Source organism: Balaenoptera ricei, chromosome 4, assembly GCF_028023285.1.
Source record: "Balaenoptera ricei isolate mBalRic1 chromosome 4, mBalRic1.hap2, whole genome shotgun sequence".
In the NCBI taxonomy this organism is placed as follows: domain Eukaryota; kingdom Metazoa; phylum Chordata; class Mammalia; order Artiodactyla; family Balaenopteridae; genus Balaenoptera; species Balaenoptera ricei.
The window spans coordinates 24,049,683-24,157,779 of NC_082642.1; the positions used below are offsets into that span (position 1 = coordinate 24,049,683).

A 108,097-nucleotide genomic window follows, 5' to 3' on the forward strand; every position below is an offset into this window, starting at 1 on the left:
GCCAAGGAAATATTGTTGTTTGTTTCAGCTCCTACCAAAATTATGAAAAGTTCTTCCCTCTGTCAGAGATTAACCCTGCCTTCCACTGAGGCCAGAGATAGTCCTGAGGGAATAGGAAGAGGTTGTAAATCACAGAATTCACAAGGTCAAAGGCATGAGACTATTATACACAAACCTGGGCTCTCCTCCCCTTCTCTTACACACACACACACACACTCACACACATACCTCAAAGTAAACAATGTATCCTCTTCCTTCCACATCTTACAGACATCACCATCATTGGACAACCAATGGGAGATTGTCCCCATTCTCTCCCCCTTCACACCACCTCTAGCCAGCTAAGTTGAGTTTTCAATTCAAGAAATGTATTGTCTCTATGTGCCAGATAACTAGGGACGGGATAGAGTGAGGAGGGGACCTCTCACATCTGGTCAGCTTTCGAGGTGACCGTCTGGGCTTTGGAGTACGACCAGCTGGAGGGCACTGAGAAAGGCTTAGGAGCCTCGGTCACACAAGGTCCGTGCTGTGCAGAGAGGCTGTCGGGGTCCCTGAGACCACATCCCATATGCTCATGAGCTGGAAATAGCCAGCATATTTCTGGTCAGAGATTAAAGCAACCTCTAGACCAGCAATCTGCTGAACACCATCTCAAAGGAAAGGATGAACATGTCCCCTCCTTGGTGAGACACTCATCAGGGGGTTCTTGGCATGGGGTTTGTCCCAGAGACTGCTATGGGGTAAACCCTTACTCTGGGCCTGCTGTGATGGTGACACAAAGTCCTGAAGGCCACCTGCTGCCCCCCCATGCCAAAGACACTAGAAGCCAGAGATTCCAAGTTGGGACTCTCAGCTACTTCTGTGTCTCCTTCCACTCAAGGAATTCTTTGACCTTTAGAATTTTTGAAAATGAGAATAGCAGTCCCTTCCTCTTTTTAATCTAGAGAAAAAGGGATTTATATCTTTTTAATGTGAACCTTTTATTGAACTTACACTTACATATAGAAAGTGTACACATCATGTGTACAGCCTATGGATTAACACAGCATGAACACACCCATGTAACCAGCACTCAGATAAAGAGAATATTACCAGCTCCCTAGAAGCCCCCTCATCCACCTTAGAGTCACCAGTGATCAAAAGTAACCATTATTCTGATTTCAGACACCACAGATGTTTCACCTGTTTTTGTATTTCACACAAATGGAATCATAAAGTAAGCACTGTTTTCTGTCTTGCTTCTTTGTCCAAATGTAATATTCACGACAGTCAACCATGCTGTTTCATATACTGTAATTTGTTCATTCTCATTGCTGTGTGGTATTCCAATAGTGAATATATCAATGACTATTGATGGACATTTGGGGGTTTTGTTTTTCAATTTGAGGCTATTATGAAGTAATACTGCTGTGAAAATTTTTGTAGATGTCTGTGGCTGAGCATGTGTCTGCATTTCTGTTGATTATACACACAAGGGCACAATTGCTGAATCACAGCCTATGCCTATGTTCAGCTTTAGTAAGTGCTGCCACACTGTTTTTAAAGTAGTTGTACACTTCCCACTCTCCTCCCACTCCAACCAGTGTATGAAAGTTCCAGTTGCCTCACATCCTTGTCAACCCTTGGTTTGGGCTGACTTTTTAATTTTAGCTCTCCTGGAGCATATGATGAAGTTCACTGTAGTTTTAATATTAATTTCCCTGATGACTAATAAAGTTGAACACTTTTTCACATGTTTATTGGTGATTCAGATATCTTCTTTTGTGATATGCCTATTTTTTATTGGATTATTTGCAAATTTTTGGTGTTGTAGGAGTTCTTTATTTATTCTAGATATGAGAACTGTGTTGGACATATGTATTTCAAATATCTTCTTCCATTTTATGGGTTTTCTTTCATTCTCTTGATGGCATCTTTTAATAAACAGAAGTTTTATATATTTCTGAGTCCTATTTCAACATTTTCCTTTATGTTTAGCACTTTTTGTAAACTGTTTAAGAAATCTTTGCCTGTCCCAAGTTCATGAAAATATTCTCTTATGTTTCCTTCTAGAAGCTTTATAGTTTTACCCCTCACATTTAGATCTAGAATCCACCTGGAATTGATTTTTTTTAAAAAACACAGACATTTATTTTCCATTCATGTGAAAGAGAAATTAGGTTAAAAGAAGTGGATGACTTTTCTTAACATGACATTTTATTGCCCCAAATATTCACTCAGTAGGTCTCCTGGAATTTAACAAATGATGTATAGACCCTCTAATTTGTGCTATATAACTACAGTTATAAACTGAATAACTTAGTGAGCTAGCATGATGTCATAGAAGACAAAGCTAAGGCACATGGCCTAGATCTTTTTGGAACTGATATTTGTGAATGGTATGGGATAGAAGCCTGTATTCATTTCTCCTTCCATATGTGTGCCCAGTTGACCCAGCACCATTTGCTTGAAAGATAATTCTTTTTTTACTGCACTTTAGTATAAACTTTGTCAAAAATCAGGTAACTGTCTATGTGTTTCTAGACTCTCCACTCTGTTCCACTAAGCTATATATCAATCCTTCCACTTATATCTGTCTCAGTCTCTGTAGCTTTATAATAAGTCTTGATATCTCAGTGAAGGCACCCATGTCTAGAGTTTTATTAGTGGAAAGGTTTTCAATTCCAGATTAAATTTCTTTAATAGCTAAAGAAATGTTCAGATTTTCTGATTCTTCAAGTCTCGGTATTGCTAAGTTTTTCAAGAAATTTACCCATTTCATCTAAATTTCAAATTTATTGATGTAAAGTTGTGCACAATATTATCTTTATTCATTTTTTATGTTTACCAGTTTATTATAAAGGATTTAGATGAATAACCAGATGTAGAGGTTCATTGGTGAGGTCTGGAAGGGTCCTGTTACAGGAGCTTCTGTCCCTGAGAAACTGGGATGCACCATCCTCTCAGCACGTGAAAGTGTTCACCAACCTGGAAGCTCTTATACATTTTTAATGTGTGGAGGATCCTTGCTATAATTTTCTTTTTCATTTCTGATATTGGTAATTTATGTTTTCTCCTTTTTCTTGATTAGTATTGCCAAGGTTTTATCTGTTTTATTAATTTTCATAAGGAGCCAACTTTCAGCTTTGTTGATTTTCTCTGTTGTAAATTCACTTATTGATTTCTGCTTTCTTGACTTTCTTTGGGCTTTGTTCTTTTTCTGGTTTTTATAAAAGGAAGTTAAGATCATTGATTTTCATCCTCTCTTCTACTCTAATATATGCATTGAAGGCTATAAATTTCCTTTTTCTTGATATATTATTATATCTGTATGATTATCTAAAATATATTCAAATATATATTCTAATTCAAAATATATTCCAATTTTCATTGTGATTTCTTGTTTGACTCATAGTTTATTTAGAAATGTATTGCTTGATTTCCAGTGTTTTCAATTTCCTGGTTATCTTTTGTTATTTATGTCTAACTGAGTTCCACTATGGTACGATAACATACTCAGAATGATTTCAGTCTTTTGAAATGTGCTGAAGATTGTTTGGTGGCCCAGCATACAGTCACTTTTTGTTGTTTAATATGCATTTTAAAATAATGAGTATTCTATGGTTGTTGGGTAAAGTGTTTTATTTATAATGCTATATATAAATCAAATACATACGTGTGTGTGTGTATATATATATATATATATATATACACAAACACATTGAAAATTGTGTTGTTCAGCTCTACAATTTTTTTAATCCGATTTTTCTATTAGCACTGGAGAAAAGTGTATTCCCCACTATGATTGTGGATTTGTCTATTTCTTCTTTTAACGCTGCTGACCTTTGCTTTATATATTTTAAAACTATGTTTTTGAGTACATACATATTTGAGATTGTGATACCTTACTGTTAGGTTATTCCCTTTATAATTCTAATTGTTATGAAGTGCCTCTTTTTAACTCTAGTAATGTTTCTTGCTTTAGAGTCTTGTCTAATATTGGGGTAGTTACACCAGCTTTCTTTTGGCTATTGTATGCATTGTATATTTTTTAATCCTTTTGTGTTCAGTGTTTCTGTGTCCTTATATTTAAAGTGTGTCTTTTACAAGCAGCATATATTTTAAAAACTCCATCTGACAATCTTAGACTTTAATTGGCATATATAGTTTGTTGACATTTAATGTAATTACTGATATGTTAGAGTGTTATCTGCCACCTTATATTTGTTTTCTATTTGGCTAACCTGTTTTTAATGTGCAAATCTTCTGGCAGAGCATTTTCTCAGGATTTTTAATGTTTTTAACTAACAGTTTGTAGAGTTCTTTTCTTCCATAACTTTAATAATGTCACTGTACTGTGTTCTTTTGTCCATAATTTCTGTTGAGAAGTCAACTGAGGTCAACTGTTGTTCCTTTGAAGGTAATTTGTCTTTTTCCTCTGGCTGCTTTTAAAATATTCCCTTTATCTTCCTCATGTTCTTTGGTTTGACCATCATATGCCTAAGTGTGATTTTACCTAGCTGTGAAGGTTTGGGCTATTTTTTTATCACTTTTGGAAAATTCTCAGCCATTGTTTGTTTAAATATTCCTCCTGCCTATTCTGTTGATTCTACTTCTACAACTATAATTGTATGTGTAGTAATCGTTTTTTTTTTTTAATATTTATTTATTTATTTTGGCTGGTCTTAGTAGCGGAACATGGGATCTTTGTTGCCGCGTGCAGGATCTTTGTTGTGGCATGCAGACTCTTAGTTGCAGCGTGTGGGATCTAGTATCCCGACCAGGGGTTGAACTGGGGCCCCCTGCATTGGGAGCGTGGAGTCTTATCCACTGGACCACCAAGGAAGTCCCTGTAGTAATCTTTTTCAAATGCACACATGTATCATGCTTTTTCTGTATTTCCATTTTTTTTTTCTTGTGTTTCAGTTTGGATATTTTATATTAATCTAACTTTCAGTTTACTAATCCTCTCTTCTTTGCATCTATTGTATTGTTAAATCTACTTAATGAGAAATAAACATAAATTATTGCCTTTTTCATGTAAACTCACATTTCAGACTTTTTGGGGGGAGTAAAACAGGCTCTTTGCTGTTTAGAAGGTTATTTCTGAGTTGCAAAAATTCTCTTTCCATGGTTTTGTAATTCCTGTATTCCTCCATTCAGTCTTGGCTGCCACAAGTGCAAAGACACTTTTTCTTGCATCTTTAGTGGAACGATTGCCTTTTTCACTGCTAGAATTCCCATTTTTATTTCTTCGTCATAGATTCCAATTCTCAAATGAAATTCTCCACCTTTTTCACCCTTTTATTCTACTAAGAAGATAAATTGGGGACTGATCACTTTCATCCAATCGAGGTTTGGCTGAATCAAGACTAGCCTGCAGTTTTGATAGGCTCCTATGTCTTCCCACTGAAAGGCTGGTGTGGTGGGCAGAAAAATGGCCCCCCAAAGACATCCATGTCCTAATCCCACAAACTGTGAATATGTTATGCTACATGGCAAGGGAGGATTAACGTTGCAGATGGAACTAAAGTTGCTAGCCAGGCAATTTGGGAATAAAGAGATTATCCTAAATTATCTGTGAGGGTCAATGTAATCACAAGGGTCCTTTAAATGTGGAAGAGGGAAGCAGAAGAGTTAGTGTCTGAATAAGGCAAAGAAAGCCTGCAGTTGCTGGCTTTGAAGATGGAATGGGCTGTGGCCATGAGCCAAGAAACGTGAGCAGCTCTAAAGCAGGAAAAGCCAGAAAATGGATTCTCCTATGGAGCCTTCAGAAAGGAGAGCAGCCCTGCTGACAACTTGAGTTTAGCCCAGTGAGACCCATTTCAGACTTTAGTCCTACAAAACTGTAATATAATAAATCTGTGTTGTTTTAAGCCACTTAATTTGTGGTGATTGTTATAGCAGCAATAGGAAACTAATACACCTGGTATATTGTTTGGGACCTCTCTAAGGTGTGGAATTATATTTTTTGCCTCCCTTTCCATGGAACTTCAAATTGTGCCAAATATCTTAAGGGGAGAACTGGTCATTTATCAGGCTTAGTTCTCTGCACTTCCCTTCTCATTTGGATCTTGTCTCCACTTGTGTTTTTCTTCCAGCCGTGAGACTGCCGAAGCTCTGCTAGCAGGAGCCCTCTGCTCAGGCAAAGCCAGATACCTCTTACCTTGTACCAGGAAGTGGCAAATTTCCCCAAGGAAACGTGGTTGCAGAATGTCATCTCACCTCCCTGGGTTACCCCTTCCCTTTTCCAGAAATTTGTCACCTCTAACGTCTAATGCTCTTAAATAGATGTTTTCTGGTGCTTTATCCACATCTAGATGTGCTCAACAAGAGCACAGCTCTTGAACAAGCTACTTCACCATTACAGAAGCACAAATGAGGACATTAACTACTAATTTTTAATCTTTATTTTTGCAGATTCTAGTATATTGTTACTGAATGAATGAATTTTACAAGTTATTGTGCTCACAACTGCTTTAAATCCTCATTTATTCATACCTTTGAAAGGAAATAGGGTCTATGAGGGCAGAGACCACATTCTTCTTGTTCAGCATGCTAACCCTAGGTTGGAAAACAGTGCCTGGTATAAGACTCAAAAAAAATGATCAAATATATGATAATTATTATGAATAAATGCATGTAAAGGATTGACTCAAAAGTAGGTTGAACAATCTTCTCTGTAGGCCTGTGGACAAAAACCAAATAGGGTCAAGAGGTGAGCATTGCTCCTAAGGTTAATGATCTACCTAAAGCTAACACAGCCTAAATCCAATAGACCAAGATGCCCTCTGACCTCTGAGTGGAGCAAACTCTGGAAAGTTCCTATGTACCGGAACAAAGTCATATTGCAAAGGAAGGACATCCATAGTCCTAAAGCCATCTCTGTTGTTTTGGCACAATCTCTCATAACAGCAGAGCAGGAGGTTAGGAGACTGTATTGTAGGAAACAATTTAAAGACTTCATGATGGCCTTTGGAAAATTAGGAATTTGTGAATTTATCATTAACTGTGTGCGAGGCACTGAGCTAAGTGCTTTTCAGATATTAATTTATAGCAACTCCATAAGGTAGGTGCTATTGTCATCCCCATTTCATACAGGAAGAAAGCGAAGCACAGAGAGGTTAAGTTACTTGCCGAAGGTCAGCCAGCCAGTACATGTCAGAGCCGGCATTCAAACTAGGCAGCCTGCTTCCAGGTCCAGGCTCTCCCCATGTGGCCTCTGGCACTTGTCTCTGAAGCAGTTTCACTTTCCTCTTTCCAAGGGCCTTTGTGGTAATAAAAACAGTTTTTGAAGTGGCAGCACATTTGTTTAAACCCTGGCAACTTCAGAATTGATTAGGTTGGCACTAGTTGACATAACAGATGAAACTCCCAATCTCAATGGTTTAACATAATGGAAGTTGGCTTCTTGCTAATATAAAGCCCAGATGGCAGCAGTGGTCTTGTTTTGTTGGAGAGGCAGGGATGGGGAGTTCACCTTCATAGCTCTGGTCAGAGCTCCAGGCTAAGATTCAGAGATCCAGGCTAAGAGATGCTCTGCCATTTTCAACATGTGGTTTCCAAGACTGCCTTATGTATTGACATCTAGAATAAGGAATTGTGTAAGGCGGTACAAGAAGTTTCCATGAGCCAGGCCTGGAAGTGCTAAACATCACTTCTACCTATATTCTGTTGGCTATAACTAAGTCACACGATCCCACCGAGATGCAAATAGGATGGGAACTGGAATCCCTGGCTGGGCAACTTTGTCCCAGCAACAACACACACTATCAAAGAGGACCGCATGCCTTGGGTCTTTTGTCTCAGTTTGAGTTTCCCCAGAAAGCACACTTTTAGACAAGCCTTTCTAAATGTTTTATTTGGTAAGTGAAGAAACAAAGGTTAGAGAATGGGGAAGGGAGACAGGGATAAGAAGGCATCCAAAGGATGTACTGACAGGTCAGTTACCACTGTGGAGACTGGGGCTTAATTCCACTGGGGAAACTCTGGGAGCCAGGGTAGAATATCCCATTAAGAGGCTTGCAAACATGAGTCTTTATACACGAACTCCTGTCAGTCATTGTTTGAGGGTTTTTTCCCATGGGTCATAAATCCCCTTGCCTTCTGGGATACTGTACAGGTGGCTAAGCAGACTCCTGGTGTCAAAGAATGCCTTCATGCAAAGGAATGCAGGTGCTGGCAGTTGGAAGTTTCCCAATATGTCTGTGAGTGGTAAGGCTGAGGGGTATGTATGGGATACTAAGGATCTGCTACACAGTCTCAGCCAGAGTCCACAGGATGGTCCAGTGACACGTGGACTAACAAGACCAGTTGTTGCCCACCCCTCACCCCGACCCAATCGCATACCTGATGTACAATGGTGGAGCAGGGACAGAATAATTACAATAAAATTCCTTTTCAGAAAGGGAAGGAGGGGAGACTCCTAGCTGTTGCTGATCAGCATTAACTTTGAAGTCCTGCTGGGCAGGCATTGGGTGGTTCCTCTGCCTGATTAGATCCAGGTTCTGCTCTCTGAAAGCAGTTCCTTTGCTCATTGCTCTCCAAGGTCCCTGGCCCCTCTCTCTGGATGGTCTTCCTTTTCTATCAATATTATCCTCTCTAGCCAGGTCTGGATGGGGTACTGAGGAGCTTGTGCTCCCTGGGGGCTGTATGACTTTTCACCCACTTCTGACTATGCAAGCTTGAAGGTTGTACAAAGTTTGAATACTCCGGATTTCTGGTTTTCTTCACAAAACAATGAACCTTCAGAACCTTAGTAACCTTCAGATCTATTTGCTCCCAGTCAGTTTCACACATACAAGACAAGGTCAAGGGCAAGGCCTGACTGATCAGGCTGGAGAAGATACATGAGACACGTTTATTATTCCATAGATAGCAAAAAGGAAGAAGCCAAAGGTGCCAGCTCCCTGGGTCCTTACCCACACCCCAAAAAGGATGACACTGAAGGGGCTGGTGACTGCAACTTGAGTTGTGGGAAACCCCATCACTGGGGAGCCAAATCTAGATGGTAGCTAAGTCGTTTTATATTCTGTAGCTCTATTCTGAGGGGAGTGGTGCAGAAAGCCCCACACTTCATCAGAATCTGGGAGGTGATGAGAAACTATCTGATGACAGCCTTCCGGGGGAGGCAGGAAGACAAGTGGGAGGTGGCCTCCATCCTCTCATGTTCCTGCAGGATCACAGAGTGTTTTGGCTTACATATGCTGCAATCCCAACCTTAGCCTGCATGGATGTGTGCATGTCTGCCAGGAAGCCATGGCAGAGCTGCTCCCCTACAGCAGCTGCCACACCCACAGTTCTCTCCTGGACTACTTTTCACGCCTGATTGCTATCCTTGGCCCCAAACCTTTCTCTCTCAAGTAATGGTGGCTACCTAGCTTGGGTGGGAGGACCACACTCTTAACTAGGTCTTTTCCACGTGGATGGGTTGTAATGTACGTTTGTTCTGGAAAACCTCTCTTGGGTTTCTCTCTCACTTTTAGAGTCTAGATGCAGTCAGCTTTTCCAACTTGCAAATCGTCAGTTTTGAACTTTTTAATTCCTTTTATTTTTTGCTTGCAAACAAGCCAGTTCTTCCCTGAGTTTATCACTTTCTTATAATGCCTAATTAAATGCAGCCAATAGCAACCAACACGTGCCGCTAACATTCTATTTTACCTCCTCTTCCCAACACTTCAGCAGACTCAGTAGGCCTATGTTCTACCTTCCAGGTACTGAAGACAACAGTTTAAATAAATATTTTGCCACTGCAAAGACTATTTCTGCAGCAAGAAAGATCATTTACTAATCTCATTTTTTAATTATACATCCCCTTATTTGTACATATTTATTCATTTACAGCACTGGAAACAAATCTAAAACCCTATCACTGAAAAAAAATCTACTTTTAGTTTATGTTTTAGTTTTCAGAAATCTTACGTAGCAAAATATAACAAGAAATACTCATATTCCCACCACCCATATTTTAAAAGTAACTATTTTGTCATATTTGTTTCCTGTATTTTTTCATTTTACAAACAGATAAAGTTCCCTTTAATTCTACTCCAAGCAGGGTCTGCAGTGACAGGCTCTAGGTGACAGAAGTGCCAAGGAAACAGGGAAGTAAGGGGGAAGTTAATGCCCAGACCCCAACTTCAGAGGCAGCTGCCTGAGGACACATCACAACTATTCCCCGCTGTCACCAACATCTTCATGGACCACAACCCATATAACCATTTTCACCTTTTCCTAAGGGATTGCTATTCAAGCAAACGTTAATATGCATCAGAATCATCCCGAGGGCTTGTTAAAACACAGAGCAGCGGCCCCATCCTGGACCTCAGCAGACCTGCGGTCAGACTCAAGAACGCTCGCATCTCACAAGTTCTCAGGCAACGCTGATGCTGCTGGTCCAGACACCGCACTACCTAGAGGACCACTGCTCCAGCCAGTGCCCAAGACTAGGTACCTCAGGGACAGACACAGAACCTCTCTGCCCATGGGGAGACACAGATGGGAAAACTTGTCACCTGGTCTCCTATTCTGAAGAGGAGGGCGACTCCCCAGCTATTCAAAGCCAGCCACTAAAAGCTAAAGGGCTGATTTCATTTTCATCCCCCTCCTCTTCAGTAGCAGCATCTATGACTCCCCTCCTCCTCCTCCAAGGCATCCACTGGGCCCCAGAGTGTCAGCAACAGGCTCCTGCCCCGGTGCAGAGATGGGTGGCGGTATGTGACAGGGAGCACTGCGGTGGGTCAGGAAGGGCAGGAGGGTTCCAGTCACGGCGCCTCTGCTCAAACCCAGGTGCAGCCACTTCCCGGCTGTGGGGCCCCGGGCAAGTCACACCGTCCCTGAGCCTCACTTTCCCATCGACGTGATGCGGCCAGCGATGTCCGTGTTCTAGAGGACTGCTGAGCGGAGTGCGCAGAGGCGGTATAAGCAGGAGCCCTCTGTCCACTGTGACACGCCCCACCATAGACCTGCTCCTTCACGAGGGACTGCGGCAGGGTCATCTCTCTCTCTCTCTCTCTTTTTTTTTGTTTAACAAGTCTAATAACTTTGGTTTATTCGTAAGGCTTTCCTCACTCCCTCCCTGACAACAGGCCTTTACCTTTGAGCCCCAGTGGTACTGATTCTGACTCACGTTCCACAGGTGTGTTCACACACTGCCGCTCTTTGCCATCTTGAGACACTAAAAACAATCGAAGGACAGGTCATGAAACTGTCACATTACTCAAGTCCTGATTTTCTCAATCTCAGTAGTCAAGAATAAAATGAGGAAAAACGCTAACTAAGTAGTTTGTCATTGGCCATCAATAAGCGGAGACCCTACAGTCCTATTTCACCTCCTCTCCCCTGACCTGTGCTATTTGAACATTAGGTTCCATCCCAGAACATGCCCAACACTCGGGGAATTACAGAGAAAGAAAATGAGATGCTCACTGAAGGGGGTGAGGTGGCACTCCTGAAGAAGTTGGCAAAGACCCCTTTGCACCAGGTGTGTAATTCACGTCATCCTGACATCTTTCTTCCCTTTAGACCTCTTGGCTGTGGTAGCGGGTGAGTACATTCGGGCTATACTGGAGGAAAAAGAATCCAGTCCGCCAATCCATGGAGTCAAAAAGACTTGGATGCAGTCTTAATTCTACCACTTACTGTGACCTTGAACACTTCATTTACCTTCCCTAAGCCTCAGTTTTTACATCTGTAAAATGGAGATACCACTATTTGCCTCACAGAGTTGTTCTGGATGATAATATATGGTTTCTCAGTATAAAATATTTATTAAGGAAACCTTTTCCCTGCCTATATTTTTTGATACGTTAGGGCCTCCTCTAAGGCACTTCTGGCCTGCGGCCCCACCCGTTAGCCGTGGGCGCTTGGCCAGCTCCCAGCGGAGCACAGGCCCGCGCTTGCAAGCCCTGATCGCGAGGCTCCGACCTCGAGTCTCCGACCTCAACGCTCCTGGTACCCCTCGCCCCCGGCCCATCGCGACATACGCTCCACCCACCTCCGCAGCTTACGCCTCCGCCCTCCTCCCGCAACTGCGGTGGCGTCACTTCCGCCGGAAGGGACGGGCGCGTCCGCGCGGCTGGCGCGAAAGTCGGGTCGCGGTTCGGCAATTTCCGGGTCTGCGCTTGCTAGGGCTGGGGGCGCCGCTGGGGGCGGCGGTTGTGTGCCGGGCTGGCTCCCGACCCCAGCCGCCGTCCCGCGGACCGTGCGGCCCCCCCACTCGCCGCCCGGAGACCCCCAGGCTCCACGGAGGTGAGTGAGGCTCGGAGTAAGGACCCAGCTCCCTCCCCCCGCCCCGCTGGGGGGATCGCGATGCTGCCTCTGGCCTTCCGGGCCCTGGTTTCCGGACCTTGTAACCGGCCTCTGGACCGGCGGATAGGACTTAGACGCCGGAGAGGGAGTAACTGCGGCTGGACCGAGAGCCGGGCCTTTCCCTGGGACCTGGGGAGCTAGAGCGTCCGGCCTTTTAGGCACCTGACTTTGCTGGCTGGCTCTCATGTTTATATTTGAAGTCCGTTTACTGAGGGCTGAACCTACCTCGAGGGCCGCGGATACCCGCAGGGACCGATTCGTTCTGAGCATCCTTACGCTTAATGCAATTGAATGACTATTGGCTTCGGGGACTTAGCCCCAGAGCAAAGGTCCTCGATGTGTTCAGTTTAGCGACATTAATTTCGTTCTCTGATTTGCAAGGATTGGTGTTGTCATCTTTTTCCTTGATTGTGCCCACATTCCAGTGTTTCTTACAAACCGTAATGGGTGAATTCATGGGCAAGGCCGGAATGTTTGTCCTTTGGCATTCTTGTCTTCGCAGAAAAATAGGTGCTTTAAACATTTAACTTAATATGTAATGTGTTTTTGTTCTTGTTAATGGTTCCTTTATTTTGACAGTTCAAAAATGTCCCAAAATGACAAAGAACCGTTATTTGTGAAGTTTTTAAAGTCTTCAGACAATTCTGAATGTTTTTTTAAAGCTCTTGAGGTAAGACTACTTGAAAATGTCTTGTTTGATGCTGTGAATTCATTTTGTTTTTAGTGTTTTTGATTTATTAGGCTTTTTTGTCTTAGTCATAGTTATTTTATTTTCGTAATAGTTTTACTGTAGTCTACATGCGTAGGTATCTCATTGTTACACATTTTTGAATTGATATTAGTATATCATTATGTATTTTGGGGGGCTTGAAATTTTTAATGACATTTCTATTGAAAGTGATGGACCTACTATTCTTGGAAATTAAATTGTTTTTTTTTGTCTACTAACCATAGACCTTTGTGTGTTGAAAAAATTTGAGTCAGTCCTATATTGTTTACACTTCACTTTTGTTGTTGTTAATTGTTAACTATGTCTCATTATGTACAGTATTATATCATCTAGGTAGTGTAGAGCCTTGGTACTCACAGACCACAGTAGCATCACCATGGCCTGAGAGTTGGACCCCAACTCAGACCTACCAGTTGGAATCTGCTTTTTAACAAGATCCTGTGTACGTTAAAGTTTAAGGAATGCTGTTGTAGCAGGTTTTTCTTTAAAGTTCATTCATTGAGCAAACAGTTATTGAGTGTCCATCATCTAAGAAGCACTGTTCTAGTACTTGGGATACATCAGTGATGAGAGCAGGCAAAGATCCATACTTTCTCAGAGCTTACATTCTATTCTAGCTGGAGGAAATAGACATTAATCAGACATATAAATGAGTAAACTATATAATATGTTAAAGGTGCCAAGTGCTTTGGGAAGAGAAAAACAAAACAGGTTAAGGTGTTCTGGAGGTTGTTTGTTGGGGGAGAAGGGAAGGTTACAATTTATTTTAAATGGAGTGTGATCAGGGTAGACTTTATGGAGAAGATGATATTTGAGTATACTTGAAGGAGGTGAGAAAATGAGCCATGTGGATATCTGCAGAGGAAGGTTTCAGGCAGAGGAAATAATCATACACAAGCCCTGGGAAAGTGCTTGTGGTGTCTGTCCTGCTTTAGTGTGGCTGTAGTGTAGTGAACAAGGGATGTGGAAAGAATGCTAAGGTATGCTTTAGAGAGTAAGAGTAAGGAGGTCATGAAGGGCCTTGTGGGCCATGGTAAAGACTTTGGATTTTTCTTCCAGTGAGATGGAGAGCCACTGGGGGGTTTTAATCGGAAGAGTAACATGATCTGACTTAATCGTTTTAAAAGGATCACCCTAAGTATTTAATGTAAGGACTTCAAAATTTGTTCAGAAAATATTCGAGTGTTTACTGGGAGCCAGGATATTTTGGCAAACAAGATAGATCATGAAATTTTCATTCTTAGAAGGGAGAGAGACAAAAACAGTATGTGTATACGTGTGTGTGTATATATATATACACACACACGTGTGTGTGTGTATATATATATAATATCTATGCTATTTTTCTTCATAAAATACACTAGAGGGATAGGGAAAGAATATTTTAGAAAAGGGTGATAAGGAAAGGCATCTCTGAGGAAGTGACATGTGAGCAGATGTGGTTGAAGTGAGGTAAGTCAGGTGAAGTCCTGGGGGGAAGAGTATTCCAGGCAGCGGGAAAAAGAGTAAAACCTCTAAATGAGGTCATGCTTAGTTTGTTCTAGGTTGCAAAAGAAAGCAGGAGTGGCTAGGGAAGAGTGAGCAAAAGGGATTAGAGGAAGAAGGTAAGTGTGGGGAGACAGGCAGGGGCCAGACTCTATGGTCTTATAGGCAATTGTAAGAAATGTGGATTTTATTCTGAGTGTGGTGGGAAGCTGCTGGAGGTTTTGAGCAGGGTGACATGACCTTTTTTGTATTGTTAAAAAGATTACCAGCTGCTGGGTAGAGAATAGGTCAAGGGAGGGAGAAGGAACCACTTTGGAGACTTCTGCCCAGGTCTAGTGAGAGATGACGGTTCCTTTCAATAGGAGAAGGGCTGGGTTTGAGATGGATTTTAAAGATAGAGTTCATAGGACATAAATACAGGTGAATTATTGCATATGCATTCTTTTTCTTTCAGTCAATAAAAGAGTTCCAATCAGAAGAATATCTTCAGATTATTACAGAAGAAGAGGCATTGAAAATGAAGGAGAATGACAGATCACTTTATATCTGTGACCCTTTTAGTGGCAAAGTCTTTGATCATCTCAAAAAGGTTTGCTAACTTTTAGTGTGTCCTTTCAGGTAGTCTGTTTTTTGGTTTGTTTTTGCTTCAGTAGACGTAAGTTCTTTACTGATCATGAAGTATTTTGCAAATTATGAATTGAGAAGAATCCTTTGGTTTTGGAAGACCAGAATAGTATTTTTCAAGGTTAATCATATTACAGTAGGCTTTGGTTAGTATGTAATTTTTATATTTCAGGAAATTTAACTTCACTTAGAATAATTTAACCCTGTAGTAATGAAGCATTTTATTGATGAAGTTCTACTGTACTTAAACTCAGTTTGATTGCAAGATATATTAGGGAAAAATAGTAGAGTAGGAAAAGACTTCAACATAATCCTTGGTTATTTACTGTCTTTCCTATGTGCTCTTGAATTTTAGTACCTGTACTTTGTATAGGGTCTGAAAAATTATATGCTAAAGGAAGCATTTGGGGGCCGAGCATTGCTAATATACCATTGAGCCATCTTATTTCTTTTTGTTGATTCTAGAGTCTACTGACTCATTACTTTTTTGGTGTCTGGACAAGAGAGAAGCATTGAAATAAAAGTAAACTGGCTGTAATTCCATCCAGATTTCAAAGAAGTGATTCTTGTTTGAAGGAGAAGAAAACATAGAAGAGTAGGTAGATGCAGTACTGTCTGTACAGTATATGGAAGGTCTGTGCCCACCTTTGCCAAAAGCATTGTTGGTCTTACCCTCCTTTTGAAAATAACACCGCTTGTAAGATAGAATCAATAGCATCGAAAACTCAGTTTTCTTATGACTGACTAAAAAGATAGCAATAATCATTTACCTTGTAGATGTTTACATCGGTCATGCTTTGGTGACTTTGGCAGCTGTAGGCTTTTTAGTCTGGGTTGGATGTGCTGATGTTGAGCAAGATTGTCACGTTTCTCAGTTATCAATGAAAGTGATACCTTAGGAGAAGACTTTGTGTGTCTTCCTTGGAAAGACATTGAGTTGCAAACAAAGTATTTAAACAAATGTAGGAACTGCCTAGGATTATACTTTTTTTGTAGCAGAATAGGTTTTTTAGAGGGGGGTTAGTTGGGCTCTCAACACTTTTTAACTGCTTCATTGGCTGGGTGCTTCATTTGAAAAGTAAATGTAGATATTTCCTAATTATTATGGCATAAGACTGTTACTCATATCCCCTATTGCTAAGATTGTGTTTGTTTCAGAGATTAAAATTTTAATGGCAATTTTGAGTGAGTGTGGCTTTTGGAGCTTATTTCTTTTGATAGCGTGCATTGTTTGATTTGCTTGTGTGTGTATGTTAACGTGTGGTGTGTCTGAGAAATTATATAATGGTTATTTTTTTTTCTTGTAACAATTTGGTGGTTTTTCTGCAGTGGTCATCAACTTCTGTAAAGAATTGGTAAATACAGTATTACAAAATGTAATTTTATAAGACCGGAGGTCTTTTTCTACTTAGTAAACGTTCTCTGTTTTTGTAGCTTGGCTGCAGAATTGTTGGTCCTCAAGTAGTCATATTTTGTATGCACCACCAACGATGTGTCCCAAGAGCTGAACATCCAGTTTATAACATGGTTATGTCTGATGTAAACATATCTTGTACAAGCCTGGAAAATGATAAAAGGGTAGGTGTTGCGGTATTGAGTGGAATATGGTCAATATGTATGTATTATATTTCCACACTTAACTTTTCACTGTGTAGGGGATATTTTGAAAGACCTTGCACTTGGTGTTTATGACCAATAACCAAGTCAAGATGACAGTGTATATCTTATTTTATTTTTTAATAAATTGAATACAGTGGAATCTTTTATTGCAGACTGGCTAGTTGAAGTTTTTTGTTTTGATTTAAAAAGGAAACTCACTTTTTTCCCTGTGTAATTTTCTGTTTGTTTTTGAGTCACATTTTTCCACCATAGTTACTTAATCTTTTAAAAAAGGATTGAGATTTACATGTATGTTTTTATATATTCTATATATAATTTGTATATTTTTAAGTATCAATATGTATGTAGTATATTAAAATATATAGTGTTTACTGTAGAACCAACATAGTTAAATTCATGGAGTTGCAAAAGATAAATGTAGGAAAATAACGTATATAAAGGTAATTATTCTAAAATTTATACTTTATCTTCCAAAAAGTAATTTCATTAATTATTTAACTTTATAGTGGTGAGAAACATTTGTGCATTCAAGCTAACAACAACAAAAGGTGCTTATGGGATATTGTATAAAAAAATGGAAGACATAGTGTTTGTTTCAGCATTAATAATATATTTTCTTTTGGGGCTACAGGAAGAAGTTCATAAATACGTACAAATGATGGGTGGACGCGTATACAGAGACCTTAACATATCAGTAACTCACCTTATTGCAGGAGAAGTTGGTAGCAAAAAGTATTTAGTTGCTGCAAACCTGAAGAAACCTATTTTACTTCCTTCTTGGATAAAAACACTTTGGGAGAAGTCACAAGAGAAGTAAGAAAGATATTCAGATATTTTCTAGATTTGAATAAATGATACATTCAATCATTTTGGCACATTGTGGGTTTTCATAGGGGAGGTTTTATGGTATCCTCTTTGGATTTGTTATTTGGGGACAAAAATAGGATCATTACTCTTCTCTCCAATGAAAACAAAAGATAATCTACAAGCTCTTATTATCAAGGTATAAGTTGATAGGTGGAATGGGCTATCGGCTTTAGTATTAGCTACAAGGTAAGAAATGCTTTGATAATAAAATGGTTTTCAGAAGTAAACATTTATAAAATAGTTGAGAAAATCAGTGTGGCAACTGTAGCTTTTATGCTGCATTTATCCTTCAGTACTGTGTCAACTTGTTAAGATGGAGAGTAAATTTTAGCCACTTTGGCATTTGTATTCCCTCCCAAAAGGGACATATTTAAGGTTGAATATAAACACATATAAGCCATTAACTGAGATGTGATCATTCAGTAAACATTAACTGAGCCAATTTTATGTACCTGGCCTGAGTTAGGCATCAGATGTAAGTGGAGAGCAAAACAGGACAGCATCCCTGCCCTCATGGAACTTAGAGCCTATTTCAAAGGATAGAATTGAGTTTCCATTAGAATTAGATTAACAACCAATAAGTCAAGGTACCACTGTTTGAATTAAACAGGCATTTTCCAGTCTTCCTTTCAACACCATCTAGGACATCCTAAACACGTCTCCACGTTGGCATCCTTATTCCTAGCCTGTTTCGTCAGCACATCGGCCTAGCATGGCAACAGAATGATAATGATATTTTTGTTGGCATTCTGCCAAAAATCATTCCTTATTATTTGTATAGTATAATGGAAGAATTAAAAGTCTGTTTTTCTAGTAAGCAACCAAAGAACCTTTGGGTTTTTAGGTAGAAATTTAGACTTATAATTTTGGAAAATGAACCACTTTGACCAGCATGGATTTACAGTTAATGAAATACATATTTTCCCGTAAAACAGTTTTATTTGAGAGACTCTGAAACATTAGTTTTTATTAGAGACATAGTTTGAGTTAGATGAACAGTTAATATCATTTGAAGTGTGTTTGTCAGTTTCCCTTTTGTTAATAATGATTAAAATCCTAAAAAATGAGGAAAGCATTAGTGATATTTCTGTTGTTTGTCATTATTCTTCTGGTAAAATTTAAACTATCTGGTATATTTAATATGTTAATGTTTTTTCTTTTTTATTGTTTGTTTTCCCCAGAAAAATAGCTAGATATACCGATGTAAACATGGAAGACTTCAAGTGTCCTATTTTTCTTGGTTGTATAATCTGTGTCACTGGCTTACGTAGCTTAGACAGGAAAGCAGTTCAGCAACTCACAGTTAAGCATGGAGGTCAATACATGGGACAGTTGAAAATGAATGAGTGTACACACCTCATTGTGCAAGAACCAAAAGGTAAAACTGTTTCCCAAATGAACAAATGCAACATTTTCTACTATTTAACATTTTAAGATCATTATAGAATACCTTTTACTTCTGACATGTCATAAATCTGCTATGATTTTTTTTCTTGCAAACATAGTTTGGTTTATAATCTTCAGAAAAATTACATGACTTCCCAAGTCTTTATCAGGTCATTGAATAAATATTAAAAAACAAAAATTTCCAGTGGTGTTTTATCTAAATTTATTTTCAGATCTTTTGTTTTTGGTTTTTTTTTTTAAAGTCCCCACACGGTTACCCAGTACTTAAGAGATGAGAGATTTGGATGAATAACAAGAAAGCTAATAGATGTCGCTAAATTACATTTCTTTCTAATTATAAATTTTAAAGGCTTGGCTTAGTTTTTAATTGAATGAATCAGCCTTACTCAATGAACTACAAGTTTTAACTTGAAGATGCACCTTGCAGAACATGAGACAACTAAAAGAAGAAAAATATATTACCAAGAAGAAGAATTCTTTAAAATTGCAGTTAATTTTGGTGTTCTATAACCTTTATTCTGGAGAATATTTTTTTTTACCAGTACTCTTAAAATATATAAAAATTGATAAGAGCAGAGTTTTATTAATATTTTTATTATATCTTTTTATATCCATACTGTGTTTTATTAAGCTCCCTAAATAAGTAAAATTAGGGAAAAAAATTAAAATCAATTAATAATTGTCTTTAAGTGAGAACTTTGGGTATGGCCAATTATGATATTGAGTAAAGTTGATAACTGCTATTGGTTTTCTGAATCTGAAGACAGTACATCTCTCAGCTCTCAAGAATGTCAAAGAAACCTTTCTTGTTGTTTACTATATGTTGTCCTCAGTTTCTCTATACCATTTCAAAATACATTGTGTTAAAAAGTTGTTGTAAGGTAAAAAAAGATACGTAGTTTTAATATGACTTATTTAACTATTTGCCTCTCTATCCTGGACTTCAAGTAGAATCCTGTTGACATAGGAGTAGTTTCTTGAAAGTTGGTGTTTTTTATATTGCAGACATTTATAATTTTCACGGTTATTTTATACAGTTTATTAAACCACATAGTTCTGTGAGTTATCCCCATGTTACAGATTAAGAAAATGGTTTAAAGAATTTAAATGATGGAGGCTGTACTCAAAAATATTGAGTTACCCCACAGTTGCCTCTGTCTCTGTGCAGTTTTGTAAAAGATAAACCCCCTCACATAGCATGTGTATTTAACAACACATAGAAAATATAATTGAGCAATAACCTAATATATTACCTTTTAATACACTGTATAGCATACTGTTAAAAGTAAGAGTAATTGCTGGTAACTTTAATTTTGTCCCAGGTAGATTTTTTTTATAACCTGTCATTTAAATATTTCTGCAAAGATTTTAATGGTTTGCATTTCTCTCTCTCTCTCTCTGTTTCTCTTTCTTAATGAACATAATAGGTCAAAAATATGAATGTGCCAGGAGATGGAATGTACACTGTGTGACTGTGCAGTGGTTTTTTGACAGTGTTGAGAAAGGTTTTTGTCAGGATGAATCCATATATAAGACAGAGCCTAGACCAGAAACAAAGACTATGCCTGATACTTCAACTCCTACTGGCCAGATCAACACAACTGATAGTAAGTCTCTTTCGGATTAAAGTAAACAGTCAGTTTTAAGACAGTCAGTTTTCTGTGTAAGCATTGATTTGTTAATAGGATCAGGGAGATACAGTAGGGAATTCCATCTTTTCTTGCTATGCTTCCAGGTATAATTGTATAATAAAATAACCAAATTGTATTAAAAATTAGTCCAGAACTCCTGATATTTCTTTTTATAATGAATGCGAACTTTCATACTCTCATGTAATGTGCAAGATTATTAAAGAAATTAAGAATATTAATAAAGACTTAAGAGAATTAATTTTTTAAAACTTGACTGGCATGCAGGTATTAGTACATTTTCTTTATTAGTTTGCTGCAATTGTTGTAGATCATCTATTCATAAAAATTTAAAACCATTTCTGTTTTGGAGGTATTATGTTGGCAATTTAACAAATGTTATAAATTTTTTTTCAAATGTAACTTTCCTGGACCTTAAAGCCAGCAACTTCAGATTTTTATTGGAAGCAAGTCACTATTAAGAGAATGTATTAAATATATTTTCATTTAAATAAGATATGAGCCTTAATTAGTTTCATTTTCCCTTTTCATACTTTGCCACCAAGATTTCAGTAAAAGCATTTGAATCTTACTTTAGAAATTGTTCATGGCTCTTTTTGTATAAGAAAAGTTCATGTGTAGGAAAATACGTAATCACAATTATTTTATCTCCATAAATTACATCTTTGTTTTTAATATGTAGGTCGTACTCTTTCAGAGGTCAGTGATATTTCCAACATCAGTGCAAGTTGCATAAATGAATCGATATGTAGTTCAGCTCTTAATAGCAAAGTGGAGACTACACTTGAAAATCTGGATGTCAGTGCATTTGAGGCACCTGAAGATTTATTAGATGGTTGTCGGGTATGTCTTTATCATGTAATAAATGCAGTAAGTGATAATATACTTTAGTACTTGTAGCTTCACTTTGAAGACCCTTCAGAGTTGGGCTTGTTCCTAATTTACATAAGCCCTCCACTCTAGCTAAGCAGATGCACTCATTAGACCATGTCTATCTTTTAGCTGTTAGGGGCTCTCTGCCTGGGATGTACCTTCATCTCTCATCCATTAAAAGTTCATATCATTTTTTTCAACTCTTCTCTGAACCTTCCTAATAACTACCTTAATCTTTCCATCTACTGTGTTTTGAGAGCATTTAGTTTCTGAACCACTTAATGGATTTTTATTTATAGCTATCATTTATTAAGTGTTTATAATATGATAGACACTGTGCTAATTATTTCATATACATTGTTGATACGTTTTATATATAATCCCATTTAATTCCCACAAATAACTCTAAAACAGATAATATTGAGACTGATACTTAGAGGACTGAAGTTCCTGTTCAGAATTTCACAGACATTAAGTAGCCAGACATCTACTCCAAAGCCTATATTCCTAACCATTAGGTGCACTGCTTTGTTTAATATCTCTTGGGCTATTTTATTTTTTAGTGTCTGAGTAACTATCTTATAAGTGCCTTTGATGGGATCATCATATATATCTTCTAGAACTGAATACTTAATATATTCTTGCTTGTAGAATCAATAGGCTAAGCATTAATTCTAGAGTAGCAAAGATTTAACTTTATTGTTAAGGAAATTGGGCAAATTACCTTCCTTTCTATACTTTTAAAACTTACCAGTTTACTAGCAGAACAGGAAGTGTGTTGTATAATCTTTTATCTAGACTATACTAATTCTGGATATGACTTAATTATTCTTACAGAAAAACATATGATTCCTCATTTTTGTTAAAGTGTATTCTAGTGATGGAGGTTATTTAGTTTGGGATATAAATGCAGTTAGGAATAGATTGGTCATTAAGAAGTTTTTTAAAGACACGTTATGTAAAATAGAGTTGAAGAAGATTGTTATATTGATTAAATTGGTTTAAATATATACATAACCCCATCCGTGCCTCAAAAAGTATATATATACATATTGATAGTTAAAAATAAGTTACTGCTCACGTATCATCCTAAGCATTCTGCTTAGCTCTTTGACTTAAATTTTCTTGTTTAATCAACTCTGTGAAAAAGATATCTCAGTATATAAGTAAGAAAATTGGTTTAAAGAGTCTGAGTATCTTGAGGTGGTCATGTGGTTAATCATTGGCAGCTGAACCAAAATTTAAACCTAGCTTTTCTGAATTCAAGTGTTCAACGCCAGTTTATTTCTGTAATTACTTTAAAATTTAAAAGTGGTAAGACCAATTTAAGAAGCTACCTGATTTTAGAAATTGCTATGCACTAATGTTCAGAAGATAATTGAATTATTCTGGCTTCTATTTTATTTAAAGCCTCAGAATACTTATCAAGTAGTGTCTACTGTAAAGGGTAATAATGCTATGGGATTGTGAAGAAATGATAAAATTTAAGAATACTTTAAAATTCAAACCTTCAGAATATACTTCACTTCTTAATGTATCTTAAAATGTAAACAAGAGTTGTCTTATTTACACACAATGGATTTAGATATATGCTTTTAATAAATAGGTTTCTATTGAGAGAAATAAGCCATTTTAAATATATTAATCTAAAGTAAATGTTTTCTTTCTTTGCAGATCTATCTTTGCGGTTTTAGTGGCAGAAAGCTAGATAAACTGAGAAGACTTATTAACAGTGGAGGTGGAGTTCGTTTTAATCAGCTCAATGAAGATGTAACTCATGTTATTGTGGGAGATTATGATGATGAATTGAAGCAGTTTTGGGATAAATCAGCCCACAGGTTTTGTCAGTTTTTAATTCAAAGCAATTTCTACGCTGTAATAATTTTTTTTAAATTGCATGTCCCGGCAGTTATGTAAACTGCATGGCAAGTGGGATTGTGGTCTTTATAGTTTAAACTAATATATAACTATGTACTATTTTTGTAGGCCTCATGTAGTGGGAGCAAAATGGTTGCTAGAGTGTTTTAGTAAAGGTAATATGCTTCCTGAAGAGCCATATATCCATGCTAACTACCAGCCAGTGGAAATTCCAGTTTCAGATCAACCTGAAAGTAAAACAACCCTTTTAAAAAGGAAGAACAGCAGCTTCTCTAAGAAAGACTTTGCTCCTAATGAAAAGCATGAGGAAGCTGATGAAGATCTGCTCTCTCAATATGCGACTAATAACCCAACCATAGGTAAGAAAGAGTGATTAGTGTTTACAGTCATTAAAATATTTTGGTAGCAGAATACATACATATGTGATTTCTGCCAGGTTCTCTAGAATTTACTTAAACTTACGTTTTTCTTCCCTTGAAGTTTTATGTGTGTTACTTCTTTTTTTTAAACAGGCAAGGCTAAGGGATTCTGGACCTTCTGACTCCCTCTTCTCTCTTCAACTCACTTGTTCCTCTTAGATCTGTTTTATACACAGGAATCACTTGGTTTGTGTGAGTTTGTAACACCCTGAGCTTTTATTTTAATCTTGTAACAAATGCCTCTTACTTGGTAATTGTGCTCTTTGATGGGTATAATGCTGCACTGTAGACTACCATCTCAGGATGTAGTCTTCTCAGTGTGGTAAGCAAAATTGCCAGTAAAGAGTTGTGGGCAGCATTTCTTATTTTTTTATTCTTTATACTTTGTTATTCTTCTCTCCTTTTGGCTTGTTCCCGCCCCCAACCCTTTTTTTTTTTTTTTTCTGTTGTGGTTTTATTTTACCTTGTTGCAGTTGTTTCAATTATAGTTTTATTTTTCCTAATATATTTTTTATCTTTCTAATTGTATTTTGTTTTTTATTCTCTGATATTGTACTGCTCCGTCCCTTCCCTTCCCTCCCCTCCCCTCCCCTTTCCTCCCTTTCCCTCCCCTTCCCCATGAGGCTTACGGAATCTTGGTTCCCAGGCCAGAGGTTGAGCCCAAACTCCTGTGGTGGGAGCTCTGAGTTCAAACCACTGGACTAACAGAGAACATAAGACCCCAGGGAATATTAATTGGAGTGACACCTCCCGGAGGTCCTCATCTCAGCATCAAGACCCGGCTCTATCCAACTGCCTGCAGACTCCAGTGCTGGACGTCTCAGGCCAAACAACCAGTAAGACAGCACCACCCATCAAAAAAAAAAAAAAAAAAAATGACACAACAAAAAAACATGTTGCAGATGATGGAGCAAGGTAAAAACCTACAAGACAAATAAATGAAGATGAAATAGGCAACCTACCTGAAAAAGAATGCAGAGTAATGATAGTAAAGATGATTCAAAATCTCAAAAACAGAATGGAGAAAATACAAAAAACATTTATCAAGGATCTAGAAGAACTAAGGAGCAAACAAACAGTGATGAACAACACAATTACTGAAATTAAAAATACTCAAGGAATCAATAGCAGAATAATTGAGGCAGAAGAACGGATAAGTGAGCTGGAAGATAAAATGGTGGAAATAACTGCCAGGGAGCAGAATAAACAAAAAAGAATAAAAAGAATTGAGGACAGTCTCAGAGACCTCTGGGACAACATTAAACGCACCAACATTCGAATTATAGGGGTCCCAGAAGAAGAAGAGAAAAAAAAAGGGACTGAGAAAATATTTGAAGAGATTGTAGTTGAAAACGTCCCTAACATGGGAAAGGACGTAGTCAATCAAGTCCAGGAAGCGCAGAGAGTCCCATACAGGATAAATCCAAGGAGAAACACGCTAAGACACATGTTAATCAAAGTATCAAAAATTAAATGCAAAGAGCAAATATTAAAAGCAGCAAGGGAAAAGCAACAGATAACATACAAGGGAATCCCCATAATGTTAACAGCTGATCTTTCAGTAGAAACTCAGCAAGACAGAAGGGAGTGGCAGGACATGTTTAAAGTGATGAAAGGGAAAGACCTACAACCAAGATTACTGAACCCAGCAAGGATGTCATTCAGATTCAACAGAGAAATTAAAACCTTTACAGGCAAGCAAAAACTAAGAATTCATCACCACAAAACCAACTTGACAACAAATGCTAAAGGAACTTCTCTAGGCAGGAAACACAAGAGAAGGAAAAGACCTACAATAACAAACCCAAAACAATTAAGAAAATGGTAATAGGAACATACATATCGATAATTACCTTAAATGTAAATGGGCTAAATGCTCCAACCAAAGGACATAGACTGGCTGAATGGATACAAAAACAAGACCCATATATATGCTGTCTTCAAGAGACCCACTTCAGACCTAGGGACACATACAGACTGAAAGTGAGGGGATGGAAAAAGGTATTCCATGCAAATGGAAATCAAAAGAAAGCTGGAGTAGCAATACTCATATCAGACAAAATAGACTTTAAAATAAAGACTATTACAAGAGACCAAGAAGACACTACATAATGATGAAGGGATCAATCCAAGAAGAAGATATAACAATTGTAAGTATTTATGCACCCAACATAGGAGCACCTCAATACATAGGGCAAATGCTAACAGCCATAAAAGGGGAAATCGACGGTAACACAGTCATAGTAGGGGACTTTAACACCCCACTTTCACCAATGAACAGATCATCCAAAATGAAAATAAATAAGGAAACACAAGCTTTAAATGACATTAAACAAGATGGACTTAATTGATATTTATAGGACAGTCCATCCAAAAGCAGCAGAATACACTTTCTTCTCAAATGCTCATGGAACATTCTCCAGGATAGACCATATCATAGGTCACAAATCAAGCCTTGGTAAATTTAAGAAAATTGAAATCGTATCAGGTATCTTTTCCAATCACAACGCTATGAAACTAGGTATCAATTACAGGAAAAAATCTGTAAAACATATAAACACATGCAGGTTAAACAACACACTACTAAATCACCAAGAGATCACTGAAGAAATCAAAGAGGGAATCAAAAAATACCTAGAAACAAATGACAATGGAAACACGATGACACAACACCTCTGGGATGCAGCAAAAGCAGTTCTAAGGAGGAAGTTTATAGCAATACAATCCTACCTGAAGAAACAAGAAAAATTTCAAACAAACAGCCTAACCTTACACCTAAAGCAATTAGAGAAAGAAGAACAAAAAAACCCCAAAGTTAGTAGAAGGAAAGAAATCATAAAGATCAGATCAGAAATCAGTGAAATAGAAATGAAGGAAACGATAGCAAAGATCAGTAAAACTAAAAGCTAGTTCTTTGAGAAGATAAACAAAATTGATAAACCATTAGCCAGACTCATCAAGAGAAAAAGGGAGAAGACTCAAATCAATAGAATTAGAAATGAAAAAGGAGAAGTAACCACTGACACTGCAGAAATACAAAAGATCATGAGAGATTACTACAAGCAACTCTATGCCAATAAAATGGACAACCTGGAAGAAATGGAAAGATTCTTAGAAATGCACAACCTGCCAAGACTGAACCAGGAAGAAACAGAAAATATGAACAGACCAATCACAAGCACTGAAATTGAAACTGTGATTAAAAACCTTCCAACAAACAAAAGTGCAGGACCAGATGGCTTCACAGGCGAATTCTATCAAACATTTAGAGAAGAGTTAACACCTATCCTTCTCAAATGCTTCCAAAATACAGCAGAGGGAAGAACACTCCCAAACTCATTCTACAAGGCCACCATCACCTTGATACCAAAGCCAAACAATGATGTCACAAAAATAACTACAGGCCAATATCTCTGATGAACATAGATGCAAAAATCCTCAACAAAATAATAGCAAACAGAATCCAACAGCACACTAAAAGTATCATACACCATGATCAAGTGGGGTTTATCCCAGGAATGCAAGGATTCTTCAGTATACACAAATCAATCAATGTGATACACAGTATTAACAAATTGAAGGATAAAAACCATATGGTAATCTCAGTAGATGCAGAAAACTTTTGACAAAATTCAACACCCATTTATGATAAAAACTCACCAGAAAGTGGGCACAGAGGGAACCTACCTCAACTTAATAAAGGACATATATGACAAACCGACAGTCAATATCCTTCTCAAAGGTGAAAAACTTAAACCATTTTCTCTAAGATCAGGAACAAGACAAGGGTGCTCAGTCTCACCAGTATTCAACATAGTTTTGGAAGTTTTACCCACAGCAGTCAGAGAAGAAAAAGAAATAAGAGGAATCCAAATCAGAAAAGAAGAAGTAAAACTGGCACTGTTTGCAGATGACATGATACTATACATAGAAAATCCTAAAGATGCTACCAGAAAACTACTGGAGCTAATCAATGAATTTGGTAGAGTAGCAGGATACAAAATTAATGCACAGAAATCTCTTGCATTCTTATATACTAACGACGAAAAATCTGAAAGAAATTAAGGAAACACTCCCATTTACCATTGCAACAAAAAGAATAAAATACCTAGGAATAAACCTACCTAAGCAGATAAAAGACCTGTATGCAGAAAACTATGAGACACTGATGAAAGAAATTAAAGATGATACAAACAGATACACCATGTTCTGCTTTGGAAGAATCAACATTGTGAAAATGACTATACTACCCAAAGCAATGTATGGATTCAGTGCAATCCCTCTCAAACTACCAATGGCATTTTTCACAGAACTAGAACAAAAAATTTCACAATTTGTATGGAAACACAAAAGAACCCAAATACCCAACGCAATCTTTAGAAAGAAAACCAGAGCTGGAGGAATCAGGCTCCTGGACTTCAGGCTATACTACAAAGCTACAGTAAGCAAGACAGTATGGTGCTAGCACAAACACAGAAATATTGATCAATGGAACAGGATAGAAAGCCCAGAGATAAACCCCTGCCTATAATGGTCACCTTATCTTTCATAAAGGAGACAAGAATATACAATGGAGAAAAGACAACCTCTTCAATAAGTGGTGCTGGGAAAACTGGACAGCTACATGTAAATGAATGAAATTAGAACACTCTGTAATACCATATACAAAAATAAACTCAAAATGGGTTAAAGATCTAAATATAAGGCCAGACACTATAAAACTCTTAGAGGAAAACATAGGCAGAACACTCTATGACATAAATCACAGCAGGATCCTTTTTGACCCCCCTCCTAGAGAAATGGAAATAAAAACAGAAGTAAACAAATGGGACCTAATGAAACGTAAAGCCTTTTGCACAGCAATAGAAACCATAAACAAGACGAAAAGACAACCCTCAGAGTGGGAGAAAATATTTGCAAATGAAGCAGCTGACAAAGGATTAATCTCCAAAATATACAAGCAGCTTATGCAGCTCAATATCAAAAAAAACCCAATCCAAAAATGGGCAGAAGACCTAAATAGACATTTCTCCACAGAAGATATATAGATTGCCAACAAGCACATGAAAGGATGCTCAACCTCACTAATCATTAAAGAAATGCAAATCAAAGCTACAATGAGGTATCACCTCACACTGGTCAGAATGGCCATCATCAAAAAATCTACAAACAATAAATGCTGGAGAGGGTGTGGAGAAAAGGGAACCCACTTGCACTGTTGGTGGGAAAGTAAATTGGTGCAGCCACTATGGAGAACAGTATAGAGGTTCCTTAAAACACTAAAAATAGAACTACCCTATGACCCAGCAATCCCACTACTGGGCATATACCCTGAGAATACCATAATTCAAAGAGTCATGTACCACAATGTTTATTGCAGCACTATTTACAATAGCCAGGACATGGAAGCAACCTAAGTATCCATGGACAGATGACTGGATAAAGAAGATGTGGCAATGTATACAATGGAATATTACTCAACCATAAAAAGAAGCAAAATTGAGTTATTTGTAGTGAGGTGGGTGGACCTAGAGTCTGTCTTACAGAGTGAAGTAAGTCAGAAAGTGAAAAATACCGTATGGTAACACATATATGGAATCTTAAAAAAAAGAAAGGTTCTAATGAACCTAGAGGCAGGACAGGAATAAAGACACAGATGAAGAGAATGGACTTGAGGACACAGGGAGGGGGAAGGGTAAGCTGGGATGAAGTGAAAGAGTAACATTGACATATTTACACTACCAAATGTAAAATAGATAGCTAGTGGGAAACATCTGCCTAGCACAGGGAGATCAGCTCTGTGCTTTGGGTCCACCTAGAGGGTTGGGATAGGGAGGGTGGGAGGGAGACGCAAGAAGGTGGGGGGTATGGGTATATTCGTATGCATATAGCCTATTCGCTTTGTTATACAGCAGAAACAAACAATATTGTAAAGCAATTATACTCCGATAAAGGTGTTAAAAAATTTATTATGAAGTATTTAATACATCCAAAAACATATAAAGAATAATTTAATGAGTAACCTTATACCACTAATCTAGCTATTAGAAAAAATAAAATATTCTACTTGGTCAAAATTCTCCTGTGAACCCCTTCCCATTTTCTTTGTGGTTTACAACGTGTATATATCTGTAAGTAATATATACACTACTTTGTTTTGTGTGTATTTTAACTTACATAAGTGATACATGGTATGTACTCTTTTGCTATCCTAACCTCAGCATGAGAGATATTCATCTCATCCAAGTAACTGGTTATGAATGTACCACACTGGTATATGAACATACCACAGTTTATCTATTTTCCCACCTAAGGATATTTTTATTGTGTTTTTTTTGGTTTTGCTTTGTTGTTTTGCTGATACAGTACAAACCGTACTGCTGAGATTGTTCTTATGTACGTCTCTGTGCACATGAGTAAGAATTTTTCTAAGGTGGGCATGGCTGATTCCTGGGATATGTACGTCTTCCACTTTCTTACATAATGCATGTTGCTTTCTGAAGTGTTTGTTCTAGTTTACCACTTTATACTAGAACAATAATAAGGATTCCTGTTGCACATCCTTTCAACATTTCGAATTTCCCATAAGACTTGAAATTCTTATTAATTTGATGGCTGTAAAGTGGGATCTCATTGTGGTTTTAATTGTATAACTGATTGCTAATAAGGTAGAGCATCTTTTTGAGTGTTATTTGACAAATATTTTAAAGTAGTTGGATTTTTCAATCTGTTATTTTGTGGTTTGTGGTTTTCTATTTTATACAAGTTTTCCTATCTGAAGGTCATAAAGTTATTTTTATGTATATTTTTTAGAAGTCTTAAAGTTTTGCCTTTCTTTCCACATTATGTCTTCAGTCCACATGGAGTTGATTTTTCTATTTGATAAGAAGCGTTCAGATTATCCATGTGGATAATCACTTGTTTTCAAACTTTTTATTGAATAGGCCATCCTTTCTCTACTGATTTGCACTGCCGCCCCTGTCATTTATTAAGGGTCTGTTAAGTGGGGATCTGTGTTTAAGCTTTTTATTCTGTTCCATTGAGATACCGCACTGATAAACCATCTTATTATAATAGCTTTGTGTAATATGTTTTGATATCTGAAATAAAAGGACTCTCCAGTTTTCTTTACAAAAGTGTCATACCCTTTCTTGGACCTTCTAATATTTAAAATTAGTTTGTCAGTTTGCATAAATCAGTATGGGAATTTGGTTGGGATTGTATTGAATTTATAATTTGGAGCAGAATTGACATCTTTACAATGAAAAGATCTTCCTTTCCATGAATATAGAATATCAGCATACAGTTTTATCTTTTTTAATGTTTTTCAATAAAGTATAACTACATTCATAAGATCTTACACATGCTATGTTAACAACTATTCCTAATTTTTTGTTTTCTATTTATGTTCATTTGTTCTTTTTGATATTTTAATTCTTATGTCTTAAAATTACATTTTTGAACTGTTTGCTGGTATATAAGAATGAAATATTTTTAATATTAGATCTCATATTTAAACTTTTCTATAGAACATTTTGGATATTGAGTTTTTAAAAATTGTGGTAAAATATGCCTAACATAAAATTTACCATTTTAACTGTTCTTAGGTGTACAATTTAGTGGTACTACATTCACACTTATTGTGCCACCATCATTACCATTCATGCCAGAACTTTTTTATCTTCCCAAACTGAAACTTTATAGCCATTAAACAGTAACTCTGTATTCCTCCCTCCGCCCAGTCCCTGGCAACCACCACTCTATTTTCTGTCTCTATGAATTTGACCATTCTAGGTAGCTCATATAAATGGACCCATACAATATCTGTCCTTTTGTGTCTGGCTTATTTCACTTAGCATAATGTCCTCAAGTTTCATCCGTGTTTTAGCATGTGTCAGAATTTCATTCCTTATTAAAGTTGAATAATACTTCATTGTATGTTGGAATTGTCTGTTCCTTTCTGTTGATGGACACTTGAGTTTTCTCTGTGGTTGGCTATTGTAAATAATGGTGCTGTGAACGTTGCTGTACAGATATCTGTTCAAGTCCCTGCTTTCATTTCTTTTAGATATAGTCCCAGAAGTGGAATTGATAAGTCATATGGTAATTCTATGTTTAATTTTTTGGGAAACCACCTTGCTGTTTTCCACAGTGGTGTACCACTTTACATTCTCACCAGCAATGCACAAGGGTTCCAGTTTCTCTGCATCCTCACCAACATATTGTTTTTCTGGGGTTTTTTAATAAATATCATCCTAATGGGTATGAAGTGGTATCTCACTGGTGGTTTTGATTTGCATTTCCCTGATGATTAGTGACGTTGAGCATCATTTCATGTTTTTATTGGCCATCTATAAATCTTCTTTGGAGAAATGTTTATTCAATTGGGTTGCTTTTTTTTGTTCCTGAGTAGTAGGAGTTCTTTATGTATTTTGAATACTGATCCCTTATCAGATATATGATTTGCATATATTTTCACCCATTCTTTGCCTAGCCTTTTCACCCTGTATTCTTTGATGGACAAAAGTTTTAATTGTGATGAAGTCCAATTTATCTATTGTTTTCTCATTGCCTGTGTTTTTGGTGTCATAATTAAGAAATCATTGCCAAATCTAACATAATGATGCTTTTCTTGTATGTTTTCTTCTAAAAGTTTTGTAGTTTTTATTCTTTAGGGCTTTGATCTGGGTACTATGTACTTTTCCTGTGCTCATTAGAATTATCATATGGTTTTTTCTCCTTGATGTGGTAAATTGCATTAGTAGATTTTACATTGCTAAATCAAGTTTAAATTCTTCTGGATATGATACATTCATCTTTTTTTTACTGTGTTCAGTTTACTAATATTTTATTTAGGATTTTATCTATTCAGTGTGATATTGGCCTATAATTTTCCTTTTCCTGTTGTCTTTGTTGGGTTTTGTTATTATTGATAAAATGGATTGGTGAGTTACTTTTTTTTTTTTTCTTTAATCTCAGTTTGTGTAAGATTGGAGTTCCCTTATACTTGAATGTGTGATGAAACTCATCTGTCTAACGGCCTGGTGTTTTTTTGTAGGAAGATTTTATAGTACAGATTTATTTAATGGATATGAAACTATTTCATTGTTCTGTTTCTTCCTGAATAAATTTTGGTAAGCTATATTTTCTAGGAGACTTAAACACCAGTTTTATTAGTCTTTTTAACAAACCAACTTTGATTTTTGTTTTTGTTTCATTAATTTATTGTCTTATTCTTTTTTTTCTTCTCTTTTTTCTTCTGATTTCTTAAGTTGCACAATTTGTTTTTTTGTAGTCTTTTTATCTAAGTGTTTATGTCAATAGATTTCTCTGAAAGTACTAACTCAGTTATATTTCAAAAGATCTTTTATGTAGCATTTTTGTACTTGTTCAAGTCTAAATATATTCTAATTTTACCATATCTTTGGTCTATGAGCTGTTTAGGAAGTGGTTTTCATAAATGTTCTTCTGTGCCTCAGAAAAATAAAGTGTACTTGTCATCTCCTTTTGCAGGGTGGACTTGGTGGTAGTGGTGGTTGATTGGGTTTTGCTCGACATTTTCACTGAAGGCATTTCCCTTTAGGGTTTCTGAGTGGTAAGCTATACTCTGCCCCACCTCTAATTTGTGTGAGACCAAAGGCTTGACTCTTATCCCTCTATGTGATATCCTTAAATTCTAAGGGTATAGGGTCACTGCCAAAATAGATGGTAATCGTTAGCTTTAGTAATCACTTAGTGATCTGAATTCATGCTACTACTTCATTTTTAGCCCTTGAGAATTTCCCTTGCTTTCTTGCAAACTCAGCTATGTATTTATAAGGATACCTTTAATATTTCATCCTGTATTTCAGGTGTTTTTAGTGAGTGGGTTTTGAATGTCTAGCCTACCATATTTCTAGAAGGGAACTTTCAGTATTCTTATTTTTTTATCCACACTATTTCTCTTCACGGTGTACTGCAGAATTGACTTTTGTCAGACCACTTGCTCATGCTTTAGTAGTGTATCATATCAGATCATCCTAATTTTTTAGGATGTTCTAGTATAAAGAAGCCACAGATTGACTGGAAGTAGTTTTATGCATTATCCTTCAACAAGGGTACTTGCTGGAGGCAGGCAGTTCGTTTCTCAAACCTTCCTTTCTAAAGCAGCTAGTAGTCTACTGACTTTTAAAGGATTTAGTGACAGTAAATCTCAGTGAATCCCCAAGCACCTAATTTAGAAGAATGTAATCAAGTATTTTACAATTACTTCTTAAAACAAAATTACTTTTGATTTGAGAGAGCTTTTTCAATAATAGGCTTGTCAAAAAGCCTATTATTATTCAGTAGTCTGTTGGGCTACCGAATGACATCTATTTGAGAAAGGGTTTTATTTCTAAAATAAATGGGAAGAACTACTGTAGAACATGTTAATTTATTCTGAGTCTTTAATAACTTCAGGGTTTTACTTATCATTTATAAGAACTTAGTATTTCTAGTTTGTTCTTCTAGTAGTCTAAAATTCCCCTGGGCTTCTTCCTTCTTCCCATCTCACCACCTATATATAGACATCAAACAAAGTTGTTTTTTTCCTCCTAGATGTGATTGTGAACAATTTTAATGGCAAAATATTTTGTTTTTACATTTTATATTAGAAATATCTATTTTAAAAACTACTTTCCAAAATGTTTTATAGTATCATGTCACCTTTATTTCCATCTAAGCTTATTCATCCTCATACATCTCTATAAATTATAAATATACTGTTATCCCTTATTCCTTATAATATGAAACTGAGGGTCATAGAGTCTCCTGACCTACTGATCAGTAATGCTCTAGACAAAACTGCTTCTTCAGAGTTGTCAGTAAGAGCAATTTAAATACTTGTATTAAGTAGGAATTAAAGTATATATAAACAGTAATTAGTTTAAAAGTGAAAACGGTCATGTCTATTGGAGATGAAATAGAAATAAGAAGATGGCATTATAACATAATGTTATGGACCCTGGAGTCAGACAGACTTCGGTTTATATCTCATTTCTGCCACCTAATAACTGTATGACTTTAGGTAAGTTACATAACCTCTTTAAGCCTGGTATTCTTCTTGAAGAAAGGGTATAGATACAGCAATAGAACGAACCTAATAGTATCATGACCATTAATTACATGCATGTAAAGCACTTAGGCACAGTGCCTATGTAAATAAATGTTAAGAATCCTTGAATAGCTTCCAGGCTTGTTGGAATCCCATGAAGCAGGGCTTGGCAAACTGTTTTTGTAAAAGGCCAGACAGTAAATATTTTGGGCTTTGCCAGCCACATTCTCTCTCTGTCACACATTCTATTTTGTTTTGTTCTGTTTTTGCAACCATTTAAAAATGTAAAAACCATTAATACACAGGCCATGGGCCCACTTTGGCCCCTAGGCTGTAGTTTGCCTATCTCTGCTGTAAGGCATTACTCTTCAACACAGCACCACTAGAGTTTTCAAAAACATACTAAGTTTTTACCCCTTAAACTTTTAGCATTGATTTCATAATATTTATTACATATTAGGAACTGCATTTTCTTTTTTTTTTTAAACAGCAAGTCAGTAGAGCAACTGCTCCTAATCTCTTTATTTTTTTTAATTTAATTTTATTTATTTTATTATACAGCAGGTTCTTATTAGTTATCCATTTTATACATATTAGTGTATACATGTCAATCCCAATCTCCCAATTCATCACACCACCACCCCCCGCCACTTTCCCCCCTTGGTGTCCATACGTTTGTTCACTGCATCTGTGTCTCATTTTCTGCCCTGCAAACCAGTTCATCTGTACCATTTTTCTAGATTCCACATATATGCGTTAATATACGATATTTGTTTTTCTCTTTCTGACTTACTTCACTCTGTATGACAGTCTATAGATCCATCCACATCTCTACAAACGACCCAATTTCGTTCCTTCTTATGGCTGAGTAATATTTCATTGTATATATGTACCACATCTTCTTTATCCATTCATCTGTCAATGGGCATTTAGGTTGCTTCCATGTCCTGGCTATTGTAAATAGTGCTGCAGTGAACATTGGGGTGCATGTGTCTTTTTGAATTATGGTTTTCTCTGGGTGTATGCCCAGTAGTGGGATTGCTGGGTCATATGGTAATTCTATTTTTAGTTTTTTAAGGAACCTCCATACTGATCTCCATAGTGGCTGTACCAATTTACATTCCCACCAACAGTGCAAGAGGGTTCCCTTTTCTCCACACCCTCTCCAGCATTTGTTGTTTGAAGATTTTTTGATGATGCCCATTCTAACTGGTGTGAGGTGTGATACCTCATTGTTTTGATTTGCATTTCTCTAATAATTAGTGATGTTGAGCAGCTTTTCATGTGCTTCTTGGCCGTCTGTATGTCTTCTTTGGAGAAATGTCTATTTAGGTCTTCTGCCCATTTTTGGATTGGGTTTTTTTTTTTAAATATTGAGCTATATGAGCTGTTTATATATTTTGGAGATTAATCCTTTGTCCATTGATTCATTTGCAAATATTTTCTCCCATTCTGAGGGTTGTCTTTTCGTCTTGTTTGTAGTTTCCTTTGCTGTGCAAAAACTTAAGTTTCATTAGGTCCCATTTGTTTATTTTTGTTTTTATTTCCATTACTCTAGGAGATGGATCAAAAAAGATCTTGCTGTGATTTATGTCAAAGAATGTTCTTCCTATGTTTTCCTCTAAGAGTTTTATAGTGTCTGGTCTTACATTTAGGTCTCGAATCCATTTTGAGTTTATTTTTGTGTATGGTGTTAGAGAGTGTTCTAATTTCATTCTTTTACATGTAGCTGTCCAGTTTTCCCAGCACCACTTTTTTTTTTTTTTAATCAGTCATCAATTTTATACACATCACTGTATACATGTCAATCCCAATCGCCCAATTCAGCACACCACCATCCCCACCCCACGGCAGTTTTCCCCCTTTGGTGTCCATACGTTTGTTCTCTACATCTGTGTCTCAACTTCTGCCTTGCAACCCGGTTCATCTGTACCATTTTTCTAGGTTCCACATACATGCGTTAATATACGATATTTGTTTTTCTCTTTCTGACTTACTTTACTCTGTATGACAGTCTCTAGATCCATCCACATCTCAACAAATGACTCAATTTCGTTCCTTTTTATGGCTGAGTAATATTCCATTATATATATGTACCACAACTTCTTTATCCATTCGTCTGTCGATGGGCATTTAGGTTGCTTCCATGACCTGGCTATTGTAAATAGTGCTGCAGTGAACATTGGGGTGCATGTGTCTTTTTGAATTATGGTTTTCTCTGGGTGTATGCCCAGTAGTGGGATTGCTGGGTCATATGGTAATTCTATTTTTAGTTTTTTAAGGAACCTCCATACTGTTCTCCGCAGTGGCTGTACCAATTTACATTCCCACCAACAGTGCAAGAGGGTTCCCTTTTCTCCACACCCTCTCCAGCATTTGTTGTTTGTAGATGTTCTGATGATGCCCATTCTAACTGGTGTGAGGTGATACCTCATTGTAGTTTTGATTTGCATTTCTCTAATAATTAGTGATGTTGAGCATCTTTTCATGTGCTTCTTGGCCATCTGTATGTCTTCTTTGGAGAAATGTCTATTTAGATCTTCTGCCCATTTTTGGATTGCGTTGTTTGTTTATTTAATATTGAGCTGAATGAGCTGTTTATATATTTTGGAGATTAATCCTTTGTCCGTTGATTTGTTTGCAAATATTTTCTCCCATTCTGAGGTTTGTCTTTTTGTCTTGTTTGTGGTTTCCTTTGCTGTGCAAAAGCTTTGAAGTTTCATTAGGTCCCATTTGTTTATTTTTGTTTTTATTTCCATTACTCTAGGAGGTGGATCAAAAAAGATCTTGCTGTGATTTATGTCAAAGAATGTTCTTCCTATGTTTTCCTCTAAGAGTTTTATAGTGTCCAGACGTACATTTAGGTCTTGAATCCATTTTGAGTTTATTTTTGTGTATGGTGTTAGGGAGTGTTCTAATTTCATTCTTTTACATGTAGCTGTCCAGTTTTCCCAGCACCACTTACTGAAGAGACTGTCTTTTCTCCATTGTATATCTTTGCCTCCTTTGTCATAGATTAGTTGACCATAGGTGCGTGGGTTTATCTCTGGGCTTTCTATCTTGTTCCATTGATCTATGTTTCTGTTTTTGTGCCAGTACCATATTGTCTTAATTACCATAGCTTTGTAGTGTAGTCTGAAGTCAGGGAGCCTGATTCATCCAGCTCCGTTTTTTTCCCTCAAGAGCACTTTGGCTATTCGGGGTCTTTTGTGTCTCCATACAAATTTTAAGATTTTTTGTTCTAGTTCTGTAAAAAATGCCATTGGTAATTTGATAGGGATTGCATTGAATCTGTAGATTGCTTTGGGTAGTATAGTCATTTTCACAATGTTGATTCTTCCAATCCAAAAATGTGGTATATCTCTCCATCTGTTTGTTTCATCTTTAATTTCTTTCATCAGTGTCTTATAGTTTTCTGCATACAGGTCTTTTGTCTCCCTAGGTAGGTTTATTCCTAGGTATTTTATTCTTTTTGTTGCAGTGGTAAATAGGAGTGTTTCCTTATTTTCTCTTTCAGATTTTTCATCATTAGTGTATAGGAATGCAAGAGATTTCTGTACATTAATTTTGTATCCTGCAACTTTACCAAATTCATTGATTAGCTCTAGTAGTTTTCTGGTGGCATCTTTAGGATTCTCTATGTATAGTATCATGTCATCTGCAAACAGTGACAGTTTTACTTCTTCTTTTCCAATTTGTATTTTATTTCTTTTTCTTCTCTGATTGCCGTGGCTAGGACTTCCAAAACTATGTTGAATAATAGTGGTGAGAGTGGACATCCTTGTCTTGTTCCTGTTCTTAGAGGAAATGGTTTCAGTTTTTCACCATTGAGAATAATGTTTGCTGTGGGTTTGTTGTATATGGCCTGTGTTATGTTGAGGTAGGTTCCCTCTATGCCCACTTTCTGTAGAGTTTTTACCATAAATGGGTGTTGAATTTTGTCAAAAGCTTTTTCTGCATCTATTGAGATGATCACATGGTTTTTCTTCTTCAATTTGTTAATGTGGTGTATCACATTGATTGATTTGCATATATTGAAGAATCCTTGCATCCCTGGGATAAATCCCACTTGATCATGGTGTATGATCCTTTTAATGTGTTGTTGGATTGTTTGCTAGTATTTTGTTGAGGATTTTTGCATCTATATTCATCAGTGATATTGGTCTGTAATTTTCTTTTTTTGTAGTATCTTTGTCTGGTTTTGGTATCAGGGTGATGGTGGCTTCATACAATGAGTTTGGAAGTGTTCCTTCCTCTGCAATTTTTTGGAAGAGTTTGAGAAGGATGGGTGTTAGCTCTTCTCTAAATGTTTGATAGAATTCACCTGTGAAGCCATCTGGTCCTGGACTTTTGTTTGTTGGAATATTTTAAGCCAAAGTTTCAATTTCATTACTTGTGATTGCTCTGTTTATATTTTCTATTTCTTCCTGGTTCAGTCTTGGAAGGTTATACCTTTCTAAGAATTTGTCCATTTCTTCCAGGTTGTGCATTTTATTGGCATAGAGTTGCTTGTAGTAGTCTCTTAGGATGTTTTGTATTTCTGCAGTGTCTGTTGTAGCTTCTTTTTCATTTCTAATTTTATTGATTTGAGTCCTCTCCCTCTTTTTCTTGGTGAGTCTGGCTAATGGTTTATCAATTTTGTTTATCTTCTCAAAGAACCAGCTTTTAGTTTTTTTGATCTTTGCTATTGTTTTCTTTGTTTCTATTTCATTTACTTCTGCTCTGATCTTTATGATTTCTTTCCTTCTGCTAACTTTGAGTTTTGTTTGTTCTTCTTTCTCTAGTTCTTTTAGGTGTAAGGTTAGATTGTTTATTTGAGATGTTTGTTTTTTCTTGAGGTACGATTGTATTGCTATAGACTTCCCTCTTAGAACTGCTTTTGCTGCATCCCATAGGTTTTGGATCGTCATGTTTTCATTGTCATTTGTCTCTAGGTATTTTTTGATGTCCTCTTTGATTTCTTCAGTGATCTCTTGGTGATTTAGTAGCGTATTGTTTAGCCTCCATGTGTTTGTGGTTTTTACGATTTTTTTCCCTGTAATTGATTTCTAATCTCATAGTGTTGTGGTTGGAAAAGATGTTTGATACGATTTCAGTTTTCTTAAATTTACTGAGGCTTGATTTGTGACCCAAGGTGTGATCCAATATGGAGAATCTTCTGTGCGCTCTTGAGAAGAAAGTGTAATCTGCTGTTTTTGGATGGAATGTCCTATAAATATCAGTTAAATCTATCTGGTATACTGTGTCATTTAAAGCTTGTGTTTCCTTATTAATTTTCTGTTTGGATGATCTGTCCATTGGTGTAAGTGAGGTGTTAAAGTCCCCCACTGTTACTATTTTTATTAATTTATTTATTTATTGTTGGCTGCATTGGGTCTTCGTTGCTGTGCGCAGGCTTTCTCTAGTTGCGGGGAGTGGGCTACTCTTCGTTGCGGTGCGTGGGCTTTTCATTGCGGTGGCTTCTTTTGTTGTAGAGCATGGGCTCTAGGCGTGCGGGCTTCAGTACTTGTGGCACGTGGGCTCAGTAGTTGTGGCTCACGGGCTCTAGAGAGCTGGCTCAGTAGTTGTGGCGCGCGGGCTTAGTTGCTCTGCTGCATGTGGGATCTTCCTGGACCAGGGCTGAAACCCGTGTTCCCTGCAGTGGCAGGCAGATTCTTAACCACTGCACCACCAGGGAAGTCCCCCCACTATTATTGTGTTACTGTCGGTTTCCTCTTTTATAGCTGTTAGCAGTTGCCTTACGTATTGAGGTGCTCCTATGTTGGGTGCATATATATTTATAATTGTTATATCTTCTTCTTGGATTGATTCCTTGATCATTATGTAGTGTGCTTCCTTGTCTCTTGTAACAGTTTTTGTTTTAAAGTCTATTTTATCGGATATGAGTATTGCTACTCCAGCTTTCTTTTGATTTCCATTTGCATGGAATATCATTTTCCATCCCTTCACTTCCAGTCTGTATGTGTCCCTAGGTCTGAAGTGGGTCTCTTGTAGACAGCATATATATGGGTCTTGTTTTTGTATCCATTCAGCAAGCCTGTGTCTTTTGGTTGGAGCATTTAATCCATTCACGTTGAAGGTAATTATCGATATGTATGTTCCTATGACCATTTTCTTAATTGTTTTGGGTTTGTTTTTGTAGGTCCTTTTCTTCTCTTGTGTTTCCCACTTAGAGAAGTTCCTTTAGCATTTGTTGTAGAGCTGGTTTGGTGGTGCTGAATTCTCTTTGCTTTTGCTTGTCTGTAAAGCTTTTGATTTCTCCATCGAATCTGAATGAGATCCTTGCCGGGTAGAGTAATCTTGGTTTTAAGTTCTTCCCTTTCATCACTTTAAATATGTCATGCCACTCCCTTCTGGCTTTTAGAGTTTCTGCTGAGAAATCAGCTTTTAACCTTATGGGAGTTCCCTTGTATGTTATTTGTCGTTTTTCCCTTGTTGCTTTCAATAATTTTTCTTTGTCTTTAATTTTTGCCAATTTGATTACTATGTGTCTCAGCGTGTTTCTCCTTGGGTTTATCCTGTATGGGACTCTCTGTGCTTCCTGGACTTGGGTGGCTATTTCCTTTCCCATGTTAGGGACGTTTTTGACTATAATCTCTTCAAATATTTTCTCTGGTCCTTTCTCTCTCTCTTCTCCTTCTGGGACCCCTATAATGTGAATGTTGTTGCATTTAATGTTGTCCCAGAGGTTTCTGAGTCTGTCTTCATTTCTTTTCATTCTTTTTTCTATATTCTGTTCCACAGCAGTGAATTTCACCATTCTGTCTTCCAGGTCACTTATCTGTTCTTCTGCCTCAGTTATTCTGCTATTGATTCCTTCTAGTGTATTTTTCATTTCAGTTATTGTATTGTTCATCTCTGTTTGTTTGTTCTTTAATTCTCCTAGGTCTTTTTTAAACATTTCTTGCATCTTCTCGATCTTTGCCTCCATTCTTTTTCCGAGGTCCTGGGTCATCTTCACTATCATTATTCTGAATTCTTTTTCTGGAAGGTTGCCTATCTCCACTTCATATAGTTGTTTTTCTGGGGTTTTATCTTGTTCCTTCATCTGGTACATAGCCCTCTCCCTTTTCATCTTGTCTGTCTTTCTGTGAAAGTGGTTTTAGTTCCACAGGCTGCAGAACTGTAGTTCTTCTTGCTTCTGCTGTCTGCCCTCTCCTAATCCCTTTATTTTTAAACCAGGACTTTTCCAGTGTATAACACCCTGCTAGTGTTGGAAGGTCTCCTGCAGAGGCAGGGAGTAGCTATGTCTCACCGTGAGGACTAGGACACTGGCAGCAGCTGCATTTTCATTATTGACATTTATATTTTAAAATAGCTATGCTTTGTTCTTCTACTACCCATTTATTAGCCAACTTTATCCTGAAATGAAATAGTTGAGACTGTTGGGTCCTTGATCAGTTGTTGTCTTAAGAACCTATATAGAAGCTAAATAGCTCCAATTTCATTATGAAACTTTTTAGAAATTTTTGGAAGAGAAGTAACCATAATTCTCTTATTATTGCATTTATTCAGTTATTTCCATGTGATGGCCTTGACCACTTAGGCCTGTTGCTTCCATTTTTTCCTTAATGATATTTTCTTAATTCTGTTATGAATTATCTGAACTAGTTTCGGAACTCAAACAGGCCCATGGAGTTACTGGAGCTTCATAATTTTCAACTAATTAGAGTTTTCTAGTACACTAGCAATACTTAGAATAGTAACATGATTGCTGTTCTTCTAGGATAGTAATACTTATAACACTCCTGGGAACCCAAAGAATGGGATGGTTCATATTCTTTCTTCATTGTATACTTATAAAGCCTTAGTTTTATATGTGTAGTCACAGTTCTCAGGTTCCATGTTACCTTAATATCCTTACTAGGAAATAAACTTTATAAAATAAACTACCTGTTAGAAAACATTTCTTTTTCTGTTCCAGTTGAAGTTGCGAAGTCTGAAGTTGGGCCCTTTAATGATTCTGCTCATGTGGAGCCCCCTGATGATTCTACTCATATTTCTCTGCAAGAAGAAAACCAGTCTTCCGTCAGTCATTGCCTCCCTGATGCTTCTACAATTACTGAAGAAGGTTTATTTAGCCAAAAGAGTTTTCTTGTTTTAGGTTTTAGTAATGAAAATGAATTTAATATTGCAACTATCATAAGAGAAAATGCTGGAAAAATTGTGTCACTTCAGAGCAGAGTTGTTGCTGATTATGCTGTGGTTCCTCTGCTGGGGTGTGAAGTACAGGCAACTGTGGGAGAAGTTGTTACAAATACGTGGCTGGTAAGAAAACACTGTAGCAGTTGAAATGTAGTATTGAAGGATGTCTGAAACTAAGAGTACACGTTTATTTCTTAGGCAGTTCAGTTTCAGTAAATTGGTATTTGGGTTTGAGCACTGTCTGGATTTTGCTTTTAGCAAAGGAAATTGTAAATAATAAACTATGCAAGCTTCTTGGTCCTAATCCTGGTAGAATAGAGGGGCCACACTAGCAGTGTTCCTTCTTAGGAAGTTACTCCAGGTCATCTCATACTATTTCAATTTTCCTAGTTTTCTTACTACCAAAACATGACATACACTTTTGTATTATTCCATCTTGTTGGCTTATCACTAATAATTTCATCATTGATTTTTTTTTCAACTTTCAAAGAGAAAAAATGATAATACTTCGGAAGAAATTAAATTTTAAGCAAAATTCAATAAATTCGATGATAAATCTGACTGATTTTAACATCCTATATAATGGATTGATGTGTATGTATTTCTTTAATGTTATAATTTTAAATGTGTTGAGAATGAGCATATATACACATTTATCTGAAAGTAAAATTGCTTTTCATCTAAACTAAAATTACGTTTACTGTAACTGAACCAGTGTTAACCACTAGTCGCTTATTTCAGGTTGATGTTATTGTTTCTCTTGTTTTTAAAAGGTAACTTGTATAGACTATCAGACTTTAATTGATCCAAAGTCAAATCCTCTCTTCACACCAGTCCCAGTAATGGCAGGAATGACTCCTTTAGAGGATTGTGTTCTTTCATTCAGCCAGTGTGCAGGAGCTGAAAAAGATTCATTGACATTCTTAGCAAATCGCCTTGGAGCAAGGTATGTAGTATTTTTAGTGTACCTGCTGTCTTGGTGTACTTTTTATTTGTTTTGACTTATAGAAGAGCATTCAAATTAGGATTTCACTGGGTGTCTTTATAATATTTATGAGGAATGTGTTGCATATCTATGTGATGGCTCAAAGTGGGAGAGGGAGAATGCTGTTAGATGGATGCCTGGCAAATGTTAAGACTCCAAGTATTAATGCTTACCTACCAGGAAAGGGAATATTTAAAGCTGATACATGGGTCGTTATTGAGTGTTGCTTGTCTAAGCATTATTTATTCCCTTCCATGTGCCATATGGATGATTTATTCTTTTTCAGTGTACATTCGTTGTTTTTCTGCAGTGCAAATGTTAAGCAGGAATAATGAATACTTTGGGAGAAAGAAAATGAATTTTAAAGTTCCAAAATCCAAATTAGCCCAACCTGTAAGTGAACTTTAATGGTGGCTGTTTAAAAAGGAAGTAGAAAACTCATTATATAAATAAATATAAATGAACTAAACTTTACATTAAAGGAAAAGTTCTTTTAGATTATATCATGAAGCAGCACTTAAAATGCTTTTAAACAAGAGACACATCTAAACCGAAATGATTCGGAACATTCGGGAAGAAACAAAAGATGGGCAAAGATACATCAAAAGAAAGGAGAGTGTTGCAGTTTTAACGTCAGACAAGTTTGGATTCAAATCAAAAGGCATTAAACAGGAAAAAGAAGAGCACTGTAAATAAAGAGTGCTATTCACACTGAAGGTAAAAAATATGTATATACCAAATAGAGCATGACTACCATTCATAGAACAAAAACAGCAGGAAATTCAATGAGGAATCAGCAGAAACGTTAATTGTAGGAGACTTTAATTCCCACCTTTTACCTCATGACAGGTTAAATGGAAAACTATAAGGATACAGAGTTAAACAGCATAGTTAGCTATCCACCCTAAAACAGTGACCATACCATTTCAGACACCTGTGGAACACTGATAAACATTGCCTGTATAGAAATTGGCCACAAAGAAAACCTCAGTAAGTTCCCTGAAGTAGAAAGAGTGGAGACCATATTCTGTAATCACAGTGCAAAAAAAAAAAACCGAAAAACTAGAAATGAGTAGTAGAAATAGAAAATGAAAAGACTTTATCAACTGGACATTTTAGAACTTTTTAGTAACTCTTGGTTCAAAGAGGAATTCAAAACCACTTTTAAGCCTAGAAATCATTATCAACCTGATAGTAACAAGCAACACCAGAGAAAGGATCAAGTATTTATCCTGCTTTTCCTATACAGTCTGTATCAGAGTACCATAGTAATGGATAAGACAGTTTCCCTTTATAGAAGTATTCCAACAAATAAGTGAAAAAAGAATGGTAAGATTGTGATTCTTAAATGTGACTAATAAATGAAAGAATCTAGGCATTGAAAATCAACAGTTAATCACATACTAAAGAGAAAACCAGACATTATATGCTTCCTTGTGAAGAATACATCACCACCTTGAAGTAGTCTTAGCAAAATAATGAAACCTCAATCTAATAAAACCTAGATTCAACTACTGAATTATAGGAAATACAGGAGAATAACATGTTCTACTACAGCACAGCAATACAGTCAGCAAAATCCAGACTCTGAGATAACTCTACATTATAGTGTCTTCAGCAAGGGAGCAAGGAAAGAAGAGGGAACCTGCAAGCTAAAAGACATAACAAATTAAATGTAGTGTTTAAGGATGCACTATGTGATAAAACTAAAGAAAAGTAAGGAAGTGATAATCAAAAATATCCAAATAGTGGCTACTGTTAGCAAGGGAGGGAAGGGGGTTAGTAACTGAGAAGAGGCACGTTGGAGAGGTTCTGGAGTGACTGGTAAGATTCTGTCTTCTGACGTGGGTGGTGGATATAAGGGTTTTCATCTTATGATAATTCATTAAATTGTATATTTCCTTTTTTGCTGTGTTCTGTACTTGGATTATACTAAACAGTAAGATTTTGGAAAAAACTGAAATTGTAGCAAATAACAATAACAAAATATGGCAACAGACTAAAGCGGTGCTCACAGAAAAATTCAGCAAAGTGGTTATGTAGAATATTAATATACAGAAGTCACTGACCTTCATATGTACAACCAGTTAGAAGAGCTAATGAAAACAAAGGTCTCTTACTAAATCTGTAGTAAGAGATAAAACACCTAGCAACATGATGTGGGATCTAAAAAAACAAAACAAATGAACAAACAAAATAAAACCAAAATAGACTCATAGATATAAAGAACAAATTAGTAGTCACCAGAGGGGAAGGGAATGGAAGGTTGGGCAAAATAGGTGACGGGGATTAAGAGGTACAAAATTCCAGTTATAAAATTAAAAAGTCACGGGGATGTAATATTCAGCATAAGGAAAAAAGTAATACTGTACTAGCTTTGTATGTTGACAGATGGCTACTAGACTTTTGGTGTTGATCATTTGTAATGCATTTAAATGTTGAGTCACTACGTAGTACACCTGAAACTAATATAATATTGTATGTCAACTATATTTCAATTTTTTAAAAAAATTTAAAGTGAAACTTGGAAGAGCTACAGAAACTTGTAAAATGCTATTGAGGGAAATAAATATGACTTGAACAGTATGAAAGATGTATCTGTTCTTGGACAGGAAGACTAAACATTGTAAAGAAATTTTTTAGAGAGGGCAATAGCAAACTAATTCTTAAATTCAAAAAAAATATTAGCAAGCAGGAAAGTCATAAAAATTCTGAAATAGAATAGTTATTTAAATATATTTTGTAAACCTCACTAGATAAAATAGTGTGTCTGTAAGTAGCAGAAAGTTCAGTGAACAGGCAGAAAGTCTAGAAATAGACCTAAACACAAACAGGAATTTGGTATATGATAAAAGTGATATTTCAACTTATTGAGGAAGAGATGGTTTATTTAATAAATATGATTCAGTAAAGTTGGAGCAACATCTCATCCCAAAATAAGTACCAAATTAATTGATCAGTGGGTTAAATGTGAAAAATGAATCCATGAAAGTACTAGGAAAAATGTGGAATATTAAAAAAATCTTAAAAGTGGGAATCTAGACCTAAAACCCAGAAGTCCTAAAAGAAAAGACAATTCTGTTTATATCTCATATTCTGTTTTTGCCCCCATATTCTCTTTAATATTCTGTGATCATGAGGAAGGCGTTTAATTTCTCTGCATCTTTTCCCAGGTCGTATTATTACAATAATTTGTAAAATATTGGTATTTCACAAATATTGAGAGGATCGAATGAGATATGTGAAAATACTTGGAGAAGTTGTAGTGGGCTAAAAGATATAATGTGTTATTCATACTCTTCCTTTGCTCCCCTAGTTGTTCCATGCTGCCTCCTTTTGGGAGGAAAGACAAGGTGGATGGGTGATGACTAATTAAATAGATGGTTTTTCTGGTTATTTCTTGTAAGTCTAGTTTAATTTGCTTATGTTTTTATAAAAAGTTTAATTGTAGCAATATATTTTCATTCTAGAGTAAGCACTTGTAAGGGGATTAGCTTAATTTAAGAAATAGAACCAACTTTTAATCTGTGAGTATTTTCTTATATTCAGAACTCTAACAAAACCATTGTATTAGAAACTTCATTCTTACTTTGCTGGCTGATTGTGTAAATGACATTTGCTTTTCTTTAAATGTAACTTTCAGTGTTCAAGAATTCTTTGTTCGGAAATCCAATGCAAAGAAAGGCATGTTTGCCAGTACACATCTTGTATTGAAAGAACCAGGTGGTTCTAAATATGAAGCTGCCAAGAAGTGGAATTTACCAGCGGTCACTATAGCTTGGCTGTTGGAGACTGCTAGATTGGGAAAGAGAGCAAATGAAAGCCATTTTCTGATCAAAAATTCACCTAAAGAAGGTTAATACTTTTATTTTGTCCTTTTATATATATTTTTTTACAATTTGATGGTTTCTGGGATATGAATGTGCTAAAACTTATTTTTAGGACAGGTCATTAAAATTTCTCCCTTTCACGTGAGCAACTCTTGGGCACTCATTATTGGGGGTGTGGGCAAAATAAATATGCGTTCATAGCACAAATGTTTAATTTGTATCTGTACTATCAAGTGTAGGCACTATCTGAAAGCTAGAGGGTACAGAACAATATAGGAGCATTCTAGGGTCTCAGTGTTTGAAGTCTAATGAGCTTAGATCCCATTTACTGTTCCTTCAGTGGCTCACACTGACACATCTTATGAGTAAAGTGCTCTCTATTCCTCATCTTTGGGCTTTTGCATGTTATCTCTTGCATGTCATCTCTTGCCTGCTTCATGCTTGCCTGTTCCTCCTTATCTTTCATTTCTCAACTTGGATGTCACTTTCCCTGGAAAGCCTTCCTTGACTCACCAAGTATGGCCTTTGTCTTGCCATAACACCCTGGCCTTTTGTAGCTCTCATCCCAGTGTTACCGTTCTAGTTTACTTTCATGTTACCCCGCTAAACCATAAGCTCTGAAAAGGCAAGGAGTACGTGTGTCTTGTGCATTATATGTTTTCATTGTCTAGATTAGGCCTGGCATGGAGCAGCCGTCTAATAAGTGTATTTGTTAAATGTTGAAAAAAGGTAGGAGGCAGGGTGGGAGGACACAGTAGCCTCTCTTGTAAGATGATGATGGCATCCCTGTGCAAACTTCAGGGAAGCTTCTCAAAGCTATTACTTACTACTTTTATCTAGACAACCTGGAAATTTTACAATGCAGGCAAAGTAATATCAAAACTTCATTAAGCACTTTCCGAAAACTTGACCGTAGTTGTTAACTCTGAGTACATGTAATTGGGATTTTCTTTTTTACTCTGCCATTGACTAAGATGACATTATTTATATAATTTTGGGCAAATTATGAGGTTTATTGAGAATATTTCAAGTTACAACAAGATGAAACAGGAAATCTAATTTCATTAATTATTTGTTTCAGTTGATGTACTTGTCTAACTCAACACATATTTTAATATATTGTCTGCTTTGTTTCTTTGAAAGTAGGTATATAACTTTGTGGTTTGAAGTATACTTGAGAATTCACATGAAAACTCACAATAAGATGTAAAAACATCACTTCTTGTGTGCCTCTTTAGACACAAAAAGACATTAGTGGCTCACATTTGTTTCTTTTCATTTTAAATCTCTAGAACAAAGTTTGGAAACTGAAACAACAAACGGGGTGAATCTAAATCCAGATACTCCAGAGCATCCTGTCACAGACCTGGAAACTCACAGAAAAACAGCCGTTACACCTTTAGATATGAACCGCTTTCAGAGTAAAGCTTTCCGTGCAGTGATCTCACAGCACTCCGGACAGGCTTCAGTCTCCCCTGCAGCAGGACAACCACTTCAGAAGGAGCCCTCATTACGCCTGGATACACCATCAAAGTTTCTGTCCAAGGACAAACTCTTCAAGCCTTCCTTTGATGTGAAGGTAAGGCTTATAGAAAATGGTCCTGGAGATAACAGTTCTATAGCTTATAAAGTAAAGCACCAAGTTCTCCATCACCTCTGAAGTTTGTAGTAGTAACTTCCAGAAATGTTGGCAAATAGATGCCTAGTATTGAGTCCCTACATATATCCAGGGTTGAGGTAACAGCTAGAGATATATAGTGTGAAATCAGGACATCTGGATTCAAGTCCTATATCTGTCATGAACGGTATGACTCACAGATCATTTAACATATCTGAGCATTAGTTCCTTTTGTACAAAGAGCATAGTATCACTTACTCTGAAAACTTACAGGTTTATCATAAGGATTAAGTGAAATTATGTGATGAAATAATTTCATAAACTGTAAAATAACATAAACACATTGCTACTTATGTTTTGATTCTAGGAGTACACCTGGTGCTCTTTCTGAAAATGTTTGTTATCACTTTACTTTTCAATCATTTCCCTTAAAAAGATGAGTTAAGTGTGCATCTTTCTTTGATCTTCTGAGCACTGGAGTATGGCTCCCTTTCTGAAAAATTCATTCACAAATCAAGGGCTAATTCAAGCTTCTCAAATGGTTTCCTTTCATTCCCCAAAGATAATTTCTTCACTATTCCTTTAGTAGTTTTTGGCCTTTCAAATGGCTGTTCAAACCATGTTTTTTTTATCCATGAGTTTGCAAAATTATTGTATGGTTTATCTATTGAGGTTTTACTCATAGAGTTTAATAATTTTTACTAGTATGTTTTGGAGCAGACTTAAAGTTTACAGATTGTTCATCTTCAGAAAATAAATGTAAATTGATACCCGGGACAGTTTTCTCCAAGCTAAATCTTTGATCAAATTTCTTCTGAAGTAACATTTTGTGCTGTGATTAACACTGTTCCTTGTGCCTTAAGAAGTAGAGGAAAACCACTGGTTTGGGAACTGCAAGATCTAGAGTCAGGCCTCTGCTTTTCCTCTTGCAGCCTTTTAAGGCGAGTCAACCTCTTTGGGTTTCATTATCCCCGTCTGTAAAATCATGGAGCATATCTAGATGATTTCCAAGGTCTCAAAGCTTATAGACTCTTTGAATAGTAAGTGAAATAATATTAGGAGACAAGAAGATAGTAGAAGTATTTCTAGTCATTGAGACCATTCTTCTACCTTGCAATGAAAAGCTGATGGTTCTGAAATAGTCTCAGTGAAGGTACAAAACACATTTAAAGGTTTCATTGTTTAGTCATAGTGTATTTAGCAGTGTCTCTCTCTCTTCTGTCTTTTGTGATATATAAAATAGTTCTTCATCTTATAATAAGTGGTTCTTCAAATTGATGTAATATAGTATTTTGAATTTTTTCTCTGAAAACAGAAGGGCGCATGATTCCATATGGATCACAAAATTGAACATACATTAGGCCTTACAATAAAAAGCACCCCTTATTTAACTTAATTTTTAATTGACACACATCCAGAAAAGTACAACAGATGTGCTGGTAAATGAAACATTAGTGTTAACAGTTGGGAAGACACAATACATATTCAGAAAGAGATCATTGCCAATGCTATAGAATCTTCCTCAAGTCCCCCCTTCCCATCACTTCTTCCTCCTTCCTCCCCAAAGGTAATACTCCTGACATCTAACACTAGCTTTGTTATGATTGTTTTTCACTTTTAAATAGGTGGAATCATAACATGTATTATGAGTCTGTCTATTTTTGTTCAACCTTTGTTTAGAAGATTTGTCAATGTTGCTACCTCTAACTATAATTCCTTGATTTTATTACTGTATAATAATCCAGTGTATGGATATATCACAACTTACATATTCAGTCTACTGTTGATGGGCATTTAGGTGGTTACTAGTTTTTTGCTCTTACAAATAGCACTACTGTGAACATTCTTGTGCATGTCTCTTGGAATATGTATACATGCTTTGCTTTTTGGTATATACCTAGAAGTGAAATTGCTGGGTCATCTTTCACCTTCAGTAGAGACTGACAGGCTGTCCAAATGGTTGTATCAGTTTATACTCCCACCAATAGTGTATTGAGCACCCAGTTTCCCCATCCTTGCCAAAGAAGTATTATAAGTTTTTTTTTTTAACATTATACTTGGAAATAATTCCTAACTTACAAGAAGTTGCAAAATAAAAATAGTATAAGGAATACTCACATAACCTTTTACTCAGATATGTAGAGTTTCCATTAATTTCCAGATGGAAGGATTTTGTTTGTTTCATTTTAAATTTCTAGTTTTATTGCATTGTGATCAGACTTTTGTTTGTAATATTTCTACTTCACAGAACTCACTGATCTTTTCTTTGTACCCTGATATATGAGCAGTTTTTGAGAACATTCTTTGATTTTTGAGAACATTCTTTGATAAGAAGATATATTCTTTATCAGGGTTTTCTCTCTATAGATAAAAGTCTGACATATTGATTATATTGTTTAGATCTTTTATATCCTTTCCTATTTTTTGTTCATTTAACTCCTCTTATACTAAGCGGTATTTTCAGGTTTCCTAATATTGGTGTGTTTTTTATTTCTCCCTGCATCTGATGTGGTTTTTGTTTTGAATAGATCATTGCTGTATTACTTAGTGCATAGATATTCATAACTGTTATGTAAGTAGGAATGTGTCCTTTGTCTCATTTAATGCTTTTGGCTTGAAGTGTACTTTGGTATCAGGATTTCAATCGCTTCTCTCTTACTCTTTTCATTTCCCTTATAAATCTGTGCATTCCTTCATTTTTAGCCTTTTTGGATTGCTGTGTTTTAAGTGGGTCTCCTGTATACAGCATAGAGTTGGGTTTGCTTTTTGAGCCATTTTGAAAATCTTTCAGTTAGGCAGGTTAAGCCCATTCACATTTAATATGACTTATATTGTATTTGGTCTCATTTCTGTCATATATTGTAATTGCTTTGTGATTATGTTTTACATATGTTTATTATATGTTTCTTCAGTTATTGTGTCCTCTTTGCATTTTTTTTTTCCTTTTGGTATTTAGGAAAGAGTTTGTTTGTTTTATTCTCATGGTTTCTTATAGTGTTCTTAATCCCCCTTCTTCTTAACCTTTTATATGTCAGTTTTAAATTATGTCTAGATCCCCTGCTTACTGCTTCTATTGCAGTCAGTGATCTTATTCTGTTTCCACCTTTTCTCTCTTCCACTATTTTTAGTTACATTTGTCTACTTTGTCAGAAAATAAAATGTTTATATATTCTTCAACCCATGGACCTCACCCTTGTTTTAATCTTAACTCTGCATTTAAATATATGAAATGCTCACTGTCTGTCCTTTGTGAAGCTTCCCTGTCCTCTTTTGGTAGGAATGAAGTTCTGCACCTTTAAAACTTTTACTAAGGCCTTGATTCTTCAACAAATTGTTCAGATGTACTATTCTTGGTTTGGTTTTTTTTTTTTTTCCCCTTGAGTTTCCTGAAAATGCTGGTCCACTGCTACCTTGCTTTTATGTATGTTGTTTTTGAAAATTGTAATGCCAATCTAATTATGTTGTCTTTGTAAATTATTTCTTTTTTGCCTGAAAGCCATGTGGATTTTTCTTTTATTTTTAAAGTCTAATAGTTTTACAAGTATATGTCTAGATATTGATCATTCTCAATCAATTTTCCCTAATACATGGTGAGTTTTTAAATGTTTAGAATTTGGCTTCTCTGAATTTTGGTCTGAGATTAGAAAAATGGAGCTGCCAATCAACTGAGTTGAATAGAACGCTTTGGGATTGGAGCCTAAAGATCAAGAGCTCGTGTTTTGGACACATAAAGTTTGAGATGCCTGTTAGACATCCAAGTACTTTTGTCAAATAGGCAGTTACACATAAAGCCTGAAGTTTGAGGAATGGTGAGTGGTCTGGGCTAGAGAAAGAAATTTGGAGATCCGAGTTTGTAGGTAATATTTAAAGCCATATGAGAAGAGATGCCAAGAGAGCAGAAGAAGAAAAGAGCAAAGGTCTAAGGAACACCCATAGGGGCTCACATTTAGGGAAGGAAACAGCAAAGGAGACTGAGAGGAACCACCAGTTAGGGAAGAGAAAGCCTAGAGATTGTCTTAGAGGCCAAGTAAGAAAGTATTGAGGAAGGAGTGGTTCACTATATCAGATGCTGCTGAAAGATCAACAAAGGTGAGAATAGAAAGTTGACCACGGGATTTGGCATTGTGGACACTGGTGATCTTAACAATAACGGTTATTATGACATTGTGGAGGTGGAAGCAAGTGGGTTCCTGCAGGAATGTGGGAAGAGTTTGGGACATTGACTATAAACTATGCGTTTGAGGAGTCTTACTGTAAAGGGGAATCAAGAAATGGGGTGCTAGCTGTAGGGCAAAGTATGATCAAAAGAAGGTTGTTTTGTTTTTAAAATGGAAGAAATAACTGTATGCCAACGTGATGGATCAGTAGACATCCAGTTGATGGTGCAGATGAGAGGGGAGAATTAGTGAGAGGGGTTGGGATCTAATGTTTAAGTGGGGGAAAGTACCAGAAGGAAAGCAGTGCTCATGGCATAGGTGCAGAAGGCAGGTAGACATGGTGTGGGAGCTCTGATTTCTTTTGTATATGAAGAATTCTTTTAAATGCTGCAGAGAAATTTAAAAAAAACAAAAACTTGCAAATAGAAAGCCTTACCATGTTCTCAGAAAAAAGATTAAACATCCTAAAGATCTAAAAAGATAATATAGATCCTATTTAAAATGTAAGCAGAAATAGTATAAAAATTCTGAAAAGAATAATTAAGGGAAGGCTCTAGCCCTACTAAATTATTAAAACATAAAGCTTCAGTAATTGAAGCAGTGTGTTATTGTTACATGAATAATCAAATCAATGCAGAAGATTACACCCCATAGATAGAAGAATGCATTATATGATTAAGGGGACATTCAAATCAGACAACTGGGTAGCCATCTGAGAGAACAGTTAGGATAAAACCTCAAACCTTACATCAGAATGAATTTCAGAGGATCCGATACTTAAGTACAAGAAAGGAAGGCATAAAAATACTAGAACAGGCCATGAGAGAGTGAGTTTGTTTTTAAATAATTCCGTTGTGAGGAAGGTCTTTCTAACTATAACATAATATCAAAAGAAATAAAAGATTCATATGAATTTGACAGCATTAAAAAATTCTCTACATTCAACTATGCAGATCTTATAAATATGCAATAAAAGTATTTGTTTTAAGAAAAATTCTCCATGGCAAAAATTTGACAAATGACAAATTGGGAACAAATATGTGCATATCATAGTGGGTATATATGTGCATAAAAATATATACAGATATATTTAGGCAAGTGGATATTTTAAAAAGACTAATAACCTAATGGGAAAATAAGCAAAGGATAGGAAGAGATATCTGTCACAAAAAATTGAATAGAAATATTATACATGCATGAAGATGTTTAATCTCATTCAGTATAAGAGGATGGAAAATTAAAGCATGCAGATATATTTTTTAACCTATCAGATTGGCAAAAAAGAAAAATCTGATTACCCACTGTGCTGTCAAGCATGTTGGGAAACACTAACGCTTTGCTCATGAGAATGTCAGTGTTGGTGCGCACATTTTGCTTAAATGGTTACCTTTATTCTTGTGTGTGCAAAATGTGTGTGTACAAGGTTATTCACTACATCGTTATACTGGCAAAAGATTGTTAATCTAAATATTCATCAGTTGAGCACTGGTTAAATACCTTCTGCTGTATGCATGGAATACTATGCAGATGGGAAAGAGAATGAGCACAAGCCCTGCACAGCAGTGGCCTCTGCTCACGAGGGAATTGTGGGTGGCTTGGGAACAGGAATACATTTTGTACCTTTGAAGATTTTTCACAATTCTCAGCTCAATCTAACTTTTTAACCTTTATAGTTCATGTCTTGTTTATATCCATCCTTGCTTACTTGTTTCCGTCTGTGTGTTTTGTTTGTTTACTTGTTCGTTTATTTTGTTTTTTGGTATCATTAATTTTAACCAACTTCAACTCTAAGATCAGACAAATGTGGTAAGTGCTGCTGAAAATGTAAGCTTGTCAGTCTCTTTGAACTAATTTGCTGGACAGTATGAAATTTTTTTTCTTCATAATAGATACTAGTTCAGTCTTTTTATTGTTGTTTAGAGGAAAACTGGAGGAGGTTAAAGCTATAATCCAATTAATATTGAGAATTATTCCCTTTCTCTCTTTACCTCTTTTTCTCTCCCTCCTTCCTTATTCTGTTTACTTCTCTCTCTTCCCTTCTCTCCCCTCTTCTTCCTTTCTCTCTCCTTTTCCTCTCTTCCTTTCTCCCTCTCCCCCTCCATACATACAGGATGCACTTGCAGCCTTGGAAACTCCAGGAGGTCCCAGCCAGCAGAAAAGGAAACTGAGTACACCACTCTCAGAAGTCATTGTCAGAAACTTGAAAGTTGCTTTGGCAAATAGCTCTCGAAATACTGTCGCTCTTTCTGCCAGCCCTCAACTGAAAGGTGCCCAGTCAGAAAAGGTAGAATTAAATCTCTCATTATAAGGAAGTTTTAGATAAAAAACACTTAAAACAATAATGATTGATCTGTTTCTTTTATTTTCCATGGGCAGGAAGAAGCTCCAAAGCCACTTCACAAGGTAGTGGTATGTGTTAGTAAAAAACTCAGTAAGAGGCAGAGTGAACTAAATGGGATTGCAGCCTCTCTAGGTGCAGACTACAGGTAGTTGGCTCATCTTTCTCTTTGGTGGTGATACGGCCTAAATTTATAGGGAAACCTAAAACTGTTGTGAGCATCTACAAAAAACATTATTTTGCCTTTTAGTTTGTCATATTATCTATAAAATCTCTCCAATTGATTTTTAATTTAGCACATCCTTTTAAAATATTCTCTCCCATATCAATTCACTCTTACAAGTTTGTTTTTAGGGCATGTTTAACAAATATATGAGAACTTATTTTGTGCCACTCACTATTCTAAAAACTTGGGATCCATGAATCAGTATAATCTAGAAAAAAATCCTTGTCTTCAAGGAGTTTATAGTCTAGTAATACATTTAGGTCTGACATTAAGCATGTTTCTTAGTGATTTTCAAATTAGAGCCTTTCTGTAAGTAGTACTAAGTACTGCAGCACTCCTGAATTAAAAGTGTCTTTTTGAGGATGTTTGAATTTCTATCATTTTTACTACTTTGGAGGCATAGTTTATCAGATCCACTCTCAACCTTACAGCCAAACTAGAGACAGGTCTCTAGCATAAATGGCATCAGTATCAGGGAATGAGAGACCCTTGCCTATTCTGGCCAATCCTGAATTGATTGTATTCCTCCACTGTCTGTGGTGCTTGCTTTCTTGATCACTTATTTTCAGCCATTCATAGATAGCATAATGATTGGTTTTACAAGTAACAAACAGTTTGAGGAATATGATTAGCTTTATCTTTCCCTTTGGTAAGTCATTTCAGTTATCTTTCTTTTTAATAAAGAAATTAGATCAGGAGAATGTAAAAATAAAATGGGTCTGTGATAGTTATAAGCACCTTAGTGTTTAATTCATCTATTGTCGAAGAGTAAAGCTTTCTTACTTATTATAACTATTATTTGTATTGTCTATAGATATATTATTCTATAATAATTATTATGTAATTATCTAATATTATACAATTACTATTATATTTATATTACCTATTACTAGTTGCTGAGCGCTTAGTATGAGGCAAGTATTATCTCATTTCATTCTCACAGTAGCCCTATGAGAGTTTTCATATTTGTCAAAATTGAATGCTTCCTTCGGTATTCTGTTTGGATGTGGACTTGATGTAAGATTTAAAAGGAACATATAGGACTTGTGTTTCTATAAGATTTAAAATGCCAGTCCTGGGAATTCCCTGGTGGCCTAGTGGTTAAGACTCCGAGCCTCCACTACTGGGGGCACAGGTTCCATCCCTGGTCGGGGAGCTGGGATCCTGCATGCTGTGCAGTGCAGCCAAGAAAAAAGGAAGGAAGGAAAGAAAGAAAAAATTTGCCAACTCCTGATCTACCTACATCTACTGTCTACAACCATTGATGGTCTGTTCTTGAAGGACTAAAAGGCACAGTTTTTGTATTATCACAGTGGAGTCGGGTAGTAGTAAACCAAGATGATTCAGGCAAAAAATATTCCTTTTTTTTTAAATTATCTTGATAATTTATTTACATTTTACTGTTTTACCTCACAGCAGAAATAGAAACAATTATTAGAAAGACTGGCAATTCAATTAGCAAGGGGTTTTTCACTATTATTTTTAAGGACACATGGGCAGTGAGAAATAGAATGTTTATAATATAATTTAGGAGGGAATATTCCTTCTTAATTTGTTTAACTTGGCTATTTTAAAAGTTCAGAAATAGGAGTTCCCTGGTGGTCTAGTGGTTAGGATTCTGGGCTTTCACTGCCGTGGCCAGGATTCAGTCCCTGGTCGGGGAACTGAGATCCCGCAAGCCGAGCGACGTGGCCAAAAAAAAAAAAGTTCAGAGATATTTCTTATTTAGGAAATGGGAAGTATGTTAGGTATCCATAAAGAGAAACCTCCCTTTATTTTGGTGATTACATTTAGAATTACAATTTTTATTTCCTCCTTGGTTTTTACTTGATCTTTTGAAGGATGACATATTTTACTTTTTTTAGATTATTTTCCTAAAATAATCAAGAAAATATTAAATGGAAAGAAATCAGGAGCATAATGTAATAGCTAAGAGTGTGAGTTTTGAAGTCGAAACTGGCTCTACCTCTTATTCACTGAATATCCTTGAACAGGTTACTTTAACCATGCCTTTCAGTTTTCTTATCTGTTAAATGAGTAAAATAATACATTGTTTTAGGATTGTTGTGAGGAATGGATGAAATAATGCTCTGTAAAGTACACAGTGTGTTATGGGGCACAGAGCAAATGTACAGTGAATAGTGACTGCCAGCAACTGGAGGACAGATTGGATGCTTTGCCATTTCATTAACTTGAAAATACTTTTATTGTTATATCACCTTTATAAAATGATATTATAAAAGAAAATTGAAAATTTAGAAAAGTATACAAAGGAAAGTAATATTTTCAAGAATATCCTTCTAAACATATCTCTGCATTTATATACCTAGAGATATATGTATAAAATTTGACAATGAAAGTGGAGCCTGTCATTTAATGTTTTTTGCTTACTCTGGTTCTTGAAAGTTTTGTGAAGGTCAGAGTATTCTGTTTATAGACAGTAATGATCATCTTAAACGAATGTAGTTATTTCTCTCAGGTATTCATTTTTTTGTGTGTTTGCTTGTTTCAGGTGGAGTTTTGATGAGACAGTGACTCATTTCATTTATCAAGGGAGACCAAATGACACTAATCGGGAGTATAAATCTGTAAAAGAAAGAGGAATACACATTGTTTCAGAGCACTGGCTTTTAGAAGTAAGCCATACTTTTTTCCCTCCCCTCCCTGTTAAATGAAAATGCATGTAAACAGTATTTCAAGGCACAAACCCATTTCTTTGTATGTAAACAAGTTCGATAACCTTAGTTAATTACACATTTCACATCTTTGGCATCAAAAAATTAAGATCTTTAATCCTTAAATGCTTAACGAGTCTTTAATGGGTACTCTTTCAGATTCTCTGATTCTTTTTGCTAATTAAAAATGGTATGAAAGAAAATTTTATAATAATTTGAGGAGAATTAATTTAGCATGCCAATACAGCTTCTTTTCTTTCCTCTTCTTCCCTTTCCTTTTCTTTCTGGGTATTGCCTGGAATGTGATAGATACCTTGGCAAAAGCATAGAAATAGAATTAGATTTTATACTTTAGTGGACATGACATTTAAAAAGTGAGGACAATTTGTCATTTGATGGAATTTTTAAGTGTCAACTACTTTTCAAAACTTTAATTTTGTGGACTCTTGCCATCTTAGAACATAATGTATTGGCTGTCTTTATTCTACTTAACATCATTTATTTGCTAAGATTTTTTTTTCAGTCCTGTTTTAAAGCACACCATTGTATTGCAGTGTGCCCAAGAGTATAAACATCTTCCTGAATCTCTTTATCCACATACTTATAATCCCAAAATGAGCTTGGATATCAGTGCAGTGCAAGATGGCAGACTTTGTAATAACCGACTACTCTCAGCTGATTTGACAACGAAGGATGATGAGGTAGATGATATGGATGATACATTTACCCCCTCTTTAAGCTGAATGTACAATCATATATTGCTATGAAACCTTATACTGGGTTTGGTTTGAGAAATGGTAATTTTTCTCCTTCAATAGCCAGATCATTTGCCTGTAGAAGAAAATGATATAGACAGTATGACCATCAGTAATAAAGAATCAGCAACATCAAATGGAAATGGAAGGAATGACTCTAAAGGAGGTAAAATATTTTAAATTACAAACATAAAAAATTTATAAATATGTATCTTTAATATGGAATGCTTCCTTTGCATCAGATGGACAAATAAAAGTTTTTTTCTATGTTGCTGAATACAAGTAAAGCATATATTTGAGGATTGAATTGAGGTTCCGTGACAGTCATTAAGTAATAGTTAACAAAGCTTTAAGTGATTTAAGTGTGAAACCTGTGAAATGTGTGGAACTAGGTATTTTACAGAGTTAGTGTGACACAGCCCTATTCTATTAAAGGTAGGTGGAGTTGGTAATTTTTTAAACATTTGTCCTTTGGTTCAGTTCCTTTCAGTGACTTTCAAAAAGTTTTATTATGTGCACAATATATTTTAACATAAATTCACATGGTTTTAAAGGTACAGAAGGAGGTGTGAAAAGTTTCTCCCACCCTTCTGATGTTATTTTCTTATGGAACCTTCTAGAGCTGTTTTATGCGTACAATCAAACGTGTTTTCTGGGACTTCCCTGGTGGTGCAGTGGTTAAGAATCCACCTGCTAATGCAGGAGACATGGGTTCGAGCCCTGGTCCAGGAAGATCCCACATGCCACAGAGCAGCTAAGCCTGTGTGCCACAACTACTGAAGCCCGCGCGCCTAGAGCCCGTGCTCCGCAACAAGAGAAGCCACTGCGATGAGAAGCCCGTGCACCGCAATGAAGAGTAGCCCCCGCTCGCCACAACTAGAGAAAGCCCGTGCGCGGCAACGAAGGCCCAACACAGCCAAAAATAAATAAATAAGCTTTCTCCTTCCCCACTTTTAAAAAAATATGTAAATACTGAACTATTTTATATTCTGTTTTATACTTTGATCCTGATCTTTTTATTTAACAGTTCTACCTGTGGAGTGTCTATTAGTACATAAGATCTTTTTCAGTCATTTTCCCTTTTTTTGGCAACTGTATAGTATTCACAGTATGAATGGCCCACTTTATTTAGCCAGTTCCTTTTGATGTGAATGTAGTTTATTTCTAATTTCTTGCTGTTATAAAGAGTGCAGCATTGAATAACCTTATATCTATAGGTGTCCTCTTTTTAATGGATTAATATTTTCTATTTTTCTCACCCTACCATAGCTTTCCCTGTCTATGATTTACCTGTTTAGTTAGTCCTACTCTGTTCATTCCAAAAATGTTTATTTAGTACCTACTTCAATGTTTAGTCTACAAGGAAACCAAAGATAAGTATGTTGTGGTCTGTGTTTTTGAGGACCATAGGGGAAAATCATAAATGACTGTAATGTACCTCGGTGTAGTACAGAACATGAGAGGGTCAGAAGCAGGCAGGGAGCTCTACAAAAGGGTGACGACTGTGGGTCTTAGCACAGTATCTGCAAAGGGCTTCCTGATTATTTCCTCTACAGTCCTTGTAGTAAGGGTTGCCTTTATGTTCTGCAGGATTCATAGTCTTAGAACATTACTATAGCCTATAGTAAGTATCTGATAAATGTCAAGTTAATAAATTTATGTTCAACCAAATCTAGACAAAATAGTTAATGTGAATAGGGTGTGATAGAAAGGAGAAACTTACCTTGATTGGTGTATTTGTGTTTGTTTCAAGCTCTGACACAGACCTTGGAGATGAGAGAGAACTTTCAAAAGCAGCTGCAGGAGATAATGTCTGCAACTTCACTAGTGAAACCCCAAGGGCAGAGGGCTTCCCTTTCAAGAAGTGGTTGTAACAGTGCTTCTTCAACCCCTGACAGCGCTCGCTCTGCCCGCAGCGGACGAAGTAGAGTCCTAGAGGCACTGAGGTCCGTACCTGTCGCTGATGGCAGAATAGCTTTTCCTTCCTTCCTTCCTTCCTAACTTTTCCTTCTTCCTTCTCTTGTTCCAGGCAGTTCTAGAATTCTTACTTGGGGACAGGAAGCAGAGGTTTATTCCATATGAAGCAACTGCTTCCAGCGAGGCATGATTAATACATTTTATTATCTCCCCTGAGAAAGAAATGATTTTAAGATCCAGTTTGCCTTGTTTGAAATGGATTCAATGGATAGTCCCCTCAGTTCTTAGTATTAGAATTAAATAATATTGTTATTAAACAGTAAGTGCATATATATATGTGTATATATATATTTAAGCAGTTATTTCTTATTGGAACTACATGCGTTTTGTATTCTCTTTATAAATCTATCTTCTAGGGAAGGTGATTACAGATCTTAGTGTGATGTGACGTAAATTCAGTAGAATAACTTCGTCTTTTCCTTGATAGAAAAATCTCTAACTGTTTAATGAATTATGGTACTTATATCTTGAATTAACTGAACTGTGCATTTATCTACATTAACTGTATATTTCATGAGGCTATTTCTTTTATCTGAGTGCTGAGCAAAAATGTTTTTTTGTTTAATAGACCAGATCATGTTTTATCATTTTAGAGAGCCTAAATCTTGTGTCTAAGTCAGAGTAAATAAATACGCTCTGAGAATAAAAGGCCATCTTCCTTGTATTTGAGGCAAATGAACACTTTGGGAGTACCATCAGCTTTGGCAAATTATTTTTACTAAGATTCCATATATATATGGAATTGAAATATTCAGTATACACTGAATATATATGGAATTGAAATATTCAGTATACACAGTATTGAAGGAAGATATTGGAATTCTATTTACTTTCCAGTGGAATTGTTACTGTTATACCATAAAACATGTTTCACCCTAGTTCACTGTAAGGCTGTTCTACCTTAGACTCTGGGAGGTTTGGTTACCAGTAGCCAAAAGGACCTGCTTTTAAGGCAGCCTGTAGATAGTACACTTCCTGTGTAATTATAGTTCTTCCTATTTCCAGTGATAAAAATACAACTATTGACTGGTCAGCAAAGTAACCAGGTTTCTAAACATTACCACGTTACCCTAAGCCTATATAATTAAGAGAAATCCCTTTTTAAAAGCAGTAATCATTTAGAATTTTTTTAAATTTCTTGACAGTAAACTCCCCTTTTGAAGTTTTAAATATATGGACATTCAGTCAAAATATGTGTTTCATTTTCTAGGTAAAACAGATAAGTTTCTGGAAGAAACATTTTAAAAGTAAAAAATTTCCCGAAGTTCACTTATTCAATAAGTATTTTCAAGTGCTTACTATGTGCTAGATGGTGGACATATAAAGGTGAACCACCAATTTACAAGACTTACAGAATTTATGAGTGTGGATTTTGTTATGGCTATCCGTTACTAAAATTGTGACTTTTATTCCTTAGGCAGTCTCGTCAAACAGTACCTGATGTCAACACAGAGCCCTCCCAAAATGAACAGATCATTTGGGATGACCCTACAGCCAGGGAAGAGAGAGCAAGACTTGCCAGCAATTTGCAGTGGCCTAGTTGTCCCACACAGTACTCTGAGCTTCAGGCTGACGTTAAAAAATTGGAGGATTCTCCTTTCCAGGAGCCTTTACATGATTCAGAAATTGCTGAACAGGGTAACGAGAAAGAAATCTATTTAGTTGTTTGTATTAGGTACATGTTGACCTCTTGACAATAAACAGATAAGCACCTGTGGTTACTGTGGTTCTCTGAATTGTACATGCAAATGAAAAACTCACTAGATGTTTTAAGTGTAAACCCAAACCTTAGATTTGGGTTTAAACTTTAAGAAGTCAGAAAAATAATTATAAATTGAGGTAATTTATCAGTAAATTGAAAAATGTATTCTGATTCTTAAATTTGGAAATTTAGGGTTAGGCATTTTTTTCCCCGTACATTTTTCCAGTCCTTTTTGCATTGTGTAGTTAATGCTTGGTTTTTCTTCCAGTCATCTTATTTTCATTTAAGTCTTCTTCTGAATTCCACCCAGCACATACCTACATTTGGAGTTGTATGTGTTTCTTTCTGAATTCCCTATTTTTTTCTTCCTTGGACTTTACCTTGAAAAAAAATACTTCCCATCTCTCATCATTGGTCATTTTCCCCCCCTTTCTCTTTCACATGATTATTTCTCTATACTAGATATTTAGATTTATCTCTGCTTCTGATTTTCTTCAGGTGTAGAATTGCTCTCATTTTAAAAATTTTGTTTACATTTTACTGGTGAGAGCGTGGTACTTAAAGAAAGGGGTAGGGAAACCCACAGATAAGCCATTTGCCCTTTTAAAGCTAACTAATTGCATTTAATTATAAGCTCTAGAAATAGGTTACTTCTTTTGGATGTACTTTTTACATTCCAGAATTTGTGTTTAATTTCATCTTGGCTAAGACAGATGAGAATATTTCCCAGACTTTGTTCTTAGTCGTATTTGGATAATATCACACTGCAGCATTTTATTGCCCTCAGCTGTCTGTGATCCTGAGAACATATGTGTGACTGAAGCCCCAAAACACCCGATCTCTGAAGAACTGGAGACTCCAATAAAAGACAGCCACCTGATCCCTACGCCTCAAGCCCCCAGTATTGCCTTCCCCCTAGCCAACCCACCTGTGGCTCCACACCCTAGAGAAAAGGTTCGTTTATCCTTAGTTTGGTGGTAAGGCTTTTGGATATTGCTCTTATGCTGCATTCAGAATTTATTGATATCAATATCAAGGGTTCGTCGAATGTTGAAAACTGCATTTCTTTGCACTCTATTATTATTTCTATATTTGATAACTCAGAAGACTAAGTAAAATGTCACTATAAAAGAACCATAGGCCTGATAACTTTTTTAATGTTAATTTTTTCTAAAATAAACTCTTCCATTCCAGATTATAACGATAGAGGAGACTCATGAAGACTTAAAAAAACAGTACATATTTCAGTTGTCATCTCTGAATCCTCAAGAACGTATTGATTATTGTCATCTGATTGAAAAACTAGGTACAAGTATTTTACTTAGGTCAAAAATATCCCATATGGTAACCTTATTTGGAAGTCAAATGTAGCTAATTATTGATATCATTTGTAAGCTGTAGAAATTGAGATTAAAAAGATGGGTAACTTGCCTCAGGCCATACACTGAGTCACCAGTAGAACTTTGATTTTATAAAGCTCTAATCTAAATCTAAAGTCACTGGGTCATAGCATTTCAATATTTAAAGATTTAAATTGAAACCAACCATTAAGGTTTAAGAATCTTGTGCTGCTTTGAGCGTTTGTTCATTGTTGAAACCTTGGACAAAATCAATGGAATTATAGACTTAAAATATGATTAAAACTACATTTTTATGAAGTTGAAGGTACAGTGACATCCAGACAGGAGCTCCTCCTCATGTGACATTCTTATTCCACTAGTTGTCAGGCTCTCCATCTGACACCATTCTGAAAGCAACATACTAGAAAGGTAAACTTTCTAGGAGCTACATTTTAAAGAGAAGAAAGAAAGAGGTGAAATTAATTTTAAATATATATTTTATTTAACCTAGTATATGCAAAATATTATATTCAATGTGTAATTAGTATAAAATATCAGTGAGATAATTTACCTTTTATTCTTACTAAGTCTTTGAAATCTGGGATATATTTTACACGCACAGCACATCTCAACTTGGGCTGGCTGTGCTTCAGGTGTTCAGTAGCCACATGTGGCTAGTGGCTACTGTATTGAACAAAGCAGCCCTATAGAGTTAAGAACATTACTGGAAAGAACTTAATATGACAGCTTGACCTAGAGAAAACATTAAGAAATAATGGTTGTTTTTAATAGTGGCCCTGAATCATCAAGAAAAGATTAAATGTCATTAGTGCTATCCTTTTAAGGATGTGGAGAACTATTTATTCTGTCGGTCACAGACTAAATTTGTTATGTAGAGTTAGATATTGATATTAATAACGGAATCTTTACCTATTGTTCTTTTGTCACTGTGATTCTGGGTGAGTTACTCTGTACCTGTGTCCTCATGTGTAAATTGCACATAATAATAGTACGTTCATAGAGTTGTGAGGATTAAAAGAGTTAAGACTTTCAACTTTCAACAGTCCCTGACATGTATATAGTAAGTGCTCAAAAAGTCTTGTTGCTATTATTATTAGAGTCATCTGTAAAGCATGAGTGGAGCTCCATTGTTTTGTTGAAATCTTAGAAAGTTCTTGATACCACTCTGCCTAACCTCTAAAGTGTAATCAAAAGCCATGCTTTACATAAGCTTACATTTACTTATGCCTTCTTCTGTCCTCAAAGTCAGACTTCATAATACATATCTGAAAAAAGGGTTCAGCTCCCACCTTCTTCATCTCTATTTACCTAGTGTTTTCCTCCCAAACTTCTGTGTTGGTCTACTGACCTTATTTCCACTAAAAGCAGAAGAAAAATTTTTTCTTCTGCTTTTAGTCTGTAGATTCCCCCTTTGAACAAGGATTTAGTATTGAGATAGCAAAGAATTTTTCTTAATTATATTAGATCTGATAATGGCATTATAGCTGTATGAGAAAATTTCCATGTATTTTAGAGATGCATACTGAATACATAGGGATAGATTAAAATGATATCTGGTATTTGCTTTAAAATTGTTAAGCAAAAAAAGGGGGTAGTTTGAAGTAAGGATAGTGAAATTTTGATAATTTTAGACCCTAGGTAGCCAGTGTATGGCAGTTCATTTTACTGTTTCATCTACTGTTGGATTTTAAATTTTCATAATAAACATTATTTTATAAAAAAATATATGTAAAGTACGTTAGGGGTTTTGTTTATTGGTGCATTTTGTTTATAAATAATTCCTCTGCATAGTTGAGGTACATTTTCCCTCAGGAAAAGTTAAGAATCAATAAAGGACCTATTTTTTTCTAATCAAGGTGGATTAGTGATTGAGAAGCAGTGCTTTGATCCCAACTGTACACACATTGTTGTGGGACATCCACTTCGAAACGAGAAGTATTTAGCTTCAGTGGCAGCTGGGAAGTGGGTGCTCCATCGCTCCTACCTTGAAGCTTGCAGGACTGCTGGGCGCTTCATGCTGGTGTGTATGCAAATTCATGTGAAGGGTTGTTTTTCTTTAAGAGTAAAGGTCGTAATAACTGATTCCAGCACATAAAATATTAAGCTAATTATTTGAAATATTTTGATTCCTAACTGACCATCGCAGTAATATCTATCATGTACTTTTTGAAGTTTTCCATCAAGATCATTCAGGGATCTCGCCTGTGTAGACAGGTAATCAAGCTGTTAATACATACCTCCTCTGAGACCATGTCCTTCTGTGAAGTTCATCTTACAGTAGGTGAAGCCCAATAATCTATTACCAATTGCTAAGGTATAGTTATCTGTTTCTTAGAAATGTATGCAATATTCTTCTGATTTCTAATCAAAAGCCAGATGTACTTGACTTTCATATGAAGCCAAATTAATCTACATTTCCTCCATGCTCATAAACTGATGCTTACTTAGTATCCTCTGTATTTAGAGGAATGGAATGTATAGCTTGTAACTCTTATTAGATTGTGGATTCTTTGAGGACATATTCTAGGAACTCAAAAGTTTGTTGGACTAATTCTCTAGGAAGAAGACTATGAATGGGGAAGTAGTTCCATACTTGATGTTTTGACTGGAATCAGTGTACAGCAACGAAAACTAGCACTTGCAGCAATGAGATGGAGGAAGAAAATCCAGCAAAGACAACAATCAGGCATTATTGAGGTATTAACGTATATAATTATGTAGGTAGTATAAATGGCATTCGATGTCATGACTAGTCCAGATTTTTTTTTTTCAGAGAATGTGCTTGACAAAATAAGAATAATTCTGTTTGTCTTTTATCCCTTGATTGATATACTTAATTTGGACATTCTAAATTGAGCTTAGTGTTAATTCCTAATTCTTCTAATTGTGATCAACAGTAAGATATATATAATGTTGATAGCTCTCTTAAAAATCATTTATATGTGTAAAATGTGACCCATACTGTATTTCTTACAAAGAGTCTTTCTAGCATCCAGCTTCAGGGCTTCTCAACTTGGGGTCCACACACTCTCCCAAAGGAGTTTTATAGATCAAATTCAGGAAGGCTATATACACTTTGTTTTTGTTTTGTTTTGTCTTTTATTGGAGTATAGTTACTTTACAATGTTGTGTTAGTTTCTGCTGTACAGCAAAGTGAATCAGCCACGTGTATACATATATCCCCTCTTCCTTGGATTTCCTTCCCATTTAGGTCACCAGAGAGCCCTAAGAGTTCCCTGTGCTCTATATACATTCTGTTCTCATTAGTTATCTATTTTATACATAGTAGTGTATATATGTCAATCCCAATCTCCCAATCCATCCCACCCCCTCCCTTCCCCCCTTGGTATCCATACGTTTATTCTCCACATCTGTGTCTCTCTTTCTGCTTTGCAAATAAGTTCATCTATACCATTTTTCTACGTTCCACATATATGCGTTAATATATGGTATTTGTTTTTCTCTTTCTGACTTACTTCACTCTGTGACAGCCTCTTGGTCCATCCACGTCTCTACAAATGACCCAATTTTGTTCCTTTATATGGCTGAGTAATATTCCATTGTATATATGTACCACATCTTCTTTATCCATTCCTCTGTTGGTGGACATTTAGGTTGCTTCCATGTCCTGGCTATTGTAAATAGTGCTACAATGAACATTGGGATCCAGGAAGGCTATACACTTTGGATGGGGGAAGAAATACATCCTTATTTTTACTAACCTCTAATTGAAAGTTAACATTTCCTTCATTGTAAGTCTAGGCAACAAATTGCAACACTATTAACAGTACTATGATTTTGCCCCACAGGAATCAAATATTTTTGCTTGCATTATGATTGCAACTTGAAATACTGTTTATGTTTGTCACAACTTTAAAATAGTACATACAGACCTCCCCAACTTGTCATGGTTCGACTTTATGATGGTGCAAAAGTGATACACATTCAGTAAAAACCATAGTTCAAATTTTGAATGTTGGTCTTTTCTCAGGCTAGCATTATGCAGTACGGTATTCTCTGGTGATACTGGGCAGCGGCAGCAGCCACAGCTCCCAGTGAGCCACGTGATCATGGGGGTAAACAACCGATACACTTAAAACCATTCTGTTTTTCACTTTCAGTATAGTATTCAATAAATTACATGAGCTATTCAACCACTTTATTATAAAATTGGCTTTGTGTTAGATGATTTTGCCCAACCACAGACTAATGTAAGTGTTATGAGCATATTTAAGGTAGGCTGGGCTGGTAAGCTATGATGTTCGGTAGGTTAGGTGTATTTAAATGCTTTTTTTTTTTTTTTTTTTTTTTTGGCTGTGTTGGATCTTAGTTGTGGCACATGAGATCTTCGTTGAGGCACGCGGGATCTTTCATTGCAGTGCATGGGCTCTTCGTTGGCGTGCAGGCTTCTCTCTAGTTGTGGCACGCAGGCTCCAGGGCGCATGGGCTCTCTAGTCGTGGTGCGTGAGTTCCAGAGCATGTGGGCTCTGTAGTTTGCAGCATGCAGGCTCTCTCGTTGAGGCATGCGAGCTCAGTAGTTGTGGCACACAGGCTTAGTTGCCCCGTGGCATGTGGGATCCCTGGGACCTGACCAGGGATCGAACCTGCAGCCCCTTCATTGGAAGACAGATTCTTTACCACTGGACCACCAGGGAAGTCCCTAAATGCATTTTTGACTAAACCGTATTTTCAACCCTATGATGGGTTTAATATAGAAGCACATCTATTATTATGTCACAAATTTTGAAATATTTTGATACTTTTCAATAAAATTGTTTCTTTTGTAATACTTTGTATTTTATTTTGGACATTTAAAAAACATTCATATGGTATGGAAATTACATCTCAATAAAGCTGTTATTTTTTTTAAAGTTATTTAGAGAACAGATCCATAGGTTTTACTAGACTTCCAAATGGGTCCGTGGCTCACAAAAAGGTTAAGAACCCGAGTTATATCATCTTTTGTGTTATATTCTGAGTTCTCTGCTGTCTCCAAGTCCCTGTTAGCCTTGATTCCCTTTCTTTTAAAGTAATTCCACTGGCTTCTGTTAATTGTTAATTCTGTACTTAAATATTTTATGTTTCAAATTTGTAAACATTTTCAAGAGAAATATTAACTGGAGGCTACATCTAATCTAAGAAGCTGTGCTTTAGGCTCTACCTTTGATTAGTTGTAAGAAAAAAATAGTAGAAAAGACTAAACAAATGTCAAGTTGCTTTGTTTTAATGTTACCTAATCATTAAATCATTTTCCTTCATTCTTCAAGTATTTATTGATGGCCTACTGTGTGCCAGACACCGTGGCTATGTGTTTCAGAGTATTCTGACCAAGATAGTTATCAGTGTGTTCATCAGAAATAAAGGTTATAAGATTATTCATTGGCATAAAACTAAGTCTACAGAGAAAATAATGTATTTTTTGTATTATTTTGTCATTTATTTTTCCAAATAATTTCAACACTGATTATTTTTTTATTTGTAGGGGGCATTTAGTGGATGGAAGGTTATTTTACATGTCGATCAATCCCGAGAAGCAGGATTCAAACGTCTTCTTCAGTCAGGAGGAGCAAAGGTTTGTATTGACAAGGTTGCTGTGATCAATTCTTGATTTTCTGTGCTTTGTGAGATGGTAATCCTTTACGTGTAGATTATACAGTTGAACTACTTTGAAACACTGATAGATTGTGATGCTTTTTGTTTTTTCCTTAGGTGCTACCTGGTCATTCTGTATCTTTATTTAAAGAAGCTACACATCTCTTTTCTGACTTTAATAAACTAAAACCAGATGACTTGGGAGTTAATATAGCAGAAGCTGCTGCCCAGAATGTATACTGCTTGAAAACGGAATACATTGCTGATTTTCTTATGCAGGTCTGTAAGATCCTGTCCTTGACCTCCTTGCCACCAGAAATGTGCTTATATGCATAGAGACATAACTGCACAACAAAACCCTCGGCTTGTTATTCATAGAATGTTAATCTCTTGTTAGTCTCCCCCATTCAACCCCTTTCAGTTTCAGTCTATTTTTTAAAATAATGAAAACCTATGTAAACATTTAGCCTAGAAGTTAAATATGAAACGGGTATAAAAATCTGGGTACCTCTAAAAGTGCCCTCTAAAATGTTGGAATATAAAGAAAGCAGAAATTGATTCCAGGAGTCCAAGGAGAAACATTTATCCAAGGGTCCTTTTTAAATTTTCTTGACCTTTTGTTTTGATACACTGTAAATACCTGTGTTAGACAGTAAGGGAAATGAAGCACTTACTACATGGAGGGCTCACTATACTCCTGTTCAGAATTGGCCTATGTTGGGTGATTTGAATGGGCAAAGAAAAATCTTCTTGACACCAGAGTGCCTAAAATGCCATCAGGAATCAGCAAGATATGACACATGATTGTAAATGTCTTACAACAAAGGATTTCAAACAGATTAGTGTAGAAATAGGGAGAAACCAAAACTAACCTGCTTTGTGGTTGTTGCTGCTTGTGCTTGGAAGTTGGTCAGCTTTTAATAGGAGTGCCTGAAACATGCATACAAAGCCTCTGTCATAAAGCAGTGGGGTGTATTGATTAGGACTTAGTAAACCAGTACTAGCTCTCCTTGAACATCTAAATAACTTTTTAAAAATCTCTATTTGTTGAGACATGAGGTTTTAAAATATTACCCACTGGGAAAAGGGCAGGGATTGGGGGAATGTAGAGAACCTCCCATACCTCATCCCTCCAGAAATTCCTGGTTGTTTCAGGGATACAGCTGCCATCTAAGATGGGACCCAACATAGGTTAATTGCTTAAACTTGTGCTGTGTTAAATGTTTGTACATGTGCTATAATTTTGGGGTATTTTTTCTTTTTACATAAAAAAGAGTGTATAGAAAATATGTCCTGGTTAAAGAATAGCAAAATGTCATCAGGTGCCCAGGATAAGAAATAGAAGATTGCTAGTCCCATAGGAGTTCCCTGTTGCTCCTTCCCGGTTGTTCATGTCCCTGCCTTTCTCAGGGTTGTAATGTGTGTCAAATACTAGATGTCTGGAGAAACACATTGGGGAGTGAGCTGCTCTGTATTTCTGCATCTGAGCTCATCATTGCCTATCTCTAGCTCTCAGGAGTAGGTCAAAACAGAACACTTCTATAACGTGAAGCAGCAGGCTAAGGAGGGGAGAGCAGCAGCATCATGTCAAGTTCATGGCCAAGATAAGCCAAGCACAGATAGGACTCTGAGATAGGCTCACCCCAGTGTTCTGACTTCAGCTTAGAAACCAGGTGTGGTGGCTGCAGGGATCTTGGTGATGACAGCCTTCAGCATGTCTTCAGTCACATTGCTGCAGTCTGGTTGTCACCCTCTGTCTAATTCTGTACACTGCCATCATCCCAGGAGCTCCATTCACCACCATTTGTCTCTTTTCTGTTGAATCTCCTGTTTCTGAATCGCATGTCATCCTGATCTGCTGTCTCATTGTGATGGAGGTCTCTTCTCGTAACTTCTTGAGAGGGAACACATGGAAGGTAAATTGAGACTTTCTATGTGTGGAAATTCTTTTTTCTATGCTCATTCCCATTAGACTGATAGTTTGGCTGGACATCAAATTCTAGGTTGGAAACTGCTTTCTCTTAGACTTTTGATTGATTGTCTCCTTGCTTCTAGTATTGCCGTTGAGCAGCCTAAAGCCATCTGATTCTTAATCCTTTATATGTAACTGTAATCTAGTTAGGAAGTTCTTTTTGCCCCAGTTCTATGAAATTTCAAAATGATACACTCTCATGAGGATCTGTTTATATTATGCTGGGCACTTGGGCCCTTTCTGGTCTGGTAACTTCTATCTTTGAGTTCTGGGAAATCTTGAATGATTTCAGTGATGAGGGTATTTTTTTCCACTTTCTCTTCTCTCCTTCTGTACTTCTGCTATTTGTATATTAGATTTTATTATTTTTCACTTATTTTTATCTTTTTGAGAGATTCTTGCAGTTCAATATTCTATCAACTTCATTTTGCTATCATGTTTTAGACGCGTTTTCATTTTTTGAATTTACATTTTATTGTTTTAATGTTTTCTTGTTTCATCGATTAATACCTTCTGTGAGCTCTCAGAGGATTTATTGATGTATTTTTTTAAGTTTTCTTATCTCTGCATAGTTTCTACTTCCACCAAGGTGTATTTTTCCCTTTATCTGGGTTTTTATCTTCCATGTTAGAAGAATTTATCAGATATCTAGTAATTCTTGGTTTTCTGTCCATGATTAAGAGTAGGGGGTAGGGACTTCCCTGGTGGCGCAGTGGTCAAGAACCCGCCTGACAGTGCAGGGGACACAGGTTCGAGCCCTGGTCCGGGAAGATCCCACATGCTGCAGAACAACTAAGCCCGTGTGCCACAACTACTGAAGCCTGCGCGCCTAGAGCCCGTGCTCCACAACAAGAGAAGCCACTGCAATGAGAAGCCCGCGCACCGCAACGAAGAGTAGCCCCCACTTGCCGCAACTAGAGAAAGCCTGCACACAGCAATGAAGACCCAACACAGCCAAACATAAAAATAAATAATTTTTTTAAAAATCACTTTAAAAAAAAAATAGGGGGTAAAAAACTGATTAGAAGTACTGAGCACAGTTGGGTCTTGTCCATTTTGAGCTGGGTGAGATGGTGTGGGTGAACTAGTTATTGGACACCTCTCTTAGATTCATAACTTTATGTGCTTCTTGAATTGTTTCATTTTTATCCAAAGAGGAGTCTTCTGATCTGCCTAAATAATGAGTCTGGCCACCTTTTTTTTTTTTTTTTGAATTGAGATACAATTGGCATATAACATTAGTTTCAGGTGTACAAAATAATGAATGATTCAGTATATGTATATTTTATGAAATGATCTACACAGTAAGTCTAGTTAGCATCCATCACAACACATAATTACAATTTTCTTTAATCTTGTGATAAGAACTTCCAAAATGGAGTCTCAACAACTTTCAAATATACCATACAGTAATATTAACTATAACCATTATGCTGTGTATTATATTCCCACAGCTTACTTATTTTATAACAAATTTGTACCTCTTGACCACCTTTATCCATTTTGCCCACCCCTCACCCCCCTGCCTCTGTCAAGCAACCACCAGTCTGTTCTCTGTATCTATTGAGTTTTGAGGGTTTTGTTTTTTTTAGATTCCACTTATAAGAGATCATACAGTATTTGTATTTCTCTGTCTGACTTTTTTTGCTTAGCATAATGCCCTCAAGGTCTATCCATGTTGGCACAATTGGCAGGATTTCCTCTTTAATGGCTGAAAAATATTCCATTTTGTGTGTGTGTGTGTATACATACCAGTTTTTCTTATCCATTCATTCATTGCTGGACACTCATGCCTGGGCTATTAGATATCTTCGAGTTAGTGTTTTTGTTTCCTTTGGATAAATACCCAGAAGTGGAATTGTTGGACCATATAGTATTTCTGTATTTAATTTTTTGTGGAACCTCCATACTGTTTTCCAGAGTGGCTGCACCATTTACATTCCCGCCAATGGCACACAAAGGTTCCATTTTCTCTGCATCCTTGCCAACATGTGTTATCTCTTCTCTTTTTTATGTTAGTTATCCTAACGGATGTGAGGTGGTATCTCATTGTGGTTTTGATTTGCATTTCTCTGTTGATTAGTGGTGTTGAGTACCATTTCATGTACCTGTTGGCCATCTGTATGTCTTCTTGGGAAAAATGTCTATTCAGATCCTCTGCCCATTTTTTAATCAGATTTTTTTTTGCTGTTGAGTTGTATGAGTTCTCTATATATTTTGGATATTAACCCCTTATGAGATATATAATTTGCAAATATTTTCTCCCATTTGATAAGTTTCCTTTTCATTTCGTTGATGGTTTCCTTCACTGTGCAGAAGTTTTTTGGTTTGATATAGTTTCACTTGTTAATTTTTGCTTTTGTTACCTCTGCTTTTGGTGTCAAATCCAAAAAACTATCACCAAAACCAGTGTCAAGGAGATTGCTGCCTATGTTTTTTTCTAGGAGTTTTATGGTTTCAGGTCTTATGTTCAAGTCTTTAATCCATTTTGGGTTTATTTTTGTGTATGATGTAAGATAGTGGTCGAGTTTCATTCTCTTGCATGTGGGGGTTCCGTTTTCCCAACACTATTTATCAAAAAGACCATCTTTTCCCTATTGTATATTCTTGGCACCTTTGTCGTAAATTAATTGATCATGTATGCATATATTTACTTCTGGGCTCTCTATTCTGTTCCATTGATCTATTTTTGTGCCAATACCATATTATTTTGATTACTGTAGCTTTGTAATATAGTTTGAAATCAGGGCACATGTTGCTTCCATCTTTGTTGTTCTTTCTCAACATTGCTTTGGCTATTTGAGATATTTTGTGGTTCCATACAAATTTTAGGTCTGTTTGTTCTGTTTCTCTGAAAAATGCCATTGGAATTTTGATAGGGATTGCATTGAATCTGTAGATTGCTTTGGGTAGTAAGGATATTTTAACAATATTCTTCCAGTCCATGAGCACAGATTATCTTTCATTTATTTGTATCTTTTTCAATTTCTTTCATCAGTGTCTTACAGTTTTCAGTTTACAGATGCTTTACCTCCTTGGTTAAAGTTTTTCCCAGGTATTTAATTTCTCTTTTTTTAATTTTTAAATTATTTGTGTCTTTATATTTAAAACAGCTTTTTTGTAAACAGGATATAGTTGGGCCTTGCTTTTTATTCTCTGGAATGTTTAGTCCATGATGTAATTACTGATACTGTATTTTTTTTTTTGCCATTTGTTTTTGGTTTGTCTCTTCAGTTCTTTGTTCCTCAGTTCTTCTTTTCTTGCTTTTTTTGATATTTAGTATTTTTTTAGAATTCCATTTCATCCATTGTCTTTTTTAAAAAATATTTATTTATTATTTATTTGGCTGTGTTGTGGCATGGGGGATCTTCGTTGCCGTGTGCGGGATCTTTGTTGCGGCTTGCAAGATCTTTAGTTGCTGCACGTGGGATCTAGTTCCCTGACCAGGGATCAAACCCAGGCCCCCTGCATTGGGAGTGTGGAGTCTTAACCACTGGGCCACCAGGGAAGTCCCCTCCATTGTCTCTTTTTTTTTTTTTTTTTTTTTTTAATTTTATTTATTTTTGGCTGTGTCGGGTCTTCGTTGCTGCTCGTGGGCTTTCTCTAGTTGTGGAGAGCAGGAGCTACTCTTCGTTGCAGTGCGTGGGCTTCTCATTGCTGTGGCTTCTCTTGCTGCAGAGCATGGGCTCTAGGCACACAGCCTTCAGTAGTTGCAGCACGCAGGCTCAGTAGTTGTGGCTCACAGGCTCTAGAGGACAGGCTCAGTAGTTGTGGCGCATGGGCTTAGTTGCTCCACTGCATGTGGGATCTTCCCTGCCCAGGGCTCGAACCCATGTCCCCTGCATTGGCAGGCAGATTCTCAACCACTGTGCCACCAGGGAAGACCCTCCATTGTCTTTTTTTAAGTATTTGTTTATTTATTTATTTATGGCTGTGTTGGGTCTTCGTTTCTGTGCGAGGGCTTTCTCTAGTTGTGGCAAGCGGGGGCCACTCTTCATCGCGGTGCGCGGGCCTCTCACTATCGCGGCCTCTCTTGTTGCGGAGCACAGGCTCCAGACGCGCAGGCTCAGTAATTGTGGCTCACGGGCCCAGCTGCTCCGCGGCATGTGGGATCTTCCCAGACCAGGGCTCAAACCCGTGTCCCCTGCATTAGCAGGCAGATTCTCAACCACTGCGCCACCAGGGAAGCCCCCATTTTCTTTTTAAAGCAAAAACTTCTCTGCTTTTTTTTGGAGGGGCGGGGGTGTTTTGCTCTACAGATTACAATATACTTCCTTAATTTTTCATAATCTTCCTAGAGTTAATATTGTGCCACTTTGCATAAAATGCAGAAATCTTGAACCATATAGATTCCTTTGCTTCCCCTGTTCTTCAAACCAAGGTCCAGTAAACTATAGCCCACAGGCCAAATCCAGCCCACTGCCTGTTTTATTAATAAAGTTTTATTGAAACCAAGTCACGTTCATACATTTGCATATTCTCTTTGGCTGCTTTTGCACTACAACTGCAGAGTTGAGTAGTCGCAACAGAAATTTGCAACTACTAAAATATTTAATGTCTGGCCCATCTATCTGTTTTAGCCCCACAGTACAGTGTTATACTTTAAGTAAGTTTTGCTTTAAACAATCCAATGTATTTTAAGGAAATCAAAAGGGAAAAAAGTCTTTTATATTTACCCTAATATATACCATTTTGAGTGTTATTTTTTTCTGAAGACCTAAGTTTCCATCTGGTATCATTTTCCTTCAGCGTGAAGAACTTTCTTTAGTTTGTAGTACAAATATGATGGGGACCAATGCTAGTTTTCTTTTCTTTTCTTTTCTTTTTATTTATTGATTGATTGATTGATTGATTGATTAATTGATTGCTATGTTGGGTCTTTGTTTCTGTGCTAGGGCTTTCTCTAGTTGCGGCAAGCAGGGGCCACCCTTCATCGCGGTGCGCGGGCCTCTCACTGTCACGGCCTCTCTTGTTGCGGAGCACAGGCTCCAGACGCACAGGCTCAGTAGTTGTGGCTCACGGGCCTAGGTGCTCCACGGCATGTGGGATCTTCCCAGACCAGGGCTCGAACCCGTGTCCCCTGCATTAGCAGGCAGACTCTCAACCACTGTGCCACCAGGGAAGCCCACTTTTCTTTTTTTTGAAAATGTCTATTTTACCTTTATTATTGAAGATTTTTGGCAGGATATAGAATTTGGGGTGGAGTTTTTTTTCTTCTGGTACTTTAATAAAGACTTCATTCTCTCCTGGCCTCCATTGTTTCTTTTTCTTTTTACTTGTTTTAAAAATATTTATGTTTTTAAATAAATAATATTATTTTGGCTGCGTTGGGTCTTAGTTGCGGCACTTGGGATCTTCGTTGAGGCATGCAGGATCTTTGTGGCATGGACTCTTCATTGTGGCGCACAGGCTTCTCTCTTGTTGTGGTGTGTGGGTTTTTCTCTCTCTCTAGTTGTGGCACATGGGCTCCAGAGCGCCTGCGCTCTGTAGTTTTGTGGAATGCGGGCTCTCTCGTTGAGGTGCACGGGCTTAGTTGCCCCAGGGCATGTGGGATCTTAGTTCCCTGACCAGGGATTGAACCTGCATCCCCTGAATTAGAAGGAGGACTCTTTACCACTGGACACTGAGGAAGTCCTAAGGCCTCCATTGTTTCTGATAAGAAGTTAATGGTAATTTGAATTGTTCCCCTTTATGCAATGTGTCATTTTTCTCCTGGCTGTTCTCAGGATTTTCTCTTCATCTTTGATTTTCAACCATTTATATTTCCAGGTGTGGTTTCTTTGTATGAATCCTGATTGGTATCCGCAAAGCTTCTTTAAACTTATGTGTCTCACCAAGTTTGGGAAATTTGGGGCATTATTTCTTCATTCTGCTATTTTTTTCTGCTTCATCCTTTTCTGTCTTGGAATTCAGTTACTCATGTTACTCTTTTGATATTGTCCCACAGGCCCTTAAGCCTGTATTCACTTATTTGCAATTATTTTTCTCTGTGTTCTTCTGATTGCCCAATTCCTATGTCTCTATCTCCAACTTCACTGATTTTTTTCTGTTATTTTCATCTGCTCTTAATCCTATCCAGTGAGACTTTAAGTCTTATATTTTTGGACTTCCCTGGTGGCTCTGTGGTTAAGAATCTGCCTGCGAATGCAGGGGACGCGGGTTCAATTCCTGGTCTGGGAAGATCCCACATGCCGCGGAGCAACTGAGCCTGTGCACCACAACTACTGAGCCTGTGCTCTAGAGCCCGCACGCCACAACTGCTGAGCCTGTGCGCCACAACTACTGAAGCCCGCGTGCCCTAGAGCCTGCACGCTGCAACTACTGAGCCCACACACCACAACTACTGAAGCCCGTGTGCTCTAGTGCCCGCATGCCGCAACTACTGAGCCCACATGCTGCAACCACTGAAGCCTGCGTGCCTGGAGCCCATGCTCCACAACAAGAAAGCCACTGCAATGAGAAGCCCACGCACCGAAATGAAGAGTAGCTCCCACTTGCCACAACTAGAGAAAGCCCACGCACAGCAGTGAAGACCCAACACAGCCAAAAATAAAATTTTTTAAAAAGTATTATTTGTTTATATCTAAAAATCTCTTTGGTTCTTTTCTGTGGTTTCTGTTTTTGTGCTGAGATTTCCTCTGTTCACTCACTTCAAGCATATTTTCCTTTATATCATTAAGAACAGTTATGATAGCTATGTTGGAATTGTCTACTATTTCCAACATCTGGGTCATGAGCAAGATGTTCTGTTACTTTTTTTTTAATTAAACTTTTTATTTGGAAATAATTGTAGATTTACATGCAGTAGTAAGAAATAATACGGAGAGATTCCATGTACACTTTCTCCAGGTTCCACTAGTGGGTAGCATCTTGCAAAAACTATAGTACAGTATTACAACCAGGATATTGGCTTGATACAATCCAAGCTTATTCAGATTTCCCCAGTTTTACTTCTATTCATGTATATGTGTGTATTTAGATTTCTGCAGTTTTATCATGTGTAAGTTCATGTATCTGTCACCACAGTCAAGATACAGAACAGTTCTATCACTACAAGAATCCCTCATTTTTTAAATCTTAAATAAATGGAATTAATAGTAGTGTGTAAACTTTGGCAGTTGGCTTTTTTCACTCAGTAAAATTCCTTTGAGATTCATCCAGATTGTTGCATTTTTATGCAACAATGAATACATTTATTACCTTTTATTGCTGAGTAGTACAGATGTACCACAGTTAATCATTAACCTATTGGAGGACATCTGGGTTGTTTCTGTTTATGTACAGCTTCATATGTGAATATAAGATTTCATTGCACTGGGATAAATGCTCGAGTGTGTTTACAAAGTGGGCATATTTTACATTCTCACCATCAATGTATGAGTGATCCAGTTTCTTTGTATCCTCATCTGCATTTAGCTGTCATTTTTTATTTAGCCATTTCATTTGGTGTATGATCTCTCTTGTGGTTTTAACTTGCATTTTCCTAATGGCTAATCAAAGTGAACATCTTTTTGTGTGCTTATTTGCCATGTTCATATCCTCTTCCTTGAAATGTCTCTTCATGTCTTTTGTCCACTTTAATTGAATTGTTTTTTTTACGCTTGAGAGTTGTTTGTAATAGATACTAGTCTTTTGTTGGATATGTATTTGCACATATTTTCTCCCAGTCTGTGGCTTATGTATTCATCCATTTACCTTTATCCTTTTTTTTTTTTTTTTTTTTTTTTTTGGCTTAGCCACACAGCTAGCAGGATCTTAGTTCCCCAACCAGGGATTGAACCCATGCTCCCAGTAGTGGAAGCACTGAGTCCTAACCACTGGACCACCAGGGATCCCCTACCTTTATCCTCTTAACAGGAATTTTTGCAAAACAGAAGTTTTAAAAAAGGTTTTATAGTTTTTACGTTTTATGTCTATGATAATACGTAGAGGTGTAAGGTTTAGGTCAAAATTGTTAGGAGTTTGGTTGAGGGGTTTTCTGCCTCAGAATGTCCAGTTGCTCCAGCACCATTTGTTAAAAGAACTGTACTCCATTTAGTTGCATTTGCACCTTGGTCAGTATTCAGATGTGCATTTTGTGTGGGTCTATTTCTGCATTCTCTGTTCTGTTCCATCAATCTATGTGTCTTTCCCTCTGCAAGACTCTTAATTACTGTATACATAATAAGTCCTAATATTAGGTAGTGATTCCTTCCTCTTTATTCCTCTTTTTCAAAATTGTTGTTGCTATTCTAGGGCCTGTACTTTTTTTTTTTTTTTTTTTGCCTGTGTCTTTATATGTAAATTTTTAAATAAGCCTGTTTGTCTATAAAAATACCTTGCTATGATTTTGATAGGAATTACATTAAACCTACAGATCAGTTTGAGTGTTTGACATCTTTACTATGTTAAGTCTTTTAGTCACTGAGGACAGCTTATCTCTAATTATTTAGGTTGTCTGATTTCTTTCATGGGCATTTTGTAATTTTCAGTATATATATATTTTTTTCTTAAGTTGATACCTAAGTATTTCCATTTTGGGGGGTGATTGTTTTTTCTTGAGAATAGTTCATGTTCTGCTTCTTCACGTGTATAGTAATTTTGGATGTATCCTAGAAATTACAAATCAGTTGTAGAGACTAGATCCTGTCATGTTCTTCTGAAGAGGGACATTTTATTTGTTTAGCAGGCAGTTTACTTGGCTGACCTTCCACAGTGAGTGGCAGCTCAAATCTTAGTTGGGTTCTTTGAGCCTTACCTTGAGTCTCTGCACATACATGATTTAGGGGTCAAGCAAGGATTTGGTCAGCGTTTATAACACAGAGTTTGGAGCTCCTCCCAAACTTTCTGGAATTTCCCACCTCATTTTCTAGTGCTGTGGTTGCCATTCTGTCCTCTGGTTCTTCAAAGTTTTCTGTTAGAGTTTTAGCCAGTGAACATGACACAGACAGGGGCTTCTCCTCAGACTAAAAGCCGTAAAAAATGAAAAGGGGAATTCATCCCATTCCACTCAAAGATTTTCAAAAATTTACACTAAACATAACATCTCACAGTTAAATGATAGCTATTAACTGTATTTTACCATATTTTCCATATTCTGTATTTAATCCATATTTTACAGATGAAACCATTAAGATCTGAGCTAGCCCCACTCTGCCTGAGCTATAAACTCATTTTTCTGATAAAAGGTGAAATTTTGTTACACAGGATCTGTTCACTGAAGGTGACAAGTGCTAAATAGCTACCTTAAAAGACAAATGTTTAAGTTTTTTGGTCATAAAGCAGAGTAAAGGAATCTCTTACCTAATTAACAGTTTGAAATCTGAAAAAAATGAATAATGTTGGGTTTTTTACCCCCTTTTATAGGAATCCCCTCCTCTAGTAGAAAATTACTGTCTACCAGAAGCTGTTTCATTTCTTCAGAATAATAAGGAACCTGGGCCTGGATTCTCACAAAAGAGGAAAGCTCCTACAGAGAAAAATAAAATCAAACGACCTAGAGTACAGTAATTGTATTTACTCAGTTACCAAACATTAAATGTGTTTTAAATTAATAGCTTGAATATAACTGTGATGGATTTGTATCGTAATTTAAAGACAAGAACTTGAAGAATTCATCTTCAGTGTAACGATGACACTGCTTGAAGTTAGTTTTTAACACCTGAAATTTTAATCATTGAAATATTAACTGTTCCTGAATGGAAAGTTACCTAAAATAACAAAGTTCAACTCCTCAGCTAGCTTGTCATTAAACCATATTGACATGTGTAAAGGGCTTTTCGTTTATTTATTTTCTTGTAAATATCTGAGTCTGTAGCTTAGTGGAATTTTTAGCAAGGTGACAGATTTTGCCTTAAAATGTCTTTTAATTCATAACAACAAGGAAGTTATCAATTGGGATTTATTCATGTTTTCCATGATTTTTAGCTTCTCACCATTTTACCTCTTTTTAACAGGAGCCTGAGCACAAGGTTTAATGAGGAACTGAGGCTTTAAACTTAAATGTGTGTGTATATATGTATACGCATGTTTATACAAATCTCCATGATGTTTGCCAAGTTTGGGCGCCAAAACTTGGAAAATAAGGACAATAAAGAATAAAAGTAGTGACTCAAAGTAGTTGTTCAAATAAGTTTTTAAAAAGAAAAACATTCTGGTATCCATTCTCTTGTTGAAGCAATAAAAGATTTGTAAAACACCCTTAAAAAGTGAATCTAGTCATGTTTCTGATGTTGTTTATATAGAATATTGTTCTAGTGGGTTGAAAAAAAGGGAACTACAAAATTGCAGTAGCCTCTATTAATCTAAATCTAAACACCAGGTACTACATGTATACCACAATTCTCTAATTATAAAGCTACCTCATTTTGTTTGACTGTAATTTTGATGTAAACTGTTCAATTCCTAATAATTCTTTTAAAGCCAAATTCAAATGGTGATGGATTAAAGTCCTCAACCTGGACATCAAACCCCTGAAGTTTTCATCAGGTTTTCCTCTAAATCGAGTAGGGGTTATCCCTGCCCTTCACAATACGAATTCCTACACCGCCAAACAGGTAGCACTGTTATGTAAACGGTACTCCTGTCCCTCCCCCAAGCAAAAAAACACATGGGCCTGGTTTTATTAGAGCCATTTTGTGTTAGCTGGGTCCTTTCATTGGCAGTTTGCAGTAAGTTTCTCCCTGAATTTCACTACTTAAAAATTCTTTGAAATAGTTACTCTACAAATCTTCTTGATGAGTGCACTGTTGACAAAACAAATGTTATTCTCCTATTTCTCTATCCCAGAAAAAATTAACTAATGTACCATTTTCTTTTCTGCCAAGATTATGAACTATTTTTTCAGTTCAGGCCTTCAACACACAGTTTACAATTTTAAGGCTCCACATCGGTCTACACCATTCATAAATCATTTCAACTCAGGCTTTGACTCTTACACTGTAAATGTCCTAATGCCAGCAAGTTCTTCTTAACATGCAAATAATTCCAAGCATAGGTAGGTATCTCATTGAAAATGGAAAAAAACCCAAAAACCTTTCCTTGATTATTCTTATTTTCTCCTTAGAATTACTACAGTATTTTAATCAGTGCCACTTAAATTAGCATCTTATATTCCTCCATGAATTTTTCTTGTTCATTAGTCTGATCTCATCACCATTAATTCAACAAATAAGACACCTTAGCTGTAAGGTAGTGCGTGGGCTTCAGGAGCAAACCACTTAGAGCATGTGCTCTCTCAGAGAGCTTACAGAGGCAGCGCCCTCAGTGCAGACACAGCAGTCAGTTATACTCAGTATTTATATTACGGGCAGAATCGTGTCTTCCTCGACCCCCCAAAAAATTTTGTGAGTTGAAGCTTAACCCCATACATAACTGTACTTGGAACTTGGGCCATTAAGGGGGTAATTAAGGCTAAATGAGGTCCTGTGAGTGGGGCCCTACTTTGGTAAGACTGGTGGCCTTATGAGGAGAGACCAGGAGTTCATGGGCAGAGAGGAAAGACCAGACCATGTGGGGACACAGAGGCAGCTGTCTGCAAGTTAGGAGGAGATGCCTTACCAGAAGCCACCCATGGCAGCACCTCAGCCTTAGACTTCTAGCCTCCAGAATTGTGAGAAGTTTGTTGTTCAAGCCACCCACTCTGGTATTCTCTTTTGGCAGCCCCAGCAGACTAATACAATATTACTGTGCAGAGGTTCACAAGCTGCACCATAATGCTCAGGAATGGCATAAGCACACTTTCATAGGGTAGAGCTCAGAGTTTTAGAGTTCATATCTGTGACTTCCCACCCAAAAAAGACACAAACCACTACTCTAGTCCAAACCTGTTAAAAGACAGGAGGGAAAGGGGAGGACAGAACAGCTAGAAAATGAAGGAGGGGCACAGCTGTTAGGATGCAATGAAAACAAGCTGGAACTGGCTGAAACCAAGGAGGCTTCAAGAATAGTCTGGTCATTGACCTTTAGCTCATTATACCTATATTGTAATACAGTGGTCCCCAACCGTTTTGCCACCAGGGACCAGTTTCTAGGAAGACAACTTTTCCACGGATGGGGGGTGGTGGGGTGGGGGGTTGGTTCAGGTGGTAATGCGAACAATGGGGAGCGGCAGATGAAGATTTGCTGGCTCATCCGCTGCTCACCTCCTGCTGTGTGGCCCGGGCGTTGGGGACCCCTGTTGTAATACTAAAAATCACTCCCCCTTACGTGGACCAGAAAAGTGAGCAATGGCTGAATACCTGGGAAATACCCACGCTTCACTGAAATAGCAAGAATATTCCTCCCACTCATTAGCCTATGAAATTAGCCCATAAAACCCAAAAACCCCATGCCCTGGGGCCACTCTCACTTTCTGAAGACATCTGCATTCTGCCTATGGAGTGTGTATCCCTCCGAATAAACTCACTTTCACTTTTCTTCCAGGGCCCGAGAGTGGGCTCTTGTCTCACACTCAGACATGAATTGTCCGAGGAGGCACACGTGTTGACAAAGCAAGAGACTTTATTGGGAAGGGGCGCCTGGGCAGAGAGCAGCAGGGTAAGGGAAACCAGGAGAACTGCTCTGCCACGTGGCTTGCAGTGTTGGGTTTTATGGCAATGGGGTTAGTTTCCAGGTTGTCTCTGGCCAATCATTCTAACTCAGGTTCTTTCCTGGTTGTGTGTGCATAGCTCAGCCAAGATGAGTTCCAGTGAGAAGGATTCTGGGAGGTTGGTAGTACTTATGGACTGGCGTCTCCTTTTGACCTTTCCTGAATTCTTCCAGTTGGTGGTAGCTTGTTAGTTCCATGTTCCTCACCAGGACCTCCTGCTGTAAGATAACTAACTCATGCAAGTGGTTACTATGGTGCCTGGCCAGGGTGGGTGGTTTCAGTCATTGGTTCACCTAACAGATACACTGCATCCACAGCTGCATACAGAACAATTTCCTCTAAAAGAAACCACAAAACTAGCTAAGTGGCTCCTACCCATCGGGCAAATGAGAAAACCACATCAAAGCAGGTAGGAGGAAGCTGAGACACAATCTCACCATAAACCCCACCCCCAGCACAGCAACCCACAATCAAGGGAACTGGCAGCCCTGAGCTTCTCCCTGAGGAGCAAAGGCTTTGAACCCTGCATCTGACACCCCAAATTTTAAGACCTGTACCTGAGAGATAAGCCTCCAAAACATATACCTTTGACAGCCAATGGAGCTTGTGTCCACAAGACCCACAAGGCTACAGCAATCTGAGAACACAGTGCAGAGGCAGACTGAAAAGGGCCAGTCTTTCTGTAAAAGAGGCCCAGCTGGTTATTGTAAAGGTTTGGCGTTTATATTATAAATGGAATATAACTTTTAAAAATTGTGGATCACTGTTTTACCCCTGAAACTTATATAATATCGTACATCAACTATACCTCAATAAAACAAACAAACAAAAGCTTTGGCCTGAGGACCAGACATTTAACACACAAAGAAGGGACCACTGAAACAATCTCCAAAAGACAGAGGCCACCACGCCTGCCTTCTGGGCAGTCTCTTTCTGCCTTGCTCCAGGTCGCCAGTACCTCCAAGAAAGGAGCTTGTGCACTTGCCTGGTGCCCTGATTTTTGCAGCTGCCACCCACAGGACACCATTTGATCACCTGGCTGTGGCAGCCACTGGGGCTTAGGCCAGCAGGTCCCACGGGACTGTAACAAATGGATAGAGTTCTTAAACAGCTACCACTTCCAAGGCAGAGCAGGGAGGCAAAAGACCGAAACACCAATTCTTTCTGTGAAAGAAGCATAGTACTTACCTTCATTGCTACAGCCTGAGGGGCAGGCTTCTATTTAAACTCACATCAAGAGGCCTCCTAAAATACTTTCTAAAGTCTATAGAGGCTGGTGGGAGCCACCTTCAACCTCTCCCTGTGCCTCACTCCAGGTCACCTGTATCTCCTGGAAAGGAGCGCGTGCACACGCCTGGCACCCAGGTTTTTGTGGCTGCTGCTCAGGGGACACCACTTCATCACCTTGTTCTGGTGGCCAGCAGGGCTTATGTTCACAGGTCCCAAATTGTAACAAATAGAAAAACTGTTTTTAACCAGCTACCAACCTCAGGGCACATCACAAGGACAGCAGACTAAAACACACCCAGCCTTTCTGTGAAAGAGGTAGATTAGCATGTCTTCATAGCTTTGGCCTGAGGGGCAGGCTTCTAATTATACACACACACAAGGGCTGGCTACAGTCTTCTCTAGAGACCTCAGAAGGTGGACGCCATCTTCCTGCTCCCCCTCTGCCCTGCCCCAGGTCACTGGTATCTCTGAGAAAGTTGCTTGTGTACATGTCTGGTGTCCCAACTTTTGTGGCTACCACCCAGAGGACACATCCCTTGATAGCCCAGCTCTGGTGGTCAGGGGGACTTGTGTTCACAGGTTCAACGGGATGGTAGCAAACAGTTCATAACTGGTTATCACCCCAGGGCTCAGTGCAGAGGAGCAAACAGAAATGCTCTTTTCCCAGTCTTCCCCTGAAAAAGGCATATTTGCATACTTTAAAAGCTGCTTCCTAAGGGTCTGGCTTCCAATCAGACTGAACCTTAGATGCTGACTGAGATCCTTTAGGACACTGACAGGTCTTGGCACACCCTCAACTACTGGGAGCCACTAAGAATAAAGTAGGTTGCTTGGACAATCACAAAGGCTTGAAGGACAACCAAGAGCTAGAGCAGGGTTGAATGATCAGTTTCATCTCCAACACAAACCCACTCCTTCAAGACTAGGAGAGGTGGTTGTTTTATCTAATGTACAGAAACAAATATAGAGAGGCAAGAAAAATGAAGAAACAAGGGAATATGTTCCAAGCAAAAGAATAAGCTAAAACCTCAGAAAAGGACTATAATGAAACAGAGATAAGTGATTTAGCTGATAGAGTTCAAAATAACAATCATAAAGATGCTCCCCAAGCTCATGAGAACAATGAATGAACAAAGTGAGAATTTCAACAAAGAGATAGAAAATGTAAATATCAAACTGCAGTCTTAGAGCTGAAGAATACAATAACTAAACTTTAAAAAAATACAATAGAGGGGTTCAACATCAGACTAGATGAAGTGGAAGAAAAGATCAATGCATGTGAAGACAGGACAGTGGAACTCATTGAATCAAGCAGCAAAAAGGGAAAAAAGAAAAAGATGAAAAAGAGTAAAGATAGCTTAAGGAACTTATGGAACGACATCAAGCGTACCAACATTCACATTATAGGAGTCCCAGAAGGAGGAGAGAGAGAGAGAGAGAGAGGGGCAGAAAATATTTATGAAGAAATAATGGATGAAAACTTTCCTAAAGTGGAGAAGGAAAAAGGTATACAGATCGAGGAACCCCATAGAGTTCCAAATAAGATGAACCCAAAGAGACACATTACAATTAGGGTGTCAAAAGTTAAAGACAACAAAAGAATCTTAAAAGCAGGAAGAGATAAAACAACTTGTTATGTACAAAGGAACCCCCATGAAGATTATTAGCAGATTTTTCAACAGAAATTTTGCAGGCCAGAAGGGAGTGGCATGATATATATAAAGTGCTGAAAGAAAAAAATACTGTGCTGGCAAACTTGTCCTTCAGAATTGAAGGAGAGATAGAGGGTTTTCCAGACAAGGAAAAGCTAGAGAAGTTCATCAATACTAGACCAGACTTACAAGAAATGTTAAAGGAACTTCTTTAAGCTGAAAGAGGGGTGGGGGCACTAATTAGTAATGAGAAACATGGAAGTATAAATCTCACTGTTAGAGATAAATATACAGTAAAATTCAGAATAATCTAATGTTGTAAAATTGGTGAGTTAATCACTTATAAAGGTACTAGGAAGGTTAAGACAAGAGTAGTAAAAATAACTACAGTTTGTTAACAGTAATAACAATATTATTAATAATATTAATAATAATAACAATAACAATAATAATTTGTTAACGGATACACAAGATTAAAAGATGTAAATTGTGACATCAATATAAAAGGTGGTGTGGGGAGTAAAAATGCAGAGCTTTAGAATGAGATCAAACTTAAGTTGTTATCAACTTAAAATAAACTGTTATAAATAAAAACATAAGTTGTTTTATGTAAGCTCATGGTAACCACAAAGCACAACCCACAGTAGATACATAAAAGACAAAGAGAAAGGAATCAAAGCATACCACTACAGAAAACCATCAAATCAAAAAGTAAGAGAGCAAGAGATGAACAAGGGAACAGAGGAACTACAAAACAGCCAGAAAACAATTAACAAAATGGCAATAACTATGTACCTATCAATAATTATTATAAATGTAAATGGAGTAAATTCTCCAAACAAAAGACCTAGAGTAGCTGAATGGATAAAAAAAACAAAGCAAAACAATACATCAACAACAAAAAACATCTATATGGGTCTCAGAAGAGACTCACTTCAGATGTAAGGACACAAAAAGACTGAAAGTGAAGGGATGTAAAAAGATATTCCACGAAATGGAACCCAAAGAAAGCTGGAGTAGCTATACTTACAATGGACAAAATAGGTTTTAAGTCAAAGAGACAAAGAAAGTCATTATACAAATGATAAAAGGGTCAACCCTACAAAAGAATAAAATATTTGTAAATATTTATGCACCCAACATAGAAGTACCTAAATATATAAAGCAAAAATTAACACACATAAAGGAAGAAACAGACAGCAATATAGTAGTAAGGGATTTTAATATTCTACTTTAATTCATGAATAGATCATCCACAACGAAAATCAATACAGAATCACTGGCCTTAAATGACACATTAGATCAAATGGACTTAACAGACATATATAGAACATTCCATCCAAGAGCAACAATACACATTCTTCTCAGGTGCACATAAAACATTCTCCAGCATAGATAATATGTTAGGCCACAAAACAAGTCAATAAATTTAAGAAGACTGAAATCACACCGAGCATCTTTTCTGGCCACAATGATATGAAACTAGAAATCAATTACAAGAAGAAAACTGGAAAATCAACAAATATGTGGAGATTAAACAACATGCTACTGAACAACAAATAGGTCAAAGAAGACATCAAAAGAGAAATAAAAAAATACTTTGAGACAAATGAAAATGGAAATACAACATACCAACACTTATGTGATGCAGCAAAAGCAGTTCTAAGAGGGAAGTTAATAGTGATAAAAGTCTTATTAAGAAACAAGAAAGATCTCAAACAACCTAACTTTAGACTTCAAGGAACTACAAAAACAAGAAAAAGCTAAGTCTAAACTTATAAATTTAGAAGGAAGGAAGTAACAAAGATCAGAGCAGAAATGAAGTAGAGACTAAAAGACAATAGAAAAGATCAATGAAACTAAGAGCTGTTTTTGAAAATGAAATATCAAACATAAACTAAAGAAACAAACCTTGGCTAGACTCAAAAGAGGACTCAAAGTCAGAAATGAAAGCAGAGACATTACGATGTCTACTATGAATAATTATACACCAACAAATTGGACAACCTATAAAAAAAATGGATAAATTTCTAGAAACATACAGACTACAAAGACTAAGTCATGAGGAAATAAAAAATTTGATTACACTGATTACTAGTAAGGAGATTGAATCAGTAATCCAAAACTTCTCAACAAACAAAAGTCCAGGACCAGATGATTCTACTGGTAAATTCTAGCAAACATTTAAAGAATTCCAATCCTTCTCAAACTCTTTCAAAAAAACAAAAGAGGAGGGAACACTTCCAAACCAATTTTATGAGGCCAGCATTACCCTGATACCAAAACCAAAAACGCTAGAAGAAAAGAAAATTACAGGCCAACAATGAACATAGATGCAAAAATCCTCAACAGAATATTAGCAAACTGAATTCAACAATACATTAAAAGGATCAGAAACCATGATTAAGTGGGATTTATTCCAGGGATGCAAGGGATAGGGGTGGTTCGATATCCACAAGTCAGTCAATGTGATACACCATATTAACAATATGAAGAATAAAAATCCTATGATCATCTCAGTAGATGCAGAAAAAGCTTTTCACAAAATTCAACATCCATTTAAAAAACTCTCAGAAAAGTGGTTATAGAGAGAATGTACCCCAACATAATAAAAGCCATGCATGACCAGCCAACAGCCAACATCATACTCAACAGTGAATAGCTGAAAGCTTTTCCTCTAAGATCAGGAACAAGACAAAGATACCCACTCTTGCCACTTTTATTCATCATAGTATTGGAAGTCTTAGCCAGAGCAATGAGGCAAGAAAAAGAAATAAAAGGCATCCAAATTGAAAAGGAAGAAGTGAAACTGTTACTGTTTGCAGATGACATGGTATTATAGCAAGAAAACCCTAAAGACTCCGCCAAAAAACTGTTAGAATTAAATAATGAATTCAGTAACGATGCAGGACACAAAATCAATATGCAAAAATAAATTGCATTTCTGTACACTAATAATGAACTATCAGAAAGTGAAATTAAGAAAACAATCCTAGACCTATATGCTGAGAACCATAAAACATTGATAAAGGAAATTGAAGATGATTCAAAGAAATGGAAAGAGATCCCATGCTCTTGGATTGGAAAAATTAATATTGTTGTAATAGTCCTACTACCCAAAGAAATCTACAGATTTAATGCAATCCCTATCAAATTACCCATGACATTTTTTCATGAAACTAGAACAAATAATCCTAAAATTATTTGGGACACAGGTGCAATCCCTGGTCCAGGAAGATCCCGCATGCCTTGGAGCAATTAAGCCCATGCACCACAACTACTGAGCCTGTGCTCTAGAGCCCACCAGCCACAATTACTGAGCCCATGTGCTACAGCTACTGAAGCCTGTGCACCTAGAGCCCATGCTCCACAACAAAGAGAAGCCACTGCAATGAGAAGCTCACGCACCACAATGAAGAGTAGCCCCTGCTCGCCGCAACTACAGAAAGCCCAGGTGCAGCAACGAAGACCCAATGCAGCCAAAAATAAATAAATAAAATTATTTTTTTTTAAAAAAGAACACTCCTTCATACCATATACAAAAATAAACTCAAGAAGGTTTAAAGACCTAAATGTAAGACATGACACTGGACTTCCCTGGTGGCGCAGTGGTTAAGAATCTGCCTGCCAATGCAGGGGACATGGGTTTGAGCCCTGGTCTGGGAAGATCTCACATGCCTCGGAGCAACTAAGCCCATGCGCCACAACTACTGAGCCTGTGCTCTAGAGCCTGCCAGCCACAACTACTGAGGCTGTGTGCCACAACTACTGAAGCCCATGTGTCTATAGCCCGTGCTCTGCAACAAGAGAAGACACCACAATGAGAAGCCTGTGCACCACAATGAAGAGTAGCCCCTGCTTGCCGAAACTAGAGAAAGGCTGTGTGCAGCAACAAAGACCCAACGCAGCCAAAAATAAATAAATAAATTTATTTTTAAAAAAAAGACGTGACACCATAAAACTCCTAGAAGAGAACATAGGCAAAACATCCTCTGACATAAATCGTAGAAATATATTCTTAGATCAATCTCCCAAGGCAAAAGAAATAAAAGCAAAAATAAACAAATGGGACCTAATCAAACTTATAAGCTTTTGCACAGCAAAAGAAACCATAAACAAAATGAAAAGACAACTTACAGAATGGGAGAAAATATTTGCAAATGATATAATGACAAGGGGTTAATTTCCAAAATATATAAACAGCTCATACAACTTAATATGTAAAAAAAACCCAAACAACACAATCAAAAAGGGCGGAAGACCTAACGAGACATTTCTCCATAGAAGACATACAGATGGCCAACAAGCACATGAAAAGATGCTCAACATCACTAATTATTGGAGAAATGCAAATCAAAATCACCTCACATCAGTCAGAATGCCTATCATCAAAAAATCTACAAATAGAATTCCCTGGCAGTCCAGTGGTTAAGACTCCATGCTTCCAATACAGGGGGTGCAGGTTTGATCCCCAGTCAGGGAACTAAGATCCCACATGCTGTGCAACATGACCAAAAAAAAAAAAAAAAGAAGTCTACAAATAATAAATGCTGGAGAGGGTGCAGAGAAATAGGAACCCTCCTACACTGTTGGTGGGAATGTAAATTGATGAAACCACTATGAGAAATAGTATGGTGGCTCCTTAAATAACTAAAAATAGAGTTACCATATGATCCAGCAATCCCACTCCTAGACATATATCCAGAAAAGACAAGACCTCTAATTCAAAAAGATACATGCACCCCAATTATCATAGCAGCACTATTTACAATAGCCAAGATACAGAAACCACACAAGTATCCATGAACAGATGAATGGGTAAAGAAGATGTGTGTGTGTGTGTGTGTGTGTGTAATGGAATATTAGTCAGCCATAAAAAAGAGTGAAATAATGCCATTTGCAGCACTGTGGATGGACCTAGAGATTGTCATACTAAGTGAAGTAAGCCAGACAAAGACAAACATCATATGATATTGCTTATATGTGGAATCTTTTTTAAAAAAGATGCAAATGAACTTATTTACAAAACAGAAATAGACCCACAAACATACAAAACAAACTTATGGTTACCAAAGGGAAAAGCGGTGGCAGAGGGATAAATTAGGAAGTTGGGATTAACATATACACACTACTATATATAAAATAGATGACCAACAAGGACCTACTATATAGCACAGAGAAGTATACTCAATATGTTGTGATAACTTATATGGGAAAATAATCTGAAAAAGAATATATTGTCATATATCTATATATATAGCTATATGACTGAATCACTGTGCTCTACACTTAAACTAACACAACTTTGTAAATCAACTATATTTCAATAAAATATATATATAATTATATATATAATTTGATGATTAAAAATAATATATATTATATATATAATATATATTTTATACATATATATAGTAGTCCTAAAATTTGTATGGAATCACAAAAGACCTGAATAGCCAAAGCAACTTGAGAAAGAATAACACAGCTGGAAGCATCATGTTTCCTGATTTCAAACTATATTACAAAGATATAATAATCAAAATAGTGTGGTGCGGGGCTTCCCTGGTGGCTCAGTGGTTAAGAATCTGCCTGTCAATGCAGGGGACACGGGTTCGAGCCCTGGTCCGGGAAGATTCCACATGCCACGGAGCAACTAAGCCCATGCGCCACAACTACTGAGCCTGCGCTCTAGAGCCCGCCAGACATAACTACTGGCATCAAAGAAGTTCTTGAGAATGAGCATGTCTTTGCAAGGCACTCTGACCCAAGTGAAGAATCTCAGGGACATAAGACCTAAAACCATAAAACTCCTGGAAGAAAACATAGCAGTGATCTCCTTGACATAGGTCTTGGTGATGATATTTTGGATTTGACACCAAAAGCAAAAATAAACAAGTGAGACTAAATACTTCCGCACAGCAAAGAAAACCATCCACAAAATGAAAAGGCAACCTACTGAATGGGAGAAAATATTTGTAAACCATATAACTGATAAAAGGTTAATATCCAAATTATGTAAGAATTCATGCAACTCAATAGCAAAAAAACAATCTGATTAAAAATTGGGCAGAAGGAACTCCCCTGGTGGTACAGTGGTTAAGAATCCGCCTGCCAATGCAGGGGACACGGGTTTGATCCCTGGTCCGGGAAGATTCCACATGCCACGGAGCAACTAAGCCCATGCGCCACAACTACTGAGCCTGCACTCTAGAGCCCGCCAGACATAACTACTGGCATCAAAGAAGTTCTTGAGAATGAGCATGTCTTTGCAAGGCACTCTGACCCAAGTGAAGAATCTCAGGATTTTCAAGAAAAGGTTCGCCTCCTCAGCTAACACAGGAGGGCAAACTATGTCCACTGACAAGGAAGGCTCAGAGAGCCTTGACTTTAACACTCTCAGTTTAGTCTGAGTCCAAGCAGAATTTGCCATTCCAAGTTCCCCCATCTCTCCCAGTCAATATCCTAAATTTCACATGAGCAACTTAATGAGGTTGTGAATTCAACTGATGTCATAATTCTGCAACCTGCACAATTAAGTTTTGTTTGATTTTCAGCAACATCAGCTCCCTGGCTCCATGAAATGATTCTCTTAGGGCTTGCCATGGATGCTCTCTGGTCCTTGGACTGTGACTTGAGCTGAGAGTTTAAGGACCTGAGCTTGTCATTTCTTCTTGGAAGCACTCCAGTGCATGGAGAACCAGCCCCACACTAGCCCTTGCAGGCATCATTACTGCCATAAAACTCAAGTGCAGCCCAAGTCCCAGGGGCTCCCAAAGCACTTGCTTCAGCAGACACTTCATCACAAGCAGAGGTGGTAGCTGAACTGTCATGCATGTCGTGGATTATGAGTATCCCATTACCCACTGGCAAGGAGCTCATCATCTTGCTTGAGTCCAAAGGTACCACCAAACCAATCCCCAAATCCAATCTTTGAAGATTTGTCTCCTGAGACCATTACTGGTACCATTTCATCAGCCAGCATTCAGTCAGGAAACATTAAACCAGCAATTTAGACAGGAAAAATATAAAGAATTATTAACTAGTAAAAGTGGTTAACGATGAAGAAGGGTAAAAGTGTGTGCTTAGGGGTACAGCAGTAGCAACTACAGAAAGCAGCCACTAGCCCTAGAGCTGAGGAAGAGTGAACAAGAAAGGAACTTAGAAACTTAAAGGCAAAGGTCCCTCCCAAGGCTGAGGTTCAAACCTGTGTGGGGAGAGCATGGCTTCCACTGCAACAGCCAACCTGCCAGTGGCAGAGAAACCTGCTGGGGAATATGGGCTGAAGTAACTTCTGGAGGGTGGCTGAACCATGAGGGCTGCTGAGGTGAGCATCCCAGGATCCACATGCCAATCCTTCCAGAGGACCTGAAGAACGACACGGTCCTCTTGCTAACTCTACAGTGTTCCTCCGGCGCCCCCTGTTGGCAAAGCAGAGATGTGCACAGGGTCCAGAGTTCTTGAAGCACAAAATAAGGCTATAAATTAATAATGGGCACACTACTCATTTATAGGAGACATAGGAAAATAACCTGCTAAGTTCAGAATGTGGACAATTCTACAAGCCAAATGACCAGAATTGTGGTAAGAAGACAGTGGGAAAATTATAGGAGCCTTAAAGACTAAATGCATCCTTGTCTGGATTGTTTCAAACAAACCAACTGTAAAGCACCAGGAGAAATCAGAGTAATTTTAACACCAATAGGATATCTGATATTAAGAAAATGTTAGTTGTCAAGCCTGTGCGCCACAACTACTGAGCCTGCGCTCTAGAGCCCGCGAGCCACAACTACTGAAGCCCACGTGCCTAGAGCCCGTGCTCTGCAACAAGAGAAGCCACTGCAATAAGAAGCCCACGCACCACCATGAAGAGTAGCCCCCGTTCGCCACATCTAGAGAAAACCCACGTGCAGCAAAGAAAACCCAATGCAGCCAAAAATAAATAAAATAAATTAATTTTAAAAAAAGAAAGAAAATGTTAGTTGTTTAGGTGTGATAATGGTGTTATGGTTAGGGATCTCTACCCCTAGGTGAAACATTTATGGATGAAATAAGTCTGGGATTAGCTTTAAATTAATCCGGGAAATGGAGAGGGTGTTCCCAGGTGAAATAAGAGTGGTCCACAGATTGATAATTGTTGAAGTTGGGCTATGGGTTTGAGGACATCTATTATACTATCTCTGTACTAATGTATTTGAATCATAAAACATCCTAAAAAATAAAATCCCACACCCAGAAAAAAATTTAAAGGTAGTACACCTCACCTCAGTATCAGGAACTCTATCTTCTACTCCTTTGAGAGGGAGACTGTAAGGAAGCCAGCCTCTAGGACACCCATGCCGACCTTGGGATGGGAATATGGCAAAAGGCATTTTCAAGCCAAATTCGAAGAAACGTTAGTTCCCACTTTCCTTCTCGAACCTTAAATCTAGCAAGTGGAGTGGAAGCAAAGCCTCATGGTTAAGAACACGCCAGGGCCAAAACACCTGGGGTGGAATCTTGGCTCCTTCAACACCCGCTCTGTGATTCAGGCAAGTTTACCTAACCTTTCAGAACCTATTTTCCCATCTTTAAGGGACTGCCAGGAATTAAATGAGTAACACTTGTTACCTGTTTTGAAGAGTGCCTGGCCCAAGGTTAAATACTATATGAGTAATTTTTAAAAATTCTAACAAATGGGGACTTCCCTGGTGGTCCAGTGGGTAAGACTCCATGCTCCCAATGTAGGGGGCCCGGGTTCAATCCCTAGTCAGGGAAGTAGATCCCACATGCATGCCACAACTAAGAAGTCCACATGCCGCAACTAAAGATCCCGCATGCCACAACGAAGATCCCACGTGCTGCAACTAAGACCTGGTGCAGCCTAAATAAATAAATAAATATTAAAAAAATAATAATTCTCTAAAAAAAAAATTCTAACAAATGATTTGCTATTTAACACTCTTGCCAGACTAGAGCTAAGGTTAAAAAAAGGGAAGGAAGAAGGGAGTCTTAGAGAAGGACACAGGAACGTAACAGAAGCTGCAACATGCTTTCATCCCCATTACACTAATGTGGTGTTACTGAGGTTGGGAGTCCCTGACATGCAAGTTTAATTCAGGTCCTAATTAAAGGCATACGTCTGAACTCTAAAATCAGAGAAACCCAGGAAGACAACTGCATTAGTTCCAGCAATCTAAAGACAAAGACAAGCCTAAGAGGATTCCTCTCTGTGCCCACACGCCATTCAAAAGGATGCTTCAGTGCAACCCAGCAACCCCTAGAAGGTGACTGAAGTCAGCCACCGGCCAGGAGTGTGGGCAGTAAAGCGTCTGAGGTTCCAGGGCTGAGTAGGTGAGCCGTAGGATAGTGCAGTTGCTAAAGCCTGTCTCTGGTAAATTTAATCATGTTCATTTCATAGTCACCAGGGAGAACTCAGCATTCCAAAGAAACCCATAAAACCGAGAGGTGTTGTCACTGGGCAACATAATGGAAGGACAAATTAAAAGTAGCCAGTGTAAGGCAGATTAACATGTACAGTGAGTAACTTCTGGAATGGTCAGACTTATTGTCAAGACACAAGTCAAACAAATTACTATATGAAAAGGAAAACAAAGTAGCTACGGTAATTATATTGATGGTGAGGCAGTTTTCTGGGAAATATTTAACATAGTCTTTATGCTGATAATTACTGAACTATAAAAAGGTGTATGGAAAAATCAAAAAAACTTAGTATTTCAGCTTACAGGTCTTCCACCTCCCCGTTTCAGTATCCATTTCCCTCCATTTCACAGTCTCCAGTAATGCATTTAGAAATATGATAATCTTTTCTGGGCTAAGAATACAGTAGAAAGGATTTCCTACATAATCTAATGATCTCTGTGACTGTTTTCCCACTCAGTCACAGAGAGATCATTTGTCTCTCACTTTGACATAACCCAGTGGTTCCCATAATTTGCCACACATTAGAATTAACTGAAGAGAAAAAAAATCCCTGTGTGCAGGTCACACCCTAAACCAATTAAATCAGAATGCCTGGGAGTGGGAGTCAGACATCAGTATTTTTTTTTGTTTTTTAAAATTTTTTAATTTAATTTAATTTTTTTTTTTATACAGCAGGTTCTTATTAGTCATCAATTTTATACACATCAGTGTATACATGTCAATCCCAATCGCCCAATTCATCATACCACCATCCCCACCCCACCATGGCTTTCCCCCTTGGTGTCCATACGTTTGTTCTCTACATCTGTGTCTCAACTTCTGCCCTAAAAACGGTTCATCTGTACCATTTTTCTAGATTCCACATACATGCGTTAGTATACGATATTTGTTTTGCTCTTTCTGATGTACTTCACTCTGTAGACAGTCTCTAGATCCATCCACGTCTCAACATGTGACCCAATTTCATTCCTTTTTATGGCTGAGTAATATTCCATTGTATATATGTACCACATCTTCTTTATCCATTCGTCTGTCGATGGGCATTTAGGTTGCTTCCATGACCTGGCTATTGTAAATAGTGCTGCATTGAACATTGGGGTGCATGCGTCTTTTTGAATTATGGTTTTCTCTGGGTATATGCCCAGTAGTCGGATTGCTGGATCATATGGTAATTCTATTTTTAGTTTTTTAAGGAACCTCCATACTGTTCTCCATAGTGGCTGTACCAATTTACATTCCCACCAACAGTGCAAGAGGGTTCCCTTTTCTCCACACCCTCTCCAGCATTTGTTGTTTGTAGATGTTCTGATGATGCCCATTCTAACTGGTGTGAGGTGATACCTCATTACAGTTTTGATTTGCATTTCTCTAATAATTAGTGATGTTGAGCTGCTTTTCATATGCTTCTTGGCCATCTGTATATCTTCTTTGGAGAAATGTCTATTTAGGTGTTCTGCCCATTTTTGGATTTGGTTGTTTCTTTAATATTTAGCTGCATGAGCTGTTTATATATTTTGGAGATTAATCCTTTGTCCGTTGATTTGTGTGCAAATATTTTCTCCCATTCTGAGGGTTGTCTTTTCATCTTGTTTATGATTTCCTTTGCTGTGCAAAAGCTTTGAAGTTTCATTAGGTCCCATTTGTTTATTTTTGTTTTTATTTCCATTACTCTAGGAGGTGGATCAAAAAAGATCTTGCTGTGATTTATGTCAAAGAGTGTTCTTCCTATGTTTTCCTCCAAGAGTTTTATAGTGTCTGGTCTTACATTTAGGTCTCGAATCCATTTTGAGTTTATTTTCGTGTATGGTGTTAGGGAGTGTTCTAATTTCATTCTTTTACATGTAGCTGTCCAGTTTTCCCAGCACCACTTATTGAAGAGACTGTCTTCTCCATTGTATATCCTTGCCTCCTTTGTCATAGATTAGTTGACCATAGGTGCGTGGGTTTAACTCTGGGCTTTCTTTCTTTTTCCATTGATCTATGTTTCTGTTTTTGTGCCAGTACCATATTGTCTTGATTACTGTAGCTTTGTAGTGTAGTCTGAAGTCAGGGAGTCTGATTCCTCCAGCTCCGTTTTTCTTCCCTCAAGACTGTTTTGGCTATTCGGGGTCTTTTGTGTCTCCATACAAATTTTAAGATTTTTTGTTATAGTTCCGTAACAAATGCCATTGGTAATTTGATAGGCATTGCACTGAATTTGTAGATTGCTTTGAGTAGTATAGTCATTTTCACAATATTGATTCTTCCAATCCAAGAACATGGTATATCTCTCCATCTGTTGATATCATCTTTAATTCCTTTCATCAGTGTCTTATAGTTTTCTGCATACAGGTCTTTTGTCTCCCTAGGTAGGTTTATACCTAGGTATTTTATTCTTTTTGCTGCAATGGTAAATGGAAGTGTTTTCCTTAATTTCTCATTCAGATTTTTCATCATTAGTGTATAGGAATGCAAGAGATTTCTGTACATTAATTTTGTATCCTGCAAATTTACCAAATTCATTGATTAGCTCTACTAGTTTTCTGGTGGCATTTTAAGGATTCTCTATGTATAGTATCATGTCATCTGTAAACAGTGACAGTTTTACTTCTTCTTTTCCAATTTGTATTCCTTTTTCTTCTCTGATTGCCGTGGCTAGAACTTCCAAAACTATGTTGAATAATAGTGGTGAGAGGATTTGCATATATTGAAGAATCCTTGCATCCCTGGGATAAATCCCACTTGATCATGGTGTATGATCCTTTTAATGTGTTGTTGGATTCTGTTTTCTAGTATTGTGTTGAGGATTTTTGCATCTATATTCATCAGTCTGTAATTTTCTTTTTTTGTAGTATCTTTGTCTGGTTTTGGTATCAGGGTGATGGTGGCTTCATAGAATGAGTTTGGGAGTGTTCCTTCCTCTGCAATTTTTTGGAAGAGTTTGAGAAGGATGGGTGTTAGCTATTCTCTAAATGTTTGATAGAATTCACCTGTGAAGCCATCTGGTCCTGGACTTTTGTTTGTTGGAAGATTTTTAATCACAGTTTCAATTTCATTACTTGTGATTGGTCTGTTCATATTTTCGGTTTCTTCCTGGTTCAGTCTTGGAAGGTTATACCTTTCTAAGAATTTGTCCATTTTTTCCAGGTTGTCCATTTTATTGGCATAGAGTTGCTTGTAATCGTCTCTTAGGGTGCTTTGTATTTCTGCAGTGTCTGTTGTAACTTCTCCTTTTTCATTTCTAATTTTATTGATTTGAGTCCTCTCCCTCTTTTTCTTGATGAGCCTGGCTAATGGTTTATCAATTTTGTTTATCTTCTCAAAGAACCAGCTTTTAGTTTTATTGATCTTTGCTATTGTTTTCTTTGTTTCTATTTCATTTATTTCTGCTTTGATCTTTATGATTTCTTTCCTTCTGCTAACTTTGGGTTTTGTTTGTTCTTCTTTCTTAGTTCCTTTAGGTGTAAGGTTAGATTGTTTATTTGAGATTTTTCTTGTTTCTTGAGGTAGGATTGTATAGCTATAAACTTCCCTCTTAGAACTGCTTTTGCTGCATCCCATAGGTTTTGGGTTGTCGTGTTTTCATTGTCATTTGTCTCTAGGTATTTTTTGATGTCCTCTTTGATTTCTTCAGTGATCTCTTGGTTATTTAGTAACGTATTGTTTAACCCCCATGTGTTTGTGTTTTTTACGTTTTTCCCCTGTAATTCATTTCTAATCTCATAGCGTTGTGGTCAGAAAAGATGCTTGATATGATTTCAATTTACTTAAATTTACTGAGGCTTCATTTGTGACCCAAGATGTGATCTATCCTGGAGAATGTTCCATGCGCACTTGAGAAGGGAGTGTAATCTGCTGTTTTTGGATGGAATGTCCTATAAATATCAGTTAAATCTATCTGGTCTGTTGTGTCATTTAAAGCTTCTGTTTCCTTATTTATTTTCATTTTGGATGATCTGTCCATTGGAGTGAGGTGTTAAAGTCCCCTACTATTATTGTGTTACTGTCAATTTCCTCTTTCATAACTGTTAGCAGTTGCCTTATGTATTGAGGTGCTCGTATGTTGTGTGCATATATACTTATAATTGTTATATCTTCTTCTTGGATTGATCCCTTGATCATTATGTAGTGTCCTTCCTTGTCTCTTGTAACATTCTTTGCTTTAATGTCTATTTTATCTGATCTGAGTATTGCTACTTCAGCTTTCTTTTGATTTCCATTTGCATGGAATACCTTTTTCCATCCCCTCACTTTCAGTCTGTATGTGTCCCTAGGTCTGAAGTGGGTCTCTTGTAGACAGCATATATATGGGTCTTGTTCTTGTATCCATTCAGCAAGCCTGTGTCTTTTGGTTGGAGCATTTAATACATTCACATTTAAGTTAATTATCGATATGTATGTTCCTGTTACCATTTTCTTAATTGCTTTGGGTTTGTTTTTGTAGGTCCTTTTCTTCTCTTGTGTTTCCCACTTAGAGAAGTTCCTTTAGCATTTCTTGAAGAGCTCGTTTGGTGGTGCTGAATTCTCTTAGATTTTGCTTGTCTGTAAAACTTTTGATTTCTCCATCAAATCTGAATGAGATCCTTGCTGGGTAGAGTAATCTTGGTTGTAGGTTCTTCCCTTTCATCACTTTAAATATATCACGCCACTCCCTTCTGGCTTGTAGAGTTCCTGCTGAGAAATCAGCTGTTAACCTTATGGGAGTTCCCTTGTATGTTATTTGTTGTTTTTCCCTTACTGCTTTCAATAATTTTTCTTTGTCCTTAATTTTTGTCAATTTGATTACTATGTGTCTTGGCATGTTTCTCTTTGGGTTTATCCTGTATGGGACTCGCTGTGCTTCCTGGACTTGGGCGGCTATTTCCTTTCCCATGTTAGGGAAGTTTTTGACTATAATCTCTTCAAATATTTTCTCTGGTCCTTTCTCTCTCTCTCTCTCTTCTCCTTCTGGGACCCCTATAATGCAAATGTTGTTGCATTTAATGTTGTCCCAGAGGTCTCTTAGGCTGTCTTCATTTCTTTTCATTCTTTTTTCTTTATTCTGTTCCACAGCAGTGAATTCCACTATTCTGTCTTCCAGGTTACTTATCCGTTCTTCTGCCTCAGTTATTCTGCTATTGATTCCTCCTAGTGTAGTTTTCATTTCAGTTATTGTATTGTTCATCTCTGTTTGTTTGTTCTTTAATTCTTTTCGGTCTTTCTTAAACATTTCTTGCATCTTCTCGATCTTTGCCTCCATTCTTTTTCTGAGGTCCTGGCTCATCTTTACTATAATTATTCTGAATTCTTTTTTGGAAGGATGCCTATCTCCACTTCATTTAGTTGTTTTTCTGGGGTTTTATCTTGTTCCTTCATCTGGTACATAGCCCTCTGCCTTTTCATCTTTTCTATCTTTCTGTGAATGTGGTTTTTGTTCCACAGGCTGCAGGATTGTAGTTCTTCTTGCTTCTGTTGTCTGCCCTCTGATATATTGTTTTGATTGAACTCCTCCCACAGACATCAGTATTTTAAAAAAGATCTCCTGGTTATTCCAAAATGAAGCAGTTTGAGAACCATGGATGTAACCCATAGAGCTGCCTCACTTCTTTTTTTTTTTTTTTTTTTAAGAGCTATTCTTTTTTTTTTTTAATTTATTTATTTTTTATTTTTTTGGTTGTGTTGGGTCTTCGTTTCTCTGCGAGGGCTTTCTCTAGTTGTGGCAAGCGGGGGCCACTCTTCATCGCAGTGCGCGGGCCTCTCACTATCGTGGCCTCTCTTGTTGCGGAGCACAGGCTCCAGACGCGCAGGCTCAGTAGTTGTGGCTCACGGGCCTAGTTGCTCCACGGCATGTGGGATCTTCCCAGACCAGGGCTTGAACCCGTGGCCCCTGCATTAGCAGGCAGATTCTCAACCACTGCACCACCAGGGAAGCCCTGCCTCACTTCTTAAGAAGAAAATCGTTACAGGATAAAAACTTCAGCTGCAGTCTTCTTAGGGATGATACACTGGCTGAACTTTGGAGGTGAAAATCAAGGACACAGTCTCTGTCCCGAGGTAATGTTATGAGTTTCCATATGCTCACATTCAAAATTACCAATAGTTTATTTTGTACGTTTTGCCTCCTTACACAAAAAAGATTAAAAAATCAAAGTTTGAGTTTTCCGGAGAAAAAAAGGTAAAGTTATGCAACAGAAGTTAAGAGATGGTATAGAAAATTATTGCCACTTTGTCATAACAAAGGAAATGTAAATACCCAGGTTTAAGGTTTAAAACCCGAGAGCTTCAGTCAAAACTGCTCAGGTTTAAAGAAAAACAAAAAAAGAAGACCATGTTTCCTTAAATGGCACTGCAAATATGTAGAACATCATACTAAATATTTGCAATAAATTTTTTTAATAAATTTATTCTTATTTATTTATTATTGGCTCACTGGGTCCTCGTTGCTGCCGGGGGCCCGCGGTGCATGAACCTCTCACTGTGGTGGCCTCTGCTGTTATGGAGAATGGGCTCCAGGTGCACAGGCTTCAGTATTTGTGGCTGGTGGGCTCTAGAGCCCAGGCTCAGTAGTTGTGGTGCACGAGCCTAGTTTATCCATGGCATGCAGGATCCTCCCTGACCAGGGATCAAACCCGTGTCCTCTGCGTTGGCAGATGGATTCTCAACCACTGCGCTACCAGGCAAGTCCCTAAATATGTGCAATAAATTTTAAAAATCATCCCCTCAGTTGAATCTGCTACCCTTTTTAAGGAGAAAATGGCCACCTCCTTAGATGTTTTCACCTGATATTAAAGCTGTCTGCTCAGGCCTATTACCAATTAAGACAGACTATGGATGCCGCTTCTTTCATACTTACACACTATCTTCCATCATATTTGGAGACAAAGGATCTTATCCTTACACACAAGTTTCTTGCTGCCTGCTCTGACTGGATCCCTGTGGAGTGCAGTTGCAGGAGGGTGCTCAGTGGGGAGGATATTCACGGGTGAAATAAGAGTTGACAACTTAAGTTCAACCCATATTCTGTTACTATATCCAGTTATTGTCTAAAATGTTAGTTCTCACTTGGGTTATAATTTCAAAAGGCTTAAAATACCTTAATGATTTTATATATATATGTATGTTCGAAATCCTTGATGTGGATATAATCCCTTCTCATTGATTTTTAGATTATAAAAACACTTATTTAGAGCAGTTATTTATGTTCTTTGATTAATTTATTCTTCATAATATTCTTTACCTTTATATCAAGCTCTAGAAGCAATTCATTGGAATTCCCTTGTGGTCCAGGGGTTAGGACTTGGCACTTTCACTGCCAGGGCTGGGTTCAATTCCTGGTTGGGGAACTAAGACCCTGCAAGTTGCACAGCATGGCCAAAAAAAAAAAAAAAAAAAAAAACAAAAGAAGCAATTCATAACTTGCCTGCATTCTGAAGGCCCCATTATGCCTTGTCAAAGTAGCTGGGTGATAAATTAAAACTATTATACACCTGCAGTTTCAGGACACTGGTTATTAGAGCATCTGTGTATATGATTCTCTACTTCCTTGATTCTCCTTCCTAGCTCTGATTATCCAATTAAATTCTGTCTCCACTGTGTAATACTGATTCTTTTTTTTTAATTTTTAATTTTTAAAATTTTTTATTAAAAACTTTTTTTTGGCTGTGTTGGGTCTTCATTGCTGTTTGCGGGCTTTCTCTAGTTGCGGCGAGTGGGGACTATTCTTTGTTATGGTGTGTGGGCTTCTCATTGAGATGGCTTCTCTCGTTGCAGAGCACAGGCTCTAGGCGTGCAGGCTTCAGTAGTTGTGGCACGCAGGCTCAGTAGTTGTGGCTCACGGGCTCTAGAGCGCAGGCCCATTAGTTGTGGCGCATGGGCTTAGTTGCTCTGCGGCATGTGGGATCTTCCTGGACCAGGGCTTGAACCCGTGTCCCCTGCATTTCCAGGCAGATTCTTAACCACTGCGCCACCAGGGAAGTCCCTGTAATACAGATTCTGATCACAATCCTTTCATGTCTACCACCCTCCGCCTGACCTCTCTCCCCAAATCCTATGCCACACTCCGAACCTGACATCACTTCCCATATGTTTCTACTCCAATTTCACATTCTAGTGGGGGAGATAAACAAGATGTTTAATGTGCAAAATAATGGAGGAGTCTTAATGATGGAGGAGTCTTTTTAACAAATGGTGCTGGACAACTGAATATCCACGTGTAAAAGAATGAAGTTAGACTCCTACCTCACACCATATTCAAAAAGTAACTCAAAATGGATCAAAGTTCTAAATGAAAGAGCTAAATTGCAAAACTCTTAGAACAAGTATCTTTGTGATCTTGGTTAGGTAATTTCTTAGATACATCCAAAGCATAAGCAATTTAAAAAAAAAGATAAATTGGGCTTCATCAAAATTAAAAACTTTCGTGCTTCAAAAGACACTATTAAGAAAGTGAAGATGGGAGAAATGTTTGCAAATCATGTATCTGATGAGGGACTAATATCCAGAATATATATATAGAACTCTTATAACTCAATAATAAGAAGCCAAAAAGTCAATTTAAAAATTAGCAAAGGATTTGCATAGACGAATTTTTCCAAAGACGTACCAATGGCCAATAAGCACATAAGCAGATACTCAACATCATTAATCATTACAGAAATGCAATCAAAACCATGAGATATCACTTCACGCCAACTAGGATGACTAGAATTAAAAGTCAGGTAACAAGTAATTATGAGGCTATGAGGAAATCAAAATCCTCAGACACTGCACAGCCATTTTGGAAAAGAGTTTGGTAGTTACTCAAAAAAAGTTACCATGTGACCCAGCAATTTCATTCCTAGATATATATCCAAGAGAATTGAAAAACATGTTGACATAAAAACTTGTAAGTTCATAGCAGCATTATTCATAACAAGGACAAAGTGGAAATGACCCAAATGTTCATTAAATGATGAATGGGTAAATGAAATATGGTATATCCACACAAGTTTGGCAATCAAAAGGAATCAAGTACTGGGACTACCCTGGTGGTCCAGTGATAAAGAATCTGCCTTCCAATGCAGGGGATGCAGGTTTGATCCCTGGATGGGGAACTAAGATCCCACATGGCTGTGGGGCAATTAAGCCCTTGCGCCACAACTACTGAGCTCACACGTCTCAATGAGAGAGCCCACCTGCCGCAAACTACAGAGCCCATGCACTCTGGAGCCTGCACACCACAACTACAGAGCCCATGCGCCCTGGAGCCTGCATGCCACAAATAGAGAAAAAAACCTGCATGCCACAAGTGGAGAGAAGCCCGTGTGCCACAACTAGAGAGATGCACCCATGCTGAAATGAAGACCCAACACAGCCAAAAATAAATAAACAAAAACAACAAACATGCCAAATGAAAGAAGCCAGTCAAAAAAGACCACATATTATATAGCCCAGTTTATATGAAATGTCCAGAATAGAGAAATCTATAGAGAAAAAATAATAGTTGGTACCTAGCGTTGGGGATTTGAAGGGAAGTAGGAAAGGACTGCTCATGAGTATGGGGTTTCTTTTGGGGATGATGAAAACATTCCAGAATTAAAAGTAGTGATAGTTGCATAACTTTGAGAATATATTGAAAACTACTTAATTGTACAATTTAAAATGGTGACTTTTATCTCAGAAAACAAAGTTGGTTAAAAAATCTATGGAGGAACTTAGAGGAGGGAAGAGTGATAGGAAGTGTGTTTTTGTGTCTGTTCTATTTTAAATAGGGCTATTGAGAATAATCTCAATCAAGTACAAAGAATGACCAAATAGTAAATCGTTAACATTAATGGCTGGCAGCAGCCATTCTGGGGAGCTTATTCTATCACAAGGACACTGGTGCTGGCAAGTGCCATTTTGGAATCCTCCTTCTAGATTATTAGCACCGGGACCCCACCCCACCCACCAGTTTGTCATCACCAGTCCTGGGGCTCCCCCAAGCCAAGCAGCTATCTGCATGGGGACACAGCTTTACCCACCAGGAGGCCAACAGCAGCTGTGGGGCCCCCTGAGGCCCCCAGGGTCCCTGGACCTGGCCCCTCATAACATAGAACCCAGGAGCTGGCCCCACCCACTAGAGGGGACCCCAAAGCCCATAAGCCAGCCATGTCAGGACTTGGCCCTGACCACCAGTGGGCTGATACCAGCTCCAGAACCCTGGGCCCCTACAGCCAGAGACCCCAGGACCCAGCTCCACCCCTTAGTGGGCCAGCACTAGCCCTGGACCTGGTCTTACTCACCAGTGTTGGACACCAGCTCCGAGACACCTTGCGCCCCTCAGCCAGCAGCCTGGGGTCTGGCCTCACATACCAGTGGGCTAGCACTAGCCCTGGGCCCTGGCCCCATCCACCGGCAGTCTAACACCAGCTCTGGGACACCTGGGCCTGCAAGCAACCATCCCAGGACTCAGCTTTCTCACCAGCAAGCTGGCACCAGCCCTGGAACCCCCCCGCCACCCCACCTCCTGAAGCCAGCTGCCCATGAATCAGCCCTGCCCACCAGTGGCTGGTGGCCTGTGCACTAAGCAGGTCCTTGTGACCAACTGGACCAGGGACCAGTCATGACTACAAGCATGCCCACGGCAGTCTGCTCCATCACAAGAGAAAAGCCCAGAAGTTCACAGAGAGGGCACCCCTAGAGAATATAGGTCTGGTGACCAGAGGGCAGTGTGCTGCTGGGACACATAGGACATCTACATAAGGCCACTTCTCCAAGATCAGGAAACATAACAGACCTACCTAATACGTAGAAATAAATACAGCAAATTAGGCAAAAAGAGGAAATAGAGGAATATGTTCCAAACAAGGAAAAAGATAAAACCCCAGAGGAAGAGCTAAATGAAGTGGAGATAAACAATCTACCCAGTAAAGAGTTCAAGGTAATAATAATAAAGATCCTCAATGAACTCCGAAGAATGGATGAACACAGTGAGAAGTTTAACAAAGAGTTAGAAAATATAAAGAAGATTCAAAAAGATCTGAAGAATACAGTAACTGAAAAAAA

At 37.4% G+C, this 108,097-nt stretch overlaps 1 protein-coding gene across 4 annotated transcripts; it reads left to right on the plus strand.

The window, feature by feature from the left end:
- Positions 1-12,037: 12,037 nt before the first annotated feature.
- On the plus strand, positions 12,038-82,339 carry TOPBP1 (DNA topoisomerase II binding protein 1). Of its 4 annotated transcripts, XM_059920306.1 has the most exons (28): positions 12,038-12,225; positions 12,865-12,955; positions 14,955-15,089; positions 16,559-16,702; positions 17,376-17,557; positions 18,793-18,989; positions 20,446-20,625; positions 21,350-21,510; positions 23,215-23,378; positions 23,527-23,777; positions 42,836-43,179; positions 43,830-44,002; positions 47,685-47,896; positions 49,164-49,450; positions 55,757-55,930; positions 56,023-56,132; positions 58,723-58,846; positions 59,440-59,586; positions 59,704-59,806; positions 61,394-61,586; positions 63,035-63,255; positions 64,107-64,273; positions 64,514-64,625; positions 66,537-66,700; positions 67,240-67,377; positions 70,163-70,252; positions 70,390-70,551; positions 81,590-82,339. In XM_059920306.1, the coding sequence occupies exons 2-28, from the start codon at positions 12,872-12,874 to the stop codon at positions 81,731-81,733; spliced, it is 4,563 nt and encodes a 1,520-aa protein (XP_059776289.1). In that variant the 5' UTR covers positions 12,038-12,225; positions 12,865-12,871; the 3' UTR covers positions 81,734-82,339. The 4 variants fall into 4 exon arrangements, with proteins under 4 accessions (XP_059776289.1, XP_059776292.1, XP_059776290.1 ...); XM_059920307.1 differs by lacking the exons at positions 12,038-12,225; positions 12,865-12,955 and adding an exon at positions 15,590-15,757 and having other exon boundaries at positions 15,005-15,089; XM_059920308.1 differs by lacking the exons at positions 12,038-12,225; positions 12,865-12,955 and adding an exon at positions 15,590-15,719 and having other exon boundaries at positions 15,005-15,089.
- The last annotated feature ends 25,758 nt before the right edge of the window (positions 82,340-108,097 follow it).

Bases quoted from the DNA above. Each gene is read 5' to 3' on its own strand.
- TOPBP1 (XM_059920306.1), top strand. From the start codon at position 12,872: ATGTCCCAAAATGACAAAGAACCGTTATTTGTGAAGTTTTTAAAGTCT. The intron at 44,003-47,684 runs GTATGTAGTATT...TGTAACTTTCAG, and splicing joins GCAAATCGCCTTGGAGCAAG to TGTTCAAGAATTCTTTGTTC. The intron at 64,274-64,513 runs GTTCGTTTATCC...CTTCCATTCCAG, and splicing joins CTCCACACCCTAGAGAAAAG to ATTATAACGATAGAGGAGAC.